General features: G+C 36.7%; 2 protein-coding genes across 4 annotated transcripts; both read left to right on the forward strand.

The window, feature by feature from the left end:
• The first annotated feature begins 11,910 nt into the window (after positions 1 to 11,910).
• Positions 11,911 to 121,158, forward strand: LRRC69 (leucine rich repeat containing 69). 3 transcript variants are annotated; one of them, XM_054499129.2, is made up of 9 exons: positions 11,911 to 12,121; positions 12,537 to 12,722; positions 34,235 to 34,361; positions 36,826 to 36,898; positions 42,815 to 43,010; positions 45,524 to 45,595; positions 97,443 to 97,544; positions 102,585 to 102,764; positions 120,791 to 121,042. In XM_054499129.2, the coding sequence occupies exons 2-9, from the start codon at positions 12,540 to 12,542 to the stop codon at positions 120,899 to 120,901; spliced, it is 1,044 nt and encodes a 347-aa protein (XP_054355104.1). In that variant the 5' UTR covers positions 11,911 to 12,121; positions 12,537 to 12,539; the 3' UTR covers positions 120,902 to 121,042. The 3 variants fall into 3 exon arrangements, with proteins under 3 accessions (XP_054355104.1, XP_054355105.1, XP_054355106.1); XM_054499130.2 differs by lacking the exon at positions 11,911 to 12,121 and having other exon boundaries at positions 12,165 to 12,722; positions 120,791 to 121,158; XM_054499131.2 differs by lacking the exons at positions 11,911 to 12,121; positions 34,235 to 34,361; positions 36,826 to 36,898; positions 42,815 to 43,010; positions 45,524 to 45,595 and having other exon boundaries at positions 12,165 to 12,722; positions 120,791 to 121,158.
• Positions 66,838 to 69,057, forward strand: LOC129042815 (ceruloplasmin-like). Its single transcript, XM_054499132.2, has one exon. The coding sequence runs from the start codon at positions 67,162 to 67,164 to the stop codon at positions 67,984 to 67,986; it is 825 nt and encodes a 274-aa protein (XP_054355107.2). The 5' UTR covers positions 66,838 to 67,161; the 3' UTR covers positions 67,987 to 69,057.
• Positions 121,159 to 121,896: the final 738 nt, after the last annotated feature.

The raw sequence follows: 121,896 nt of genomic DNA on the forward strand, positions 1-121,896 counted from the left end.
AACTTTATTAGAAGAGAGCATTCTGGAGGATCTCCCTCCAGCAAGTAAATTCTGTGGCTTAGAAGAAACACATCTCATTTCCGTTCATTGTCGGAATTAGTCACATGGCTTCACCTAAGTAGGAAAGTGCCCAGAAGTGCAGTCCTACCCTGTGTCCTGAAGGCAGGGAGCTGGAATATTTGGTGAACATTACTAAGCATTATTACATGTACTGGAAATCGTGGTCTTTGGGTTCAGACTTATCATTTCAGTCTTGACCCTGGTGCTTATTGACTAACCTTTCAGAGCTCCTGTTTACTTATATAAAATAGGAATAATAATGTTTTCCTAGTAGGAGAACTATAAAGATAAGTAGGAATGTTTAGATAATATATATAGCATATTCTATATAATTTATGGTATTTATGAGAATAATAGTTATTATTTTACAGGTTGGTTTTTGGTGTATTATATGTCACCTAAATGGGAGGCAGAAATGTGATAGGCTACTAATCTCTTCTGGAAAAGTGGGATTGTCAAGGTGGTTTCTAAAGCAGAGCCTTGGAATGTTAGAATGAGGGGCCGGTTTCACTGTTGCTCTTAGAATTAAGCATGTAGGAATTTAGCATGTAGTAACTTGTAGGACATAATGAGACCATTATGAGACAAGAAAGTATCTGATATAATAAGGTAAACATTCTAATAGTATTTCTGTTTTGCTTTCTACTGAATATCTCAAACTTTGATATTTATATTCTGTTTAGGATTTAGCTGTCAAGATTCTTGATTGACATAGAGGTTGTCAGGTTTGGTTTTGATATTCTTAAACTCTTTTGGTATTGTGGGTGAATTAATGTGAATTAAGAAAACACCTTTCCTAAGCTCCACAAAGAATATTCAAGTGCTTTAAAGAAATATTTTGTGTATGTTGTAATATATTTACAAAGCTTGTTTTAATTATTCCTAACGAATGACACCCTTTGCACATGGACCTATTTATTTAAACTTGTAATTTTGAATATATATATATATATATATATTTGTTTTGTTTTGTTTTGTTTTGTTTTCTTTCTTCCTCCTGACTCAAAACAGTCTGGATTTGGTCTCTACCATGTCACTGAAACTGCTTCTAAGAGTAGTACCAGGAACTGCTAACTTATCCTTAACTTACTGGAAATCTCTGCTGCCTTTAGCACTGTAGACTACACCCTCCTTGAAATTATCTTTTTCCGTAATACTACTTGTGATGTTTAAAATTGAGTGTCGACTTGATTGGATTGAAGGATGCAAAGTACTGTTCCTAGGTATGTCTCTGAGGGTGTTGCCGAAGAAGATTAACATTTGAGTCAGTGGACTGGGAGAGACAGACCCACCCTCAATCTGAGTGGGCACCATCTAATCCACTGCCAGCATGGCTAGAATAAAGCAGGTAGAGAAAGTGGAATGAGCAGACTTGCTGAGTCTTCTGGCCTTCATCTTTCTCCTGTGCTGGATGCTTCCTGCCCTCGAACATCAGACTTCATTCAGCGTTGGGACTCTTGGACTTACCCTAGTGATTTGCCAGGGGCTCTTGGGCCTTCAGCTAAAAACTGAAGGCTGCACTGTTTGCTTTCCTACTTTTGAGGTTTTGGGACTCGGACTGGCTTCCTTGCTCCTCATGTTGCAGATGGCCTGTTGTGGGACTTCACCTTATGATCGTGTGAGTCAATACTCCTTAATAAACTCCCCTGCATATATATATGTATCCTATTAGTTCTGCCCCTCTAGGGAACCCTCACTAATACACTACTCTTTGCTAAACGGTTCCTCCTCCTTAGGTGCTGTTCTGGTCTGAGCCTCTTCCCCTGACTGTCCTTTAGGATGTTATCCTTGACTCTCTTTTTCACACTTATGTCAGAGCTTCCGAACTGCTGGACTGAATGTGGCTCAGAGACATACTTTGTTAGACCTGTGTAGTGATTTAAAATAAAAAATAAAAAAAAGATGTGAGGTAGTTGGTAGCATTTAAGGGGAGATTTCACCAAAAATTCATATTTCCAGCTTCTTAAAAAAAGTTAGAAGGGCTGTCTACACTGAGCCAGGATTTCCTTGTGGCAGCACTCAACAAAAAGTGAGCAGTGGCTGGAGGTTTCAAACAGGGTTTCACCCACCACCATCTCCACCTGGTCTGCTAACTTAAATTTCTTATCTCAGTCAAAAATGCCTAGTTCCAGCCGGGCATGGTGGCTCACGCCTGTAATCCTAGCACTTTGGGAGGCAAAGCCAGTGGATCACCTGAGGTCAGTAGTTCGAGACCAGCCTGGCCAACATAGAGAAATCCTGTCTCTACTAAAAATACAAAATTAGCTGGGCCTGGTGGTGCATGCCTGTAATCCCAGCTACTTGGGAGGCTGAGGCAGGAAAATCGCTTGAATTCGGGAGGCAGAGGTTGTGTGCAGTAAGCAGAGATTACACCGCTATACTGCAGCCTGGGGGACAGAGCAAGACTCTGTCTCAAAAAAAAAAAAAAAAAAAAGCAAGCCTAGTTTCCAAGCCAAAATCTTGGCATTATCTTATCCCCCTTTTTGGTTTATTCCCTACTTTATTAGACTTTGTAGATGTTTAGCTATCTTACTGGTCTTAGTTTATCTCAGTGTTCTATTTTGTAATCTATTCATTGCTACTTTTTGTTTTGATTGGCTACTTCTGTTTTCTGTGTTTAATACTTGGTAAAGCTTCCCAAAAATATAAAAATATGTATGTGTATTTGTGTATGTGATTTTAAGGAGAATATTGAGAGATTCCTCTAGCCTAATGGTAATTAAATGCTGGTCTGTAAACTAATCCCATTGGCAACATAACAACATTTAGTATAAGATAGTGAGATTTTCATAAAGCAAATTTAATCAATTTAAGAAACTTATGTATATGTCATCCTCTTTCAACAGAAGGATTTAAAATGTCCTTACTTTTATGAATTTGTGATGGCAGTAGTTGAGAGTGAATAAAAAAAAATGTCCTCACTTGACAAAATTAAGAGTTGGTAACTGTATTTCTTACTAATCTCTTTCTGTTTTAAAGTCTGTGAACCAGTAATCTATTTCCAGCCACGTAGCCAGTTTAAGGATCTCTTGTATAACATCTCCAATAGATCTTTATTTAGCCCCTCATTTGAACTTCTCTAACAAGAGTGTACTCAGATATCTAAGCAATAAGTTGAAGTAGTGATGGATAAAGAAGAGTATAGTGGCAAGAAAGTGGCATCAGGGAGACATCTTTGGCACAGTGGGCACGTTAGCACCTTAGATCAGCCTCAGGGGTAGTGCTTGCACACTTGAGATTTGTTAACAGAAAGTGGAACTCTTAATTTAAATGTGTATATGAGATTGTACAAAAGCAAACCACTACCTTTTACTGAGCTCTTACTGTGTGCCAGGCAGTGTGCTAAATGCTTTAAATATATGGCTTACTTATGCCTCACGGAAAGCAGGGGTTGCTGTTTTCATCCCTATTTTTTAGAGAATGAAAATGAGACTTGAAGAGGTTGAGAATGAATAACTTGCTTAAGCTACATAGCCAGTAAGTGACTCTAGAAGGCAGGCTAGAGAATCCAAAGGCCAGTCACATAGCTAGTAAGTGACTCTAGAAGGTAGGCTTTGAGAATCCCAAGCCCTTTAAATCAAACCTTCCATTTCCATATTTAAAAAGAAAACTAACCAAGAGAAACCCAGTACCCTTCTTTATTACAGGACAGAATTTCTACAGCAGTTTTCAAGTACATGAAGCATCTGATCATGTTTGAAACTTTTACCCCAAGTCTCAGACCACATTTTAAATCACAAAATAAGCTTGCCAAAACAAATCAAGTAAGTGCATCGGTTTCTGCCATAACCTGTGTTTATGAACTCCTGTTTTTTATGCATTTTTCCAACTTCCAAAATTTTTAATTTGTCATGGGCCCTTGTCATATTAAGAATTAGCCAGATTATTTTGTATTATAAAGTGTTAATAAATGAAACAACCCTTCTCTGTTAATAAAATTAATGATTGTTTCAATTTTAGGGTCCTTGAGTTCCTAGGATGCTATATATTTTAGCATTCTTTCAGCATTTTATACTTCCAGAATAGTTTGTAATCATTAGTTAGCTGTTTCCCACACATTCTCTGTGGAATAGATTGGCATTCTTTCTTGTTGTTTTACTGATGAGAAGAGAGATAGATACAGGCAATTTGACTGACTTTCTAAATTTACACAATAAGTCAGTAACCGTCTGGATTAACATTCAACTTTAGATTCCTAGTTTTTTGCCGAGTTCACAGGCTGATGCTGTCTCAAAAAGCTGGTTATTTTTTCAATTTGCCTGCCAAATGGATTGATTTCGGGTTGCTGGGAAAGCTCTAGATTCTGACATTCCATGAGGCTAGCCTATACAGCACAGAGATCAGCAACCCTTTCATTTTCCACTGGTGTCCATAAGGAGTGTGTTTAAGATGCAGGTGAAAACTGAAAAGTTTGAAAGAGCAAACTCCATCTCTTTTTCTGAATCTGTCTTTCCTAGATTCTCAGTGTCTTAATAAACCTAGACCTGTGTCACAGCTGTACCCTGCTAAATATTATACAACTCTCATCTCTCCACATCCTAAATTGTGGCTTATCTAATGTTCCTACAAAGAGACCAGATTCTAGTTACGGTCTTCCCCAGGTTATACCTACCACTTTATCTCCATCACCTGGAATAGTACAGAAGCCATCCCTGCCTCTGGTCTTACTCCCTTAAACCGTTCTTTTATGCTACTAAAGTGAACTGCCACAAATGCAAATCTGACTACCACTTTCCTGTATCGTTTATGTTTTTGATTTTTATTTTTTGTATATTCTGATGTTTTGACATCTTAAAAACCTTTTTGGCTGAGGAGGGGGTGCTCCTACTGGGGTTAGTTGGTTCTTAAAGATAGCAAAGGCCAGGTGCAGCCAGGAGCATGGCTTTGATATGCAAACTAACCAGTCCTAAGCCAGACCTCCTCTGTCTGACCTATACACCCCAGGAGACAATATTCCTTTGCTTTAATCATCCTAGGGCCAGGTACTCTGGAACCACCTCTAAATCCCAAAACCCACCAGAATTATTCACACTAGCCAGTCCTAAACTGTTTACCCTTTCCTGCTTTGTATTTTCCACAAGAACTCCAATAAAGGCTCTGGCCTAAACTTTTTTTTTTTTTTTTTTTTGAGACGGAGTCTTGCTCTGTCGCCCAGGCTGGAGTGCAGCGGTGCAATCTCGGCTCACTGCAAGCTCTGCCTCCCGGGTTCACGCCATTCTCCTGCCTCAGCCTCCCGAGTAGCTGGGACTATGGGCATCTGCCACCGTGTCCGGCTAATTTTTTTGTATTTTTAGTAGAGGCGGGGTTTCACCACGTTAGCCAGGATGGTCTCGATCTCCTGACCTCGTGATCTGCCCGCCTTGGCCTCCCAAAGTGCCGGGATTACAGGTATGAGCCACCGTGCCTAGCCCTCTGGCCTAGACTTTCTACCCTTGCTACTCTCTTCTACCTCCTGACAGTCCCCAGTCCTTTCCCACATGGCCCTGCCTCCTGTTTCTAGGGATTCGAGTATAAATTTCCTTCATAACAATCACTTCTTAATCACTTGATTAAAACAAATTCTGGGTATACTTTAATATACTTTCCAACCTAATCCTTATGATGGTTTCCTATTCCCATAGGATGAAGTCTCCTTATTATGGCATTTAAAAGAGGTCTTTCATGACAGGTCCTATTTACTCCGCCAGCGTCACCTCCCATCACTCCTTTCTTTAGATATATGCACTAGAATCAATTATTTATACTCCCCGTGGTCCTGTGTATTTCATGTCCCTGAACCTTTTCTTCATGCTTTTATTTAAATGCTTTTCCACTTCACATTTACTTCATCTGGTTAGCTCTTTTTAAACCATTATGACTGGACCCAGCAGTCAATAGCAGGAAATCTTCCTTGAACCAATAGATCAGACTCTTTGCCGCTTTGTGTACTGTCACTTCTGCTAGATCTTCTCCTTTGGCTTCTCTGGATTTTAGGGAAGGCATAACACTGGGCACAAAAGTAACAACCATATATAGAGGGCTTAACCAGCTCCCATAGTTATATAAGGTCAAATTCCTGTAATAAAACCCATGTTCTATACAATTCCTAATGGTTTGTATTGTTATTAATTTTTATTAAATCTTGATATACAATTTGCTGCTACTAAGCCATGTAGTAGGAGCTTTGAAACTGAGCTTGAGTGTAAGTTAGAAGGGCCTTGAAGAGACTGTTAACAGGAGCCTAATGTCACTTCAGGAAGCTATTGGTGAAGGTTTAAACAAGGTGAGAGATATTATTGGTAGCTGGAAGAAAGGTGACTCTTGTGACATAGTTGCAGAAATTTTAGCTATGCTGGAAATTTATTTTCCATGAAACAGTGGAAAATAAGTATAGCTCAACTGGATGATCTCACTAAAGAGATTTCTAGGCAATGTCAAAGGTGCTATCTGGATTCTTCTAGCCCCTATAGCAAAAGACAAAAGGAGAAAGGCAAGCAAGATAAAAAATTGTTCAATATAAAGGAGCCACAACTTTTTGGGTTTGAAAAATACTTTTTTTTCATTTCTAACCTCTCCAGACAGTGAATGATGCCAAAATTAAGCAATCTGTTCCAGACAGAGCCAATCCAGGGAACTCTCAGTAAAATGATGAAGATGAAAAGGCATGGCTATAAAAGGCTTTGTTAAGAACAGGAAGGCTAAATACGCTGTCTTACCAACAAACAATAGGGCCCCTAAAAATCTTAAGGATAATGTCTCGCGGCAGTTTCACATGGGAACCCAAGATAGAGGTGGGCCATCCGAAAGAGATTTGTGAGTGTGGTTTTTGTCTGATGGAGTGGAGTGAATTATAAACTGTTTTAAAAGAAACCCATGAAGTTTTTAAAGGATTTGCATCAGGTTGGATTGAGAAGGACAATAAAATGAAAAGACAAACCTTCATGCACTGTTAGTAGGAGTATAAAATGGTGCAGCCACTATGGAAAAGTCTGGCAGTGCCTCAAAAGACTAAACATAGAGGTACCGTATGACCCAACAATTCCACCCCTAAGTATATACCCAAGAGAATGAAAACATGTCCACATAAAAAATTATACACAGATGGTGTTTATAGCAGCATTATTTGTAATAACCAAAAAGTAGAAACAATGCAAATGCCCATCAGCTGATGAGTGGAAATGTAAACTGTGATGTATTCATACAATGGAATATTATTTGACAATAAAAATAAATGGAGTGCCAGTACATGCTATAACATGGATAAGCTTTTGTATTAGTCTGTTTTGGCAGTTCTATAAAGAAATACCTGAGACTGGGTAATTTATAAATAAAAGAGGTTTAATTGGCTCAGAGTTCTGCAGGTTGTAAAGTAAGTGTAGCAGCTTCTGCTTCTGCGGAGGCCTCAGGAAGCTTCCAGTCATGGTGCAACACAAAAGAGGAGCAAGGCACATTTCACATGGCTGGAGCAGGAGGGAGTGGGGGGAGGTGCCACCACTTTTAAACAAACAGATCTCACAATAACTCACTATCATGAGGACAGTACCAAGAGGGAAATCTGCCCCCATGATCCGATCACCTCTCAACAGGTCCCACCTCCAACACTGGGGATTACAATTTGATATGAGATTTGGGTGGGGACACATATCCAAAGCATCTCAGCCTTGAAAACATGCTAAGTAAAGTAAGCCAGTCACAAAAGTCCACATGTTATATAAATTCATCTATATAAAATCCCCAGAATAGGCAAATCTATACAGATAAAAAGTAGATTTGTAGTTGCCTAGGGTTGGGGTGGATGGGAGGAATGGAAAGTGATTGTTAAAGGCTTCAGGCTTTCTTTTGGGGATGATGAAAATATTCAAAAATGGATTATGGTGGTAGTTACACAAGTTGGTGAATATCCCTAAGGACCATCAACTTGTATACTTTAAATGATTGAATTAATGGTATGTGAATTTTATCTCAATAAAGCTGTTATCAAAAAAGAATTAAAATGAGAGACCCTTGGCACCTTAAACTTCTATGGACAGGAAGCAGACTGAGGAAACTACTTGGCAAACATGGGCTACATTTTATGGAAAAGGAAAGAAATTCAAGAGGATGGAATCAAGAGCCCAAACAGGGGAACCAAAAGCTAATCCCAGGCAGTACATGTGGGCTGGGTGCAGTGGCTCACTCTGTAATCCCAGCACTTTGGGAGGCTGAGGCGGGTGGATCACCTGAGGTCAGGAGTTCAAGACCAGCCTGGCCAACATGGCGAAAGCTTGTCTCTACTAAAAATATAAAAATTAGCCAGGCATGGTGGCACGTTCCTGTAATCTCAGCTACTTGGGAGGCTGAGGCAGGAGAATTGCTTGAACCCAGGAGGTGGAGGTTGCAGTGAGCTGAGATTGTGCCACTGTACTCTAGCCTGGATGAAAGAGCGAGACTCCATCTCAAAAACAAAAAACAAAAAGCAAAAATAATGACAACCTTGTGCCTCATTTGATTTCAGAATTGCTATGAACCTGTGGCTACTTTGTTCCTCTGATTTTTCCTTTTTTTTTTTTTTTTTTTTGAACGGGACTGACTATTGCCTGCCCTTTGTTTTACCCATGTTGTATTCTAGGTATGTGTGGACAGATAACTTGTCTCTTTAGTTGATAGGTCTTCAGGTCAAGATGAACTGCACTCAAGCTGAACTCAAGGAACTGCCTCAGAGGAGCTTCATCTACCTTTGTACCTAACTTAGATGACAAGATCTTTGAACCTGATGTTCTAAATAGATGAAACTTTGGGGGAAGGAGGCTTTGCAGGAAGAGTGTCTCTGTTTTGCATATGGGAGGAATGTAAACAGCTCATGGCTACAGGGTGGATTGTGGTGGGTTTTAAAACATGTCCACAAATTTTTGGTCACTTGCCTTCGAGAGGCAGAGTCTAATTTGTCTTCCTTTGAATATGAGCTCGTTTCTGTCACTTGGTTCTGATGAATAAAATGTGGTAGAGGTGATTCTGTATGACTTCTGAAGCAAGGTCATGAAAGTAATACAGCTTACACTCCACTTTCTCTCGGGATGCTCAACCTTCAAACCAAGCCACCATGTTGGGAGGAAGTCCAAGCCACATTGGAGAGGCTACATGTAGAAGCTGACCACCTTAAGGCCCTAGCCAACAAGGAGTATCTACCACCAGATGTGGGTTAGTGAACCTTTAGATGATTTCTGCCACAGACTTTGAGCTGCTATAGCTGTCACTAAGAGAACTATAGGCAAGCCCTGCCCAGATTAAGATTTGTCAATAAAGGCTGGGCGTGGTGGCTCACATCTGTAATCCCAGCACTTTGGGAGGCCGAGGCAGGCGGATCACGAGGTCAGGAGATCGAGACCATCCTGGCTAGCACATTGAAACCCTGTCTCCTAAAAATACAAAAAATTAGCTGGGCGTGGTGGTGGGCGCCTGTAGTCCCAGCTACTCAGGAGGCTGAGGCAGGAGAATGGCATGAACCTGGGAGGCAGAGTTTGCAGTGAGCTGAGATCGCACCACTGCACTCCAGCCTGGGTGACAGAGCGAGACTCGGTCTCAAAAAAAAAAATTTGTCAATAAAATAAATGTTTTAGGCCATTAAGATGTGTGGTGGTTTGTTTCCCAGTGATAGATAACTGGAACAGGCAGTATGAATAGGATTGATTATATATTGGAAGTAAGGGAGAAGAAAGACTCAAGAATGTTAACCAGGTTTTCTAGGTTCAGCGGTTAACAGAAAGCAGTGTCAGATTGTATTGGTTTGTTTACCTACTTAAAGCAGTAAATTTCCAGGGTTTGGACAGTGTCATCTGGGATGCTAGCCACCCAATAGTTACTTAAGAGGTGATGATTGTCATGGATTTTTTTTTTTTTTTAAACAAAGCCTTGTGATCAGTTTGTTTTGATAGTAACGCTTTATTATTCTTAGGAAACAAATAATATCAAAGTAAAGAAGACGAAGCATAGGTTTGGAAGAGGGAAGGCAAACAGCAGTGATTAAGAAGCTGAAAAATTATCTTTCTAGCAACTGAAAGTCACTATTAGCATCTCTTGATTTACTGTTATGATATTGATATTCATTATAATCTCTTTAAAAATTTAATGATCCTTTTTTAGAATTTTGGCACTTGATTTTACTCTCTCACCGGAAGAGGTCTTGTCTCTAATAGCATTTTCTCAGTGAGGCCTTTCCTGGTCATCCTATTTAAAATTGTAAACTTCTCATTTCCCACACTCCCTATTTCTCTTTTCTGCTTAGTTTTTTCCCCTTGGCATCAAATCACCATCTAACATAGTAGATTTACTTATCTGATTGCTTTTCTTCCCCTCTGTTCCTTGAGAACAGAAATTTTTATCTTTTTCATTCACTCCTGCAACAGTGTTGACTATGTAGTAGGTGCTCAGTAAATATTTGTTGAATAAATAAATAAAGTGATTTCTGAATGCCAAAGGAAGGATTGATTTCTGTTCAAATCACTTTCAGTGCAGAATGTATTTTATAGTGTTCAAGTTTTTGGACATCCACATCTAAGTGTGTCACATACATGTGTAATCCTAATGCCTCTAAGACTCATCCTATCTGGGTGCTAATGGGGTTGTGATAATAATCAAATGTTACTGGCCACAACTCCCCCCCTCTCCTTTTTGTCACTGTTTTAATCTTTTATTTGGAAATTTTTAAACATATGCAAAAATAACAAGACTAATATAATGAATGCTGATAATGGTTTGGATTTGTGTTCCCTCCAAAATCTCATGTTCAACTATAATCCCCAGTGTTGGAGACTGGGCCTGGTGGGAGGTGATTGGATCCTGGGGGTGGAGTTCTCATGAATGCATTAGCATCCCCTCAGTGCTGTTTTCCTGCTGGTGAGTGAGTGAGTTATCCTGAGATCTGGTTGTTTAAGTGTGTAGCACCTCCTTCCTGTCTTCCTCCAGCTCTGGCCATGTGAAGTGCTGGCTCCCCCTTTGCCTTCCACCATTATTGCAGGCTTCCTTAGGGATCCCCAGAAGCTGAGCAGATGCCAGAACCATGCTTCCTGTATAGCCTACAGAACTGTGAGCCAATTAAACCTCTTTTCTTTATAAATTACCTAGTCTCAGGTATTTCTTTATAGCAGTGCGAGAATGGACTAATACAAACCCCTATGTGTCTATTACTCAGCGTTAATAATTATCAACATTTTGTCATCTTGTTTGATCAGTTTCTTCCACCCACTTTCCCCCTAGATTATTTTAAAGAAAACTCAAGATATCATTTTATTTCACTTGAAAATTTCAGTATGCATTTCTGAATGTTAAGCACATTTAAAATAAATACTACCACCATACCATTTTCACATGTAACAGAATTAATTTCTCTCATCTAATAGCCCATGAACAAATTTCCCTGAGATGTTTGTATTCAACTGAGGATTCAAATGCAGTCCAGACATTGCATTTAGCTGTTATTTGCCCTAAGTTTCACTTACATCATAACAGTTTTCCCTCCTTTTTATTAATGTCTTTCATTTGTTGGTGAAACCTTGTGACACCGGACCAGGGACCAGTCCTGTAGAATCTTCCATGTTATAGATTTGACTGTTTCCCTATAATGAACTTAACTTATTCTCTAGTTGTGTTTTTTTGTAAATGGTAGTTAGATCTTGAAGCCATGATTAGATTCAGATTTAATTTTTGGGCAGGAACATTTCATAGGTGGTGCTGCTGTGTACTTTTTAATTCATTACTTCATAAGGCTTATAATGTGATTGTCTCAATTTTATTGATGCTAAAATGATTAGTGGGTCATTAACCTGATCACTTGGTTATAAAGTTCCTCATCAACCTTTCATCTAATACTTTTAGTCTCCAATTATGATTTTTGCATAGCTCCATGATTTTATTAGAATTTGCAAAAATTGTGATTATTCTAGTTATTTTTTCTTTCTCATTTATTAGTTTCAATTCTTGTGAATAAGAACTTTATTAACTATTAAGTTATATTTAAGTGCAGTTTGTACTGGAAGAGCAGGATAAATGCTTCTATTTTTTCCTTTATCAATTTTCAGACTGAGTTGGTGCGCTAGTAATTCCCAGGGTGAGTAATGTTTCTTTTTAAAAAATGCCATTATGAACTCAGATTTTAATGTGTTTTGATATGTTTCAGTCTACTCTAGATTATTTTTTTCTGATCCTTAATATTTTCCATCTTAGACTAGTGGGAGCTCCTAGAAGTTCACTTCTGTGTCCTCATTAATCTCTGATAACTTTTACATCGCAGGCATAAGCTATTTTAGGCTTACATTATACATTTCCTGCCCCAAACCTGGACCATCTACTTTCCCTTCATATCTTTCACATAGGAAAATAATCTAATGCTTCCCCCCTTCAACATGGTGGTTCTCAGAATGTTCTTGTTTCTATGACACACCAATTCTGTAATTAGAGGTTCTAAAGCTGTATAATAAAGAACTCTAATGGTTACCTTCTTTGTTTTCTACTTCTTTTCCAAGATCATGACTGAGAGATTGCTAATAAAAGCATTGAGTGGTGGTAAAAATACGAAGATCATTACTTTGAATGGGAAGAAGATGACAAAGATGCCCTCAGCATTAGGAAAACTGCCTGGCCTGAAGACTCTAGTCCTTCAGAATAACCTAATCCCCAAAGTGTGTCCAGAGTTATGCAACTTGACCCAGGTGAGGAACAGTGTTTTGCTGTTGTGGTTTGGTATTGAAGATGGAAAACAGGAAGAGAGAAAAAAGGGGTAAGAGACAGAACAACAACACTTCGATCTATGGAGACTTAGGTATCTGGAGACTTAATGTGGAGTGTTGCTGGAGAGGCATCAGAGAAGGCTTTCTCCCTTAGGGAATTCCATGTGTTAGGGAGAGATGTTTCAATTTATTCATGTGCTCTTTGGCCCACGTCTGGAGTCAGGGGACTAGGTCTCTGCCACACTCATCTTTCTAGAGGCTGTCATCTGGAAAGGGGTTGGAAACCTGGATCTGGTCATCTACCTTGGGGGCTCACATCTGGAAGTAGTTTTGAGGATCCAGGAGATGCTGTTCACCCTGGGGATTGTCCTGAAGCTTTTGCATTTAGAATGAAGAGACATTTAGGATGTAGCAAGGGAGTTCCTTTTCAATTTCCTAGGGCAGGCTGAAACTTTGAAATGGAGTGTTGGCAGGGAATAGGAAGGAGGGGACATTTATTTCTCCTGAAATAGTCTTTAAAGGAAGGTTAATATTTTAAATAAAAAATACTCTTTTTTAAAGAGCAATAGTTGACATGAATGAATCCCAGATGCTTGTGTTAAACCTTTCTGCCTAACAATGTGAAACTCTAGCTGCCAAAAATCTTGAGGTTGAGAGAAGGCAAGGGATATTAACTTTGTAATTTTCTTTTTGTTCACTGCTGAATTGTCATCAGCACAGGAAGAACCTATAAGCAGCTAAGGCGTTATAGCTCATTAATTTTGAGTTTACAGTTCCAAAAAATAAATCTGTATTTTCTTACTTTCACCCTGCCTCATTTCCTTTTAGGTTTAAGAAATTGAGTTTGTAATCTGTAGTTGTATCTTTGTAAGAAATAGGGTAACTTTTACAAAGTCCCCCTTCATTAGTAATTGCAGAAAGTACACTTGTAGTTACAAGACAACAAGGACTTGGAATTGGAATTTTTTAATAGGAAAGAGGAGTTTCTTTGCAAAAGAATTTGGGACTTGACTGAGTCATGAACCTATTCTCTCCCTCTACTTGAATTTATTTCCACTAAAGTAATACTAACCATTGGTTACAGAGAATTAAATATTACAAAAAGCTTATAGCAAGAAGCTATCTTCTATCCCACTTCCCCTCATCCTCAATCCTGATCTCCATATATAACCACTTTTAACTCATCTATTTTATTGATTTGTCTATTTTTGGCATCATTTTCTTCATCTTCTAGATACAGTTATATTAATGTATCTATTGTATATTGGTCCACATCTGGAATCAGGGGATTAGGTCTACAGGTATCTTTTGCATGTAATGTTACTACACCTTTATTTCTTCCTTCATCAACTGCAGTCTCTTTTGACTCCCCACTTCATAAGATGACAGTGTCAGCCCCTGTAATCCGCCTTCAGCTGTCCTTTCCTCTCCCCCCTCACAAACTCTGAAGTTTTTACTTTTATAAGACTTACAGCTTTTATATCCTATTCAGTTATAACCATAATTAAATATTTGTTTTGTGTCTTGGGTAATTCTAAACTTCTAAAAATATATATTACTAATAAATAAATATTCACATGGGGTCAATTAATCTATGATTATATTTTATTTCTTATATGCAATTTTTGTTCTCTTGGAGTTTTTAATAACCTTTCCTTTGTTCTTGTGCCTTAGCTTTATGGTGGCCTCATTTTATTTCAAACCGTATTATTTTTTTCTGTCAAATGTACTTTTCCTTGAGAGACTTCCCTCCAAAACCCTCCATCCTCTGCCCCACTCTAAGTTGACTGCTATCTAGGTTTGCTAGATACTGTCAGCCAAAGACATTCCCTTTGTTGCTCTCTTAAATTGGACCCACTGTTTCCTGTATCCTGTATTTTCCTTTCTTGGCTTGCTCTCTTAGTTTTTCAGGAGTCTCGAGAAATCATCCTAGTCTGGGTATGTGGTAGTTAAATTGTTTGATCCCTTGCATATTTGAAAATGTCTGTATTCTTGTCTCACACTTGGTTAATAGTTGTTTAGTAAAAAGTTACACATTCCAAGATATATTTCCATGGGAAAAAGCCCCAAGAGTCTGATTATCATTACATTGTCTTCTTCTTGTGGCTTCCTTTATTACTTGCCCTCTCATTCTTCTATTTAGGGGTAACCTACATGTTGACTTCTGTTTGTTCACTCTCATTTCCTTCACCAGGGAGCTGTCTCAGCCCAGTGCTTACTTTTAAAGAGGAAATTACACCATTAAGAATTCAACTGATTTGCAACTAGGCTGCTTATAGTCTATTCTGTCTTTAAAGTACTTTAAAAGTCAGATTCAGGCCAATGGCATTATGTTTAGCTGTTCACGAGCTAGTAGTTTTTCTTATATAGGGTCTTGGAGAAATTGTGGAATTTTGGAAAAAAAAAACAATTTTCCCTATGTAATGGGAGTTCTAGAAGCATGCTAGATAAAATGTGCTAGAAACCCTCAAAGAATGGTTGTAGATTATCATAGAGTTCAGATATACAGCTCCATCCCTCTCACAGTTGGTAATAAAGGGCAGATGGCCCAGTGCAGTGGCTCACACCTGTAATCCCAGCAGTATGGGAGGCCAAGGTGGGCAGATTGATTGGGCTCAGTAGTTTGAAATTGGCCTGGGCAACATAGTGAGACCTCATCTCTACAAAAAAATAAAAATTAAAAATTAGCCAGGCACAGTGGCACGTGCCTCTGGTCCCAGAGGATTGCCTGAGCCTGGAATGTGGGAGGTTGCAGTGAGCTGGGATTGTGCCACTGCACTCCAGCCTGGGCTGCAGAGTGATTCTGTCTCAAAAAAAAAAAAAAAAAAAGGAAAGGCAGATGAAGGTTTCAAAGAAAGAGACAGCTTAGAGAATTGAAAAGGAGAGTTTAGAAGTGCTGGCACAACTTAACTGGTTCAGCAGTTACCAGCTATATACAAGGCACTTAGTTTCTTTGGGCCTCAATTTCTGCCTTCATTTATTTAATCCACAAATAAGCAATGAGGACCATCTGTGTCTCAGGCACTCAGAACTGGTGATTCAGTGATGAGCAAAACAGATGGAAATCTCTGCCCTCATAGAGTTTATGTTTTAGTCAGGAGTGATGTAAGAAACAAATAAGCAAAATAGGGCGTGAGGCAGTGATTAGTGTTAAGGGGAAAAATAAAGCAGAGAGAAGGGGCAGGGTGTATTGTGACATTCAGCTGACCTGACTGATGCCACAGAGTGTCTTGTGGGCTTTATAACTTGGTGATATGTATGTCAGAATTCGGTGATTATAATTCTTATTCTAACAGTTTTCTCTAAAATTCCCGTGTACTTTTAAAGTTAATTTGAACTCTTTCTTATGTTGCTATAGTCATACCCTTTATCAATAATGTTTAAAGCTACCCATCTACCTATGACTTTTGTTTCATTTTGTTTTATGTCTACAGTGTTTATCTTTTGAAATAGCCTTTTATCATCATACAAAGTCCAGTTTGCCCCAATATACTGATTTTTTGGTCATATTTCCCACAGAATGCGAAGTATTAACATAGTCTTGTTTTTTTTTTAAGTTCCTAAAACAAAAACACTACTTTTAAATTTCTTTACTCATAAAATGCTAATGGAATAACAACATCAACCATTCACTGGGAGCCAAGCATAGTATCAGGAGCTCATCATTTTCTACAACTTGCAAAGAAGTTATTACCCTCATACTGTTAATAAAATTTATGGTTCAGGAAGAGATTAAATTATTTGTCAAAGGTCACTCAACCAGTAAATATAAAATGAGGTCTCCTTGGAGGTTGCTTTCAGCTCTATCGTGTTATTATTCTATATATTTAGTGTGAAATTTATCAGGGTATGGTGTTCAATTTATAGTTCTTAAAAGCTGAGTTGCCTAAAGATGGCTGCTTTGAACACTACATGTATTGTCCCCACTACCCCTGGCTAATTAAAAAAATTTTGTTTTTGTTTGGAGACAGGGTCTCACTTTGTCGCCCAGGCTGGTCTTGAACTCCTGGCTTCAAGCAATCCTCCCATCTCAACCTCCCAAAGTGCTGGGATTACATGTGTGAGCCACCCCACCTAGCCCATAGTGATTCTTGTATTATTATTATTATTGTTATTATTATTATTTTTGAGACAGAATCTTGCTCTGTCACCCAGGCTGGAGTGCAGTGGTGTGATCTCGGCTCACTGCAACCTCCGCCTCCCAGGTTCAAGTGAGTCTCCTTCCTCAGCCTCCCGAGTAGCTGGGATTACAGGCACCTGCCACCATGCCTGGCTAATTTTTTTGTATTTTTAGTAGAGATGGGGTTTTGCCATGTTAGCCAGGCTGGTCTTGAACTCCTGACCTCAGATGATCTGCCCACTTGGCCTCCCAAAGTGCTGGGATTACAGGCGTGAGCCACCACGCCCGGCCCATAGTGATTCTTTTAACAAATATTTACTGTTCATTTTCTTGCATCTATGCTGTTCCCAAGGATATAGATGTGTACAAAGTGTGGTCCCTGCCTTCATGTTCGGTGATTAAATTAAATGTTTATATATTTAAAGCTCCATGGCTGGCATGTAGAAGCTTTAAATACATTTTAGCTATTATGATTAGTGTTATCATTATGATATGACTAGCAACAATGATAAAATCAGGGGGTAGGGGTTCTTTAGTAAAGAACCTACTTCAGATCCTACTTCCATTTTTCTTTCGTAATTTAACTAGTGAAGCTCTGGAAAATTTCAGTCATTTCTAATGACAATGAAAAAAATGGGTTAATGTCCTATAATTTATGGTGAATGCATTTGGACTGTGGCTCTTGAAGTATGGGGATGTCAACAATTTTCAGAGAAGCACTTTATGAATTTTGAGGGCAAAGATCTTGTCTCGTCCCTATTGCTTTTTACTTACTAACTCATATAATGTCAACATGATTGAAATGGAAGTAATTTTCAAAGTCCTGCCTAACCAAACACACGTAGGAACAAAGGTTCCTCACAGGTAAAACATAATAGCCATCATCTCTAATTGTGTGCAGCATTGTTGACATGTATCTTAAAGTCCAATGGCAGTGTGGCAAAGTTCCCCTTAAGCTGCTCACATGTGCAGCTGACCAGGACAAAGATATGGTCTGCCATAGCTTTTTATTTGGCCATAAACAATTGACAGTAAATAAGACCAACTCTAACCAGATTTGAGTAGTTTATAAACTTACTAATTGTGTCCTTAATCTCTCCTTTTCATACTTTTGCTGTCCTTAATGACCCTTTAACCCAATCAACTTCATTCATTCATACATTAAACAACTAGTTATGTGTGTCTGCAGGGGAGTAGGCACTCTCCTAGGTGGTAGCAGTACAAAAAGGAACAAAATCATTCATATGTCTCTAATAGGTTTAGTGGAGAAAGTTAATGAAACATACAAATAAGTGTATTATTACAATTGTGAAATATTACACTTGTGCTGTAGGAGAATTGTGAAAATTGCTGTAAAGGAGAATTGTGTTGTACTATGAGTCTCTAGTCAGACAAGTCTTGTGCTATGAGAGTCTCTACTCAGAGAAGTCAGAGAAGGTGATTGTGAAAATGTGCAACTGAGCTAAGATCTAAAGCAAGCTTGTCCAACCCGTGGCCCGCAGGCCACATGCGGCCCAGGACGGCTTTGAATGTGGCCCAACTCAAATTCATAAATGTTTTTAAAACATTATGAGATGTTTTTGTTATTTATTCATTTATTTTTAAGCTCATAAGCTATCATTAGTATATTAATTAGTATATTAGTATATTAGTGTATTTCATGTGCGGCCCAAGATAATTCTTCTTCCAATGTGGCCCAGGGAAGCTAAAGAATCGGACATCCCTGATAAAGAACAAATTATGCAAAGGAAGAGGAAAGGAATGACCATGCGCAGAGACTTCCCGTAACTCTTCCTCCTTGGGCATTCTGGTCTCACTTTCTAACCCAAGCGGAACAGAGAAGATCCATGTCATTTATACTGCTTGTCAGCATCAAGCCTTTCTCTTCTCCTGTTCCATCCACTGAAAATCTCTTCTTTCTCCATCAATTAGGTAATGCCTCCTATTTCCTAAGCCTGGCTATCAAAACAGGGATTCATTATCCTGTTTTGTTGTGTCCTGTCCTGGTACAAGGGCACATAGTGAGTACCTTCTCTCCAGGAACCGTTCATGTCTCCTTTGCCTCTGCTTTCAGGCTGAGGCGTGTATTAGGTCTCTTGAACCCCTGCTGGAAATCCAGCTTCTCTCTCTGCTGGCAGGCATCTAGAAAAGACGCAGCCCTCTTCTTTCCTTCACTAGTGATGTGGAACAACTGATATACTCTATCTGTAGACCTGCCTTGACTCATCTGAAAAGTGGGCCTTGTCATTCTTAGCTCCTAAAGTTGCCATTACTGTTATCTACCTAATATAGGATGCCTTATCCATATTGTTTACATAGAAAATTTTAGCCGAACCTTCATTCAAACCTCCAAACACTTAAGATTTTACATTTTAATTGAATATCATTTTAATTGAATGTTAAGATTTTACATTTTAATTGAATTCTAATAATTTGAAACTCTAGTCCTTCCTTCTTATTCTTTCCTTATGAAGCTTTTGATGGGATATTAAAAGGCAATGCCTTGATAATCTTTTTATGTTAATGCCAGTAGAGAATCCTTATATTTCTTGACATTGAGCTTAACTTTGGGATTTAAGGGGCCAGCAGTAAGAGGTTGTGGGGATCTCCATGAAATATCTAGAGATTAGATAACATGCTGGCCCATGGAAACTTCCCCTCAGTTTCTAGTGAAATTATAATTGTTTTGAGAAATATGACTTTGTTAGGAAGTTACTGCAAAATTAAATAGTAGCTTTGAAATTGGCAGTTATTCATATAAATAAATTCCTTCAGGAAGAGCTGGACTCAGAAGCAGTTTGGCAATTGTATTAAACAGCGGTTTTAAGGATGCCACAGATTTCTTTAAAAAAAGGCATTGGTAAGAATTAGCCGATTGAACCATAAATTGAACCTCCTTCCATACGTTGGCCATACATATGCTAATTCAAAACTGTAAAATCCAGTTATTATTCCCTCATTAATTTGATTCAATTACCTTTACAAAATAGTTTACAGAACCTGACACGTATATTATATACTATTTGATTGTAGTAAATGTGAATATTCACTCTTCTTAAGGAAGTTAAAGATTCACTCTTCTTAAGGAAGTTAAGTAGTTCAAACATATTTGTACATCTTATAGGCAAATAATCTAATAGTTTATTCCAAAATGGTATAACCATGATTTAGTTTAGGAAGACAGTCTTCTGGATAAAGATGGACATTTGAGAATTTTTTTTAATACTTAAAAAGGTTTTATCTGGCCTGTAATCCAAGCACTTTGGGAGGCTGAGGTGGTGGGGATTACCTGAGGTCAGAAGTTCGAGACCAGCCTGACCAACATGGTGAAACCCCGTCTCTACTAAAAATACAAAATTAGCTGGGTGTGGTGGCGCATGCCTGTAATCCCAGCTATTGTGAGGCTGAGGCAGGAGAATCACTTGAACCTGGGAGGTGGAGGTTGCAGTGAGCCGAGATCGTGCCATTGCACACCAGCCTGGGTAATAAGAGCAAAACTCCATCTCAAATAAAAGGCCGGGGAGTGGGAGAGTTTATCTAAGTTAGTCAAAACCAAGTAATTAAAATATATAATAAGTAGCATAGTAGCATAGAGTTTTCTAATGATAATTAATAGCTACCAGCATGGAATAATTAAATATTAAGAGAGGCTGTCTCGTCCAAGTTCTAGGCCTACATATGCCCTACATTGAATTGAATATAGGGATTAGTGAGAATGAGCAGGCTAGAATAAAGAAAGCATGCAGCTCATTAGAAGGAAATAAATAGAGCTGGGCAAATTAGAACAGATTAAGCTCAAAAGATATTTGATTTTGAAAATAAAAACTGATGTGGAGCCATAATGACTATTCCATAGTTTGAGTCTTTACAGAGATGATCTAAGCAGGCATCATTCAACTAATATTTATTGAGCAACTATTATATTCCAGATATTGTTCTTTGAATGCTAGATGATTCACACAGAGACCCTGTCATTGGAAAATTTCCTATTTAATAGTAGAGGTAAAGTATACATGTGAATCATGGAATCAACATAAATGCCCATCAGTGATAGGCCGGATAAAGAAAATGTGGTACATATATACCATGGAATACTATGCAGTCATAAAAAATGAGATTATGGGCCGGGCACAGTGGCTCATGCCTGTAATCCCAGCACTTTGGGAGGCCAAGGTGGGTGGATCACAAGGTCAGAAGTTCAAGACCAGCCTGGCCAAGATGGTGAAACCCCGTCTCTATTAAAAATACAAAAAATTAGCTGGGCACAGTGGCAGGTGCCTGTAATCCCAGCTACTCAGGAGGCTGAGGCAGGGGAATTGCTTGAACTCAGATGGTGGAGGTTGTAGTGAGCCGAGATCATACCACTGCACTCCAGCCTGGGTGACAAAGTGAGACTCCATCTCAAAAAAAAATAAATAGAAAAATAAAAATGAGATTATGTCCTTTCCAGGGACATGGATGGAGCTGAAGGCCATTATTCTTAGCAAACTAACGCAGGAACGGAAAACCAAATACCACGTTGTCACTTATAAGTGGCAGCTAAATGATAAGAACACATGGACACCTAGAGGGGAATAGAACACACTGGGGCCTATCAGAGAGTGGAAGCTGGGAGGAGAGAGGAGCAGGAAAAATACCTAATGGCTACTAGGTTTGGTACCTGGGTGACGAAATAATCTTGCAACAAACCCCCATGACACAAGTTTACCTGTGTAACAAACCTGAACATGTATGTACCCCTGAACTTAAAAGTGAAAAAAATAAAAAATATATATACACAAGTCATTATAATATAAATAATAATAATTGATAATAGAAAGTACACCATGCTATGCAAATGCAAAAGGAGGATGCCTTCATGGGAAATATGGTAAATCTCAAGGGGAAGCAATAAGCACGAAAATCTGTTATAATTATTGGAGAACCAAGATATTGTTAGTATTTAATGAAAACAGAATCCTGAAGCACATTATTACTGCAGAAACAATAAAGAATTTTTATCCAGCAAAATTAACAGTCCTTCTGTGGCCATTTTTCTCATTCCATGAAAATGTCATTCAGAAGTGGCTGTGACCTGGGACCTCAAAGCCGTGATCACTCTGCATGTACCTGTGCTCCAGACCCAGCTCTGCGGCTGCTCTGCATGCACTTGCACCTCTGACAGTGGCATCTCTGTGGCCCAAACACGCCCATGTGCTGGACCTACCACCAAGGGGCATCCCCTTGGCCACAACTACCCCTGATAGAAGGAAAAGAGATTAGCAGCACTGCAGCACCTTTTACTGCCAAGGACCCCGATATATGCAAATCAATCAATGTGATACAACACATTAACAAAACGAAAGAAAAAAAACCCAGATCATTATCACAATAGATGCAGAAAAAGCATTTGACGAAGTTCAGCATCCATTCGTGATTAAAGCTCTCAACAAAATAGGTATAGAAGGAATTTACCTTAACACAATATAGGCCATATATGAGACTCCCACAACTAACATCATAATCAGTGGGGAAAAGCTGCAAGCTTTTTCTGTAATATCTGGTACAAGGAAAGAATACTTACTTTCTCTACTTTTCAACATAGTACTGGAAGTCCTAGTCAACAATTAAATAAGGAAAAAGAAAGGCAACCAAATCAGAAAATAAATAATGTTATCTCTGTTTGCAAATGACATGATCATGTACACAGAAAAGTCTAAAGACTCAATAAAAAACCTGTTAGAACTAATAAATGAATTCAGTCAAGTTGTAGGTTATAAAATCAACATACTAAAAATCAATCATATTTCTATATACAAGGAATAAAGTATCTGAAAAGGGAATTAAAAAATCAATCCATTTACAATAGCAATAAAAATAATAAAGTACTCACAAACAACCAAACAGGTCAAAGATTTATACATGAAAAATTATAAGACATTAATAAAGGAAGTTGAAAAAGATACATGTAAATGGAAAGACATCCCTTCTTCATAGATAGGAAGAATTAATATTGTTAAAATGTCCATATTACTGGAAGTGATCTACATATTCAATGCAATTCCTATCAAAATCCTAATGGTATTCTTCACAAAAATAGAAAAAACAATTTTAAAATACATATGGAATTACAAAACAACCTGAATAGCCAAAACAATATTGAGCAAAGACATGAAAGCTAGAGGCATCATACCTCCTGATTTCAAAATATATTACAAAGCCACAGTAATCAAAACAGTGTGGCTTAGGCATAAAAACACATAGACCAATGCAACAGAATAGAGAGCCCAGAAATAAATCCACATATGTATGATCAACTAATGTTTGAAAAGGGTGCGAAGAGCACACATTGGGGAAAGGATAGTGTCTTCAATAAATGTTGGGAAAATTAGGTATCCACATGGAAAAGAGTTAAATTGGACCCTTATCTCATATGGTATACAAAAATCAACTTAAAATGGATTAAAGACTTTAATGTAACACTTGAAACTGTGAAACTACTAAAAGGAAACACAGGGAAAAACTTCTTGACATTGGTCTGGACAATGATTTTTTGGATATGGCACCAAAAACAAAGGCAACAATAGCAAAAATGGACAAATGGATAATTTAAAACTAAAAACCTGCACAGCAAATGAAACAATCATCAGAATAAAAAGGCATCCTACAGAGTGGGAGAAAATATTTGCAAAACATATATATGATGTGGTTAAAATACAAAATATATAAGGAACTCATGCAACTCAATAGCAAGAAACAAACAAACAAATAACCTGATTTAAAAATGGGTAAGGGGGCCAATAGGAGGATCATTTGAGACCAGGAGTTCAAGACCAACCTACACAACATTGTGAGACTTATCTCAAAAAAAAAAAAAAAAAGGTAAAGGACCTGAATAGCCATTTTTCAAAGGAAGACATGTAAATAGCCAATAGGTATATGAAAAGGTACTCAACTTCACTAATCATCAATGAAATGCAAAGCAAAACAAAAGTGAAGTATTACTTTACACATGTTAGAATGGCTATTATCAGAAAGACAAAAAGTAAGTATTCACAAGGATGTGGAGAAAAGGAAATGTTTGTACATTGTTGGTAGGAATGTAAGTTGGTACAGTCATTATGGAAAGCAGTATGAAGATTCCTCAAAAAATTAATAGTAGTATGATCCAGCAATCCCACTCTGGGTATATATCCAAAGCAAATGAAATCAGTATGTTGAAGAGGTATGTGCACTCCCATGTTCATTGCAGCATTATTCACAATAGCCAAGATATGGGAACAACCAAAATGTCCATCAATGGACAAATGAATAAAGAAAATGTTTGTGTATGTGTGTGTGTGTGTTTGTGTGTGTTGTGTGTGTGTATATATATATATATATGCATATATGTCATGTGATGCCTAACAGCATTTCAGTTAATGATGAACCACATATATGACAGTGGTCCCATAAGATTATACGGTATTCTTACTGTACCTTTTCTATGTTTAGATACTTTTTGATACGCAAATACTTACCATTATGCTACAATTGCCTTTAGTATTCAGTACAGTAACATGCTGTATTGCATAGGTTTTTAGCCTAAGAGCAATAGACTACCGTATAGCTAGTAGGCTTATAGTAGGTGCATAGTAGGCTTATACCATCTAGGTTAGTGTAAGTACTATGATGTTCACAGAATGACAAAATTGCCTAACGATGCATTTCTTAGAATGTGTCCCCATAGTAAAGTGACACATGACTGTATATGCATTGGAATATTACTTAGATTTAGAAAAGAAAATTCTATCATTTGCAGCAACATGGATGAGCCTGGCAGACATTACACTAAGTGAAATAAACCAGATGCAGAAAGACAAATACTACATGATTTCATTTATACATGGAATATAAAAATGTCAGACTCAGAATCAGAGAGTAGAATGGTGGCTACAAGGGTCTAGGGAGAGGCAGATAAGGGGAGATGCAGTTCAAAGGGTACAAAGTTTCAGTTATGTAAGATAAATAAGTTTTGGAGAGCTAATGCACAATGATGTGACTATAGTTAATATTGTATAGTATACTTGAAATTTGCTCAAGGGGTAGATCTGAAGTGTTCTGATCATACGTACACACACAGAGAAGAAGTTACAAGAAACAGTTTGAGATAAATGGGTGGGGAAAGCTGTTAAATAATAGGATGAGATTTTCTTTTGCAGGCCATCTATTTTATTCAGAGGTTGAAAACACATGCCTCCAGGCAGGTAACATATGAGAAAAAGGGACCAGGAAGGAACTGTGGCAAGCTGGTAGCTCATACATGCATAGTCAGTAGTGACAGTCCAGCCAGTCCCCAGCACTGGTGAATTTTTGTCACAGCAGGATTGTATATTTAAAGGTTCTGTGGAAATAAATACTATTTTTTAAAATACTGTGTCTATTAGTCATACCAGTTTCTGAGCTAAGAGTTTAGGCTTAATTCAGCAAATGGGATGCCTCGTTCTCTACGTACTAAAGTATGCAGGAATATTTCTTTAAACTTTTCCAGTCTAAATGTTTCTTAAATTTTTGCCCAAACATCTGGGAAGATATACCAGTCTCTTGGTTTCTATCAGATATCTCCCTTTTTGCAATTTCTAAATCAAAGTGATTTTCTCAATTCAGTCAAATAGGAGAGGAAAATAGAATTGCTGTTGGTAACTGTGCCTCCTAACTATGGTTAGCGAGTTCTGAGGGTGAAACAAAGCTGACCCTGGAGTTGCTCCTTGGCACTTCCAGCAAGGCTGCTTCAGGTTCCTTGCCCGTGGTTGACTCTGCACATGGAGATCCTGCCAATCCCACTCATATTTACAGGTATCACTCCTGCAGGTAAGCCTAACATACATGTCTCTTCACCGTGAGCCAGGTAATGAATATATGTGTGTAATTTAATCATGGTTTATAACCTATTAAATGTAATATCCCATGCCTAATAAAAGAGTGTTTGTGAATTTAGAAATATTTGAAAAAATGAGTTAGAAATTAAGAAAATAAGCAGGTTTTAAATTTGAAAACTAGTAAAGTGTCAATATGTATGTATGTGTGTATGTGTGTGTGTGTATCAGGTGTTTACCGCATTTCTAGCACCAGGTATGGCTAACATTTTGCCCCACAGTATTTTCCTGGGCCTAAAAGATTATCATTTAATAATATCTGCTATTTGCCTGACACTTTATTAAACTGTCTCTAATCCTTAAGACAACCCTAAGAAGTAAATGCTAGTATCTCCATTTTTATAAAGAAATAGAGGCTTAGGAATTTGAGTGACTTGCCCAAGATCACATATCCGGTATATTGCATAGCAAACAGCCTGTGCTTTGCCTACTGCACAATACAGACTCAAGAATGTGCACATGATAGGACAAGGATATTTAAAATGAGAATTTCATGTATTGTATTCCATTTCATTTTGTGAGCATGTGTATGTGTGTGAGCATATGTGTCTGTATACATATATATATATTTGTATCATGTGCATATGTATGATCATTCTGAGCAATAGTAAATTCTTTTTAAAGATACGCAGTGTATTACTGAAGACAGTGGAGGGTAGAAGTTAGGAATATAGGCCGTAGAATGAACCTAGGTCATTTCACCATAAATCATAGCCTGGACTTCAGATCCCTTTTCTGTAAGATCAGAGTTATTGCGAGGTCCACATTAGACAATGTTCAGCTTGGCACAGTGTTTCATATATTTGGCACTTAATTTAAATTTAATTTAAATATTAGTCATTTGTATTGTCATTAATAGATTAATCAGTATGTTTTCTCCTTAAATTTCTTGTCTTCTTCTCTCTCACTTATTAAAAATATCACTATACATTGAACCTAGATTCTATAATCCAAAGGCATCAATGGACATTGAGATGCTTGCCTCATATCCAATATGTAAGAGAAAGTGCACATGCCTGTTTTAAGGCAGGCCACAGATAGGCTATAACTTCAGGTACGAGTGGGTCAATACAATCAAACAAATCAAATAAAATTTAGTAAGAGCATAGAGAGACAGTATTTGGAGCAAGTATACAAAGACATAGAAAAGACTATCTACAGGGAGGTTGGAAACATTTAGGATATACTGGGTAGAGAAATTATAGGTTCATCTTTTGGGCAGCTGTTTAGATATAATCTAGTAGGATCGAATAAAGGGAATTTAAGTCACAATACATCCATTCTTTGCATCTTTTGCTATGTAATGCTACAGGCAGGCAGTAATGAGTACTAGGTTGATTGCAATGAGATAGAACTGAAAAAGGTACATCTAAAAGGATTTTTAAGACTAAAACTTGGTGGCAGATTGAATTTAGGTGGAGGGAGAGAAAGATGTTCTAGGTAGCTCCAATGTCTGGCCGCCATAGGTTTATGAGAAGTGGGAGAAGCAGATCTAGTTTGTCCAGGGGGCATTGTCCAGTTTTATACTTTGAATTTAGAGTGATCCACTGGAGTTATCTTAGAAGCCAAAACTAACAAGATCCACTTTTTTTTTTTTTTTTTTAACAGGGATAAATGTAAATTCCTACATTTAGGTTAAGAAATGAATTCAATTGCACAAGCCCAGGACGTGGGATATCTGCTTGACAGTTAGCTTAGGGGTTTTTATTGGCCACAGACAAAACTAATTATGCACCAACAATGTGCCTTGTTGCTGAAAGAGTACATGCCATGTTAGGCTGCATAATAGAAGTGTAGTCATCCGCCTGAGGGAGACCCGTGGTCCCACTAGCATATGTGCTATGAGAGCTGATTTCCTGTCTCACCATAGGCTCCATCTTTTCAGAGAGGGGTGCTCACAAAAATTAGGGAGTGGTCAGTATGGTCAGGGGTCTGGAAATTACGTCCTGAGGGAAATAGTTAAGGGAAAATGGAACAAATTTAGAGGGAATATGATAGCAATCTTCAAAAATTTGAAAGATTGTTATGTGAGAGAGAAGGAGTGCAAATATTTATTATGATTACTGTGAGAAGAATTGGGTAGAAATTTCAGAGAGCCTAAATATTAAAAAATTAAACATAGATAGCTAGATCTTCCTAACAAGATAAAAGTGCTACCCATTACTGGGTGTGCTCATGGGGAAGGTATATAATTGCCCACCTGCATTCTGTATGTTGGTCTAGGTGACTTGTAAAATTTCCTTCTAGGCCAGGTGTGGTGGCTCATGCCTGTAATCCCAGCACTTTGGGAGGCTGAGGCAGGCGGATCACTTGAAGCCAGGAGTTCGAGACCAGCCTGGCCAACATAGCAAAAATCCCATCTCTACTAAAAATACAAAAAAAAAAAAAAAAAAGCCAGGCGTGGTGGCACATACCTACTACTTGGGAAGCTGAGACATGAGAATCACTTGAACCCAGGAGACAGAGGTTGCATTGAGCCGAGATCGTGCCAATGCACTCCAGCCTGGGTGACAGAGTGAGACTGTCTCAAAAAAAAAAGAATAAATTCTTCTAATTGTAAGTTGCTATAATTCCCTGGCTCATGGGTCTATGGGTAGCAATGGTGTCTTTCAATCTATAGCAATCAGTAGCAATGGTGTCTTTCCATCTATAACCATACCAATTTCCAAGGGAGAAAGAATACCAGTAGAACTTCATTCTACATGTAATTACTGAAGAGATGCAAGCTTTAAAGCTTATCAAATAGTTGTCTGTCATATGACTAAAGCCTTCCTTCAGGAACTACACATAATCATAAAGAATGTTACTAATGAAACACTGCCTACACTCTTTCTGGATATCTGCTATTTCTGCAGTTCTTTGTTAGTAAAACACCATTTGAAACAATGTTGTCAAAGCATTCCAAATATCTTACATCAAATGTCATCTTCTCAGAGAGTACTTCTCTAATGACCCAATCTAGTCCTGAGTTACTTTCCATTGCATTATCTTGTTTTCTTTTTTCATATTTAAGACTAACTACTAACACACTATTTATTTGTTTACTTATTTGTTGTCTGACTCACTTCCCAACATAGAAGCATTGTAGAGCGGGATCTTGTGTGTCTTGTTCACTCTTCCTCTAGCATTCAGAAATAGTACCATCATAGACATATCTTAAACATAATTGAATTAATGAACCATCTAGGTTGGGGCTTGAGGTATTTCTCAAAGGTAACTCAATCCTTGCTACAGTGTTTCTGGACCTTTCTGTATAATTTAAGTAATCTACGCTGAAGCTCTGATGTATTTGCCATGGTGACAGAGTATAAATGCTACTACCTAGTCTTTAAGAGACATTTATGAATTTAAAGGCAATCAGTGAATCTTCCTTTGGTTATCCTATGCTATGAAGAATATTCCCAGTCCCACTCACTTCATCTTAATTTTGACTTTGAAATCCTTTACAAGTTGAGGTTTTTATGTGAACTCTCTTCCTCTTCTCCAAGCTACATTCTTGGTTGCAGAGCTCAGAATTTCACATGGTAGCTTTTTCCAGTCAAAGGTCCATGTGGTTAATGCATTATCCAGATAAAATGTCTTTTCCTAGGTCATCTATCCATTTTACAATATCTTGGGAGCTAAGTTGGATGAGATAATCAACTGTGGTTGTTGGTCACCCTACTACATTCCCCTAGATTGCCTCTCAAAGTGACTTTTTCCTTTTCCTCAAACCTCCTAATCTCCTCTCAGCAGATGACTTTGTTTCATATTTCCGTGAGAAAACAGACATCATCCTTCAGGAACTCTCTCATCTTTTCATCACGAATTCATCTACTTATCTGATCCTCACTCACCCTTTCCTACCTTCCTTCCTACTATCCTTGATGAAGAGCCCTTACTCTTATCTAAGGCCAGCACCCACTTGTACTTTGTACCTGTCTCATCTTCTAAAGGATTTTGATTCTGTGAGTGTCCCCATATTTAAGGCATGAGTTTCTAATCCCTACAGGGTTATTTCCATCAGCACATAAGTAAGCTATACTATCATTTATCTCGGGGGTGGGGGGAAACTCCAGCTTCTTCTTCATTTTCTAGTTTCCCTTCATAGCAAAAGTTCTTACAAGAATTGTCTATTAGTTATTGTCTTTGCTTTCTAACATTTTCTGCACAGCCCACTTCAATCAGACTTTCTTCCCCAACACTTCACCCCTATTTTCAAGGTCACTAATCACTTTCCAATTGCTAAATCCAGTGGTTATTTTGATGCTTTAATTTTATTTAGCCCTCCCCTGGGATATGTCTCAAATTTTCCTTTTTAAAATACTTTTTGTTTCTTTTGCTTTTGCCTTGGATTCTGTTACACTATATATCTTGGAAATCCTGAAACACAGATTTTTGTAATATTGAGGCATTTCTCTCAGAAGAAACCTGTCCAGGAGTGAGGGAAGAAACCTGTCCAGGAGTGAGGGAATCTGGACAGGGCAGGGAAAGAACCTGAATAAGGAGGTGGTTCCAGGAGAAATGTAGTCTCAGCCCAATCCCTTCAGAGCTTTGGGGCATGCCCTGCAGCACAGAGGCAAAGGGGTTGGGCTGTTATGTCCTGGCATCTGTCATGGTGTAGCGGCTATCTGGAAGGATGGAGCAGAGGCACAACCTTCCAGGTAAAGCCCTTCCTTGCAGTTAAGGGAAATTCTTCCAAGAAGGGCGCAGGAGAAAGTCCTCACGGGATAAATTCATGGTAGCTGCGGATGGAGCAATACTCAGCTGTGGGATGTGGTGTACCAGATGCTTTAAGTGGCTTATCTTTCCCTTCTACTTCAGCCACTCCTCAGTCAGTTCCTCTGCTGGGCTTGCATTCTCATCTCTTACAATCCCACATGGTGGGATTTTACTTACTGAAGGCTCACAAATTTGTTCTGTGCTCTTGATTACTCCGGAGAACCCTAGAATTACATTTACAACTCCTACTTGACATTTTCATTTAAAGATCTAAAAGCCTTCTTAATTTTAACGGGGATAAAACTAAACTCTTGATTCCTTGTCCCTCCTCCAAACCTGCCCTTGTCCCAGTTTCCCCATCTCAGGTGCTCAAGTTCCAAAGTTAGGTGCTACTCATGATTCTTCTATTTATCTTACATCATACAACATTCTGGCTCTTCATCCAAAGCATATCCCAAACCCACCCACGTCTCTCCAGGTCCACCACCCACTACCTAGATAAAGCCGTTGCCTCTTGCCTGCACCACTGCAGTATTTCCTCTGCGTTCTCTTTGTGTTTCACTTCTTGCTGCCTCTGCAGATTCTGCTGTACAGATGCCAGGATGATCCTGTTAAAACACATGTCAAATAATGTTACACGTATGCTTAAAACCCTACAGTCATTTCTCACTGAACTTAGAGTAAAATCCCAACCCCTTACCCTAGTTTATGAAACCATATGTAATCTGGCCCAAGTATACCTTTCCAACCTCTTTTTTGCTGAGTGTTCCTCTACCTGCAGTGCTCAGCCACATCAGCTGCATCTCCTGGCCTCCTCAACCACACCAAGAATGTGCCTCCATTGGGGTCTTTATTTTGACAATTTCTTCTTCCTTATTGTCACTCAGATCTCAGTCTACATATCAACTTCTAAGACACGTTCTCCTGATCAACAAATCACTTTCTCCTCACTCTTTACATTGTCTCTAGAACACTTAATACTGTCTGTTATTTTTGTATTAATTTGTTCAGCCATTTAGTCATTGGATGGTTGCTTTCTTACTGTGTAAGTGCCTTGAGGGCAAAGACGTTACATGTCTTATGCATGCAATGAATATTTTTAATGAGTGAATAAGTGAATGGTGACCCACCTGCTTTAAGAGATATGTATTCACTTAGAATATATGCAGTTTAGACTGCATTTTTAAACTGTTTATGGATATATTTCTAAGCATCAACCCACAAAAAAACAAAAACTAAACCAAAACTGAAACCCACCCTGCTTTACAGTCAAGATTGATTATAATCTGTGATTTCCCTTTGACATGTGATGAAATCTAGTTACTATGTATCTTCATATATCTGGGCCAGATCCTTATATTCTGTAAAACACAATGACAAAAATATATCTAACTCATATGTAAGAACTTACCACATAACATGCAAAATGAGCATTGTACAGTATATGCCCTCAGAAATACACAGAAAAGCATTGATAGTGTGGGACATTACAAGCTGTTTCTTGTTTACTTAAAAAATATATGTTACCATCCCTTTTTTTAGGTGGTAATTCACCATGAGTCTCATACTTCTGCATATTCTGTAAACAGAGGCACTGGCTGGCTTTGTTTTGGACCAATTTTTCCAGTATAATTACATAGCAGACAACCTTGGAAATAAGAAATAGTGTCTCCCTCTGGACCAAAGGGCAGGCATGGTTACTGCCCATCATAAAAGATTCATGGTCCCTAAACTCATTGTTCCTGTTCAGTAACACAGCCTACTTCATGTCTAGGTATCTCTTTGTGTTCTTTGCATTTTCAGTGCAAAAATAGTAATATTCTGGACACTGCTATTGCTCTAAGTAATAAACGGTCCCTTGTATCTTTCCCAGGGGTCTCATGTTTTCTACCAGCATTCATGAAACTGTGGCAGGTTCACTTGTTAGCTTGTAAACTGGGTAAAATCTTGGACCTTTCACAATGCCTGACACATTCTTGCCTATCTCACCAGTCCTCAGGGAGATTTTCTTGGGCTCTCAGTACTGCTAGACTGCTGTGCATGTTTCACTAAATTTAGGCAAAAGAATGAAATCTACCTCGTTTTGGAAGAGACTGCAGATAGTCACTTTGATAGGCAAATAATGGACCCCCAAAGATGCCCACACCTAATCCCCCAATCCTCTGAATGTGTTAGGTTATATGACAAAATGAAATTAAGGGTGCAGCCAGAAGTAAGGTGGATAGTCAGCTAACCTGGAGAATGGGAGGTTACCCTAGATTATCCAGGTGGACCCAGTGTAATTATGAGGTTTTTAAATGTGGAGGAGTCAGCATTACTGTGATATGATTTGAAAAAGACTTAACCAGCCATTGCTGGCTTTAAAGGGGAAAGTGGGGCCAAGGAATGGAGGCTGACTCTGAAAGTTAGGAAAGGCAAGCAAACAGATCGTCCCCTGGAGTTTCTGGAAAGGAACACCAGCTTGATTTTAGTCAGTGAGACTGTTTCTGATTTCTGATCTCCAGAAATATAAGATAAATTTGTGTCGTTCTAAGCCACAAAGTTTGCGGTAATTTTTTATAGCAGTTATAGGAAACCAATACAGTTACAGACTCTGGAAAAAATAGCTACATGAATGTATTTTAACTTCACATTTACAATAGAAGAAGACCTCCAACATGGTAGTAGATGTATTATACTATTATAAATTAGGATAATGGTAATTCTTAGACAAAAGCACATATGCAAGTGAAACCTTTACCATGAATTCTTAGGATGAGAAATTTCATTTTAATATCAATATATATTTCTTTGTGTTAATTTAAATCATTGTCTTACATCCATAACAAGTACTAGGTGACATTTAAATATAAATTGTGAATGGCTTAAATTTTCTTCTTAATTTTTTTGGTTTTATGTAAATTCATTAGTTTGTTAAAACTTCCAAGATTCCTTTTATTTGGCCCTTACTATTAAAATTCTAAAGTATGCAATTGGTAATTAAACCTAAATAGTAAATTATGTTTAGGAGTAAAGTAAAAGCCTCTTTGTATTTTGGAAAGTACAATTAGATTTTACAACAAAGAATATTACTATTTTTTGGGAACAATCTGTATCACTGATTTATTGGATTACAACATCAAGGAGGAACTTTTTAACTCCCCTTATGTGCAGTTCTTCCTAGGCCTGACCAATCTGTTCTCTGTAGGACAGACAACTGTAGGGTAGATCTTTTCTACCCTCATTATACCATTTCAATAGTTTCTTTTCTAAATTTTGTGATCACACAGAGTGACATCAAAGTTAAAGGCCCGCCCACCAGGCTGTGTACATGTAATAGAGTGATCTTATGGCCTAGCTCATTTGGGAGTAGTATGTCAGGAGGACCTCAGATCTTTGGCTATGTTTCTGTTTTCAGTAACTTAGTTCCTTTGCTGAGTGTTTAATAGTTTGATTCTATAGGTCACAAGGTTCAGATACTCTTAAGTTGTTCAAATGATTTATAAATGGATCACCGGTTGTGGTTTTACATATCCTTGGGATGGTTTGTAATATAATTTTAATGAACTTAAGTGCTCTAATTAAAAATTAAATTGTGCTTTAATTAACATAAAATGAGCATGAAGCTCAAATGAACTTTATTTATAAAGATAACTTTAGGTATAACTGAAATAATTGCTTAAAAATATTTTGAATTTTTCTTAGGTTACATAGATCTGAGCAAGGGGACTTAAATTATTTCTTTTTTTCATTTGAAGTTGGATAATATATGAGTCCATTAAACCTCTATATGTTTGCAGTTGACAACACTAAATCTGGGAAACAACCTTTTAGAAGAAGTTCCGGAAGAGATGAAATATCTTACATCTCTGAAGAATCTCCATTTATCTGGAAATAGGATCTGTAGATTTGCACCTGGAGCCTGTGGTAATTTAATCAACAAGGAGCGACATTATAGCATCAAATTTAATCTCTCATATTTAATAATATGAGACTGAAATGAAAAAGAATTTTGCATGTTTAATTTTTTTTTGTTGGAGATATTTACATACTACTCTTGAAATATAAGAGGAGACAACACTTTTAAAAAAGTATTGTATCATATGTTTATTTACATGTAGACCTAAGAAAATAAGTAAGCGTCAGTGTTAATGAATTTTCCCCTTTGTAGAATCAGTATAAAGTCAGATCGTGAATCTGGGGACCCTTTTCCTGAGCCAGAGTTAATTCTATTGGAAAATCAAATCAAGTAAAGCTATACCGTAGCTTTGTTCTTTTCACTTTTTATTCTGTCTTAGATATTAAGTCACACTTTTTGATCAAGATGCTAAATTTAAATCAATTTGGGGAGAATTTTAAAGAAAAGATATGAGATCCAATAAGCATTTTTTTCTTTCTTTTTCCCATTAACTAATAATTTCTCCATTCAAGATGATGCTATTCTTATTTAATATTCCTAGAGTGGGCTTAAGGACAAATGTATGACAAAGAGATCTAGATGGCTTTTATAGCTTTATCAACTAATGTAAGGTACTTCACCACTTTCTGTGTTGGTCCTTAGTAGTAAAATGAGAGAAATATTATAAAATTTATAAATTTCTATGAACTTTTGAGGCATGGGTGCTATATATAATCATTGTCATCTTCACGCAGAATTTATTAATGGCATTACTGCATGCAGCAATAAATTAGGGATTATATTTGGCAAATAGCACAAGTAGACTCTAGTACTGTCTTTTTAAAGGTACTTTAAAATCTTAGGTCATGTATCTTAGAAAAATATTCTTTTCCAAAATAATAGATGTAACAAACAGTTATTGAACTTGAACACATTATATATGCAAAGCCACAGACCAGAGTTCAGTTACAATTTACCTTGGAAGAAAACAGTTTATACTAAAAAAGTTAAGGTCATGCAAATCAATAGATAATAATATTTTATGACTATACTGAGGGGATAAATTTAAGTGCAACCTGATACACATAAACAATATTGAACATACTAATTTATACTAATTAAGGCTCTATAAGGAATTTTTTATCATGTTGCCTTTAAATTTGAGATAGGTGTATATATATCTGTATCTGTATCTATCTAGATATATTTTATATACATATATAAAATTTGTTCGGAGTGCTCTTGAATGTCTTTAGTTTCTATATTTCTTTTTAAAAATAATTATTTTTTTAATTGACAGATAACAATTGTACATACTCATGGAGTACATAGTGATATTTTGATACATATAATATATAGTGATCAGATCAGGGTAATTGGCATAGCCATCATTTCAAACACTTATCGTTTCTTTGAGTTGTGAACATTCTTGACTTGGGATTATTGAACTTTGAAAATCCCATGTGATTGACCTAAGTTATGTTCTATGTCAGGTCCTGATGATTCAAGGTCAGAAGTAGTTTGATGTCAGGGAGTTTAATGCTGCCCAGCATGGGTCTGAATAACCTTGTTGCATTACATGACCCTGTTTCCCTGACCAGAGCAGATTGATCGGGGCTGGAGTTGGGTCCCAAGCTAAGCTTGTCATATTTTTTCTTTCTTGGGAATTGTGATAGAATCTAAAACAGTTTAATTGGTTTGAGATAATTACATGACCTGAGGCAGAGATTGCAAACTGGTGGCCCATGGGCTGAAGCTGGTTCATAAATAAGTTGATTCTATTTTTTTGGCCTTTAAAAATCTTTGAATTAGGTGCCCATGTTTTCAAATCAAGAGAGTTCACAAAGAAGTCTGGATCATTGGCTCTTTTTAAAAATCTGTTTTAAAAAAGAAAGATTTAGCAACACTGCAGTTGCATTCCCATATGACAATTGCCAGAGCTGGCTGAATGGTGGTGGCCCTGTCTGACATGGCGTGGGATTATCATTTTGATTCCTGTGGACATGTGAGTTTGAAAGCTCTGTCTTCCCTGTCAATGAACATTCAAATTCAGAAGTTGTGATATGGTTATGAGTACATAGAAAAATAGAGAAAACATGTTCAAAAGAGAGAATGGAGGGAGGAAAGAGAGAGCGAGTAAGATATTATAAATACGAAAATGAGAGAAGCTGTAATGAAGAACTAAATTATATTTTCTGCAGAGATATTCAGACAGTACATTCTCAGGTTCTGGGTGCCTTTTAGCTTCTGATTCCAGTTTTTGATGAGCCTGGTTGCATCCTCATTCCACAGGCACAGTGACTTAGATTTGTAACTTTGTGATAAATTACTCCATTTTGCTTGAGTTAGTTTAAGAGGGTTTCTGTTACCACCACCAAAAGAGCCTTGGCCAAGGCAAGAACCGGAAGGAAAACAAAGGTATGTAGAAAAGTAGAAAAGTGACTAAAAATTATCTAACAGATGGCTAAAGTGACTAAAATTATTTTCTAACAGATGGCTTACAAAACTTAATCCTGCTTAATCTGAACAACAACCATCTTACGCAGCTTCCTCAAGAAGTCAGCAGGTAATTTTGTTTATAGCAAGACTTGGTTAACAATCACGCCCCTCCTCTATCCCCACCCTGGTCATTTGAAAGCATTATGCCTATCATAAGTCCCTGTGGGATTTATACATAGCAAAGAGGGATCTGAAGGACTGAGGCAAGCCACTAATTTTAAGCAGATGATTCCTTAAACACTTTGGAGAAATGAGAAACAGCATGATAATCTTAATGTAAACATTGGGCTTTGAAACATAAAGTTCTAAAACTGATGGTCTCATTGATTTCCCAACCCTGAGGTTCTTGGAGCTTGGTTAGCCCCAGAATTGGGCACATTAAATGTTATTTTGCATGTGTATTGTAAACCATTTTGAGCTTGATGGAAAAGGTAATGTAAAAACTAAGGATTTAAAACTGTGATGTCATTTTCGTTTTAAAAAACCCCACATTTTATTGTCATTAACCAAAAAAAAAAAAAAAAAATGCTGTTTTTCCTTATCCTGCATATCTGCACAGACAGAATGCCTTTCTGGAGCCAGCTGAGAGCCTTGTCCTTCTGTAGGCAAAACATGCTCTTGGGCTTTTCCTGTGACAGATGGAGAGAGAACTCTGTTCAGGTTTACTTTGGAGACTCCCTTTATTGCCTGTTGAACAGAAACAGATGTGTCACAGAGCAAGAGCATCCAGGGTTTTAAAAGAGAATACAAAACTTTGAACAGTCCTCAACACAGGGCTTTCTGCAGCACCTAACATCTATTCCAATTTACTTGTCTATACCTCTAGCCAATGCATTATTTTTTCCAAATATATTTTTATAAGGAAAGCAATATTTTAAGTCAGAGCAACTAGAAAAGAATTGAATCAATCTAATTTCTACAGAGGATAAATATTTGCAGCAATGAAAATGCCATGCTAATAGTTGTCTGCTTGCTTTTTTTACAAATTCAGCTTATCAATCGATGTATATATTGATGATGATATAATTTTAAAAATCCCTTGAGAGATCTCATGAATGAGGTTCAGGGCATATCTCTGTGCAACTAGATTTATGCCTTTGGACCAGTAATTTAATTACTTTGAACTGCTGCTTTCTCATCTCTAAAGAAAGAATTTTGAATAGATGAACCTCAAAGTTTTTGCAGCTATAACACGTTATGATTTCACAATTTCATACACTTATTTCTGTTTGGAATACAAGTTATAGTATTCAAGGAATCATGTAAATCTAAGGGAATATGTTAGAAAGATGAAAGAATGCTTTCACTGAAAAAAGTAGGATTGCAAAGTGTATAGGTCTATTCTGTTTTATAGTTAACTCTGGGTTGTCTATATTCTGGCCATATCCTACTAGATATCAATTAATTGGTCATCTCTCTAAGTAGAATTCCATTTTCTGAGCCTGGGAAAGTTTCTTCACTTTCCTATATCTTAACATCTTCATCTGCAAAATGAGGATGATGATAGTGTTTTCAGAAAATAAATCGGATTGTTTTGACAGTTAAGCGAATTCATACAGTATATTTAGGGTTGAGCCTGAGACATAAAAGGTATTAGGGTTGAGTAAGTGCTCAATGGATGCTAGCTTTTATTATTATTGGTTGTTATTTTTATTCTAGCTTCTTTCCATTCCCTTTGTTCACTGATTTCCAGAGACAAAGAACGACTTCTCAGTGGATTTGGGCAAAGCATTGAGCATGTGTAGTTTGGCATTCTCCTCTTGCTCTGCCATGAAGTAAGCAGCAGCCTCAGCAGGAAAGGCTGTGAATGGGGTGGTATATTTAATACAGAGGAGGGCTAGCAGGGACTCAGAGTGATCATGTCAGCTCTGTGCTGATGTTTGATTTCCTTCTCTCTAAATCCCATATCTTATTTCTCAATTTATTTAGAACTTAGGAGAGGGAAAAAGGAGTTTTGTTTTTGGCTCATTTAAACTACAGAATATCAGTTCATGGACTTGGAGTCAAATTTGGGCAGGTAAGAGTTTTACACCTAAACAACTCTGTCATGGACAGCACTGCACAGGCACAGGAAGAGGACAGCATGAACATCCTGGTGACAGAATGAGTCTGGAAGACAGAGAGAGAGAGAGCAAGGGACTAAGTCGGCAGGCTCAGTTCTTTCTCCAAATTCGTCAGTCGGTGAAGTTGTTCTTCAATCTCCCGGGGAAGACAGATGTCAGGGAGAAGCTGCAAGTGTATCTCCTGTAGATTTTCTTTGGAAAAGTAGAACATCTCCCTGCTTTGTGGAATCAGGAACAATGGCAGATATTTGTTTCTCTCCCTGCTCTTTACTCACACAAATGAATGATGGACAAATGAACAATAGGATCTGAGCTCATTTTATTGCTTTGAAAGAACAAAAAAGTTAAAACCAACTCCCATGATATAGTAAATCAGAGTAGAATCAATAAAAATGGTTATAAAAATTATTAATGAAGAAAATTCCCCATCCCTTTCCCCACAGGACCTGCTCCACACATTTTTTACTCCATTTCATTGCTGAGTTGTCCTTCTTTGACCCTTTATACTGCAAAGAACTTCACTTCCTATTATCCTGAGAAATTTGAGCTCCCTCCATTCTCTTTTCAGCATCTTTCTCTCCATTGTTCTATTTCTTTCCTTCCTCTCACTCTTGCTTCCTTGTCATCTCTCTCTAAAGTGCCATGTCTTTTGCTTTTGCTTCCTGTGTAACACATTGTAAATTCTCTTCTGTCTTCTCCATTCTACCTTAGATCATTTTCAAAAGTCGTTACTGTCCTTTACATAGTCAAATATAATGGCCTTTTTTTTCTGCTGAATAAAAATTACATAAGCACTATTCAATGCATTTTGTACTATTTAATGTATTTTGACAAATGTACGCACACCAATAATATGTAGAACATTTTCTTCAGCCCAGAAATTTCCTCATACACCCTTCCAGTGAATTCTTACCTCCCATAAGCAATCAATATTCTGATTTCTGTCTTCTTTACAAATTAGTTTTACCAATCCTAGAACTAAATACATGGAATCATATAGTATATACATTTTTGTGTCTGTCTTCTTTTGCTTAGCATATTTTTTGAGACTGATATAACTGTTGCATTTATTAGTAGTTCATAGGTTTGTTTTTTGTTTTTGTTTTTGTTTTTGTTTGAGACAGATTCTGGCCCTACTCACCCAGGCTGGAGTGCAATGGCGTGATCTCGGCTCACTGCAACCTCCACCTTCCAGGTTCAAGTGATTCTCCTGCCTCAGCCTCCTGAGTAGCTGGTATTACAGGTGTCTGCCACCACACCCAGCTAATTTTTGTATTTTTAGTAGAGATGGGGTTTCGCCATGTCTGCCAGGCTGGTCTCGAACTCCTGACCTCAAGTGATCTGCCTGCCTCGGCCTCCGAAAGTGTTGGGATTACAGGCGTGAGCCACCATGCCTGGCAGTTTTTGTTTATTCTGAGTAGCATTTCATTGCATGAATATGCCCTAAATTATTCGTCTTTTCTCCTATTGATCTACATTTGGGTTATTTCCAGTTTAGGGCTATTATGACTTAAGCTACAATAAACATTATTGTACAAATCTTTTTGTAAACATGTTTAATTTCATTTTCATTTAAATTTCTAGGAGTAAAACAGAAATTTATTTCTCATAGTTCTGGAAGTTGGGAAGTGAAGACCAAGGTGCTGGCAGATGTGATGTCTGGTGGGGGTCTACTTCCTGGTTCACAGAGTGGCACCTTTCTCACTGTGTCCTCACGTGGTAGAAGGGGCAAGGAGCCCTCTGGGGCCTTTTGTAAGGACATTAATTACATTTATGAGGTTTACCCCATCATCATGACCTAATCATCTCCCAAAGGCCCTGTCTCATAATACCATCACATTGGAGATTAGATTTTAACATATGAATTTTGAAGAGACACAAATATTCAGACCATAGCACTGTCATTTCTCCAATACCATATGATCTTGATTGCTGTAGCTGCATTGTAAGTTTTGAAATCAGGTAATGTGAGTCTTTTGATTTTATTCTTTATAATAGTTTGGCTATTCTAGGTCCTTTCAATTTCCATATAAATTTTAAAATTGATTTGTCTTTTTGTTTTTTTTTTTTTGAGATGGGGTCTCACTATGTTTCCCAGGCTGGTCTTAAACTCCTGGGCTCAAGCAATCCTTCCACCTTGGCCTCCCAAAGTTATGGGTTTACAGCCATGAGCCACAGCACCTAGCCCAAGTCAAGTCTTACACAAAAAAAGCTGTCAAAATTTGTATTTGAATCTGTTATTGAATCTATAGATCAATATTAAAAAGTTGATATCTTAGCAATATTTTTCTTTTCTATACCTGAATATAATATATCTCTACTTTTATTTAAAGCCCCTTTACATTCTCTCATTCATAATTTATAGTTTTCAGTGTAGAGGTCCGTCATGTCTTTTGTTATATGTACTCTTAACTATTTCATGAAGGGTTTTTTATACATTACTATAAATGGAAATCTTAAACTTTTATTTTCCAATTGTTTGTGGCTACAATATGGAGATACAATAGATTTTTTAAATATTGACTTTTTAGTTTGTGACTCGGCGTTATTTCTACGAGTTTTGTTTGTTAGTGTGGATTATCTCTCTTTAACATTTAAACTTTTGACCATCTCTTTAATTTTGAAATTTTCTTCTCTCACACCTTCAGAGATTCCTTGCTAATCTGGTTCTTCTTCTACTTCTGTGTTCATAACTTTGCTGGGCACCTTTAATTTTTAATGGTCAGTTGTTTATATTTCTCAAGAATCTTTCTATTGGCTTCCTCTCTCTTCTCTCTGCCCATTTTCTTTTGTTGTTTTTCCTATCAATCCCAGGTATTCATATGGCTTCTACTATGTATGGAGCAATCTGTAGGATCCTCAAAATTCCCTTTGCTAGCACTGATGACTTCGTAACCTCCAGTCTCCCATTTTCAACTGCCTAAAAATTTAGTTCCCTCATTCTTACATTACTTCAATCTTAACACACTTCAACCTTGAGATCATTACATGTTTTCACTCTTAGCTTTGCAAACAGACACACCTGCATTAGAATTTTGACATTGTTACCTACTAGATAGGTAACTTGGGGAATTTATTTACTGCCTCTAATACTTTATTTTCCTCACTTTTAAAATAAGAGTAGTAATTCCAACCTCAGAGTTATGTTGATGATTAAATTTAATGCACAGGCATGTAGTTGTGCTTAGTAATGTTAATTCCCTTCTGTTCCCTTATTCATAATATTTTTCTTAGCTTACTATTCCCTCTTATTGCCCTATTTTATAAGTTCTTTTATTCAGGGCCAAATTCAAAATGTCAGTTCTTTAGAAAAACTTGCAATATGCTTCAGGAACCATATCTGCAATTACAGACTCAAATTTCCTTAACCTTTTTCTCCTTAGCCAATGGCATTTGCTGTTCTCAGTTTATGGCTCTATTTAATATCTTCTAAACCATGGCATCCAAAAGGGTAGAATTTGTGGCTGATTCATCTTTGAACTTCCACAGCAATTGAGCAGTACTCATATCTATTTGGTACTAGGTATATTTATGTCTATGTATGCTTATGCCTGTACATGTATTGATCTGTATACATAGGTATGTCCGTGTTCTCCTTGTCCTCTAGCTTTCTCTTGGGTATGGCCAATGTATATGTATAAAGAAAGGAAATAGAATTTTCTTTTTCTTAAATCTAGGTTTTGATTACCTAACATACTTTTAACATAAGCCATCTGATTACAAAAGATCTTTAAAAATTAAATTTCAGCAAAAACTTTTTATACTTATGATTCACAATAGTTGTAAACACTTGACTGAAGTAAGCTCAGAAGAGCTACAAAAAATAAATTGACACATGGCTTCTGCTAAGTTGGGCCTATATAGTGGACTCTGTTATTCTTGTGAGTTTCATTGATGTACTTTGGTGTTTTTTTTTTTAGATTAAAAAGTCTTACTTATATGAGTATAAATTATAACCAACTAGCCAGCATTCCTAGAGAACTTTGTTTTCTTGAGAATCTTGTTGAACTTCAAGTTAACTACAATCAGCTGATATGCATACCTAAAGAGATTAAATTCTTGAAGAAGCTTCAGAAGCTTTTGCTAGCCAGAAACAACATTGGAGTTTTGCCGGAGGTGAGCAAAACATGGAACCACAGTATTTTGCTGTTGGAGAAGAACTCAACATGATGGGAGGTGGTTATAGATTAGATTTGGGTATCTGAGTATAAGCCACCACTTGCTTTCTCTCAGATTAAATGTAGTCAGTTCCCAAATCCCTATGACAGAAGAAGGCTATAATTTGAATTATCCCACATAGCTAGGGCTGCCAGATTTAGTAAATACAAATATAGAATGCTCACTGAAATTTGAATTCCAGATAAGCAATGATTAAATTTTTTACTATAAGTATGTTGCAAATATTGCATGGAATAGACTAAAAAACCTATTTATTGTTTGGTATTTCTTTCTTTCTTTCTTCTTTTTGAGACAGAGTCTCTCTCCGTTGCCTAGGCTGGAGTGCAGTGGCACGATCTTGGCTCACTGCAACCTCCACATCCCGAGTTCAGGTGATTCTCCTGCCTCAGCCTCCTGAGTAGCTGGGATTACAGGCAGACACTACCACGCCCGGCTGATTTTTATAATTTAATAGAGACGGGGCTTCACCATGTTGGTCAGGCTGGTCTCAAACTCCTGACCTCATGATCTGCCCACCTGGGCCTCTCAGAGTGCTGGGATTATAGGCGTGAGCCACCACGCCCAGCCTTGATATTTCAATTTAAGTGAGCATTATATATTTTATCTGGTAACGATGTATACAGAACAAAAAACAAGTTCATTTTGGCTTTGGAATATGTACTGGCTCTCCTCCTTTTTTCCTTCATATTCATTCTCTGTCCTGCCTTCTGCTTGGGAGACTGACCTGTGTGGGCAGCAGTGAACTCCTTTGTCCTCTGGTTTCCTCTTGGATATGGCAGATGAGAGGCACTAGCAGGAAGTGACAGGGCAGGAGGATAGCAAGTAGTTGATGGTATTCAACTACTTGAATTGTGGGTTGGCTGTGTGCCTTTCTGGAAGGTCACAACTAGTGAACTAGTAACATATTTATATAGATAGATAGATAGATAGATAGATAACAGGATAGCTAACAGGAGATTTATTAGGGGAATTGGCACACATAATTATGGAGACTGAGAAGTCCTACAGCAGGCTATCTGCAAGCTGAAGACCCTGGAGTGCTAGTAGTGTGGCTGAGTCCAACTCTGAAAGCCTCAGAACCAGGGAAGCAAACGGTGTAATTCTCAGTTGGAGGTCAAAGGCCTGATTACTGGGAGGTTGTGGTGGTGGCTGGAGGGGAGGGGTACTGGTGTAAATCTTAGAGTCTAAAGGCTGGAGAGCCCAGCGTTCTGAGGTCCAAGGGCAGAAGAAGAAGTGTCCTAGCTCCAGGAGAGAGAGGAAATTACATTTTTTTTTCATCCAAGTCACTAACTAATAGGATGGTGCCCAGCAACACTGAACACATATCTTTCCCACCCCTTCTACTGACTCACACACCCATCTCCTCCAGAAACAACCTCACACAGACACACCCAAAATAAAGCTTTACCAGCATTCTAGGTATTCCTTAATCCAGTCAAGTTGACACCTAAAATTAACCATCACACTAGACTTCTTATAGTTCTATCCCAAACAACTGTTTGCTCTTAATGGAACATCATTTGTTCCAAATAACTCAAAGAATCTCAGCTTAAACTTCACTTTTTCCAGGAAGCCTTTCCTGACCTCCTAATACCAAATTTTCCGTATATCACTGTTTCCTTAACCCTTCATAACACTTCTCATTCTCATAGCACAACTTTGTCCTTGCCTATTTGTGAGTTTTTAAACCTTCATTGAATACTTGTGAGAGGTATACACATGCAAAGATTAGAAAAAGACAGCAACAAATATCAACAGCAATAATAGTGGCAGTCATGGCAGCAAAAACAAACAAATGAAAATGGAAGAGTCGACAGCAACGGAAGTAATACTATGAAGTGTTTTCAAGTGGGGTGGGAAGCCCTTATATCATAACATGAGATACTGAAGGAACACATTGGAGTCTGAAAATCTCTGCAGATAAAGCAATACAAAGGAGAGTATCATGGCAATAGAAGACTATGTAGGACTTAAGAAGAGGACTCGCTTCAAGGATTTGCTGCCTAGCTGTAGAGAATGGGGATTGCAGACAGCCTCTAGCTGTTAGCTCTTTCAGTAACTTAAGTAATCCATTCAACAACCATATGACTTAAGGGCTTCTATTAGCATTTTCATTTTACAAATGAAGAAATTGAAGTACAAAGCAATTAAGAAATTTGCCCATAGTTATAGTACCTGCCAGAGGTGAGATTTGAATCTAGATGTAGTGTAACTCACAGTGGCCATGTTATGTTGCCCTGGAGTGGTCAGAGGAAATGAAGAATTCAAAGATAGCTGACAGACCAGGATATGGGGGTCTGCTCGGGAAGATGTGCTGAAGAATTGGTCAGTACAGTGATTAGAAAAGATGGCCACCTTCATCATGTTGGAGCTTTAAAAAAATTTATGATTTTCCTTATGATTTTAAATATTAGATTTAAAAAATCTCTCTCTTCTGTTTTCTGACACAGGAACTTTGTGATCTTAAAAAACTGAGAATCCTAGACATAGCTGGAAATATTATTCAGATATTTCCATCAGGAGTAAGTAGAGTCAACTTCCATTATAATTGAAAAATAATTTTGTTTATGCTATTGGGAATAGAAAAAATATGGGCAGACAGTAAAACCTGTAGTAATTGGAACCTTAAATTATACAAATGACTCAAAGATTTGCTTTTAGAATTTCAAAACCTGTTCTCTCCTGTTTCTTTCTTTGTGTTCTGTTGCTGAACTTGTTTGAACTAAGTGAACTCTGATTGCTATCATAAATATTTTAATATATCAGCTATGATTAAATTTTTTGGTTATTACACACTGCTTTTGGTCACCTCTGGCTTTTTGAAAATGTTACTTTCTGGAGCATAAATTTTTATCCCTTGTAATTAATCCAAAGGTGACACTTTTGTTAGTCATCTTTAGGCCATAAACAATGAAAAATGCACTTTTTTCTCATTTGAAAATGAATTTTGACCTCATTTTATTTCAAATATGGAGAAACCATTTGTCTTGGCAACTCCTAACTTTTGAGAAGGAAATGTCAGTTTTTCCTATTGCATTTTTATATCCAATTGAACATGCTTAAACATTCATGGTAATAATGAGAAGTCCATCTATCCAGAAGGTATTCAATGAATAGTTGTTGACCCATTAATTATTTTTCCTGATTTATCCACTCTAAATTGAGGTTTCAGTCTTTTTTTTACCTCCTAGAGCAATATTTTATACTGAAGGTAATTCAAATATAAAAAAAGGAGTGTAAAGTCTATGTTTTAGAAAAAAGTATACAGTTTTTAAATTGTGGCAAAATATACACAACATAAAATTTACCATTTTAATCATTTCTACTTGTATAGTCCACGGTACTTAGTACTTTCACATTGTTGCACAACCATCAGCATCATCCATCTCTAGAACCTGTTCATCTTCTCCAGCTGCAACTCTGTATCCATTCAACTCTAACTCCCCATTCCCTTTGTACACCTATTTTAGAAGTTCCTATAAATACTTTGAAATAAGATCTTTCCCCCATCCGTGGCAACCACAAATCTACTATATGTCTCTGAATTTGACTACTCTAGGTACTCTAGGTACCAGATAAGTGGAACCAGATATTTGTCCTTTTACCACTGACTTATTTCACTTAGTAAAATATGACTAACATTAATTTATCTTATACAATGTGTCAGAGTTTCTTTCTTTTTTAAGGCTGAATAATATTCAGTTGTATGTATATACCACATTTTGTCTATCCACAGGTATCTGCCCACCTGTGGGACCTTGGGCTGTTTTCTCATTTTGGCTATTGCTGCAATGAGCATGGGTATACAAATATTTGTTCTTTGTCTGCGTTCAGTTCCTCTGGGAATATACTTAGATGAAACTGTTGAATCATATGGTAATTCCATGTTTAATTTTTTAAGGAATCACCACAGTGTTTCCAAAAATGTGTAGATTTGAATGTTGTAAAAATTGGGTATTGTTAATATTGACCTTGAAAATGCAACATGGTTTTATTTACCCTCTGTGTCTTAATTTAACTCTCTATGTCCTGTGATGCCTTCTGGTGCCACTTCTATGGTACCCCTGGTGCCACTGCTACTTCTATGGTATCTTCTGGTGCCACTTTTTCTATGGTATTTCTATTGTATGCTTAAGCAACATAATGGAGTAATTCATTTCAAGTCTTTCTCGCTTTTGGATGGTAAGCTTCCAGAGAAAGAATACTCTTTTTTTCCTCTATACTTGCAGTGTCTTGAATTTTAACTCAATAAGTATTTGTTAAATGAATAAATCTAACTGACGTTCTTAAACTTCATTTATTATTCACCTTTCACCTGCGTAGTCTGTTAATTGACTGTTTCTTCTATGAAGTGATTCTGTACTTAACAATTTTGATAAAACATAATTACTTAGGTCCCAATAATTTGGAGTAATTTTGACAGGTCTGAGTTGGTTTCATCTGTGTAGTACCTATTTCAGGAATTTCTATAGACACTCTAACATAAGATGATCTGCAAACTCATCTGAGCTTTGGTCCAACCATTTCAAATTATTTTGGTTCAACTGATTCAAAATCAAAGTTTCCCACATTAAAAATATGGCACAACTGGTGGACCTAGAGGAGAAATGACCGACTCTAGGTCACACAATGATTATCAGTGAAAGAGAATAAGTTTCAAAGTAATGGTAGAGAACATTCAAAACAATTAAGCCATGCTTTTTGTGAAACACAGTAGTGTAGAAATGAATAACATAGACTTTGGAGTCATATACACATGGGTTTAAAGCATTAATTTCCTATTTTCTAAATTCATAATCTCAAACAAGTTGCTTCATTTCTCAGAGTTGCTATTTCTTCACCTATATAATGACAATATTAAAACCACTAACCTCATAAGCTTGTTATGTCAAATAGTGATTATGAAGCATTTTGTGCATAGTTGGTTTCCAGGAATGGAAACTATTATATGTTGTGTATAAAATATATACCAATAATGAAATACTAATAAGTAATATATAATTATAGCAATCATCTACTCTCTACTGGTGATGATAGGAAGCATTAACCTTGTGAAGTACATTTTTGAAAACCTTTTTTAACTATGAGAATATTCAAACATACATAAAAACAGAGAGAAAAGCAAAATAAAGCTCTGTGTACCCATTACTTTTAAGTGTACTCTTAACTCAAAGATTTGAAACTGCATTGTGCATAAGTGCCTTTGAGTAGTTTATTTTACTGCCTTATAACTACTTTTTAAAATAGGTATTTATTTAAGAGTGTTTTGCTATTTTATGATTTAAATAAATTTGGTGTGCAATTTAGAAAACGCAATTTTTTTCAGAACAGTGTTTTTTTTTTTGAAATTCACATGGCATTTGAACATTTGAAACTGTATTTTCACCAGGACTTTTGTATAAGAATATACATTAAATGGAAATTTACAGTAAGAAATGGGACTATTATAAATATTTGTTCATATGTGTTGGATCAGAAGAGTTTCTGTGTTATTTAGTTATTAAGAAAAAATCTGGCATGACCACATAGTGAATTAATTGTTTCAGAAATGGACAGGTATGGTGGCTCACGCCTGCAATCCTAGCATTTTGGGAGGCTGTGGCGGGAGGATTGCTTTTGATTCCGTGAGTTCAAGATCAGCCTGGACAACATGGTGAAACCCCTATCTCTACAAAACAAACAAACCACCAAAAAAATTAGCTGGGTGTAGTGGCACACCCTGTGGTCCCAGTTACTTGAGGTGAAGTATCACTCAAGCCTGGGAGGTAGAGGTTGCAGTAAGCTGAGATCATACTCCAGCCTGGGCAACACAGTGAGACTGTCTTAAAAAAAAAAAAAAAAAAAGAAATATCTTGGTTCTTTTATGAACATGTAGTCAGATCTGCTACAGAGAGACTTTAGTTTCTTTCCTTACCTCTTTTTTCCTTTCCTTTATTTTAACTTAAAAAAATTAAATTAAAACTTAAAAATTTTGTAAGTTGTACAACTTCTGCATGCTTCTTAAAATGTCAAGCAAAACAAAAGTATGGAATAAAAATAAAAGTTTCGGCCGGGTGCAGTGGCTCACGCCTGTAATCCCAGCACTTTGGGAGGCCAAGGCGGGTGGATCATGAGGTCAGGAGATCGAGACCATCCCGGCTAACACAGTTAAACCCCATCTCTACTAAAAATACAAAAAATTAGCAGGGCGTGGTGGCGGGTGCCTGCAGTCTCAGCTACTCGGGAGGCTGAGGCAGGAGAATGGTGTGAACCCGGGAGGCGGAGCTTGCAGTGAGCCGAGATTGCACCGCTGCACTCCAGCCTGGGCGACAGACTGAGACTCCGTCTCAAAAAAAAGAAAGTTTCCATTCCAGGACCTCTTCATGTGTGTTTTTAGAAAAACCTGTTAAAACATTTTTTTCACACAATACTATGTCTGGATTGGTTTTATTATATTTAATTTCCCAGTATGATTTTTCTTTTTAAAAAAGTGCCATCTGGCCGGGCGCGGTGGCTTACGTCTGTAATCCTAGCACTTTGAGAAGCCGAGGTGGGCAGATCACCTCAGGTCAGGAGTTCGCAACCAGCCTGACCAACATGGAGAAACTCCGTCTCTACTAAAAATACAAAATTAGCTGGGCGTGGTGGCGCATGCCTGTAATCTCAGTTACTCGGGAGGCTGAGGCCAGAGAGTTGCTTGAACCCAGAAGGCAGAGGTTGCGGTGAGCCAAGATCATCGGGCCATTGCACTCCAGCTTGGGCAACAAAAGCGAAACTCCGTCTCAAAAAAAAAAAAAAAAAAGTGCTATTCAAGTATTCTTCATAAGGCGTTATCAATATATCAATAGCAGAAAGATCACGAGAGAAAGCAAAACTCTGGGGGCTATTTTGATCTGATCTATCTATCATTGCACAATTTTAGAACATTCTCAGCTTTCTCACATACAATTTTTTGATACCTAATTCCTGTCTGAGACATACCAAATTATTTATTGTATTAGTTTGCAAGTGTCCTCTGCTTCTTGAATGAATGGGTATTAAGATTTAAGATGTTGTCTTCATTTATCCTTTTGTAAGTAGAATTTTTCTGGTAATTCTTTCATTGTAGAAAATAAGTAAATAAGTATAGAAAGAGTAAAATGTAAGGTGTCTTTAAGTTTACTTTCCAGAGATTACACTTTATTGTTTTCTTCAAGAATCTCATTTTTATATTCTCATTAAAAAAATTCAATGTATACTGCATAAAGAAATACGTGTCTTGCTTTGTCATTTTCACTTAACATTATACATTAAGCACTTTCCTTAAATGAATATTCTTCAATATGTGATTTTTAATCACTGGGTGTTCTTCTACCTTTTCTTTATCATATGTTCACTTTTTCTGACATTTTTATTTATTGCCGGAATTAGAATTGGATTTTGAATGAACAAGCCTTTGAGAACAAGGATGATCTGAAATAAAATGTCTTTTATTTGTACCTGTCTTTCAGAGAATAACATATCTGAAGTATGGCCTTTGGTGGACACTGGACAATCTATGGCAACACTGTTGGTTGTTCAGTTAGTGCAGGAAACAGTGATGCTTGTTTTATTAGTTTCCTGAGGCTGCTATAGCAAAATATCACAAACTGGGGCTTAAAGGACATGTCTTTTTTTCTCTTCTTAGAAGGATACCAGTCCTTGGATTGTGGCCCACTCTAATCCAGTATGACCTCATTTTAACTACTTACATCTGCAAAGACTCTGTTTCCAAATAAAGTCACATTCTGAGGTTCAGGGTGGATATGAATCTTGGAGGACACTATTTAACCCATTATACTTTGATAGAACATTGAGTTTATTACTCTATTTAGCATCTGCAAGGGCAATTGATATAAACATCCTTGATGAGGTTTATACGACTTTCCAATTCCATAAACAATTACTGAGTACCTTCTCTGTAGCCAAGCTCTCTTCTAATCTGGGGAAGCAAGTGAAGAAATATGGATGTTGCTGTATAGAAACTTTGGAATTTGTGTTTGAAGAAATCTCTAAACATTGAAGTAGAACCTGGAGATATCATAAGAACAAGATAAATATGTGATTTTTAATGACGGATAGAAATTTAAAATTAGAAAAATCAAGGAAACTGGCATGAATTAGCTTGAACAAAGATGCAAGTCAGGTAGGTGGTAATTTCATTGTTGAGTTCAAAATAATAAGGGGAAAGTGACCTGTTGCCTTCATAACTTTTGATGATGGGGAAAGAAAAAACATTATTATTTGCTGCTGAAGGGTTTTGGATAGGCTATCATCGTGGGATTTCTGGGAAGAAAGGATTACTAATATCTTTCTTTAGGTCAGAAAACTCAGTCTACGAAGTAGTTGTGATTCAGTCTTTTCAACAGAAAAAAAAGTAAATTATTGAAATTTTATAGTTCCTTTGAAACAGTTTTTATTTTAATCTTTTAGTCACAGGTCTTCTTTCTCTAGCTCCTCTTTCCCTCAGGAGCCCAGTTATTTTTCAAACTGCAATCATTTGAAGAAAAAGATGACCTGACAAAAGCGAGAAAAAGTTTTAATGATCATCACCAGGGAGCATCATGAGTTTTGTGTTTGATGTGAAGTTCATAACAAAATATCATATATAAAACATTGCAGACCAAATAGAAAACTTCACATTTAAATAAGCCCTTAGTTAGAATCCTCCGTTAGCAATCTAACAACCTGTACTATTATGACTACTTTTCAAATTCACAAATAGAGTTCAAAGTTATCTTTCTGGATGAATACTTTGCCATTATCTAAAAATTTGCAAGTTATCAAATCTGTTTGTTATTGAAAAATTTCTTGAAGAAGACAGAATTGGTATCATTATTCCTGTTTAGAGCTGAGGATATTGAGGCTCCAGAGTAGTTTGTCTGCAGCAGCGACCCTCAAACTTGAATGTGCATCAGAATCCCCTGGATGCCTTCTTAAAACCCAGAAGGCTAGGCCCTCCTTCTAGGATTTCTGAGTCGGTAGGTTGGGGATCCCACGGGTTTGCATTTCTGTTATGTTCTTGGGTAATGCTGATGCTGTAAGTCCAGGAACTACACTTGGAAAACCATTGGCCTTAATGATGGAACAGTGGTAGAGCTTGAACTTGCACTCAAGACTTTTGGCTACACTCTCAGGACTCCTCCTGCCTCTGAGGAATCCATTCTTTGTCCTAGGTTGGGGCAGTCTCTGTCATGCTATACAAATAAGGCATTTCTTTGAGCTCACTGGGAGTTTGGGTTCTGAGAATTTCACTGTGTCCTTGACTAAAATGATACTCAAGGAACATTCTTTGGACAATAGAATTCTTGTATACTCTGAAAAATATTTCACACAGAAACTAGGATTTTGGTATGTGAACACAAGGAATGCCTATATAGTTGGAGGCTGAGTTTTATATGTTGTTTAATTCGGTTGGCCTTACTTCTTTTTAGCCACACTGTGGATGTACTCGGTGCATATATGCCACTGACAAAACTTCTTAAACATTTATTCATCAGCCAATCTAAAATTGGAGAGATTTTTTAGCATGTGAATTTAACACTAAATTTTATTTTGGAGAAATTTGGGGAAGGCCAAATCTTTACCATGTTACTTTCCTTTCTGAGTTTTGTCTTTTTAAAGTTCACCCTTTGCATTGGGTGGTTGTAGTTTGGGAGTGAAACTCAAGTGTAGCTAAAACATTTACAAGGATACAGATAAATGTGACAACTTATGAGAAAGTGCTTTGGTAAGAGTAGACACTTAAGAAATGTGCTTAAAAAGATGTAAATTATACCCAATGCTACATTTTCCACAGTCACTGCTTTCTTTCAGTTTCAAATTCATGATATTAACATTCATGTGAATCTGTAGCTTCCATAAACACATTCTGTGTCAGAGTTAAGAATCTTAAGTATTTGTATATCCCTAAGGTTTGTAGGCGCATACTGTTTTTATAAGAAAAAAAATACAAAGCGGGAAAGCCTCCTGCAATGTTGTCATGAGAAAAAGTATGCTTGGACTATTTATGGGAAATCATAGTTATAGCACCTATTCCATTTCATCAATGCCCCTTTTTTCCTTCAAGAATTCTTTAGAGTTATCATAAATAAAATTTGAGAATACTGAAAGCAGTTTTCTTGTTTACAGTATGAGAAACACACGAGGAAAAAAAATGGAAGCAACTTTCCCAGAAATACAAATCATTTGAATAGTAAGGAGAAGATTTGAATCCATTTTTCCCAAACAAAAATTAAATTTGCCTAGCTTAATAATGTACCCATTGTGTGACCTTGGACAGGTAACTCCATTACTCTATGTCTCACTTTTTTCCTTTTTAAGTTGGGGATATTGATAACACTTGTATCATCACATTGTTAGGAAAGTGTCACATAACAGTTCGTGGTCAGTAATGATAGAATGAATGAATAATTAAATGAGATAATGTATATAAATTCTTATTAGTGTTTGGCACATTACAGATATTGAATGTTATTTTCTTGTCATTTTAAGGTTTGGTCTGAGATACCTGCCCCTCAATCCACCCCAAATTTAGGGTTGTCTCTGAAGGCTTTCAAAGCCATGAGATCACCTGAATGGTTCTAACTTGTAACTGTTACTGTAACCAACTGATCTGTACCCAAGGGTGTACAAGGGTGGCTGGTTTCAGCAGTGCACTCTGCTTCCTACTCCCCATGTTGTCTTTGCCCCTGTTCCAGGTTATTTACTTCTGCAGATTCCTTTACATTCTTTAGGCTTAACTTCCTTGGGCAACAGAACAGAACCAATAAACTACCTCCCTGAAGGGGGTCTCCTTTCCCTGGCTCCTTGCCTTTAGTTTTCTGTTTATTTCTGTCTTACCCTTTCCCTCTCCCTTGTGGCTCATTTGGTTTGTTTGCCAGACCAGATTCCTCTGGAAATAGGACCTCTCATTACTGAATTCCCTTTTTCTTAGACACTTCACTTAACTTGTTGCCTACTACTTATCCTGATGTCTCTTCTTTTCTTGGATATTTTTAATTTAAAAGGATTTCTCTTCTTATAGCCAATGATGAATGATTTTGATCCACACCAGTCTAAGCATATCTTGCTATGGTGTCCTTGGTTCCAGACACATGCCTGATATCTAGCATGGTACATACCTTGGTTTACTGTCACTCTCTGTCTGTTACTTGTCTAATTCAAATACTACCGGTATCTTTTGTTAGTACATAAATATTTTTTGGGCTTAATACAAAGTCAAGTGAAGAAAGCCATTTTATTTTTGGATGATTCTCATTTCCAAATGAACTCATCTGCCTTCAATAGAATGATTTCCATATATGAGTAGTAACACAAATGTGTGCACATACAGACAAGCATTCCTAGGGAGACCTTTTAGTTTTGCATTAACAGAAATATTTCTGTGAAATTGATTGAACACTTGGAGAATGTCTATTTCAAATTTAAACATGTCCATGATCAAAAATGTCCTTAAGTGGTCTAGAAAGTGCAATACAATTGTGGGAAAGAAACTCTTTGGGAAAGTGAAATTGTGGTTTGCCTTGTATCAAAACTCCTATCAAAACTTTTGAAACTCTTTTCAAGAAGGTAGAAAATAGCCTAAAAGTTTAAAAGTGATACACAGGGAAATGTCCATAAAGCTGTGGTCAAGAACATCCCTGAATATCTCTGCAATCTAGTGATTTCCTTGGAACTATCCACGTTGCTCAAATAGCCATGAGAAATTCCAGTTGGCTGCCTCATCCCCATTGTTGTTCTGCCTCTTTTGATTAGCAGCATTAGAGATCCACTTTATTCTTGTTCCCATATGAATAGTTTATTTTCTCTGTTTATTGTTAAGGAAAAGTATACCCTATACTTGAAGCTCATTAAATGCCTCTCTAAAATTTGACCTTGATTTTAAAATACTATAATTTTCTTTGGTTGTCAATGCTGCCTTCAGTGGCTCAGTTTATTAGGAGCCATACATTTAAAACAACATTCACTGACCTTTTAAAAAATGGGACACAAGCCAATGCTTTTCTAATGGAAACCCCTTGTGGGTTCTGTGGTTTTATGTAAGTGATGTAAGCTTAGCTAATATAGAATTAGTGAGTTCCAAAACTTGACTAAATGCTTTCCCTGTCACTACTTTTATGAGAATGAGATCATGTTTTCTGCTGTTTCTTATATGGGGGTGGGTGAAGAAGAGGGTGTTGAATTATGTGTTATTGCTTCTTTCACCATTGTAATTCTAAAATTTCATGGGGTAGATTTTTTGAAATGAAAAGCAGAGAGAAAAAAATTATGAAATATTATCCTCGATGCAATGGTGATTTTGTTCAAATTCTTGTTTTAAAAATTGAGGGCCCAATTAAGTTAGGGAATACAACTATCTTTCTCTTTTTAGTTAACTTACGTAATTTGAGTTCTGACTTTCTACTTCTATATGTGATTTTATTAGAATTAAAGATAGGCTGGTCCTGAATGCCTATAAAATGTAAGTGCTGCAGAGGACCCTGTTTCACATGGTATAGTGGTTGGTGAGCAGCATTTCACCAACCACTATTGCTAGCTACCCTTGGAAATTTTATTCTTCTAGCCAAGTACCTAATGAAAGTGATTCAGGAGATAAAGGGGATGCCTTGCTTACCTTCAAAATGGAGATCCTCAAATTTCAGCAACATTCACCTTTTATCTCTCTTGTTGAGAGGTAGGAAGGACAGGATCATAAAGTCAGAGAGTTGGAACTTCTGTGTTTTTACTCTTGCAGTAAAACTGGAGTTCAAATGATTTCAAAATCAGGGCCAATATTTTTCAGAAAGTAAACTTTAAAAAAATTAAAAATATTATAGAGACTGATTGAAATCAAATGTGGCTCTTGTACAGACTGTTTAAGCATTGATTTTCATTTAGATGATTTCTCTCTCTCTCCCTTCCATCTCCAAGTAATCTCTGTGGAGGTCGGGGTTTTTGTCTCTTTCACTGATGTATTCCAAATTTATAACAGTGCTTGGCACAGAGTAGGCACCCAATAAATAATTGCAGAAAGGGTGGGTAGACAGATAGATTGATGGGTGGGTGGATATGGATTTTACATAACAAACATGATTGCTTTGCTCTTCTGAAAAATCAAAACTAATTTCTGACAATTAATAATAAAGTTGTTTTAAGGCAGTGGATTTCAACCAGAGAAGATTTAGCCCTCCCTCCATGTCCCAGGGATATTTGACAATGTCTGGAGATATTTTTGGTTGTGAAAACTGAGGAGTGGTACTGCTGGCATCTAGTGAGTAGAAGCCAGAGATCCTGCTAAATGTTCTGTAATGCATAGGACAGTCCCCCATAACAAAGTATTACCTGGCCCAAAATGTCCATGTTGAGATTGAGAAACTAGTTTACATTCCCACCAAGTTGATTTAAGGGATTGACTATTTCTTTATGTTCTCCAGGCCTTAATCCTAATAAAATATATCTTCATCAAATAGATTTTAGAGTATATAAGAATCAGCAATGTGTTTGTTAAAATGTTGATCCCTCGGCCCCATGCTCATATATTGTAAATTATTGCTAATAATGCTTTGGCTTTAAAGTTTATTTTTTTCTCATATGAATATAGCTATATTATGTATAAACATATAATATATATTATATACAAACATATAATATATACTATATAAACATAATTTATATCATACATAAACATAATATATATCATATATAAACATATAATATATAAACATATAATATATATTATATATTTGATTCACGTTTACATGATATATCTATTTTCACTGCCTACTTTCAACTTTTTATATCCTTGTATTTTAGATGTATCTTTTATAAATACCATATAATACTTCATTTTAGAAAATCCATCTGACTATTCTTTTTTTCTCTTTGTTTGAGACGAGGTCTCGCTATTTTGCCCAGGCTGGTCTTGAGCTCCTGAGCTTAAGCTATCTTCCCACTTCAGCCTCCTGAGTAGTTGGGACTACAGGCATGTGCCACTTTGCCCAGCCTGCTGTGTATATTTAATTTGTTTTACTTGTTCTGTACTCCTTTTCTCTTTCTTCTTTTGAAATAATTGGATACTTTTTAATGACACATTTTTAAAAATCTTATGAAGTTTTATATCATTTTACTATTCCTATTTTAAAATTTATTTTATTTTAGGTTCTGGGGTACATGTGAAGAATGTGCAGGTTTGTTACATAGGTAAACCTGTGCCATGGTGGTTTGCTGCACCTATCAACCCATCACCTAGGTATTAAAACCTGCATGCATTAGCTATTTGTTCTGATGTTCTCCCCACCTTACCCCCCCAACAGGCCTTGGTGTGTATTGTTCCCTTCCCTGTGTCCATGTATTCTGATTGTTCAGCTCCCACATAGGAGTGAGAACATGTGGTGTTTGGTTTTCTGTTCCTGGGTTAATTTGCTGAGTATGATGACTTCCAGCTTCATCCATGTCCCTGCAAAGGACATGATCTCATGCCTTTTTATGGCTGCATACTATTCCATGGTGTATATGTACCTTTTTTTTTTTATTATACTTTAAGTTTTAGGGTACATGTGCACAATGTGCAGGTTAGTTACATATGTATACATGTGCCATGTTGGTGTGCTGCACCCATTAACTCATCATTTAACATTAGGTATATCTCCTAATGTTATCCGTCCCCCCTCCTCCTACCCCACATCAGGCCCCGGTGTGTGTTGTTCCCCTTCCTGTGTCCATGCATTCTCATTGTTCAATTCCCACCTATGAGTGAGAACATGCGGTGTTTGGTTTTTTTGTCTTTGCGATAGTTTGCTGAGAATGATGGTTTCCAGTTTCATCCATGTCCCCACAAAGGACATGAACTCATCATTTTTTATGGCTGCATAGTATTCCCTGGTGTATATGTGCCACATTTTCTTAATCCAGTCTATCATTGTTGGACATTTGGCTTGGTTCCAAGTCTTTGCTATTGTGAATAGTGCCGCAGTAAACATACATGTGCATGTGTCTTTATAGCAGCATGATTTATAATCCTTTGGGTATATACCCAGTAATGGGATGGCTGGGTCAAATGGTATTTCTAGTTCTAGATCCTTGAGGAATCACCACACTGACTTCCGCAATGGTTGAACTAGTTTACAGTCCCACCAACAGTGTAAAAGTGTTCCTATTTCTCCACATCCTTTCCAGTATCTGTTGTTTCCTGACATTATAATGACTGCCATTCTAACTGGCGTGAGATGGTATCTCATTGTGGTTTTGATTTGCATTTCTCTAATGATCAGTGATGATTAGCTTGTTTTCATATGTTTGTTGGCTGCATAAATGTCTTCTTTTGAGAAATATCTGTTCATATCCTTAGCCCACTTTTTGATGGGGTTGTTTGTTTTTTTCTTGTAAATTTGTTTGAGTTCTTTGTAGATTCTGTTGTCAGATGCTGTCAGTTCTTTGTCAGATGAGTAGACTGCAAAAATTTTCCTCCATTCTGTAGGTTGCCAGTTCACTCTGATGGCAGTTTCTTTTGATGTGCAGAAGCTCTTTAGTTTAATTAGATACCATTTGTCAATTTTGGCTTTTGTTGCCATCGCTTTTGGTGTTTTAGACATGGAGTCCTTGCCCATGCCTACGTCCTGAATGGTATTGCCTAGATTTTCTTCTAGGGTTTTTATGGTTTTAGGTCTAACATTTAAGTCTTTAATCCATCTTGAATTAATTTTTGTATAAGGTGTAAGGAAGCAATCCAATTTCAGCTTTCTACATATGGCTAGCCAGTTTTCCCAGCACCATTTATTAAATAGGGAATCCTTTCCCCATTTCTTGTTTTTGTCAGCTTTGTCAAAAATCAGATGGTTGTAGATATGCGGCATTATTTCTGAGGGCTCTGTTCTGTTCCATTGGTCTATATCTCTGTTTTGGTACCAGTACCATGCTGTTTTGGTTACTGTAGCCTTTTAGTATAGTTTGAAGTCAGGTAGCGTGATGCCTCCAGCTTTGTTCTTTTGGCTTAGGATTGACTTGTCAATGCGGGCTCTTTTGTGGTTCCATATGAACTTCAAAGTAGTTTTTTCCAATTCTGTGAAGAAAGTCATTGGTAGCTTGATGGGGATGGCATTGAATCTATAAATGACCTTGGGCAGTATGGCCATCTTCGTGATATTGATTCTTCCTACCCATGAGCATGGAATGTTCTTCCATTTGTTTGTGTCCTCTTTTATTTCATTGAGCAGTGGTTTGTAGTTCTTGAAGAGGTCCTTCACGTCCCTTGTAAGTTGGATTCCTAGGTATTTTATTCTCTTTGAAGCAATTGTGAGTGGGAGTTCACTCATGATTTGGCTGTTTGTTTCTCTATTATTGGTGTATAAGAATGCTTGCGATTTTTGCACATTTATTTTGTATCCTGAGACTTTGCTGAAGTTGCCTATCAGCTTAAGGAGATTTTGGGCTGAGACAATGGGGTTTTCTAGATATACAATCATGTCATCTGCAAACAGGGACAATTTGACTTCCTCTTTTCCTAATTTAATACCCTTTATTTCCATCTCCTGCCTGATTGCCCTGGCCAGAACTTCCAACACTATGTTGAATAGGAGTGGTGAGAGAGGGCATCCTTGTCTTGTGCCAGTTTTTAAAGGGAATACTTCCAGTTTTTGCCCGTTCGGTATGATATTGGCTGTGGGTTTGTCATAGATAGCTCTTATTATTTTGAGATATATCCCATCAATACCTAATTTATTGAGGGTGTTTAGCATGAAGAGTTGTTGAATTTTGTCAAAGGCCTTTTCTGCATCTATTGAGATAATCATGTGGTTTCTGTCATTGGTTCTGTTTATGTGCTGCATTACGTTTATTGATTTGCGTATGTTGAACCAGCCTTCCATCCCAGGGATGAAGCCCATTTGATCATGGTGGATAAGCTTTTTGATGTGCTGCTGGATTCAGTTTTCCAGTATTTTATTGAGGATTTTTGCATCGATGTTCATCAGGGATATTGGTCTAAAATTCTCTTTTTTGGTTGTGTCTCTGCCAGGCTTTGGTATCAGGATAATGCTGGCATCATAAAATAAGTTAGGGAGGATTCCCTCTTTTTCTATTGATTTGAATAGTTTCAGAAGGAATGGTACCAGCTCCTCCTTGTACCTCTGGTAGAATTCTCTGTGAATCCATCTGGTCCTGGATTTTTTTTTGGTTGGTAAGCTATTAATTATTGCCTCAATTTCAGAGCCTGTTATTGGTCTATTCAGAGATTCAACTTCTTCCTGGTTTAGTCTTGGGAGGGTGTATGTCTTGAGGAATTTGTCCATTTCTTCTAGATTTTCTAGTTTATTTGTGAGAGGTGTTTATAGTATTCTCTGGTGGTAGTTTGTATTTCTGTGGGATCAGTGGTAATATCCCCTTTATCGTTTTTTATTGTGTCTATTTGATTCTTCTCTCTTTTCTTCTTTATTAGTCTTGCTGGTGGTCTATCAATTTTGTTGATCTTTTCAAAAAACCAGCTCCTGGATTCATTGATTTTTTGAAGGGTTTTTTGTGTCTCTATTTCCTTCAGTTCTGCTCTGATCTTAGTTATTTCTTGCCTTCTGCTAGCTTTTGAATGTGTTTGTTCTTGCTTCTCTAGTTCTTTTAATTGTGATGTTAGGGTGTCAATTTTAGATCTTTCGTGCTTTCTCTTGTGGGCATTTAGTGCTATAAATTTCCCTCTACACACTGCTTTGAATATGTCCCAGAGATTCTCGTATGTTGTGTCTTTGTTTTCATTGGTTTCAAAGAACAGGTTTATTTCTGCTTTCATTTCATTATGTACCCAGTAGTCATTCAGGAGCAGGTTGTTCAGTTTCCTTGTAGTTGAGTGGTTTTGAGTGAGTTTCTTAATCCTGAGTTCTAGTTTGATTGCACTGTGGTCTGAGAGACAGTTTGTTATAATTTCTGTTCTTTTACATTTGCTGAGGAGTGCTTTACTTCCAACTATGTATGTACCACATTTTTTTATCCAGTCTATCATTGATGGGCATTTGGGTTGGTTCCAAGTCTTTGCTGTTGTGAACAGTGCTGCAATAAGCATATGTGTACATGTATCTTTATAATAGAATGATTTATATCTCTTTGGGTATTGTACCCAGTAATGGGATTGCTGGGTCAAATGGTATTTCTGGTTCTAGATCATTGAGGAATCACTACACTGTCTTCCACAGTGGTTGAACTAATTTACATTCCCATCAACAGTGTAAAAGTGTTCTTATTTCTCTGCAGCCTTGCCAGGATCTGTTGTTTCTTGACTTTTTAATAATTGCCATTCTGACTTTTGTGGGATGGTATCTCATTGTGGTTTTGATTTGCATTTCTCTAATGATCAGTGATGTTGAGCTTTTTTTTTCATATGTTTGTTGGCTGCATAAATGTCTTCTTTTGAGAAGTGTCTGTTCCTGTCCTTTGCCCACTTTTTGATGTTTATTTTTCTTGCAAATTTGTTTAAGTTGCTTGTAAATCCTGAATATTAGACCTTTGTCAGATGGGTAGTTTGCAAAAATTTTCTCCTATTCTGTAGGTTGCCTGTTCGCTCAGGTGGTAGTTTCTTTTGCTGTGCATAAACTCTTTAATTAGATCCCATTTGTCTATTTTTGCTTTTTTTGCCATTGATTTTGGTGATTTCATCATAATATCTTTGCCCGTGCCTATTTTCTGAATAGTATTGCCTAGGTTTTCTTCTAGGGTTTTTATGGTTTTTGGTTATATATTTAAGTCTTCAATCCTTCTTGAGTTAATTTTTGTATAAGGTGTAAGGAAGGGGTGCAGTTTCAGTTTTCCACATATGGCTAGCCAGTTTTCCTAGCACCATTTATTAAATAGGGAATACTTTCCCCGTTGCTTGTTTTGTCAGATTTGTTGAAGATCAGATGGTTGTAGATTTGAGGTCTTATTTCTGAGATGTCTATTCTGTTCCCTTGGTCTAAGTGTCTGTTTTGTTACCAGTACCATGCTGTTTTGGTTACTGTAGCCTTGTAGTATAGTTTGAAGTCAGGTAGCATGATGCTTACAGTTTTGTTCCTTTTGCTTAGCATTGTCTTGGCTATTAGAGTTCTTTTTTGTTTCCATACAAATTTTAAAGTAGTTTTTTCTAATTCTGTGAAGAATATCAATGGTAATTTGATGGGTATAGCATTGAATCTATAAAATACCTTGGACAGTATGGTCATTTTCACAATATTGATTCTTCCTATGCACAAGGATGGAGTGTTTTTACATTTGTTTGTTTTCTCTCTTATTTCCTTGAGTAGTGGTTTGTGAATGTGCACAATAACCAGCTAGCATCATGATGACATTATCAAATTCACACATAACAATATTAACCTTAAAAGTAAATGGGCTAAGTGCCCCAATTAAAAGACACAGACTGACAAATTGGATAAAGTGTCAAGACCCATTAGTGTGCTGTATTCAAGAGACCCATCTCATGTGCCAAGACATACATAGGCTCAAAATAAAGGGATGGAAGAAAATTTACCAAGCAAATGGCAAGCAGATAAAAGCAGAGGTTGCAATTGTAGTTTCTAACAAAACAGATTTTAAACTAACAGAAATCAAAAAAGACAAGGGCAGTATATAATGGTAAAGGGATCAACAAGAAGAGCTAACTATCTTAAATATATATGCACCCAATACAGGAGGACCCAGATTTGTAAAGCAAGTTCTTAGAGAACTACAAAGAGACTTAGACTCCCACACAATAATAGTAGGAGACTTTAACGCCCCACTGTCAATATTAGACAGATCATTGAGACAGAAAATTAACAAGTATATTCAGGACTTCAACTCAACTCTGGATGAAGTGGACCTGATAGATATCTACAAAACTTTCCACCCCCAAACAACAGAATATACAGTCTTCTCAGTGCCACATGGTACTTACTCTAAAATTGATGAAATAATTGGAAGTAAAGCACTCCTCAGCAAATTGCAAAATAACTGAAATCATAACAAACAGTCTCTCAGACCCCTGTGCAATCAAACTAGAACTCAAGATTAAGAAACTTACTCAAAACCACACAACTACATGGAAATTGAACAACCTGCTCCTGAATGACTCCTGAGTAAATAATGAAATTAAGGCAGAAATCAAAATGTTCTTTGGAAACAATGAGAACAAAGAGACAATGTACCAGAATCTCTGGGATGCAGCTAAAGCAGTGATAAGAGGGAAATTATAGGACTAAATGCCCATATAAGAAAGCTAGAAAGGTCTCAAATTGACACCCTAACATCACAACTAAAAGAACTAGAGAAGCAAGAGCAAATAAATCCAAAAGCTGGGAGAAGACAGGAAATAACTAAGATCAGAGGAGAACTGAAGGAGATAAAGACATGAAAAATCCTTCGAAAAAATCAATGAATCCAGGAGCTGGTTTTTTGAAAAAATTAATAAAATAGATAGATCGCTAGCTACACTAATAAAGAAGAAAAGGGAGAAGAATCAAATAGGCACAATGAAAACTACAAAGGGCATATCACCACTGACCCCAAAGAAATAGAAACAACCATCAGAGAATACTATAAATACCTCTTTGCAAATAAACTAGAAAATCTAGAAGAAATGGATAAATTCCTGGACACATACACCCTCCCAAGACTAAACCAGGAAGAAGTCAAATCCTTGAATAGACCAGTAACAAGTTCTGAAATTTAGGCAGTAATAAATAACCTACCAACCAAAAAAAAAAAAAAAAAGCCCAGTATCAGATGGATTCACAGCTGAATTCTACCAGAAGTACAAAGAGGAGTTGGTACCATTCCCCATTCCTTCTGAAACTATTCCAAATAATTCAAAAGGAGACACTCCTCCCTAAGTCATTTTATGAGGCCAGCATCATTCTCATACCAAAACCTGGCAGACACACAACAAAAAAAGAAAACTTCAGGCCAATATCTCTGATGAGTATTGATGCAAAAATCCCCAATAAAATACTGGCAAACTGAATTCAACAGCACATCACAAAGCTTATCCACCATGGTCAAGTGGTCTTCATCCCTGGGGTGCAAGGCTGGTTCAACATATGCAAATCAATAAATATAATTCATCATATAAATAGAACTAAGGACAAAAACCCCATGGTTATCTCAATAGATGTAGATAGTCTTTGATAAAATTCAACATCCCTTCATGTTAAAAACTCTCAATAAACTAGGTATTAATGGAACATATCTCAAAATAATAAGAAATATTTATGACAAACCCGCAGCCAATATCACATGGAATGGGGGAAAGCTGGAAGCATTTCCTTTGGAAACTGGCACAAGACAATCATGCATTCTCTCACCACTCCTATTCAATGTAGTATTGGAAGTTCTGGCCAGGTCAATCAGGTAAGAGAAAGAAATAAAGGGTTTTCAAATATGAAAAAGGAAATCAAATTGTCTCTGTTTGCAGAAAACACGATCCTATATCCAGAAAACCCCATCATTTCAACCCAAGAGATCCTTAAGCTGATAAGCAACTTCAGCAAAGTCTCAGGATAGAAAATCAATGTGCAAAAAGTTACAAGCATTCCTGTACACCAACAGTAGACTAGCAGAGAGCCAAATCATGAATGAACTTCCATTCACAATTGCTACAAAGAGATTAAAATATGTAGGAATACAGCTCACAAAGGATGTGAAGGACCTCTTCAAGGAGAACCATTTTTCTATTATTTTAACTGACTACCCTAAAAATTAAAAAAAATTATTGCATGCTTTATGAAAAGTATTTATTTGATACTTATTCTCTCCTCTTAGACAATTCAAAACTTTCTATTACATACCTCCATCTTTTTAAAAAATTTTTAAGCAACACATAATAATTGTACATATTTGTGGGGTGCAGAGTGAGTTTTTTTATATGTATACAATGAGTAATGATTGAATCAGAGTCATTAGCATATCCATTACCTCAAATATTCATCATTTCTTTGTGTTGGAAACATTCAACAACCTATCTATTTGAAATTCATCTATTTGAAAACATACAATAAATTATTAACTATAGTCACCCTACAGTGCTACAGAATACTAGAACACTAGAACTTATTTCTCCTCTCTAGCTGTAATTTTGTATTTGTTAACTAACGTCTTCCTCACCTCTTCCCTACTCTTCCCAGCCTCTAATAACCACTATTCTACCCTCTACTTCTATGAACTCAACATTTTTAACTCACACATGAGTGATAACATGGGGTATTTATCTTTCTGTGACTGACTTATTTTACTTAACATAATGTCCTCCAGGTTCATCCATATTGCCTCAAATAATAGGATTTCATTCTTTTTTATGACTAAATAATATTCTTTTTGTGAATATGTGTGTGTGTGTGTGTGTATATATATATATATATATATATATATATATGCAACATTTTCCTTATTCCTTAATCTTTTGCTGGATACTTAGGTTGACTACATATTGTACTGCTGTAAACATGGGGGTGCAGATGTTTCTTTGATATACTGATTTCTTTTCCTTTGGAAATACTCAGTAGTGGTATTGTTAGATCATATGGTAGTTCTATTCATAGATTTTTGAGGAAACTTCATACAGCTTTTCGTAATGGATGTACTAATTTATGTTCCCATCTGCAGTGTAAGTTTTCTTTGTGTCCTCACCAGCATTTATTTATTTATATTTGTTTCTATTTGTTACAACAAATTCAAACTCTTAGACAAGAGCCATTCCAACTGGGATGAGATATGTCTTACTGTGGTTTAGATTTGCATTTTCCTGGATGATTAGTGATGTTGGACCTGTTTTTAGGTACTTGTTGGCCATTTGTGTGTCTTCATTTGAGAAATGTCTATTCAGATCCTTCACCAATTTTTAAATCAAATTATTTGGGGTTTCCTTTTGCTCTTGAGTTGGGTTCTTGTTTATTCTCTGTATTAATCACTTGTAGGATGAATGGCTTGGAAATATTTTCTGCCTTTCTACAAGTTATCTCTTCACTCAGTTGGTTGTTTCCTTTAATATGCAGAAACTTTTAAGTTTGATATAATCATGTCTATTTTTGCTTTTGTTGTCCATGGTTTTGAGTATTTTTTTATTCTCTTTTTTAAAAAATTATTCTTTCTATTTTGATTTTGAGTCTTACCCACAAAATCTTTGCCCACACTAATTCCTGAAGTGTTTCCCTTATGTTTTCTTGTAGTAGTTCTATAGTTTCAGGTCTCACATTTAAGTCTTTAATTCATCTTGAGTTGATTTGTGTTTATGGTGGGAGATATGAGTCTAGTTTCAATCTTCTGTGTATGGATATTCAATTTTCCCAGCACCATTTTTTGAAGAGGCTCTCCTTTCAGTGTATGTTCCTGGCACCTTTGTCAAAAATCAGTTGACTGTAAATATATGGATTTATTTCTGGGTTCTCTATTCTATTCCATTGGTCTAAGTGTCTTTTTAAAACCAGTTCTATGCTGTTTTGGTTACTATAGCTTTGTGGTATATTTTGAAGTCAGGTAGTTCGATGACTCTAGGTTTGTTCTTTTTGCTCAGAATTGCTTTGGTTCTTGGGGGTCTTCTGTGGTTCCATATAAATTTTAGAATTACTTTCTCTGTTTCTGTGAAGAGTGTCATTGGTATTTTGATAGGGATTGCTTCAAATCTGTAGGTTGCTTTGTGTAATAAAATCACTTTAACATTATGAATTCTGACATTAGAAAGCACACTTCACCTCTCTAATGTGGCCTTTCTCACAGGTGTGCCTCCTTCAGTTTCCCATGTGGCACCCACAGAAACGTTCACCTATGAATGGACTGTCACCCAAGAAGTAGGACCCACTAATGCAGATCCTGTATGTCTAGCTAAGATATATTATTCTGCTGTGGATCCCACTAAAGATATATTCACTGGGCTTATTGGGCCAATGAAAATATGCAAGAAAGGAAGTTTACATGCAAATTGGAGACAGAAAGATGTAGACAAGGAGTTCTATTTGTTTCCTACAGTATTTAATGAGAATGAGAGTTTACTCCTGGAAGATAATATCAGAATGTTTACAACTGCACCTGATCAGGTGGATAAGGAAGATGAACACTTTCAGGAATCTAATAAAATGCACTGGACTTTTAATGTTGAATGCCTTAAGCTGATCATTACACAGGCGGCATGAAGCAAAAATATACTGTGAACCAATGCAGGCGGCAGTCTGAGGATTCCACCTTCTACCTGGGAGAGAGGACATACTATATCACAGCAGTGGAGGTGGAATGGGATTATTCCCCACAAAGGGAGTGGGAAAAGGAGCTTCATCATTTACAAGAGCAGAATGTTTCAAATGTATTTTTAGATAAGGGAGAGTTTTACATAGGCTCAAAGTACAAGAAAGTTGTGTGTCAGCAGTATACTGATAGCACGTTCCGTATTCCAGCGGAGAGAAAAGCTGAAGAAGAACATCTGGGAATTCTAGGTCTACAACTTCATGCAGATGTTGGAGACAAAGTCAAAATTATCTTTAAAAACATGACCACAAGGCCCTACTCAATACATGCCCATGGGGTACAAACGGAGAGTTCTACAGTTATTCCAGCATTACCAGGTGAAACTCTCAATTACCTATGGAAAATCCCAGAAAGATCTGGAGCTGGAACAGAGGATTCTGCTTGTATTCCATGGGCTTACTATTCAACTGTGGATCAAGTTAAGGATCTCTACAGTGGATTAATTGGCCCCGTGATTGTTTGTCAAAGACATTACTTGAAAGTATTCAATCCCAGAAAGAAACTGGAATTTGCCCTTCTGTTTCTAGTTTTTGATGAGAATGAACTTTGGTACTTAGATGACATCATCAAAACATACTCTGATCACCCCAAGAAAGTAAACAAAGATGATGAGGAATTCATAGAAAGCAATAAAATGCATGCTATTAATGGAAGAATGTTTGGCAACCTACAAGGCCTTACAATGCACGTGGGAGATGAAGTCAATGGATGATGAAATAGACTTACACACTGTACATTTTCACGGCCATAGCTTCTAATACAAGCACAGGGGCGTTTATAGTTCTGATGTCTTTGACATTTTCCCTGGAACATACCAAACCCTAGAAATGTTTCCAAGAACACCTGGAATTTGGTTATTCCACTGCCATGTGAACGACCACATTCATGCTGGAATGGAAACCACTTACACCGTTCTACAAAATGAAGACACCAAGTCTGGCTGAATGAAATAAATTGGTGATAAGTGGAAAAAAGAGAAAAACCAATGATTCATAACAATGTATGTGAAAGTGTAAAATAGAATGTTACTTTGGAATGACTATAAACATTAAAAGAAGACTGGAAACATACAACTTTGTGCATTTGTGGGGGAAAACTATTAATTTTTTGCAAATGGAAACATCAACAGACTATATAATGATACATGACTGACACTTGTACACTAGGTAATAAAATTGATTCATACAGTCTAATCATATCACCACTATTAGGGTTTATAAAACTGCATTTAAAAAAAATCTATGACCAGATATTCTCCTGGGTGCTCCTCAAAGGAACACTATTAAGGTTCATTGAAATGTTTTCAATCATTGCCTTCCCATTGATCCCTCTAACATGTTGTTGACATCACACCTAATATTCTGAGGGAACGGGCAAGGTATGAGGGAAGGAAATAAAAAATAAAATAAATAAAATAGAATGACGCAAATCTGAGTTTTGTGAACCCCTGAAGGGATGGTCTAAAGGACGTTATCTGGAACTGGAGAAAAGCAGAGTTGAGAGACAATTCTATAGATTAAATCCTGGTAAGGATAAACATTGCCATTAGAAGAAAAGCTTCAAAATAGACCTGTGGCAGATGTCACATAAGTACAATTTCTGCCCAGCCTCAACTGCATTCAGAGGATAATATCAATGAACTAAACTTGAACTAAAAATTTTTGAAACAAAAAGTTATAAATGAAGACACATGGTTGTGAATACAGTGATATATTTCTTTATTTTCACATACACTCTAGCTAAAAGAGCAAGAGTACACATCAACAAAAAATGGAAACAAGGCTTTGGCTGAAAAAAACTTGCATTTGACAAATCATGTTAATAGCTAGACAAGAAGCAAGTTAGCTTTGTAAACTTCTACTTCATTTGATTCAGAGAAACAGAGCATGGGTTTTCTTAAAGTAACAAGAAAAGGAACAAAAAAAATGAGGTTTGAAATTTTTTACCATGGCAAAATATTAACATCTTTCTCAAAAACATAGAGAAATCTGGAAAAATCAAGAAGATAAAATTCTGGATCAGTTAGTGACATTCTTTCAAGCATACTTGTAAAATGTTTCCTTAAAGTGTTCTTGGGATGAAAATGATTGTCATGTCTCCAACAACAGTGAACTGATGTTGTTCCTTGAAATAAAAGTCAATCCCCACCTTAAAAACAAAACAAAACAACAACAACAACAAAAATATGAATTCTTCCAATCCATGAACATGAGATGTATTTCCATTTCTGTGTGTGCCCTCTTTAATTTCTTTTAACAGTATTTTGTAGGTATCATTGTGGAAATCTTTCACCTTTTTGGGTAAATTTATTTTTAGCTTTAAAAACCTTTTGTAGCTACTGTAAATGGGATGAATTTTTTCTTGATGAATTATTTATTACTGGTGTATAGAATCACTACTGATTTTTGTTTGGTTGATTTTGTATCCCGCAACTTTATTGAATTTGTTAATTAGTTCAAACAGGTTTTTTGGTGGAATCTTTAGTTTTGTTTTTTTTTTTTTAATGTATAAGATCATGTCATCTGCAAATAGGGACAATTTGACTTCCTGTTTCTTAATTTCATTCCTTACTATTTCTTTGTCTTGCCTAATTACTCTCTTAGGAACTCCAGTACTGACATGGTTTGGCTCTGTGTCCCCACCCAAATCTCATGTTGAATTGTAATCTCCAATGTTGGGGGAGGGAACTGGTGGGAGGTGATTGGATTATGGGTGCAGATTTACCTCATACTATTCTTGTGATAGTGAGTTCTCATGAGATCTGGTTGTTTAAAAATGCACAGCACTTCTCCCTTCGTTCTCTATCCTGCTGACCATGTGAAGATGTGCCTTGCTTCCCCTTTGTCTTCTTCCATGATTGTAAGTTTACTGAGGCCTCTCCAGCCATGCCTCATGTACAGCCTGTGGAACCATGAGTCAATTAAACCTCTTTTCTTCATAAACTACCCAGTCTCAGGCAGTTCTTTATAGCAGTGTGAGAATGGAGTAATACGAGTATTGTACTATGTTGAATAAGAGTGGTAAAAAATAGGCATCCTTGTCTTGCTCCAGATTTCAGAGGAAAAGCGTTTTTCTTTTCCTTGCTGAAAGCTTTTCCATACTCACTATGATTTTACTGTGGGTTTATCATATACGGCCTTTACTATGTTTAGGCATATTCCTTTAATACCTAATTTGTTGAGAGTTTTTATCATGACAAGGTGTAGAATTTTATCAAATCCATTTTCTGCCTCTACTGAGATGATCATATGATTTCTACCCTTCATTCTGTTGAAATGATGTATTATATATTTACTTATTAGCATATATTGAACCATCCTTGAATCCATGGCCTAAATCCACTTGATCATGGTGTGTAATCATTTTGATATACTGTTGGATTCCATTTGCTACTATTTTGTTAAGGCTTTTGCATCTGTGTTCATCAAGGTTATTCATCTGTAGTTTTTCTTGTTGTTGTTGTTGTGTCCTTTTGTGGTTTTGGTATAAGGGAAATGCTGGCCTTGAAGAATGAGTTAGGAAGAATTTCCTCCTTTCTTTTTGGAATGGTTTGAGAAAAGTGGGTGTTAGTTTCTTACAAGTTTGATAGCATTTAGCAGTGAAGTTATGCAGTCCTGGGCTTTTTTGTTTGTTTATTTTGGGAGACTTATTACTGATTCAATCTCATCACTAATTACTGATCTGTTTAGGTTTTCTATTTCTTCCTGGTTCAACCTTGTTAAATTATATGTGTGCACAAATTTATCTGTTTTCTCTAGGTTTTCCAATTTTTTGGCATATAGTTGTTCATAATAATCTGTAATGATCCTTTGCGTTCTGTGATATTAATGTGTCTCCTTTTCCATTTCTAATTTTTTGTATTTGAATCTTCTGTTTTTAGTCTAATGCCATGTTGATTTTGTTTATCTTTTCAAACAACTTTTTAAATTTGCTTTTTATTCTCTATTTTGTTTATTTCTGTGCTAATTTTATTTCTTTCTTTCTACTAATTTTGGGTTTAATTTGTTCTTGCTTTTCTAGATCCTTGAGGTGCATTGTCAGATTGTTTATTTAAAATCTTTCTAATTTTTGTTGTAGGTATTCATTGCTATAAAATTCCCTCTTAGTAATGCTTTTACTATATTTAATAGGTTTTGGTATGCAGTGTTTCTGTTTTCATTTGTTTCAAGAAATTTAAAAATTTTCTTCTTAATTTCTTTATTCACCATTGTTGACTCAGGAGCACATTGTTTCACTTTCATATGTTGGTACAGTTTCCACAATTCCTCTTGTTATTGATTTATAGTTTTATTCCATTGTGATCTGAAAGATACTTATGATTTTGATTTTTAAAAATTTGTTGAGACTTGTTTTATGTCCTAACATATGGTTTATCCTGGAGAATGTTCCATGTGCTGGGGAGAAGAATGTGTATTCTGCAGCTGTTGGATGACATGTTTTATAAATGTCTGTTAGGTCCATTTGATTTTGTAGTGCAGTTTAAGTCTGATGTTTCTTCATTGATTTTCTGTCTGGTTAGTCTGTCCAATGCTGAGAGTGGAGTGTTGAGTTCCCAACTATTATTGTACTAGGGCCTATCTCTCCCTGTAGTTCTACTGATACTTGCTTTATATATCTGTCTGTTCCAGTGTTGGGTGTGTATACATTTACATATGTTATATCCTCTTACTGAATTAATCCCTTTATCATTATATAATGACCTTCTTTGTTCCTTTTTATATTTTTTGACTTGAAGTCTATTTGATCTAATGTAAATATAGTTACTCCTGCTCACTTTTGTTTTCCATTTGTATGGGACATCTTTTCCCATCCCTTCACTTTCAGTCTATGTGTGTTGTTGCAGGTAAGTGAGTTTTTTGTAGGCAGAATATAGTTGGGTCTTATGTTTTTATCCATTCAGCCTGTTTAAATCTTTTAATTGGGAAAATTTAAACTGTTTATATTCAATATTGTTATTGATGGTGAGTACTTACTTATCTTTTTGCATCTTATCTCCCTCCACCTCTGTTTTCCACTCTTTTGTCTCCCTGTGTTTAATTCTAGATATGTTCTCCTGATATATTTTTCAGATTTAATACTTTTTTCTTCAGCTTTGTCTACATGTTGTCAAACCTACCCATTAGATTATGTATTTGTTTTATTTATTGTTACAATTTCTTGTTTTTCAAATCTACTATGTTACTTTTTACACTTTGCATTTATCTCCTGAAAATCTTAAACTTGGCTTTTATTTTCCAGATCATGTTAAGTGTAGTTATTTCTATCTTATATTCCCATGGTTGTCTTTTTTGTATTATATAGATCTCAGCTCAGATATCAACTCCTCAGGAGAGCTTTTCCTCACAACTCAGTCAAAATAGCCTCTACTCTATGACATCTAATTTTAAATTTTTCTTTATGGCACTTACCACTGTAATAAATACATGTTTAGATTTGTTTACTTGCTTATTGTTTTTATGTACCCACCCTCCATTTTTTTAGCCTCCATAGAATGCAAGTTTCCATGAGAACAGCATCTTTGCCTGTTTATTCATTGCTATATTTTATTGCCAAGAGCAGTCCTTGGTAAATAATAAGCATACATAATAAGCAACAATACACATTTGTTGAATGAATGAATGACTGAATAGCTTTATCATAGCCATTGTCTGATTTCCCTACACTTCATCTAATGTTCACAAGTCACAAACTTTGGGAAGGTCTCAAAAATCTTCTCTGACCTTGATGTCAGAACTTGTCTCCATCTTGATCCCACTTCTCTCAACTTCCACTTTATTTGCTTGCGTTTATATTGCTTTCCTGTTCCACTTATTTTTCAGAAGACTTTGTGTTCTTTCTTCTAAGACCATTTTAAGGTAAATTTCTTTAATGGGTGCATTACATTTCTATTATAGTTATATTTCCTTTTAAATTTTATCAGGTAGTTAAAATTATATAAACCCCTAAAAATTCTTACTGCTATGGCTGCCAAGTTTAGAAAAAAATTAAAAGATTATAGTTTTAAAATCAATATCTTTTTCTATATTTTGAGCTCTAATTTTATTGGCCACACTTTTCATATCTTCTATTATAAATCACAAAGTTCTTAGAGGATAATAGAATATATATTAAAATACAAGCCAAATCAAAAATAAAAATCCAGCTCTTGACTGAGAAGTTATCTCAAGAGACTTCCAAAGCTCCCTGTATAAAATTTCAGGGAATTTCAGAATATTTTATTTGTTGTCAGCAGTGAGAGTATGAGGCAAGGCAATCAATTTTTTCATTATTCTTAAGATGTTTATGAAGTGGGATCAAATAAATTTATAGAAAACTGCCTACAACTTTATAAATGTTATCTTTCTCTTGCTTTTTTCTCCAAGTGCCCATACACAGAAAATCACATTGTAAATTGGGATTGTGGAGAAGGTATTGTGAGATAGGTACAGTGATTAGAGGCAGTATATATGTAAGGTTCTAGAACATAATGATGGTAAAAACTAACTTCTGTGTCAAGAAGACAACTACCCAAAGGTGTCAGGAAACTAGGCTCAGAAAATAGCTCATTCTTTTTTTAGAGCCAGGACCGCTTTCCTTTAGAAAAACCTGGCAAGGAAATTCCATGGCCTAGAAGTCTGATGATTAAGGTCAGAACCTTCAAAGATGGCCAAAGTCCATCGTAGAAGGCTACTCTTCAGTCTGGGGTATACTCAGAATGGTTAGCTATGGTTTCATCTATCTAGGTCACAGATGCTTGCTGGAAACAGTAATATGCCAAGAAAGGATATGTAAAGTTGCTATATAAAAACAAACAATGGTTAATAATATTTTTTGAAAACTATGCTGGTTTTGTGCTAAACACTTTAAATAGTATCCTTTTATTTAATTTTCATTATAGTTTCATGAGCTAGGAACTATTACCGTTTCCATTTTACAGACGATAAAACTGAGGCTTTCAGAAAAGATTAAGGTACTTTTCTCAATTTCAGAGCTGAAATTCAAACCTAGATTGCTTCAAAACCAAAAATACTTTTAATTACTAGTAGTGATTTATATAAACATATTATGCCTGATTATCATGTATTGTTCTTGACTGTTCGTTAATATTGCATGTTCTTTTAATTGTTGAGGAAGACTTGGCTGAGTTGAACTAGCCAGAGAAAGGACTGATCTGTGAATTCCTTCCTTGCTGCTACATACCTCCCTAACTCCTATAGGCTCACTTTAGAAAATAGAAGTCAAGACTCCTACGAAGATTCATTTGAGATGGGAAGTTGGTGAATAGACATTTTGTGCCTGGTAATTAGGAGAAACAATTGGCAACATCTGTAGTTCCTCCACAAAAGGAAAATTTTGCCTAATTTTTGAGAGGAAGAAAGGATATTCTCTGGCACCATATCTTAGAGTCTTTGCTGGCATTCCTGTAGTCCAGGATAAAATGGGAATGTCAAAGAAATTTCAGGTGTGGTTTTATAGGAGGATACATTAAAGAAAAAGCAGAGCTGAAAGTCAAGGAAATAATTCCAAACAGAAGGCACTGGGTTAGTAAAAGACTTAGGCAACTTAGCTGTGCAGGGGATGTCATGCAACTGAATCACAAACGGTGACACACTAGGTGACCCTCAGAAAAGCTGATCGTGTCACTGTGGGGAGACTATGAGGTTTTTGTTATTGTAGTTGCTTGTTTCAGAATGCCAAAGTTTTGCTTACTTTTCCTTTCTTATACTTGTAAGAAGGGAGTTAGTGCTAATATATTAAAATAATCTGGTGGCAAGATTTCTCAGGTGGTTTGGTGCGTATTTGGACCTCAGACTTTTTTCTATGTGCATCTCTGTCATGAGAATTATAGCTGATTCAAGTCACATGCACAACTCTAATAAAGACATGCAGTTAATGGGTTTTCTATTTCTGTATAATAGATATATTTTAATTTTTTTCATTAATGGAAGAAGTATGATGGATGAAAACATCAGAGTCTGGAATCAGACAAACTTGGGTTTTAATTCTGACTCTGACACTACTTATGGTTGACGTTTTATGATTCCTGCAGATAACAGCTATTGCAAGAGAACCCTGAGTTGGCTGTAGAAGAATGCAGGTTTTTCTTGGTAGTTTTCTTTACAAATTAGCTTTCCCAGGGAAATCTAGTGAGCAAGATTTTGGTAGTAACCTCTTCTTTAGGTCATAATAGAGAGAAGGGCAGCCAGAGTGCTGACTTGGTTGGGGCAGCATTGCGTAGTAGAAAACACATGAATTTTCATGCACTGCATATGAATTCCAGTTTTGCAACTTTCTAACTGTGTGACTTTGGGAAAATTTTAATTGAACTTGAACTTTAATTCCTTTATCTAAAAAATGGGATAATACAAATGATACTGTCTACCATGAGGATTGACTGAGCTAACAAATATAAATCACCAGAAACACAGCAAGTACTTTGAATATTACATTAGTTCTAATTCCTGTCTTCCCTTGTCACCATCAAAGCACTAGCATGTTCCTCCACCTCATACACACTATTACAGGGGCGTAGGACTGCCACCGTAATGTCAGGACCTTAGACAAATTGTGCTAGAAGGTGATATTATTGCTTTCTCGCCACTCTTTTTTCCTTAGGCTACCCTACATATATGGGAGTCCTCTGGGGCAATCTAACCTGGACAATGAGAGAACAGATGGGAGGAGGGGGTTGTAAAATAAACTGAAAAAAACAAAACAAAACAAAAACAAAACCTATGAATACCTGAAAATCCTAATATTAGCAATTTTGAAAAACTTTATGACAGGAAGAGGAATTATAATTTATATTCCTTGATCAAAGATATGCTCCGTAAAGCAAGAAGAAAACAAAATCAAACATATAGCTTGTGTTAAATATTAGCGTGGAAAAGGGCACTTTACGAAATTGTTTTATGGGATACATATACAATTGTTACTCAATTATTCACTATTTTAGAGTGCAAGTTCCACTGAAAGTGCCCTGGGGAATGGCAAGTAGAGTCAGTCCAGTACTACCTGTCCTCATATAAAAAGAACAAGATTTATGCCTCCACAGTGGAAGCTCAAGACTGCCAACCAAACGCTGTTATTCAACAAAGGTTCTGCCCCTGGTCGTTTTCAGACACAGAGCTGGTTATAGATTCTGTTGTTCTTTTCCCCACCTACACTCCGGTGCCTTTGCCCACTTTGCTTGCTGGATAGTCACAGTTTTTAGTTACAGTTTTTGCCCCACTCCCTGTTGGCCTGTGATACTTCTTCAAAGATTTAGAGATTTGGAGGGTAAAGAAAGCAAGAGGAGGGCACCATGCTAACTCAGTGAGTACTACAGGAGCAGCAAAATAAGGACTGCTTCTAGGGACGGCTGTAGTAGTCTGTTCTTATGCTGTTAATAAAGACATACCCGAGACTGGATAATTATAAAGGAAAGAAGCTTAATTGCTTCACAGTTCCATATGGTTGGGGAGGCCTCACAATCATGGCGGAAATCAAGGAGGAACAAGTCATATTTTATATGGCTACAGGGAAGGGAAAACTTGCGCAGCAGTACTCCTTTTTATAAAACCATCAGATCTCGTGAGACTTATTCACTATCACGAGAACAGCCCGGCAAAGACCCGCCCCTATAATTCAATATCCTTCCACTGGCTCCCTCTGACAACACATGGAAATTGTGGGAGCTACAATTCAAGATTGGATTTGAATGGGGACACAGCCAAACCATATCTAGGGGAGCAACTGGAAAGCTCACGGAATGCTTTCAGCACTAATATATACAAGGAAGTAAGATGTGAAACATCCAATGTTTTGCTAGTAAATGTTTAACACAATCAGCTCCCTGGGGCGCCAGAGCAGAACCCTCGTTTGTAGCATCTGCTAATTCCCATAATGTAAATACTCCCACCATGGCCTGTTTCAAGCTACCAATATAATGTCACTAAAAGCCATGTTGGACACTGATGCTCAGAACTGGCTCTTCTGTGTTGGTGCCAGTCAGCACACCAGTGATGGTAGCCTTAGCACCACTGACTGAGACAGGGAGGATATGGTAGAGAATTTTAAGAGACGATGTTCCTTTTTTGGTGATAGAAATTCTTAAAATATTAGCTTTACTGCTTTATTAACTGTATGACTTTCCGTAGAGATCCTTAAATTCCCCAAGTCTCAATTTCCTTATTTATTAATATATGTATTTGATATACATTTTCTGAGTGTCTTTTGTATGCCAGGAACTTTTGTAGACATCTGGATACAGAGGTGAATAATACAAATTCCGTGCCCTCTTGGAGCTTATAATCTAGTAGGGAAGACTGATAATACACAGGTAAACAAATTTAAGGTAGTGTCATGAAGAAAACGCTTAGAACATTGTAAGCCCAGGAGGGGAGATTTTGTCTGTTTGGGGCACTGGTGTGTCCTCAGTGCTTATGACATTGTAAGAATGATTCAGAGTATAAATGAAGGCTCTGGTACTCTAATTAGGGCTTTTGGAAAATACTGAGGGGCCGAAACATGACCAGAGATATGTGATTGATATACAAGAACAAATGTGGCAGGTGCTGTTGGGTAGCTGCTGACACCCCTATCTCCAGCCCTCCTCTCCTGAACTACTTCCAGTGGGAGTGGTCATGTGTCACAATTCTGGCTAGGGAAAAATAAATGGAAATCTTTTGAGTGGGGTTTCTAGGAAAGCTTTTGTTTTTCCTATAAATTGGACAGACTTTATCTCTTGCCCCTTGGTCTTTTCTTGTTTGTGTTGCCTGAATCTGATTGAGAATTAGCAGCCATTTGGGACTGTAAAGTGCAAGCACGAAGACAACAACCTACCTGCTAAGCAGGATGGACCTCTGGCAGCAGCATAGCACAGCCCTACTGCTCCTGGCCTGCTCAACTTGTGACACTTGTTACATGAGATAAATGACACTCTATGTGTTGTCTGTTTTTTTGTTTTCTGTGTTTTTTTTGCAATTAATCTAGCAAGCCAGGCCATAAAAATATAGAAAGAATAATGAATACTACATAAGTCATATAAAACAGCAGAATTTAAGAAACATTGCTCAAAAAATGTTGCTCTTAATATCATAATGACTCAAGTAATAAAGAATCATTGCGTACTTTTGAGCCCTTATTCTGTGCTTTATAATAGGAATCATAATAACATGAGTGATTCCAGAGTCAAATACAAAAAACAAACTGTGAATTTAAAATCTTGGGACTAACGTTAATAGCTATCAGTTCACACTTCATCAACAATTCAGACACTTATATTTCAAAACAGGAAGCAACAAAATGCTTGGAAAAAGATCTAGGACTTTATAAAATATTGTCCTTTTTAGAGCTGGAGGCCATAATCCTAAGCAAACTAATCAAGGAACAGAAAACTAAATACTGCATGTTCTTACTTATAAGTAGGAGCTAAACATCGAATACACATGGACGCAAAGTAGGGAACAACAGACACAGGGGCCTATTTGAGGGTAGAAAGTGGGAGGAGAGAGAGGTTTAAAAAACTCTCTATCAAGTACTATGATTATTACCTGGGTGATGAAATCATCTGTATACCAACCTCCATGAAATGCAATTTACCTATATAACAAACCTGCACATGTACCCTTGAACCTAAAATAAAAGTTAAATTTAGAAAATATTATCTTTTTGGTATAGAAATTTCAATATAGAAGCAAATTACTGAAGAGTTTCCTGACACAAAGGAGCATGAGTACATGTACATATGTGTGTATATAATTTTTTTTAAAGTAGTCAATTCTGAGGCTCTAAGGAATGTAACAAAAACAGAATGTATGAAAAAAAGAATTTGGGTTTTATGTTCCTAAGGCTGAATCGTGTTTCTCAACCATTTTTACATTATTGTTTCCCTTCACCCAGGACAATTGTTCGACTTTATTCCTCTAATAACCTCCTCCTACCCACCATGAAATTTTAGTATTAGAGTTATTCCATATATACATTTATATTGTCAGAGTTGAGCTTTGGAGGATCATAAGCAATTATAATATCTAAGATTTTTCACCTCCCCCATAAACTGATTTTTACATCCTTGGGGATGATATCACCCCCTCCCGCTCCCCGATTAAAATGCGTAAGCTGAACCAGCACTGAACTTGAAAAAATATTTTACTTTTTTACCTCATGGGCCAGATATGTGGGAGAGTTTTCAAACTTCTGAGAAAATCTTAGAATCAGCACAGATGTTGATACAGCTTTCTTGAAACTCTTGAAATATTTTTAGCCCTGGGAAAATCGTATCCACGTTGGGAAGCTGTATTTTCAGACTTTTGAGCAAGTATAGGAAGAATCTATCTCCTAGTATTCTCATTCCCAAATGTGTCTTCAGAAAATTTACAGATTGGTAATCAGAATCAGAGTGATGTAAATTTAATGATTCCTGGAAAAACTTTTAAAAATGTCTTTTCACTGTAGATTATTTGGAAAATATAGATAAGCAAACAATAAAAGCCAAATTACCCATGGTCTGACCAAGGAGGTGTGAACAACATTGGCTTATTTCTTTACTATTTTTCCATTTTAAAAATGTGTATGTGAGTGTGAGGGCATGTATACATATGCACATGGAGGTTTTTTTTAAAAAATGGAATATTCAGACATGTTAATGTGTTTGTATTATTAGTATTATTCATACATATTAATGTATTATTCATACATGCTTTATAATGTATCTTTTACTTTTTATTGTAAACATTTCCCCATGGTTTAGAGTATTTTCCTACATCACTATTTCTACTGGCTATTTAGCCTTGATATATGTATATAATTAAACAGTCCCCTATTTTTTGACAGGTAGGATTCTTCACACTTCTTACCACAATAAAAATGCTTCCATAAAATTCAGTGTGGCTACTCTTTGTACATACCGTTAGTTATTCCCTTAGGAAATATATCTAGAAGTGTAATTGCTATCTCAAAAATTATGCACACTTCCACTGATTTGATAAATATTGTTAAATTATGCTTCAGGAAACTTCTATGAGTCAACATTTCCAAATTTTCTAATTGGTTGTTATCACTTCTTTTTCTTGCTTTATGTAAGCAATTCTTTACATATTTCTTTGAAGATATTAATTATACTAATTATTTTATAGTCCTGTTTTATCAGCTCTATTTCATCTGGTATAAACTCTTTATTTATTTTTATTTTTTGAGACTGAGTTTCACTCTTGTTGCCCAGGCTGGAGTGCAATGGCAAGATCTCAGCTCACTGCAACCTCTGCCTCCTGGGTTCAAGCAATTATCCTGCCTCAGCCTCCTGAGTAGCTGGGTCTACAGTCATGCACCACCACACTCGGCTAATTTTGTACTTTTAGTAGAGACAGCATTTCTCCATGTTGCTCAGGCTGCTCTCGAATTCCTGACCTCGTGATCAGCCCGCCTCAGCCTCCCAAAGTGCTGGGATTACAGGCATGAGCCACTGTGCCTGGCCATAAACTCTTTCATCTATTTTTCTGAATGGTGTTGGCATTCAATGATTATCAGATGATTGAATCATTTTTTAAATTTCAGCTTATTTTTGAATTCTGGGCACAGGAGATTCCCTGAAAGACTTATGGCTGTTTTTTCAGTTCATTTTATAGAGAGGAAAAATGTCTGACAGGAGATTGCTTTGGTCAGTGAATGTGTGGAAGCAAGTATAATGCATTCTGATTCTTCTCTGGTGTTGCCAGCTACTCATGGCTCCATTTTATCTCTCTCTGTTCAAAGCACATCTCCTAACTAGGCTATAGTTGCGTAGGATGTAGGGGAAGAGGGTGAGGGATAGGAGGAATAGTGTGGCTATAGGGTAGAGTAGGTGGTTTAGTCCACAGAGCTGCTTGGTCCTGAGAGAGTATAGTAATCTCTCTGTCTATTGTTCCCTGATCCCATTATTCTCTGAAGGACTCTACTACCTCTGTGTTTTGAATGGCCTTAATTATTTTTGGTGAAAGCTCTTCCTTGGGCTTCCATATTCATCCTGGGTCAATGCTTCCTTCCTCATTTGATACTATCTACATGTGGTTTCTGTTCCTGTAAGAATTTATCTTCCTGTATTTCAGTGGCTATTTACGTATTATTTTAAAAGTTATCCTCTTATCATTTCTAAGTTTTGGCATGGGAGAGAGAGAGAGAGACACTGAGTATGCCTAGTTTTACCATCTTAAAACTGAAAGTACTTGTATCAATTTGCTAATACACTTGCAGTATATTGTCTGGTAGAGATTAATGGAAGTAAAGTAATTGTCTTAATCCATCTAGGCTGCTATAACAAAATACCTTAGACTGGGTAATTTATAAACAACAGAAATTGTTTATAAATTTGGGATCTTCAAGATCAAGGTGCCAGCAAATTTGGTGTTTGTTCAGGGCTTGCACTCTGCTTCAAAGATAGTACCTTCTAGCTATGTCCTTATGTGGTAGAAGGGTAGACAAGATTCCTTGGGAATCTTTTATAAGGACACTAATCTCATTCATGAGGGCTCAACCCTCACAAACTAATGATCTCCCAAAGGCCCTACCTCGATACTATCATATTGGGGATTGTTTCAACATACGAATTTTCCGGGGACACAAACATTCAGACCATAGCAATAATGAAAGAAAAAAAGAAGAAAAAACAAAAGCTGATCCTAACAAGGCCTTTTTATTGAAAGAGAGCAAGAAACATGACTTGCCTACTTTAGACAATGAACTACATGTTAGTGTAGTACCCTATTTTTCTACAATGCCTTGAAGTTATTTAAACATCCCTCATTTGATCTTCACAATTCAATGAGATGGATATTATTACTTCTATTTATAAGATGAAAAACAGGCTCAGGTACTCTAAATAATATGTTAACAGAGGCTGTGTGGAAGAAATGAATTAAATCCTTTCCCCAGCCTGTAAGTCCAGTGCTTTGTCTAGTCTACTATTAAGTACAGATAAAGTTATATGAAAAGCTAAAAAGCAGTATTCTTTTGGTTGAAATAGTGACTTACAGGAAGGTGAAGAAAAGCATTCAAGAACCCCTTGAAACATATAGTCTAATACAGAAGAACAAAAATATACTAAGTGAAATTAAAGGCGCTATGCCTTTGAGAGGCTTTATTTAAAACCACACTGGGCCTTGTATGGAAACCAAGCCATAAGCTTCAACTGACATTCTTTCTGCAGTCCCCATCATGAATCTGACCACTCAAGTTTTAATTTCCTGTCGGATAAGATAAATGGAAGACAAGATCTCACAATTAGGTTTCAAATTATAAACCGCCTTCACGAAATCTTTGAGTATCTTTCGTCTAGTTCACTGCTTTGAGTTGTTGCTTGGTCTGAATACATTGTAAAATGGAATTCCTTAGTTTAAATTGTAGACTATTCCAGGGCACAGGTTGAGAGCTTTCACATCTTTGGTATTCCCTAGGGAAAGTGCCTTTTGTAGAGTCTGGTTACTGCTCATTCCAGCTTTTCTTTGTAACGAGTGCTGCAAGGTTTACAAGTATGGTTGAAAGAACATCACTAGGTATACAGCTCTCCTATCCAGTGGAGAGGTACTAACTATATAACTGGCTTTTAAAACCTGAAAAGACTGTTTTTAAGGAATAAATGACTAAGGATGGGGAGTCTTAGATTGAGAGAAGAGAGAAGTAGAGTTTGACATTTTGCAAAGGACAATTCATTGAAAAATACCCATGAAGGTTATTTGGAGCAATTTATAAATATTGGAGTGACTTATCTATCTGCCAAAGGTGGAGCAGGAGAATTCTACGACATGTTGAAATTGCTGTGCATGTTTTCTTTTGGTTCTTTGGTTGGAACATAAATGGAGTTTAATTAAAGTTACACAGGGAGGAGTAGGGAAAATCTCATGGGGACTCAAACAGGAGATATGGTAAGGCTGGGCAGAGCTCAGAGGTACTGGAGTTAGCATGTGATTCTCAGTTCAAGGAGGAGCTGGAATCCTCAGCTGCATGAACATTTAAGTCATCATACCTGTTACACTTAAATGCAGCATATCTTAGCCATGTTCCAAATGCTTCTTCTGCTTATACCTTTTATCTACTCCTTTATAACTTCAATGTGCACATAGCCCACTGTAAACTCTCCAGTCCCTGACATAATACCTGTTCTATTTCAGCTTCTAGAACTAAATGTCAAATTATTTCCATATTTCTTGGTTTGAATTCCTGAAGAGTATATGATTAGGCCAACCCTTTTGCGGCTAGGTGATTGAATCAGAGTTTGTGGCCAGGCTATACTGGCTTTCTTTGGCTCAAGAGTCAAGCTCTTGTTCAGTTAGTTCAGTTCCCAAGCAGTAGAATTATATAGTGTAAAATCTGCAGATGACAGGGTCTCTGGGTAGGTGGTTGCACTTAGAAAGGGGGACATCAACGGAGTAGGAAAAGTTTGGTGGTCCTATTGTATGTTGAATGGTATTCTTGACTAATTTTTAACTATCTTGAAAAGGACTAAGTTCTGAGTAAGACGTGACACCACTGGAGTTTTTTTTTTTTGAGCAGAGGAGTGATATAATTGGACATACTTTAAAGGACTACTTTAGATGCTCTCTGGAGATGATCACTATTCACATTTTGGCATATTTCCTTCTTCTCCAGTGTAACAATATTTCTTTTACTGAATCTTCTCTTTTCTTTCATGTATGATTACTTAACATTTTGTAGGTATCTCTGTTACAGAATTTATTTCATGGCATACTCTATTTCAGCTGCAATTGCTGTCACATTTCCGTTGCCTCTTTCCTTAGTAGCGTCTTTGGCTTATGGTTTCAGGCACCACCCCTCCCATATATATATATTTTTGTTTGTTTGTTTGTTTTGTTTTGTTTTTTTGAGACAGTCTCACTCTGTCACCAGGCTGGTGTGCAGTGGTGCAATCTCAGTTCACTGCAACCTCCGCCTCCCGGATTCAAGCGATTCTCATGCCTCAGCCTCCTGAGTAGCTGGGACTACAGTCGTGTGCCACCGTGCCCATTTAATTTTTTTTTGTATTTTAGTAGAGATGGGGTTTCACCATGTTGGCCAGGATGTCCTCAATCTCCTGACCTTGTGATCTGCCCGCCTAGGCCTCCCAAAGTGCTGGGATTACAGGCATGAGCCACTGTGCCCGGCCTCTAGGATATATTTTAAATAGACGTATTAGGGTCTGCCAGAGAAACAGAACCAACAGGATATCTCTCTCTCTTTCTCTCTCAACATATTTATTATAATAAGTTGGCTTACATGATTATGGGTTTGAGCAGTCTCACTTCACTAACTGCTGTATACAAGCTGAAGGCCCAGGAAAGCCAGTGGTATCCTTCCAGTTCAATCATGAAGGCCTTAGAAGCAGGAGAGCTGATGGCATAAGCCTCAGTCCCAGTACAGGAGAAAACTGATGTCCTAGTTCAGTCAGACAGAGTGAATTCTCCCTCCCTCCACCTTTTTGTTCTAGTCATGCCCTCAACAGATTGGATAATGCCCAATCACACCGGGGAGGGCAATGTGCTTCACTCAGTTCATCAATTCCCTAATTTCATCTAGAAACACCCTCAAGGCACACCAAGAAATAATGTTTAGCCGAATATCTGGATACGCCATGGCCCAGTGAAGTTGACACATAAAATTAATCATTATAGTAAATAAGTTTAAATATATTTGAAATACTATTATATGTTCTGTTTATTTACTTATGTTTAATTAACTGTGTGCTCATTTTATTAAAAATAGGTAATTATAGTCTTTTTTGGGGGGAGGAATCAGATCTGAATTACTTTATTTGTAATTACAATGTCCTTTAATCAAGGACTGATTGATTACTACATAAAGAATGTACAGTTTAGAACCATAGATGGCAATTTTAAATGGATCATCTCAAAATTATGCTGCACATGTTTATATGTATTTGAACATCAAGTCATTCAGGAATAGTATTAATTCTAAAAAAAGGGTAAATGTTATCAGAGTTTTAAGAGAAATTTTGGTATTCTCTATTAATTTATTTGTGAAAATATTCTAGGAAAGATCTGACAATCAATTACTGTACTTTTTCATCTCATCTGATTCTTAGATATGATCTCAGGCAAATATTTAATAGACTATTCATTCTATTTTACTTTATTTGTATCAAATATGATAAGCATCAACTATACATATATTGAAATATATTTAAGAAAAATTATAGTTCTACGTAATTATATACATTCACTTTAATATAATTAGCAAAAATGACTCTTGATGCCAATAGTATTAGGCTGCTATATAGGTATGAATAAACACTGTTCTGAAACACTGCTGCACATGGTACTCAACAAATGATAACAAATCTATTTGGAATGCGGAAAATTTTCCTTTCAAAAGCAGAAAGTGAACAAGGGGAAATGGAAATGAATAGTATCAGCTATTCTGGAGAAATAAAAGTCTGTAGGTTCTAGCAGTAGAATTGTAGGGTTAAAAACCTGTATTTCTTTCTCTTTTTATCTCAGTCTCTTTCCAGACCTCCTAGGTTTTATTCTCTAACACTAAATGTTTTCTGCTTTTCTTTCTTTTTTTTTTTGAGACAGAGTCTCGCTCTGTTGCCCAGGCTGGAGTACAGTGGCACAATCTCGGCTCACGGCATGCTCCGCCTCCCGGGTTCATGCCATCCTGCCTCAGCCTCCCTAGTAGCTGGGACTACAGGGGCCCGCCACCACGCCAGGCTAATTTTTTGTTTTTAGTAGAGACGGGGTTACACTGTGTTAGCCAGGATGGTCTCGATCTCCTGACCTTGTGATCCGCCTGCCTCGGCCTCCCAAAGTGTTGGGATTATAGGCGTGAGCCACTGCGCCCGGCCTGTTTTCTGCTTTTCAACTCCAATTCTTGTGCTATATGTTTATCGGATTTCTGTGATGGATAAAATATGATGATATATGATAGATGACAGAGTAATAGTTGGAAAGAGTCCAGGCCTAGAGGCCTATTTCATTTCTGTTTGCAACAGCTGAAAACTTGTGTGCTACAATTGATATGGCCCCTCCTCTTTCTGGGCCACTTAAAACAACAGCTTTGATAACTTGTTCTGAGTTATCTTTTATTCTATGTAATTAACTTAGATGACTTTCTTCCTAATAGAAGGAAAAGCTTCAGGGGCAATCCAATAAAAAGGAAAGTTTTCCTAAATTTTCAGGCAGTACAATTAATATGTAAAATTGAGGCAAATGTTTTGTTACCTTTTTGCTTTTATCTTCTGTTTCCTTTTGTCATGTACTAGACAACATTAGGCTGGTGCTCACAAGTTTTATGGACTCCTGGTAAAGATGACGAAAGTCCCTGAAAAATGTTTGCAAAAAGGTATCCTCTGGTGTAAGTCTTTACATTTCAAGGAACATTCAGAAATTTCAGGGTATACGTGATTCAAGACATGAGAGGTTTGGCAGCTCAGTCCTTTCACATTATTTGAAGGGACCTTAGGAACTGGCTTCTAGCAACAGATCTTTCCTTAACTGGTGTCCCTAGGAAGCAGGACTACCTGAGAGGTGACCCTGGGACAAGATTGGCAGGGGGCCATGGCAGTTTCATTCCTGGATGTTTATGTGTACACAATTTTCACTACCCTGAATGCTTTTTCTTCTTCTGTATGATTTCTCCTTGACTTTTAAGGTTCAGATGCAATATTTTCCCCATGTAAACTTGGCAGAGTTCTTGTAATTCACCTAGGTTTTATATTCTGCATCTGTAAACAGAAGCTAATAATATCCTCTTCACTGAGGATTAAATGAGACATGGGATTGAACCTAGGTCTAGCTAACTCCAAAGTCATTGAACTTAAGCAGTATATTAGGCCATTCTTGCATTGCTATAAATGAATACCTGAACCTGGGTAATTTATAAAGAAAAGCGGTTTTATTGGCTTGCGGTTCAGCAGGGTGTACAGGAAGCACAGTGGCTTCTGCTTCTGGAGAGGCCTCAGAAAGCTTTCAATTGTGGTGGAAGGCAAAGGGGGAGCGGGTTGTCTCACATGGCAGGAGCAGAAGCAAGAGAGAGAGAGCAAGAGGGAAAGTGCGACATACTTTTAAACAACCAGTGTCATGAGAACTCACCATCATGAGAACAGCACCAAGGGAGATGGTGCTAAACCATTCATGAGAAACATCTCCATGATCCAGTCACCTCCCACCAAGTCCCACCTCCAACATTGGGGATTACAATTCTACATGAGATTTGGGCAGAGACACAGATTCATAACATATCAAACATAATGCTCAAGATATTTTAAGCTACTACCCACTTTATTTTTTCCTATTCTACCATTTGTATAGCAAACATTCTTTCTAAAGATACCCTTATTATCTGCGTTGGTCTTTTGACCCTAAGCATTCACTACCTTTTATTGATAAATATTATATTTTGGTATGGATAATCAAGCATTTATTGAAAAATATTTATTGAACCACATTTATGTATTAAACTTATGCTAGATCAGGAGATACAAAGAATAAGAAATCATTCTTATGAAGGGACTGAAAGACAATGTGACATGGTCTTGTAAAAAGTAACATTGAATTGTAAATTGGGATATTACAATGCAATGTGGTATGTGTAGGTCTACAGCTTGAAACTAGGGTTTTCTGTTTCCAACAGAATATGAAGCTTTTGAAAGCAGGAACCAGTCTTCTATTTCATTATTTTTAGCCTGGTGTCCTGTTCTTAGTAGGTGTTGGGATTTATCAATATATTTATTGATTTGCTTTAGTAAAATAGAAGCTCTCTATTATATATTAGTTACTTGTAGCTGTATAACACATTACTCCAAAATTTAGCTGCTTAAAGCATCAGAGATTTGTTATTTCACACAGGTTCTGAGGATTAGGAATCTGAGAGTATCTGAACTGGATGGTTCTAGCTCAGGGTCTCTCGTGAGTTGTAATCAAGTTGTCAGCTGGAATTGCAGTCATCTGAAGGCTTGACTGGAGCTGGAGGATCTGCTTCCAAGATGGCTTACTCACATGGCTTTTGGCAGAAAACCCCAGATTCTTAGCATGTGGGCTTCTCAACAGAGCTACCCAAATATTCTTACATCATGGCAGCTGGCTTCCTCCAGAGTAAGTGACTCACAAAGAAGAGAGAATAAGCAGGAATTGCAACGCCTTTTATGGTCTAATCTCTGAAGTTGTGCACATCACTTCTGCTTTATTCTATTCATTAGAAATGAGTCACTAAGTCCAGTACACACTCAAGGGGAGGAGAATTAGGATCTACCTCTTAAAGGAGCAGTAACAAATAATTTGTGGATATATCTTAAAGTTACCACAGTACACTAACAGCACAAAATGTACTCTATTATTATTTTCTTTTTGAGCTTTGTAGGCTGAGGGCAAAACTTCAGAAAATAGGAAGATGAAGGCAGGGAAAATAAAGAGGGACTGGGAGAATGCACAGGGTAGTTTAGAGGGAATGAGGGTCTGGCATAGGGCAAAGAATCTACACAACCTGGGAATGTTATGTTCTGATGTCTTAGGTATTCATAAGAAGGGGGCTAAAGAGAATGACAGTGAGAGATGGAAGTGGGGAAAGAATGAAGAAGAACAAAATAACTGAGAGAAAACAAGGACAATTGTGTGGAAAGTGAAAGGGCAAGAAAAGAAAATAAAATAAAATACCTCTAGGAAAAAATCTCTGGAATCAGGCAAAAGCTGTTGCCCAGTTGTGAAGCAAATAAGCCCATTGGAACTGTCCAAAGGGGCTATTTTCTAAAATCTTTATTGTATAGTATCTAAGTATGACTATTTGAGACATTTTTATGGTGATTCAGGTGCCAATGCTGAAAAGAATGAATTAAGATTCAAGAGTAGAACAATTTATAATTATTTTAAAGAAAATATATGGAGAAAAAAAGATAAGAATTGCTAGAATTTTTTTGTATAAAAGATTTAGAAATAAAGTTGTTATCAGAGACAATAATTATATAACTGAAGAGTCATTGCTGGGCAAATTATGAACACATTTAGGCTATGAAAAGTGAAATATAAATGTGTGATGAAACCAAGGCAAGGTGGAATTAAAATTCCATCCTTCCTCATTCCCCTCCTAATTACTTAGTGGGGAGAGAGAAAGTATTGAAGTCATTTCATCTTTTTGACATACAGATATAGAGAAATTTCATTATAATCTTGTGGCATGTTTAGATATCAGAGATACAACATGTAGAACTGACATAACATACATGCAAACTAAGTGGTCAGATAGATTTACTGCTTTAGTTGTGTAGGTCAATTACACAAAGACAATTTATATGACCAGGATATTATTTAGAAGAAAAAGAGATAAAACTCATACAAATAAACTGGCAAGACTTAGTTAACTAAGTATCAAGAGAGACATTGTAGGGTTTAGACAATGCAGAGTTAATAGAAAGAGGAGTACCTTAGAAACATCAATAGGAGAAAGAAGCAATTGATGAATGGAATTAGGCATATGATTTAACTTGGCAGCAATGGTCCTCATGAGAAGGGAGTGTTCAAAATAAGGAAAGTTCAAGGGATGTAACTAGACTGTTAAAAAGCAGAGTACAGACTTTAAAGATAGTCAGTGGAGGCCCAAAATGGGGATTTTTGTCTTACTCTTAAGCGTTAGCTCAGCTAAGAGGGAAGAATGATGATGATCTTTTACATCAAATATGAAAAAATAAAAGACTATCAGCTTTGATATTGACAGGCACATTTTCCTTCATATCAGGGGAGCTATTTTTGGTCTATTTTTCAACATTTAAATGAAGAAAGGGTTTTCTAGTATTTCTTTTGGTTATAAACATAGTTTTCTAAATTGGAAAATTTAGGAAAATATAAAAGTTCATAAAAATAAATTAAAACTATACAACCCATTACAACTGTTAATATTTTAGCACATTTCTATGTTTTGTTTTAATATTTATGATTTAAAAGATATTTTTTAAAAACAGTTTTGCATACTGCTTACTTTACTCAATATCATATCAGGACAATTTTGTCATTAAAAATCTCTTGTAAACATCATTAAATTTATTACCTATTAATTTTTGAATAAATTTTAAGGGGCATAAGATATTTAATCCTAATATTTACTGAAACATTATAATAAAAAATAGAAAATAAATGATACATGTTTAAATTATTAATGGTTGAAACTGTTGACTACCTACTGTGATAATAACAGGTAATACTAATTATTTACTCTGCCACAGGAACTGTTCTAAGTACTTTGTATGGATTACATCATTTAACAATCATATTAACCATAATGAGGAACCTATAATTATTATTCCCATTTTACTTAAAGAGGTTTAGTAATGTGGCTCAAGTTCTCACAGCTAGTAAGTATGGAGCTGAAATCCAAACAAGGCAATTTGACTCCCAAGTCCATCTTTCTAAATCTATACATTTTGCATTATATGTTTAAGCCTTGCATTAGGAACTGGAGATAGAATGATAAGGAAACCACAGAGGGTCTGCTCTTTCTGAGCTGTAGTGTGTAGAGAAACAATTATTACCAAATAATTAACATTTTAAATGTATAATTACAAGCTGAAATCAGCACACTAAATGAAAGGAACATAACTCCATAATAGACAACAGGAGCCTGACTAAATAAGTAAACTGGGGAAAGCTTCCTGGAGGAGGTGACACAAGCTGACAGCTGAAGAATAAACAACAATCAGTGAGGTAAAGGGGAAAGATACATTCCAGACAGAAGGAATAGCATGCAGAAAGGCCCTAGGGTGAGAGGGAACATGAATGTTCAGAAAACTGGAAGAAATTCAGTGTGACTGGGGCTCACAGATTGTATGGGAGCAGGCCGTGGCCCAGGAATGTAGGGCATGCTAAGAATTTTGAACTTTAAGGACAATGGAAATCTCAGAGTTTTATGTAGGTGGTGACATAATCAGATTTATTTTGAAAAGATCTTTCCATCTGAAGAATGACAGACATACTGGAGGGAGGCCAGAGGGAATGTGGGGTGGATTTCTGGTAGACTTTTGCTAAAGTTGAATAAGAAATGAAAATAACTTGGTCTAAGGTTGTGGCAGGAAAGGTGGAAAGACCTGAACATATTTAAGAGATATTTAACAGGTAAATTTGAAAATGGTGATGGAGTTAGTATGTTTTCTATGGGCTGAGATAGACAATACTAGAAGAAGACCAAAATTTAGGAGGGCAGATCATGAGTTCAATCTTGGAAACAGTGAGTTTGACATGTGAATATTTTGAGTATGCAGTTGCCTATTTAGTGTGGAACCAGAGTCTTTGCCATAGAGATTTAATCAATTTGATGAATATGGGTAAAAAAAAAAAAAGAAGAAGATAAAGTGCAAAGAAAATGTAGTGGGCTCTGGGGAGCACTATTTCATGACTGGGCAAAGAATTATGAGTTATCAAGGAAAATTTAGTTAGAAGAGCATGTTAACTAGATTGGAATTGTTGGCAACCACTGAGGTATACTGGAAGTTGGTGATGATGAATTTATGGTGATTCTTGTCTTCCCTGAGGTATGACTCTGCAAACAGCACCACAGAGGCAAGGAAGCCTGGTGGCAAGAATGACCCAGAAAGGTTTTGTAAGATATGTGAAATGAGAAGGTTGAGTGTCAGAGGATTCAGGCATATGATAGCATAATTTACCATTCTTTGTTTTTAAACATAGAAAAGCGTTTTTTAAAAAAAATTTAGGCTTGGCACGTGTCTCACACCTGCAACCTCAGCACTTTCGGAGGTCGAATTGGGTGAATCGCTTGAGCTCAGGGGTTCGAGACCTGGGCAATATGGTGAAACCCCATCTCTGCCAAAAATACAAAAAATTAGCTGGGCGTGGTGGCACATGCCTGTAGTCCCAGCTACTTGGGAGGCTGAGGTGGGAGGATAGCTTTAGCCCAGGAGGTGGAGGCTACAGTGAGCTGAGATCATACCACTGCACTCCAGCCTGGGTGACAGAGTAAAACCCCACCCACTCATCCCCCCACCCCAAATTTAAATAATTCTGAGAAATACCTTTTATGCATAAACGTTTGTCTCTTTTAAATATTTCTTTTGGAGATATTCCTATAAGAATTACTCAAAGAGTAAGAATAACTTTCAGCCTTTTAAATGACATTGCCAATTTGTTTCCAGATTCCCCTAATCTTGTTTGCATGGGGGCAGTGGGTGTTCTAATTTTTATTCTTTGTGTTTTGACAGGCTAGAAGAATGTATCCTTCAAATTCTTCTTTCTTACTCTCTTTCACCTGCTGTGTCATGAGTAATTTTCTTTGGTTAAGGTGCATATCTCATGCACATACGAGAAGGTCTTCATGTTGGTTTGGAACAACAAAGAAAACTTTCTGGTTATTGAGTCTTTGGGTCATAAGCACTGCCCCTCTCAAACCACTAAAGATCTTACTCCATTTTGTTGTGATGTTTTATGATATGGACAAAACTGAGACCAAATTGTTCCAAGAAGAAGGAAATGCAAAGGCCCCAAGGTGGAGAATGCTTGGGAAGAAAGCCAATGTTACCACAGTGGAGAGAGACAAGAGAGAAGTGGAGAAAGAGTGAGAGAGCAGGTACTGGGAGATGAGCCCAAAGAGATAGTGCAGAATCCAAATCATAACCACGTCCTGAAGCCAGGGTGAGGAGTGTGCATTTCATTTTGAGTGAGATGAGAAACCACTGGGTGGTTGTAAGAGGGGGAGTGAAGTGGTGTGATTTGCACTGTAAAGCAATTGCATGGTTAGGGTTGGCACACACAGGCAGGGTGGAAGTAGAGGCCTCTTTGGGCTACTGGTTCTCAGGTAGTTTAAGGGCAGAAATGGGGTCTAAAGCAGGCATGGGGTGGGGACTGTGCGGTGACACAGATAAGCCCTTCCAGATCAGTTATTTCTATGCTGATGTCTAAATGGAAAAGCCTGAAGAGGACTCTCCCTTCAGCTTTAAGGCCTAGGGTACAAAAGGCGGGGCAGGGCCTGAGCTTGGGGGCCTTCATCTGCTTCTCCCTGACTAGAATGAGGAAGGTCTCAGTGTCTGTCTGTCTGTCTCTCTCTCTCTCTATGTGTGTTTGTGTGTGTGTTTATAGCCTGGGAGTTTAGTTATCTATTTCTCTCCAGGCTTGGCTCTTAGCCTCTTTTCTTCAACTCCCTCTAAGGATCTTCTCTTGGGACAAGTATTCAGCAGATACTGAAGGATTATGACTCTAGGTCACTTTCTGACTATTTTCCCTCCCTTTCATGCAGGGTGTGTGAGACAGGGGTTCCCAGCACAGATATTTTTGGCTTTCTTATGTTCAAATGATATCATCAGCCTAATTGCTCCACAATTCTGATTAGATATCAAATTTATCATACAGTTTCTTGAATTTCCCATTGGTCACAAATAGTATTAATATCCTTTAGAGTTATTAATTAAATCTAAGTTTTGGATGCCTTAGCCCCCACACTTGAATCTTATCCCCCCTCCTTGAAACTCGACCTTAAGCCTATTTGGAAATCCCAGTTCTCACTAAAGAGTAACCCTGTAAATTTTGAGATGCTTTGAAGAATGCACAGGGATTTGTCATACCCTACTTATTGGTTCTATTTTTGAGTCCATGTGAAATCTCAGCTTCCTCCCTCACCCCCAGTTTACTTTATAAATGCTCCTGATAATCTAGCCCCCTTCTGATCTCCCTCATTACTTTGGGCTAGTCTGAAGCAACAGAAGGACTTGCTAAATTTGTATATTCTTCCTGAGGCCTGGGGCTTTGTGGGAACAATTATAAAAATTTACCAAGTCTAGAGAAGAAGGCCTTCGCAAATCTTGAGTGCGCAGGGAGAAGCAAATGTGTCTGGTGTTTCTGAGAAGATATTTGTTTATTCATAAATCATTTATTGAACATCAGCTCTGTACTAGGCATTGAATTTTGAGCTTGCATTAGTCACATAAGTCATAGTGTTTAAAGAGACCAAAGCCTGATAGATGAAGATGGACTTTTCAACAATGATTGTCTCAGAGTATTTATAGGTAATGTGATTAATTTATATACCAGGCCCAATGAGGAGACAAGGAAACATTTGATAGAGGCTGGAGAAGCTTAGAGGGGTGACATTTTAGTTTTGAAGAGATGACCCAGGTGTAGAATGAGTTAAAAGGGTATGGCATGAGTCATAACTGTGAGATAAGATACAGGCCTGTCATGAGATCTCTAAGTACCTCTGAAAGCTTAAAAGGGTAAAGATGGGGCTTACTAGGATATATGGTTGGAGAGTCAGCCAGGGAGAGCCAAGTATGACATATGAGGGCTTTGAATTTATCCTATGGACATAAGAGAGCCTTGAAAGGTTTTAAGCAAGGTTGTTATATGACAAAATTTTCCTTTCAGAAAACCATTTCTTCAGCAAAAGTTTGCGCTGAGATGAATTCAAGTACCATTGCAACAACTCACATAAGACAAAGGCCTCCAATGAAGGTGGGGTGGGTAGTGGGTGTGGCCAGGAGTAGGAGAAGATTGTGTGGGGGTGGTGAGGAGGTGGATGGGATGGAGGGTGGAAAGAGAGGTTTCCAAAAGTTTTAAGAAGGTAGAATTGACAGGACATGGTTAGAGACTTGAAGTGGGTGATGAGAAAAAGGAAAAAGCATAATTTGGGGGAAACATGAATTTAGGCTTAGAATTTAGAACTTTAGGTGCCTGTGGAACTTCCAGTTGGAGAGGTCCATTGGACAGCCAAATATTTGAGACCATTACTCAAGAAGGCAGTTGACATAGACATCTTAGCCTCAAAGTTCCTTGAATCCTTCATTTTAAGGAGCTTCCTCAGTCTTCACTTCAGCAAACCATATCTATAGTCAAGTCTAGATCCTGACATCACCTTCACATGCTCTAAATTTGAAGAATTAAGGTCTGGTATGGCAATGTGACCACTGGTTCCTTGTATGTTCAAGCTATCTTATTGCTTTATATCCATATCTTTTCACTTAATGACTCAATGACATGAAGTCACTCAATGAGTCATTAAGTCAAAGTCATTGAGACTTCATGTCTTGCCACGTCTTCTTTTCTCCTAGTCCATCAGAGTTGGTATTGTTATTCCTTCCTGTAACCAGTCTAGACTGAAAAGGAGCAGTCCTGCCCTTTAATATTTAGTACACACAACATGCTCATTCTTTTACTTTCTGACATACTTATGTTGCAAACTCTTTATGTTGGATCTGGGAAGCTGAATGCTAAAGTGAAGCACATAATTGTGCAGACAGGGGCCACCACTAATATATAGATTACAGTGGTTCCCTCAGCACTTCTGTATAATATATTTCTGTCCAGGTTCCTTTACTGAAAACTGTGGGACATTTCAAACCTTCACTGCTTTCTTCCTGTCTCCATTCACACTGATACCCTGCCTCCGAACTCAACTGACATATGGTCTTATTCTCTGCTTCAAACAGTTGAAGGGACTATGTCTGACTCCTTTAACCATCCAGTGTCTTCAAACTTATTCAGGTTCACTTAAATGCCTTTTCCTCTGGTCACAAAGGAGGAGATAATTAAAAGATATTAATATTCTAAGATCATTCTGTGTCCTTCACCTGCTCATTTCTGTTTTACTTATTCCTTCTTTCTCCTTTACATTAATCTCTCTGTATTGGTTTTTTCTTAGAGGACTGTGAGTTTAGTATAAATTATGGAATGATATCCTTTAGGACAAAAAAGGAAAGAATGGTGGTTACATAGAATGAAGCACAAGGAATAACCCTTCTCATTTCAGCACACCGAGTACTGACTTAGAGCTGCCATTGGGTTCAACTCTCTAGGTTGTACTCATGAGATTGTTAACATAGGAAACGGAATTAAGAAAGTTAGAATGTCTGTTTTGAGACCAGGACTCAAGGTGATACCAACATACACTTGAGCTTTGTATTTTATTTAAACATCTGCCTATGTTGTGTAAGATTTCCTGTACTTTTGAAACCTAATGACATGATATCCCAGATGTTTAAAATCAATTATTTTTAATTTGTTGCATGCTTGCTACGTTTCAAATTCTGGGCTCAAATTATGGAAATATCTCTAATTTTCCTATAAATGTTGTGAGATTCAGTGGTGTGGACCCACTTCACCCAGGCTCACAAGAGCTAATTTTGCACATTCCTTCCCAAACTCTGTGTTCAGTGACTTGAATCAGCTATAGCAGGAGGGTTTACACTGTGGAGTCAACACTCGCTGCAAATTGAGGCTTTTTATTTCTTCATTTCAAGGACCTGGTTTACTAGCATACTACTTAAGATAGGTCATATGTCCCCATTTTACAGCTGAAATTTAGGTTCAGAGAAATAACTCCCTAAATCAGGTTCACTGTGAAAGCTACATGGGTTTTTGGGAGGCAAGGCAAGATATTCTGTAAGAGAGTAAGACATTGTCTTTTCTCTTCTTTTCTCTTCTTATTCTCTTCTTAATCTTTTCTTTTTCTACTGAAGTTGTAGAGTGCAATTGGATTTAGACTTTCTCCATAGAAGTTTAAATATCCTTGTGAACTGTATATCTTCCATCTTCTGTTTTTTTTGTTTGTTTTTGTTTTTGTTTTTTTTCTCACTCTGTTGCCCAGGCTGGAGTGCAGTGGCACAATCTCGGCTCAGTGCAACCTCCACCTCTGGGTTCAAAGGATTCTCCTGCCTCAGCCTCCCGAGTAGCTGGGATTATGGGCATGCACAACCACACCTGGCTAATTTTTGTATTTTTAGTAATATTTTCTTGGTCCCTAATAAATTATAATGTGAACATTTTGATGTTCTTTTATTTCTTTTACTTTCCTCATTAAACATAAATGGATCATAAGACAGTCTTTGAGATCTAGAGGTTGGTGTATGTTAGGATGTTATTTTTTGTTATGCTTGGTTTTCTAATAAATATATTTGCAAAATGTTCCCAACACTCAATTTATTAATGCTTATTCTATTACTAACCAGTTCTATAATCTCAAACAAGTTTTCTTAGTTGTTCAGAATGGGGATATGACCAGTGACCCCTAAGGTCATGGCCATTCATGCCACCATTAAAATTCTTATGCTTCTGATAAGTAGAGTATGCCCCAGTGTGCCCCTAAATTACTTTATTTAGGACTTATATCCACATTAGTATTTACTGTGGATTTTTAGTCCTAAATAAAGTAATTTCGGTTTAATTTTATTAAAGTTGTAGCTTTAGAGGTAGTTTCATTATTTTGTTGCGCAATAAGGTTTTAAATTTGTTTGAAAAGTTTCAGGATCTGAAGCTGAGGGAATTCTACTGTGAGGGAAACCCACTGTTCCTGCAGCAGCCAGTGATTTCTACACAGCGGGAGAATGTCTGGAGTCTACAGGTGAAGACTTACCTCATTCACTTAAGTCTTCAAACTAAAGGCACAATTTAAATTTTAAAGCATTTTCTTTTAAAACATTCTTGCCAAGCCAGCAAATGATTAATGTAATCCTAGTCCATTGGCAATGTGGATCCTATACATAATATTTTTGACTTGCTTATAGAATCCAATGAAATCCTAAGTCACTCTGATTACCAGAGTGACTTAATTCAGAGAAATGGAAATATTTTGTAGGACGAATAAAAGAGAGAAATTTATTTTCACTTTAGCCTTTTCAGTGTTATTTAAAGATGTATTGATTTGTTCTTAGTGTAGTCTTTACCTCTTTCACTCCCTTTTTACTTGTCTGTATCCCTAGTGGATGAATGAATATGATCCAGAAACTATGTTCACTTCAGCAAAACAAGTTAATGGCATTACAAGAAGGAAAAGGAAAGCATATTACAAAACTCTTTGGTAATAGACAAGTCAGAGATCACAGATCCTCCCACATTTGGCTATGATTCTCCATCAAGAATTTAGATTTCTGAGATCCATTGGGTCTGTAGCTAATGTGCAGGATTGTCATAAGACTTTTAGGATTTGTATGGGATCAACTTTCCTGGCTGCAGGAAACATCCAATCTTGTCCAGTGGCTTACTTTGTTTTTTTTTTAAATTAAATTATTGTATGAATTAAATTATTGTATTGTTTATTGCAGAAAACAATAACATACAGATGAGCAATGGAGAAAATCAAAATTTCTTACACTGACTTTTAAAAAGTTTCTTACTACAAAAGTAATACAAGCTCCTGTAGAGAAATTAGGGGAAAAAAAGCCAACAGAAGTTAATAAAAATACTAAGAAATCAAACTAATACTCTATGACATTTATTCTTTTAGAACTTTTTATGCATTCAAAATATTTTTGTAATTAAAGATGAGTTCAAACTCTATACACTATATAGAGTTGTTTTTCCACTCAGTTATTGTGAATAGCTTTCCAATCAGTAAAACAAAACAAAATAAAACCAGACCATGACATCTTTTTTGATGAATACATGGTATTCTGTATATGATGATATCATAATATTTTTAACTACTTCCCCACTGTTGGATGTTTAAATTATTAATAATTTTCTGGGCTTTTAGCCTTTATAAACAAATATACAAGGCTGGGCACAGTGTCTCATGCCTGAAGCCCCAGCAATTTGAGAGGTCATGGCAGGATGATTGCTTGAGCCCAGGAGTTTGAGACCAGCCTGGCCAACAGAGTGAGACCCCATCTCTACAAAATTTTAAAAACCTTAGCCAGGCATGGTGGTGTGTGCCTGTGGTCTCAGCTACTCAGGAGGCTTGAGCCCAGTAGGTTGAGTCTGCAATGAGTTGGGTTCGTGCTACTGCACTCCAGCCTGGGTGACAGAGTAGGATACTGTCTCAAAAACCCCCCCCAAAGTCAAAAAGCAACAACCACAAAAAGCAAAGCGACAGTGACCATTCTTATAGTAAATTTTTAGTTCCTGTGCATATTATCCCTAAAAATGTAACTGCTGGGCCAAAGAACTGACATCTTGTAAAGTTTGATTTACTTTTTTCAGATTCCCTTTCACAGAATATTTTCACAAACAGCATTATTTCTTACTCTTCTGTAACAGAAAAACATCTTATTTGAAATTTAATAGTAAATAATTTGAGTAACTGTTGTATTTAATTTTTTATTCCCTTATAACTTATTTTTTCTCCTTTCATCAATCATTTCAGTATAATAATAGTAGCTAACACTTATTTTATGCCTATTATGGACAAGGTACTGTTCTAAGCACTTAACAGGAATAAACTAATTTAGTCCTCTACTAACCCTAAAAAGATAGGTATCATTATTGACCACTTTTTATAGATATAGAAATGGAGATTCAGGGAGGTCAAATAACTTATCTGAGGTCACAGAGCTACTAAGTGTTGGGACAATGATGCCAACTTAAGCAGTTGGGTTCCAGACTCCCAGCTGCAATATTGGTTCAGAAAGGGGATACAGGGAGCTGAGGGAAATGGAGACAGGGTCATCCTGGATTGGAGGAGGTTCTGGTTTGTGGAGGAGGCTGAATTAGCAGTTAACCCAATCTGGTAGCTGTCTTACAGACAGCCTTCAAGGACAAGAACCTTGTCTGTGAGGGCGGTGAATGAGAGAGAAATTGTTCTAATTTTCAGAACTGTTGGGTCCAGGAGCACAAAAGTTAATTTTTACAATGTGTTTAGTGGAAGTAGCTATCTATGCCTGTAATATGTAAATGATTTGGGTAGTTTTAAGAGTATCTCTAAGAATTTTTCTCAGAAAAGTGACTTAAACTGATTTGTACTTAAAGTAAGAGTTATTTCTACTGGGCATTTAGTCAATGTTACTGATTAAAGTACTTGCTGTGTCAAAGAATTCTAGGAACTATGATATGGGTTATGCCTTGGTAAAGATTTTAAAAACTTTACCTCACCTCAGAGATTTATGAAGTAAAATTTAATGCTAATAACTATATTATAGAAAAATATTAGCCAGAATATACTGCATTAGTAGATGCCAGGCTAAATGGCTTACCGTTTTTATGTAATTTAATTCTCCAAACTCTTTGTGATAGTATTGGAAAAAATCCCAGTTTTACAGATGAGGTGTTCAAGACCAGGGAAGTTAAGGGTTCACCCAAATACGATCACACAGCAAATAAGTCATAGAGCTAGAATTTACACCTATGCATGTATTTGTCTCAGACTTTGAATTTTTGCTCTTGATGCTACGTTTTAGTGCTTATCATACACATAATAACGCCTGAGTATACAATAGTTCCAAAATATATCACTCCTAAGGATTCATATTTGTTTTTACATTTTATATTTTTCATATTATATAATTTTTATGTGTATAATTTAATAACTCAAAAATTATATGTAAGGAAAACGTAGGACATATAAAATTAATTTCATTTATTATGAATTATAATTAACTTAGAAATATTCTAAGAAAATAGCATATAAGCTATCTAAAAGGAGCAATTTGAGTATTTTGAAATATTTTTATAGACCACTTTGGTCTATAAAAGATTTCTTGACTTTTAAATAACACTGGAATTAGGCCATCATTAAATTGTGTACTCTCAAAAATTGCATTGAATGCATCTCTAAGAGATGTACTAAAAGATACTATTGGTCATGCCAGTAGTATTTTATTTTACATATACTCACATTTCCAAGTAAGAACTTTATATTTTAATGGTGTATGCTGTCCTTCCAAAGTAACACATTGGCAATAAGTAAAAGAAATATAAATAATCAGTGATGTAAGAGCTGTCAGATATACTGAGTGCAACAAATATGTTTGAGTCCAGAAATCATAAATGGAAAAAGTGATCTATATGAACCTATTTTTAGGTCCCTTGTATTTCAGCAAATGCTTCTATCATCTGCTATTTTGGGTAGTGAATCCTTATCCATGAGTTTTCTACAGCTTTATAGTAAGACTTGGCCATTGAATTCATGTAGCTAAAAGCCTACCTATAAAATCAGTATTTATCTAAGAATCACAAGCTATGATCTGCTTAAGTAGTTGGAGAAAGGGTGAAAATAAATATCTGATTTAGGCATCCTGGTAATATTAGTGCGAAAGCATGACCTCAGTCATGCAACCACCCAGGAGAATGAGCTTAAGTGGGTAGGAGGTTGTGCTGTTGAAGGATCAGACAAATAAAGAATCCATGCTCAGGGCTGTTTACTGTATAAAGGCAGCTTTCTCGGGTGCTTGTTTATTGGGAGGGATAGGATAATAGGAAATGGACACAGCAATTTATAAGATTTTGCTGTTATTTTTTAAGTTTTTAAAGAATTTAATTTCTTTAAAATTAAATTTAATTTAATTTAAAATTAAAATTAACATTCAATTTAAAATTAAATTATTGTTAAATTTAATTAATTTAAAATTAAAATTAAAATTAAATTAAATTAATTTCATGCGTGGGGTGAATGCATGAAAGATTATGTGTGTATATATGTATTTCCAAAAATTCCTATCCAAGCTTTATGTGGACTATTTCAATACTACTGGGAAATCTTTCACTTTTGTCAGGAAAAAAAAGTACCAAATAAATCATCCCCAAACACTATTAAAATTTCAAGCAGTGTTTGTGTAACATTTACACAGGACTTCCATGCTACTGACAAAAACAATGGAGAAAATTTAATGGATTCAGGCAAATGTTTATTTACTTTCTTTGCTTGGTCAGTGAAGATTTAATTTTATGCATTATGTAATATATTTTTATTAAGATGATAGCCCTAGTGAAAGGCAACTTCCATTTTCTTACTTCCTCCCTTTATTATTTAGTATTTTATTATTATTATTGCAAGTGAATTTTCTGAACATATCTAGGTAGATAGGTTTAACTAAGATTAAATTCAGATATTTGGTTCATAGAAATCATTGCTTTTTTGATGGCGCTATTCAGGTTCTCAGTACAGCAAGGAATTTAGACCAGTGCTTCTCAAATTTCAATATGCATATAGATTACCTGAGGAACTAGTTAAATTGCAGATTTTGATTCAGTAGGTCTGGAGTGTGTCTGACATTCTGCATATCTAATAAGCTCCCATGTGAGGCAGTCTGTGAACCACAGTTTAAGTAGTTAGGATTTAGACCTTAGTGAATATGACAAAATTCATTTTTGAATCCAGTCTGAATGTTTGTATGGTCTTTGCTTATTGTAATGAGAGGTGCCAGATTTAAACCTAAACTGTATCTAACTTTATAAAATGTGTAACGCAAATGTATTATGACTTGGATTCCTATATGTAAGAGATGTAGAAATACGACCATGTAAGAAACTTATTGTTATTATATTGATGAAAACCAAACTTATTTGCAATGCCAGTCATTTACAACACAATTCATTAGATACACTGCAGAATCTTAATTTAACAGAATCTAGATAATAAGCCATACACTTTATCTAATGAAATGGAAATCAATGTAATGTAAAATAGTTTTGAAAACAATCTGAGGAACTGTATTTTTTTTCAATTTAGGAAATAACATCAAGATTTGTAATGAATCAGCTAGCAGAAAATAACCCTTTCCTAATGGATGGCATAGAACGGTACCCACAAGTCAGGAGAATGATCTCTCAGGGAAAAACATGTGCAATATGTGGACAGTACTTTATAACCGTATGGCTGGAATGTGTTCGATTTGTTCCTCCACCAAAGGTAAATGATGCTTTTTGTGCGAATATGAGCATAATACTGATTCCTATCCTTTGTTCTTATCTAAATCCGTTAATACTAACTAGATTTGTACCTATGATTGGCTTATAGGATAGTATACTGTAAATTTTGGATAGACAAATTTGGATAAATATCTGTAATAATCATCATCACCCATTCTATTTACATTCATAGACTCTCAAATTTATCAAAATACATGCATTCTAGCAAAATTTCATGAAAGTTGAAAGTTTTTAATCAGTAAATCCCTTTTGTTCATGAATATTAATAATAAAACCAGAACTAAATTCTTCTCAGAAGAAGAACTGGTCAGCAGTCTGTCGTGGAATTCTTGGGGTAGAAAAGGTGAATGTGCTGGCTAGTTTATATCATGATGGTGTTCTAGGACACTAAATATGCATGAATGTGCAACTGCAACATTATGTTACCCAGGAGTTGTGAATCCCAGGGCAGTTCACATAGCCCATAAGGCATGTTCTAGACCAGAGCTCAGCAAACTCCTTTTTCTCTAAGCGGCCAGATAGTAAATATTTTAGGCTTTGTAGACAGTGTGATCTGTGTGACTACTACTTGACTCTCCTTTCTAGCATGAATGCAGCTCTAGATAATATGTAAAGGAGTGTAGCTGTGTTCTAATAAAACTTTACTTGTGAATTTAAATTTCATATAATGTTAACATATCATGACATATTATTTTATTTTGATTTTTTTTCAACCATTTAAAAATGTGAAAACCTTCCTTAGCTTACAAGTCTTATGAAAACAGGAGGTGGGTCAAATTTGGCCCGGGGACCATAGTTTTCCCACACTTATTCTAGACTATCCAATATTTGCTTTTAATACCAGAATTCCTTTCTGCTCTTGGTGAGTCCTTGGCCTTCCTTGGGCTAGCATAGTATAATATTGGGGGATAATTTTAAATAAATTAATAAAAACAGCTGCAGTTTCTGCCGTTCTGAAAATTATCATTTAGTAAAGGAGACAAACAAATAAGTAAACACAAATGTAACATAAATTGTGACTAACATGACATAAAAGAATGGTATATTAGTTTGCTAGGGCTGACATAAAAAAGTACTACAAACTAGGTGCCTTAAAACAAGAGAAATTTAGGCTGGGTGCAGTGGCTCACACCTGTAATCCCAGCACTTTGTGAGGTCGAGGTGGGTGGATCACCTGACGTCAGGAGTTTGAGACCAGTCTGGCCAATATGATAAAATCACATCTCTACTAAAAATACAAAAATTACCTGGGTGTGGTGATGGGTGCCTGTAATCCCAGCTTCTTGGGAGACTGAGACAGGAAAATCACTTGAACCTGGGAGGCAGAGGTTGTAGCGAACCAAGATTGCACCACTGCACTCCAACCTAGGCAACAGAGCGAGACTTTGTCTAAAACAAAAACAAAAACAAAAACAGAAAAACAAAAACAAAACAAACAAACAAAAAAAAAACAAGAGAAATTTATTGTCTCACAGTTGTAGAGGCCAGAAGTTTAAAATCAGGTGTCATTTAATTTGATCATCTTGGTAAAGGCCCTATTTCCAAACAAGGTGACTTTCAGGGGCACTGGATGTTAGGACTTCAACATATGAATTTTGGCAGAAACACAATTCAGCCCATAACCAATGGGTTTCACAAGGAAGAGTATCAGGGAAACCCTTCTTTAAATCTGGGATAAGGGAAGTCTTCACAGAGGAAAGGATATTTTAAATAACACCTCAAAGGTAAAGAAGGTCAGGTAGAATTGTGGAAGAGTGTTTCCAGGAAACTGTTCCAGTAGGAACAGTGTGTATTAATGGGAAATCACTTTTTGATTTGAGGAACTAAAAATGGTTCAGTGTGATTAGAAAGTATTAATTGACTAGGAGAGTTGAGATAGGCAGGAGTTAGATCACAAAATACCACGTAGTTTACATTAGGAATTTGGCTTCTATTTAATGTGTGATGAGACACATTTGAGGAATTTTAAGTAAAAGAGTGGTATGTCCTAATTTACATTTTAAAAATATAACATCTGCATAGAGAATTAATTAGAGGGCAAGGAAGTGAGATTAGGCAGTAGGCTATTTGCACTAGACCAGCTGAGAGATGATGATTGCAGTGGCAGTGGAGGGAAATTATGGATTGAAGATGCATCTTGGAGAAAGAAGTGATAAGACTTAGATTTCCAGGTTTTTTGGTTTTTTTGGCCTACAGAACTGTGTAAAGGAGATTTTTTTTTTTTTTTTTTTTTACTAAAATAGGGAAGACTAAGGGAGAAGTAGGTTTGTTGGGGAGAGATAGAAGTTCTGTTTTTGCACATGGTTAAGTATGAGACTCCTGCAAAATCTGGGAGCCTGAGCAATCTGGAAGCTATAGACTCCTATCTAGTCTGTTAGGCATGCTGGGAAGTCTAGGACTCATTGTTAGCTGTGAGTGTGTGTGTGGGTGGGTGGGAAGATTTTGGTAGGGAACTAGATATATGATCTCTAACATCATCTCTATCTCTAAAGAGTTTGATTCTAAGTCCTGTTGTTAGAGTGATTTGGGGTATCATTATGCTCCAGTAGTCTTTGTGCCAATAAAGGATCTGAGTTGTGAATATGCTTATATCTATCTTTTTTTTTTTCTTTCCGAGACAAAGTCTGGCTCTGTCACCCAGCCTAAAGTGCAGTGGTGGTGATCTTGGTTCACTGCAACCTCCATCTCCCGTGTTCAAGCAATTATCCTGCCTCGGCCTTTCAAGTAGCTGGGATTACAGGCGGCCACCACCACACCTGGCTTTTTTTTGTGTGTGTATTTTTAGTAGAGATGGGGTTTTACCATGTTGGCCAGGCTTGTCTCGAACTCCTGATCTCAGGTAATCTGCCTGCCTTGGCCTCCCAAAGTGGTGGGATTACAAGCGTAAGCCACTGCGCCCGGCCTCAGTGTATCTTATCACCAGCCACTCACCAAATTTACCAAAGAATCTTTTAAAAAATACAGATTATCCTACCCTAGACCTACTAAATCAGAGTCTGTAGCAGTAGGATCCTGAGCATCCACATTTTTATAAAGATTTCTAGCCGGGCACGGTGGCTCATGCCTGTAATCCCAGCACTTTCGGAGGTGCTGAGGCAGGAGAATGGTGTGAACCCAGGAGGAGCAGCTTGCAGTGAGCCGAGATCCTGTCACTGCACTCCAGCCTGGGTGACAGAGAAAGCCTCTGTCTCAAAAAAAAAAAAAAGGTTTCTAGTTGATTTTCATGTGCAGTCAAGGCTGAGAATCTCTGCTCTCCCTGTTTAGGGCTGTCCCAGTACCACAGGGAAATGGTTGTGTCTTACACACCTTACTAAGCAAGGCCTATGTGGTTTCTTACACGTAACAAAAAATTGAATATAAAAAAAGTTGAATGAATATTCATTGGTTGACTATATGAATTAATGAATTGTTAGTGACAAAGGTGTAGTATAGCTAATAGTGAAAAAAGAAAAGGAGGTGTTGGTGAAGGAGTAAATCCACTGTGGAGCACTGGAAGATGACAAACACCTTAATATGGCCTCTACGCTGGGGAGAATTCTTACTATGGCTGCCTTCAGGCACACTGTAGAGTTTGCTCTGTCAGTCTGCTTCTTGGACCCTATGCTGAAAGTCTTTCACTTTACTCCACTGTAAGTGGAACAAAGGCTCCTGCATACAAGTATGCTATGTTCCCAAGAATCTCCAGAGCCTGGATTAGGCCTTTCGCCTTTCACAGCCCATGGCCTCCCCAGGGACAATTGATGAGTGCATGTGCATGCCGATAATGTATTCTTACTAGCATTATTAGTTGTTTCATAAGTTTACATTTCTAACTCCTGGATGAGATCATCACTACTTATGTTTAGAGATACATTATCTTTCTCAAAACTGTAATTGTGAAACTTTCTTTCATGAACTTCACTGTATGTGTTGTTCATCATGAGGTTCAACAAGGACAACTTTTTTTCCACCAACTTTTTAGTTTGAGAAATTAGAAAACAACACATAACTTGAATGAATAATACAATGAACATTTGTATACCCTTTACCTAGAGTTGCCGATTTTTAGTATTTTTTTTCCATTGGCCTTATCTCTTACTATTTTTTGCCTTTAAGGATGCATCTTGTCCAAACCAAATTTGATACTGACACAAGCCAAGAACGTAGCTACCTAGAAAGATTGTGTTATTACTTTCTAGGGAAAAAATAGAAGAATAGATTCAAATTATAAAAAATATGAATGAATGAATGAATGGATAAATAAATCTATCCTTCATACCAAGTAGAGAGATTTTATCAAGAGTTACAATGGATAACACAATATATGAGCCAGAAAATATGTAGGTTATTTTAGCTATACTAACCCACGCTTAGGACATGGAGGCTCACATTACTGGCCTGCTTACTTTCCAAGAAGCAGAGTACAGATTTTACAACAGCCACTTTACATAGTTCATTTATAATCCTGTAGAATGAAATCCGGGAACAGTCATCGGAGTTCACATCACCTGATGTCAGGTATTTACACATCACCTGATGCCAGGTATTCACGTCACCTGATGTCAGGTATTTACTCTGAACTAGCTTTGTGGATCCTGATAGACAGCCTGATAGACAGGATCCACAGAGCTAGTCCAGAGTAAAAGACCTAAGTCAGCTGTGGTTGTGGTGTAGAGCTACTACAATTTTTCTCACAATGTCCTTTACCAGAGTTTTTGACATTGCCAAGTATTGTAAAATGTTGCATGTGAAATGGGAGACTAAAAGGAAGGCTAGAAGTGGTTTCCTCTTGATCCAGTCATGTACAAATTATGTCTTACTAGACATAACCATGTGTGCTTAAGACAAAAAAATAAAAGTGGAAGAATCTAATCAGAGAATTCATTCTCAACTCAGTTACGTGTATATTGGGCTCTAGTGTAGTGGTTGCCTATAAAAGTTCTCTATGAATAAGAAACAGTGATTTAAGTTGTTCAGTTTTTCAATACCTTAATGCTCTTGCTATGGAAATGTCTTTGTCAAAGTTGAGTTGGTGTTTATATCAGAAAGCTTTGAAGTCTTCATGGCATTTAGCAAAATTTGTAGTAATCGATTTACTTGGTGTTGGTGTCTGTCTCTACCATTGAATACTAAGCTCAAGGAATTCAAGAACCATTCTGGTTTTGTTCACCTTTATAGAGAGAGAGAGCTTTGGACAATACCTGATAAAATTTTATTTCTCCAGGATGATAAATCAAATCTGGATTTGAATACCAGCTCCTCCTTTAATTAGTTTGTCAACATATTACATCTCTATGTATCATAAGAAAAATCTGGCAAAGGTGCTGCCAAGGAGGGCTAATGTTAACATTTTTAAAAGCCCAGAATCTAGAACTAAACAGATAGCCAAAGCGAACATTAAAATAGTGGTTGAAAGTTAAAACCAGCTGGACCTTAAATACAAAGAGAAAAGAGAGCTCATCGGTGGGAAAATGAGGATAGAAATGTATGTTGGACCTCAAGATGGGAGTAAATATGTAATCTTGATCACATATGTAGCTATCTGTGAATTGTTCACATTATCATCTGGAATGGATTGTTATATGCAAGAGACATTTAATGAGTACAGCATGTCAGATTACTTGGAAACAGTTTTCAAAACATCCTGCTTTCCACTGGTGATATTCTGAACACCTTGGACAAGTTGCCATGTTTAATTGTGCTCTGACAGATTCCGTCTCAAAACCATCTGATGTGCTGCTACTCTTATTTCATGTCTGTCTTTCAGAAACTACAACCTAATACAAGCAACAACAGCCAGAATTTATTTGGTACTGAGTGTGCGTCTGGTACTCTGCTAAATATGTCACCTGGAATACCTCAATTAATGTCCAAAATAACCCCATGACACCAGTAAGAAATCTAAGGCAAGGAGAAACCAAGTAATTTTGCCAATTTCGGAAAGCTGCCAAGTAGAGGATATGGGCAGGGAACTCATACGTGTTATTCCTGATCCTTAACCAGAGAGTCTGGGCTATGTTTCCTATGCTTTTCCAACCTAGTTATTCCCCATTTACTTCAGCTGAACTGAAGACATTTATGTTAAAGATCCTTCTTCTGTCCTCATTTATTTATCCACTGAAACTTATTTATTTTTTTCTAACTATGCGTCAGATTATTTGCCAGGGCTGGAAATACAGAACGCTGATCCTCGAGAAACTCACATGTTCCCAGGAGAAGTGGGATAATAAGGATTGGAATCTGACAAGTTAGGTTTGATGTCCAGCCCTACCACTTGCCACCTGTGTCCTCTTACTTTCCTCTTCAAGGCTAAGCTTCCTCATCTGTCAAATGGCAATAATAATAATACCCATCACACAGAACTGTGGTTAGGGATCATGAGGTAATGCATAAACAGTGCTTAGTACAGTGGGTGCTCAACAAAGGTAGCATATAGTAGTAGGTGCTTAATAAGTATAATTTTTTTATGTGTGTGTGTTTTGTAAACCAAGGCTTTCAGACAAGAAAGAGAGAATGATTGCATTCTTGTAATAAGCAGATGTGAAGCTGCACAGGATGCTGTGTGAAGAAGGCATCTCCAGTAAATGGGATAGTCCCTGTTTTAACCCTGGTGCCTACCACAGTGATTGTGTTTGGAGAATCCATAATAAATGTTTAGTTATTTTAAGAGGCATTTCTTAGAAATGTGCTTTGAAGGCTAGGGAGGCATTTAGAATAGATAAAGAATTAGTGGATAAGCATTTCAGGCTAGGCAGTTGCCTGTGCAGAGGTAATATTGTGCAAATATAAATTGCACAATGAGTACAGGGAAGTCACGGAAGGTGAGGTATGAGAGATGAAGTTGGAGAGAACAGCAGTGTGAGGTTACAGTGACTCTTTTGTGTGAAGTTTGGGCTTAATTTCAAAAGCTAGTGTATAAGTTGCTAGGGCTGTATAACAAAGTATCACAGACTGGGTGGCTTACATAACAGGAATTGATTTATTAACAATTCTGGAGGCTAGAAGTCTGAGAGCAAGGTGCCAGAAGGGGTTGGCTTCTCCTGCAGCCTCTCTTTTTGGCCTCTACATGGCTGGCTCTTTCCTGTGTCTTCACATGGTCTTCCTTTGGTACATGTCTTTGTCCAAATTTCCTCTTCTCATAAGGATGTCAGTCATATTGGATTAGAGTTCACTTTACTTGACTTCATTTTAACCTAAGTACCGCTTTAAAGACCCTATTTCCAAATACAGTGACATTCGGAGATACTGGGGTTTAAGACATATGGATTTTTGGGTGACACAGTTTAGCCCATAACAGCTACTTAGAGTTGTTGAAGTAGTGGGGTATGATGACATTTTTGCTTGACAAAGAGAGGCTAGACCTGGTGATGTGGATTTAAAAATTGTTTATATAAGTGAGACACTCGAAGCCCTGGGAATGAAGATTACCTAAGGAGATCTACCCAGTAGGGTGAGAAGACCAAAAGGACAGAACCTTGGAGGGCAATATTATTAAAAGGTGGCAAAAGCAGGAGTCAGCAAATGAGAATGAAAAGAAACAATCAGGGACAGAAGGGCAAAACAGGGAGAGTGGCACAAATTCTTCAGCTATAATACACAGATGCACAATAAACAGGGCTTTCTTGCTTTTTCTTCCACTGAACTTAGCTTTTATTTGGGCCCCCATTCTACTGGAAAGTTTACCTAGTTAATTCAAGGCTTATGTGGTAATTTTAGGATTTCCTAAGTCATTTCAGATTTTATCTTGATCTCTTAGAATTTCCTTCCCCTCCTTTCTGCCTATATTATCTAATTCTTGGAGTTTTTAAGCAGTGTCATGGTATTAGGAGGTAGGAGCCATATGTTCTGCCAATGTCGTGTTTCATGTGGGCATCCTCTGGTGTATGATCTTCCTATCTAGATCGAAGCTCTGTGGTGGTGTCTACTTCCCATTGGTCATGCTTCTTCCATGTACCCTGTGTCTTCTTGTTCTGATGTTGAAGTCCCTTTTGTTTGCTGGTTCTCTTTCAACCACTTCTACACTATTCTCTGGGCATAAGAAAATTTTGGCTGCTCTCTTACTCTAATATGGGCTCAAGAATGAGCTGACTAAAGACACCAAGTTGACAGATCCAGGGCTGAGGAGAAGAAACAGCACTGAAAAATCAAAAGAGGAAGGTGGTGTCCTTTGTGTCATTAAGTGGCAGGGCTGGAAGCAGGTTGCATCGATAAGAAGCCTGATGGGGCCGGGCATGGTGGCTCATGCCTGTAATCCCAGCATTTTGGGAGGCCGAGGCGGGCGGATCACCTGAGGTCAGGAATTTGAGACCAGCCTGACTAACATGGTGAAACCTCGTCTCTACTAAAAACACAAAAAAATTAGCCAGACATGGTGGTGGGCACCTGTAATCCCAGCTACTCGGGAGACTGAGGAGGCAGGAGAGTCACTTGAACCCAGCAGGCGGAGGTTGTAGTGAGCCGAGATCACGCCATTGCACTTGCACTGCAGCCTGGGCAACAAGAGTGAAAGTATGTCTCAATAAATAAATAAATAAATGAATGAATGAATAAATAAATAAATAAATAAAAAAGCCTGGTAAGAATACAGAAGTGAAGCCAGCAAGTCTTGACTAATCTCCAAGAAATGTAGCTGTAAAAGGTTGGAGTGCTATAGAATATTCTTTGGAGGGTGAGGAAGGTTTGAAGAAAGATTTTGAAAATGGGAAGATATGTGCATGGTTGTAGGCTGTGGAAAGAGCTAGTAAGGGGGATGTAAAATTAGTCTGTCTTGTACACCAATTCAGGAAGAGTTTAATGCTGTGATTAGGTACTGCTACTTTAAAAATTAATAGAATTTTTAATAGAATTTGTTACTGCATGATGAGCCTTATCTATTCCATCATGTTAAGGGAATGAGTAAACCAAGAAGAGGAGATATGAAAGGTTTTAAACAACCAGAAGATGGGTAACGGTACTGCTTTTCCACTTACAAAATGCTTTTTACATATTTTTTTCTTTCAACATCTTTACTGAGTTCTTACTATATGCAAGGTACTGCGCTAAGCTCTCTGGATCCAAAGATGAATAAGATGCAGTTCATGCTATTGAGGAGATCACAGACTATTAAAATGTAACGTTAGAAGCATTGTCATAAAGCATTATATACCCATGCTATGGAGTCATAGACAGAACAAACAACTACTTTGGTGGAGGCTAAAAGGTAACTTTCCCAGGGGGTGACATTTAAGTAATAGAGTTTCTGGCCCTCATATTAACTTTGTGACTTGGTTTTCATTGTCTCTATTCACAGTTGAGGTAACTAAGACTAAGCAAGGTTAAGTAGTTTGTTCACAAATTTCAAATCTATCAAATAATAGAGTTAGGACTTTTGCTTACCTGACACCTCCTGATACCACCTTCTGTCTCTTTTTTCCTGCACTAGAACATGCACAATTTCATTTTGAATCATAAGAGAAAGTGCAAATAAATTTATTGATTGATGATGATACCATTACTCCCAATAGCTATCTTTGTATATTTGAAACACTGTCATGTGAAAGAGAGATGAGGCTTTTCTTCTGTTGACTTGCAGAGTAGAAAATAGAACCACTGGCCATTCAGGTCAGATAGATAGAACTTTCTTACAGGATTTTAAACACAGATACACACACACACAGACACACACACACACAGACACACAGACACACACACACAGGTTCACACAGACACACACACACACACACAGGTTAACATCAATCATCACTGAGGAAACAAGCTTGGAAGCAAGAGTAGGAAAATAAGGAGATTTGACATCTATATAATTTCACTTTAAAAATTAAAAGAGAATACATTTTTATGAATTAAATATGTCTGAGGGCATTATAAAAACAGCAACATAATGGCATAAGAATATAGCATGGATTAAAAACATAATGGTTAAAAGAGAAACCCATTAGCTAGGATCTACACCCTTTGAATGTCCTAGCTAATGGCAGAAAATGTTCAAATATTGAAAAAAGACAATTTCAGATTGAAAAAGCACATTGAGTGCCAAGCACAACAAACAAGAACAAATCCATACATAGACACATTTTGGTAAAACTATATACCACCGGAGTTGAACTATTAAGAGCTAAAGATGAAATGTTAAGAAAAGAGAGATCACCTACAAAGCAGCAGCAATGAACTGACATCAGATTTCTCAGTAACAGTAATAGATGCCAGAAAAAACAATGGCATACTATTTTCAAAGCACTAAGGGAAAATAACACAAAACAGACTTATATGTGTAGATACATTGATAGGCAAAAGCCATGGGAGTGTCAGAAAATTATAACAAGAAAAAATTTTTAAAGGAAAATTGTTTTGCTTTATAAAAACCATTGATTCTAGCCTTATTAAAATCATTAAGCTAATAATATTTAGTAAGTATATGATAGTAAAAAAGTATATGACAATGGAATTAGAATAAGTGTATACAGTTTGTTAATCATGCTAAATAAATTTAAGGATGCTTAAAATATTTAAAGATTGATAAAGAAAATTGAGATTTGAATATATATTACTAGATGTTAGCGATTAAAAAAAAATTAAATGCCGTTCATAAGTTCCTTGTTTCCAGAGTTGAAACAGAGTGAAAACATGCACAGAATACTTGGGGATGATAATCAGATTAACCACACTGGTAAACAATTGCTTTTATATATCTCTAGATTTTTATGTTAAGTAGACAGCAATTACACAATTTTTTTTTTTTTTTTTTTTTTTTGCCTGGAAGCCTCTCTTTCTGTTAAAATTTTTTTAATTTGTTAATTATCTCTTCAGAAACTAAACTTAGAGACTTCTGACCTTTATAGCAAATACTTTATCAGGAAGGGAGAACATATTTGATAATGCCAACGTCTGGTTGCCCCTGTTGTGCTTTACACAATGTTCTGCTTCTTATGGGGTTTACACTCAAAGGAGGGAGACACTGGATGATAAATGGGTCTTTATTCTCAACATAAAACACAGAACAATCAAATATCAAGTTGTAATTGCTTCTATTCAGGTGAATGTAAAATTATGTCATGCTTGCTTTATGAAATAATGAGATGAGGATTGGAAAATAGTCAAACAATTTTATTCAGTCTCAAATATCAACCTTGATCATAATTCATCCAGATGCTTTTGTCTTTTTCTAAATGCTATAGTTCTGCCATCAAAGTTGAGTTAGTCCTTAGCAATTACAAAATGATCAACAATTTCAATGTAGTTGATATTTCAATATTAGCTACTGATGATACAAATCTTTGAAACAGCAACAAAAAATTATCCTTTTTAGTTACTACTAACTTTGTCTGTATTTGAACAATGACTTAGACCTAACCTAAATAGTCTCATAAAATTCTTTCCAAACACTTGAGTGATCCTGTGCCCAAGATATGCATTTAATAGTTTTCATTTCTTATAGTTTCGTTAGTTGAACTTAACATTTCCCCAGATTCCTTTAAAGTTGAATAGTTTAGGGAGCGAATGGTTTGGAACATGAACTATCAACCCTGTATTAAATGATGTAATGTAATTAAAACTACCCTCAAAAGAGATTAGACTGAGTAGGTCTCCCTATAAATGAGTGAAAACGTTCATCTACTTTATGAAAATAAATGAAAATTTGTAACTTTAATTCCTTTTTTATGACAAGCTGCCAGTAATGAAACATAAGATTACATTTAATAATTTTACTCATTACTTATAAAGTAAAATCTTACTTTGTAGTAAAAAGTTATTACTGTTAAGATACCACTGACATTCATTTATGAAACTGATCATTTCAACCAGTCAACTGTGAAAATTAATGTAGGTTTTAAAACATTTATGCCGTGGTTAGTCAATTTAATGTACATTAGGTACTAACAGGATCAGAAAGCATCACATTTCTAATTCTAAACAGCCATGAAAGTCATAAGTATTTACTGTTTAGAAAAATTAAAATGGATATATATTTCTTATTGTTTTATTCCAAAAATAGCAAAACAATTAGAGTATAAATGAGCTCATACACTGTGTCTTGATTACTTTTCCTCCTATGAGAACTCCTGGAATACTCTTACCCTTTTGGAGAACTCTCCCTTTTGTTCTCAAACTGCTGGATACAGTCACAGTAGTATTCTGTATCTATCATTTTTTTTCTTCTAAATAATCTTACATTTTATTCAGCTTTAGTTTAGTTTTCTGAAGCTGTATACCATCAAAATGTTGAAAATTCCTTGTGAAATTCAGAGGATATTGATTATGCAGGGGGTGCTATGGGAGAGCAGGACCACTGTGTGGGGGAGGGAATGCTGCTTAGCTGGCTGGCTGGCTGGAACATGATGGGATTTTCTTTGTCGTTTCTGTTCTTATCACAGTCCAAATTGCCCTAAGGGTGGAATGACCATATAATGTATCATCTAAGCCAAGATGCTTTTGAGAGTAAAAGTAGATTTTATTAATAGCTGTAAAAACAACAGGAAACCAGGACTGTCCTTGGCAAATCCCAATGTATGGTTACCCTTGCTAAATGGAGTAGTTAACTTCAGAGCAGTGCTCATGTCACTTATCACTGTGGCATGGCAGTGATAAATTATATTTAGTCATTCCATAAATTTTTGAGGGCCTGCTTTAAGCCGGGAACTGAATGCTAAGTACAATGCGAATAAGTAGGGGAACTAGTCTGTCCCAAATGGTTTAAAATTTGAGTTTAAATGCTAAAGAGGTAAAAGATATTAGCAATAAAATCTAGATGTTAAATGAGTGATAGAGACCAACTGCTTTAGGATTCAAAGTGGAAGATGAGATCACTGTAGATTGTCTGGTTTGGGAAGTGCCTAGAAACACAGGACTTGTATATAGCCTTGAAATAGGTGGAATTCAGATACATGGAGAAGAAAGTAAAGAGAATGTTTTAGGAGAAGAGAATGGTAGGGAGGAGAATAAATCATGTTCATAGGGCAATGAATCAGTTAGGTTGGTTTGTGGATAGGAGTGGCAGGAGGAGACATTATTAAAAAGTTGAGGTCACATGCCATGAACCTGTCAAAGGATTAGATTAAGTAAGGAGTTTGAACTTGTTCTTGTTTGGAAATGAAACCCTACTGAACATGTGGGGGAAAACCAGTGAGATATATATATGTGTGTGTGTGTGTGTGTGTGTGTGTGTGTGTTTTAGAAAGAGTCACTTGGCAATAGTGTGCTGGCTTAATTGAAGTTTGAAGAGAAGAGAAGCTGAAGATAAGAGGCTAGTTAGAGTGGTTGCCTACTGTGGGTGTAAGGTGTGGTGGTGGAAAAGCAAGGAAAGTAAGCATCATAAGGAAGGAAGGACAATATAAATTGTTGATTGATTGAGCATGGGAAACCTCTGAGGGGTGTGAAGGAGAAGGAGTCCAGAAGGGAGCTGGTTTGGGAGGCAAGACCCCAAGTTGTATCTTAGACATGTTGAGTTTCGAGTGATGCCTGGATAATTCAAGTGAATATGTTTAACCCTCAGTTGGAGACAGACTGGCATGGAAAAGAAATATACTTCTTCAGTATGTTATTTGAAAACATGTGCACGTTCCAACAACTGTTCATTCTTCCAAACCATTCTGTAGTTGCTATTAAACTATAATAGAAATCCTCATTAATGAAAGAGCCTGGGAATCATACAATGACTAACACTAATCTATAATTTAGTGAACTTAGATTCTAATCTTGTCTCTACCTTGAAATATGAGGCCTGAGGTAAGTCATCTACCTTACTATATCACGACTAATTTCCTCATTTGGACAATGAAGGGATTAGACCAGTCTCTTCTAGCATGAAAATGTGTTGATTCCATAAGCAGGGAGGGCTGCCATTGTTATGCTTTTCAAGTCCTGCTAATTTGGAACATGATAACAGTATTAGTTTTCCATTGAAGCTGTTAACAAATTCCCCAAAGCTTGGTGACTTGGCAGAAATGTATTTTTTATTTTTATTTTTATTTTTATTTTTTTTTTACAGTCAAGTAGATCAGAAATTCAACATGGGTCTCACTGGGCAAAAATCAAGATTTTGCAGGCTGGGTTTCCATCTGGAGGCTCCTGGGGAGAACTATTTTCTGGCCCTTGACAGCTTCTAGAGGCCCCCCATATCCACTGGCTCATTGTTCCTTTCTTCCATCTTCAAAGTCAGTATTGGCAGATCTAGGCCTTCTCATATCACCTCACTTGGACCTTCTCTTTTATCTCCCTCTTCCACTTTAACAACTCTTGTGATTACATGGCGCCCACCTGGATAGTCCGGGATAACTTCCTTATCTCAAGGTCCTTAATTTAACCCAACCTGCAATGTCCCTTTTGGTATGTGAGGTGACATGCCTATTCATGGATTTCAGGAATTAGGATGTGGACATCTTTGGGGGGGACATTATTTTGCCTACCGAGATACCTTTTCCTGAGAAAACAGGAAACCATCTTATGCTCTTTTTCTATTCCTTGTGCTTCATATAATATTGAAATCTTATCCAAACTTTTTACTGTGCCATATAAATATATATTGCAATAGTTTTTAATTTCTCAAAGTTTAAAATATGGCAGTGATGGTTACCAATTATGTTGAATGATTTTTAAAAATTTCTCAATTCTACCATTCAACAAACATAAAACTTAGCAAAGAGTAATATTTGAATTTAAAGAGGAAAACTACTTTTTAAAAAACATGTAGAGAATATAATCATGTGTTTGTTTGCTTTAGAAAATAATGCAAATATTAATGGTGAAAAAGTAAACTGTATTATAGGATTTCACTTTTTAAAGCTTTTTGCTAAAATGACATTTTTTCAAAATAAAAGCATATATAATCACAGACCAACTCCTTTTCCTATTCACTGACCTTGGCTTGACAGAAAGGATATTTCATTGAGTGTTTTGATTTCTATCTATAAACAATGACAAAAGCAGTATTTGTCTTTGACAAAATCATGAGGTTTTGGTAATTGAGGTTTGTGAAGAGAGGTCCTCTATAACAGGGAGTGTCTTTATTCCTTTGTAACATGCTCATTTCAAATGGACATATGTCGTGCCAGTAGAAACGGTTGCAATAATGCCACAAATAGAAATACAAATTTAAAAGGGCAGCAAGTGGTAAGGTGGTACGAGAATTTCATGTTATGCAAACATTACTAGAGATGATGAATCTAGATGGAAAAGTGTAATACAAAGAAATTATGCTGAGTTGTTTTTCTAAGTTAAATTTCTAGAAAACAATTCATAGCCCTGAAAAATATTGTATAAGAAATACAAATTATTAAGTTAGAGAATAATCACCTTCAAAGTTTCATGTTCACTATAAAACTAACAATGGGCATTTAATAGACTTCTAAAAATCTCACCAAAATATTCATTTTATTCTAATTAACTAAACAATGTTTCCCCCAAGAAGGGGAAAGAGGGACGCAGACACTTTGCATTCCTGCTTGCAATAAGAGCCAACCTAAACTCTGCCCATGCAATGTCCTAATGACACAAGGGAAATGGCTAAAACCACACTGGAAATAGAAAATGCCTTTAATACTTTCTATTATAAACTTTTCATCTCATGAAGAAACTGGACAAAGCAAATCAGCTGTCGAACTTGTTTCCTTAGTTTATATTTGTTTCTTTCTCTAACTTCCTCTTGGTTCTTAGCTCTATTAATTGTTCAGGTTTCTTAAAGAGGAGCTGAGAAAATGTATGTAGCATGTTTTATTTTCAATAGTTCTTTAATTCTAGCTGAGATATGTTACAGAAGTAGGCAGGATTAACTGGTTGGGTGAGATGGTTGTCTAGTATATGGAAAAGGAAAAGACCATATTTAGCCTGTCTTTTGCCATTTGTTCTCCAACCACAATTTCATCACTTAATCATTATAATCTAGTTAGGGAATTAATATTATATCTTATATAGTAGATTTAAAATATTATATGTGTGTGTCATTCAAAAATACTTATTAAATCTTTTCATTTCTGGACTAATGTATTGTTGATATCCCATGATTTAAAATTTTATGGTCTATTTATAGTTTATACTGTATTGTTTCCCCAATACAATATGCACATTCTTGAATTTATGCTCTCATAGTTCACCCTCCCTGAAATGTCCTTTTGGTTTCTCCCCACGCAGACACATTCTCGTCAACCTTCAAAACCCAGCTCACCTTTTTCTTATATTGTGAAATCTTGCTTAATATGCAGCCTATGGTGTCTCCTTCCTCTGCACTCATATAGAACTTATCTTTGGGCTGAGCCATATGTTTCTATTTGTGTATGTGTGTATGATTATTGTCTTTCCAACTAGATGCTAAGATTCTTAGAGGCAGGGATTGTTTGCTGTATATCTTTGTAGCCTGACACTTTGCCTAATGTGCAGATTTTAGGTAACTTATAATTTGTCAGGGCTCGTGGTTGCAAATTAAAGAAACCCAACTCATATACTAACTTAAGCAATGAAGAAGGTCCAGGGATGAATCTGGCTGAAGATTTTGTCATATCTAAATTAGGTTTCCAAATTTATCATTGGAATCTGTCCTTTATTTATTATCTCTGCATTCCTTTGTTTTGGATTTGTTTTCCAGTGGCTGCTGCCTAAATTGTGTCTTTTGGGAGTAAAGGGAGAGCTTCCTTCTCCCAATAGATGCAGAGAATGTCCTGGGGCTGATGTTTATTGGCTTCCTTGAACTGTCTTGCCTTATGTGCTTACCCCAGGCTAATCACCATTGTCAGAGGGAAGCAAGTGAGTCATTGCCTGGGCAAGTGAGAAAAGTTGCCATTTCACTCCCCCAGAATATGCACTGAGATTGGAGGAGTGGTAGTTGCCTAAAGGAAAAACAGGGCTTTTGTGCCAGCACAATGGGAAATGGATCCCAGACAGGAAAAACCAAGACGTCCACTGAGGAGTTCAGAACCTGTTTGCTGATTGATGAATTAATATCTTTGTAGGAAAAAAGTCAGGTTTGTAGATATTCTGTACCATTTTTCACCTTCATCCAAAATATTTTATGGTTAGGATAGTGCTGTGTATCCTCTAAGTGCTTCACAGCCACTGTTGGAGGTGGGTGTGAAGGGGATATGACTTATGACTTTGGCTCCCTGCTGATATATCACCAGGGTTAGAAGGCTGTTACTCTCTCAAGGGTGGATCAATAACTGTGCTTACCTGTCTGAACCTTTCAATAGGATCTCAGAGTTCTTTTGTGGAAGAGTGAACAGAACAGCAATCAAATCTCTCATTGTGGGTTGTGATGGTGTTGGCCAAATGGTTTCATGGTAAAACTAAGCAGCATTATCAACCAATTAAATATTTCCCAGTTACCAGTTGTGGAAATCTTTTGGATTCTCTCACTGAGAGCTGTGTTGATTTCAGAAGATGATTAAAAAACATAGAAATGGTAAGCTTTTGAGGTTACCATTATTTCAAACATAAATGGTCAATTTATGTACACTAAATTGGCTAACAGAGTTTTGACTGCTTATTTTGTACACTAAGAAGTGAGATTAGAAATATTTGAAGTACAAAAATTTAATTCATGTATTAGGCAACTTGCCTGAGACCCAGCCAGTGAAGATCTTAATGAATGTGCAGACAGTGAACAAAGAATTTTAGGAAGATTAATTTCCATGGCAACTGCATGCTGGGCAGGTAAAACCAAGATGCCCATTAAGAAGTTCAGTACATATTTGCTGATTGATCATTTTAATACCCCTGAAAGACAAAAGTCAGGTTCATGTAGATTCTGTATGATTTTTTCACCTTCATTTCAAACACTTTATGGTTAGACTACATAATGATATGTTTGAATAAAATCACACATAATCTTTCATCATTTGGATTTTGTTTAGCATTTGAGTATGACTTTCTTAGCTAGTTAAGTTTGTGTTTTTATGTGTGAGAAAAGAGCAAATCAAACATAAATAGAATAGTGCGTCCTTTAGAAATCAATGTTCTGAAACCTCTGAGAAGGCAAATATTTATTTTAATGAAAAATATTTATTGAACACTGCCTAAATTTTATTTTTAATCTTTACTTTTTAGGACTGGAAGATAAGCAAGAATCTGCAGCTGGTGCCTCTCCAAGTATTAATTTGTTCTTACAAATGTTTTACTCAACGTGACCCTAACCTCTTCGGAATTGCTCAGGTGTAGAACAGGTGAGGTGCTCATTCATAGCCTCACTCAACTTGCCCTCTCAGCTCTGCATACACAGATTATGCCCTACTTAAGATACCATGCCTGTTCTCTTTGTCAACACATTAAATAAAGGAAGAAAAATAATTCCATTATAACGTTCCCAATCTAAGCACTACAATCTGCCTTTAGCTTGCTTAGATTCTAGGTGTGCTTTTTTTGGCTTAAAAAAGTACAAAAAAAAATTGAAAAATAAAGATTTGTGTGGCAAGTGAGTTATTTTTTCCTGCTGTTTTATGACCACCACTCCCCTTTTTCTAGGTGAATATTAAAAGACTTTGATGGGGAAAAGTATTTATTTTATGAATGTTTTGCAATTGAAAAGGAATCACTGTTTTGTGCTAGATAGTTGTATTACATTTGTGTGATTTCATTTGAGGCACTAATATCTATTGACCTTCACAGAAAAAATGAGTAGAAGCCTGGAAACTCAGGTTTGGTAACCCCTAATATCACTTTGTGACTGTTTTTAACTTTTTTTTCTCGTTTTAAAAAAACTTTTTACATGACAAACTGCTGAGGCAGTAGTGCAGAAATGAGAATTGTGCTCATATTCTTTAAGGACAACAGAAAAGTAGAAAAATAAGTTATGAAAATACGTGGTGTGCTTTGCACAGACCAGTGGTTCTTGGAATTGTGTTCTATTCAGCACCATCCACATCAGTTGAGAACGTGTTAGAAATACAAATTATCTGGCTCCACTCCAGAACCACTGAATTAGAAACTTTGGGAGTGTGGCCCAGAAATTGCTATTTTAACAAACCCTCCACGTGATCTCTTTGCATGCTCTAGTTTGAGAACCACAGGATAGACTTAGATAAAGCTGCTGCATGTTCAGAAAAGTGAGAAATGTCATTATAATTTTATATTTAAACTCCACCAGAAATCTATTTCTTCTTGTCACTACGTATGGTCCTTCTGGTGGAAAGCTGAGTGGAGTCTCTCATCTTCCA

This window comes from Pongo pygmaeus, chromosome 7 (assembly GCF_028885625.2).
Source record: "Pongo pygmaeus isolate AG05252 chromosome 7, NHGRI_mPonPyg2-v2.0_pri, whole genome shotgun sequence".
NCBI classification, from domain to species: Eukaryota; Metazoa; Chordata; class Mammalia; order Primates; family Hominidae; genus Pongo; species Pongo pygmaeus.

Excerpts from the sequence above, each read along its gene's own strand:
- LRRC69 (XM_054499130.2), top strand. The coding sequence starts at position 12,501 with ATGGTTACCTTCTTTGTTTTCTACTTCTTTTCCAAGATCATGACTGAG. Across the intron at positions 34,362-36,825 it reads ATTTGCACCTGGAGCCTGTG|ATGGCTTACAAAACTTAATC; the intron begins GTAATTTAATCA and ends ATTTTCTAACAG. Across the intron at positions 36,899-42,814 it reads CTTCCTCAAGAAGTCAGCAG|ATTAAAAAGTCTTACTTATA; the intron begins GTAATTTTGTTT and ends TTTTTTTTTTAG.
- LOC129042815 (XM_054499132.2), top strand. The coding sequence starts at position 67,162 with ATGAAGCAAAAATATACTGTGAACCAATGCAGGCGGCAGTCTGAGGAT.